General features: G+C 39.6%; 1 protein-coding gene across 8 annotated transcripts; it reads right to left on the bottom strand.

Annotated features, from left to right (window-relative positions):
- Positions 1–517: 517 nt before the first annotated feature.
- On the bottom strand, positions 518–110,066 carry PTPDC1 (protein tyrosine phosphatase domain containing 1). Of its 8 annotated transcripts, XM_049895816.1 has the most exons (11): positions 109,982–110,031; positions 109,601–109,650; positions 71,456–71,543; positions 45,044–45,215; positions 42,890–42,970; positions 42,560–42,678; positions 41,429–41,566; positions 38,337–39,595; positions 12,340–12,525; positions 10,314–10,424; positions 519–3,213 (listed from the first exon to the last, which is right to left on the bottom strand). In XM_049895816.1, exons 3-11 carry the CDS (start codon positions 71,535–71,537, stop codon positions 3,097–3,099), a joined length of 2,265 nt encoding a protein of 754 aa, XP_049751773.1. In that variant the 5' UTR covers positions 71,538–71,543; positions 109,601–109,650; positions 109,982–110,031; the 3' UTR covers positions 519–3,096. The 8 variants fall into 8 exon arrangements, 7 of the variants coding, with proteins under 7 accessions (XP_049751772.1, XP_049751773.1, XP_049751774.1 ...); XM_049895815.1 differs by lacking the exons at positions 109,601–109,650; positions 109,982–110,031 and adding an exon at positions 45,694–46,067 and having other exon boundaries at positions 518–3,213; positions 71,456–71,544; XM_049895817.1 differs by lacking the exon at positions 109,601–109,650 and having other exon boundaries at positions 109,982–110,066.
- Between the last annotated feature and the right edge of the window lie 11,830 nt (positions 110,067–121,896).

Below are 121,896 nucleotides of genomic sequence, written 5' to 3'. Positions count from 1 at the left end.
ATCTTTTGGTTATTGTGAGTAGTGCTGCAGTGAACATTGGTATACAAGTCTCTGTTTGAGTCTCTGTTTTCAAGTCTTTCGGGTATATGCCTAGGAGTGGAATTGCTGGAATTTTAGCTTTTTGAGGAACCACCACAGTTTTCCATAATGGCTGTACCATTTTGCATTCCCACCAGCAATGGATAAGGGTTCCAATTTTCTCATATCCTTGCCAACATTTTTTTTTTTCTTTTAATCTTAGCCATCCTGGTGGGAGTGAAATGGTATCTCGTTGTTTTCATTTGCATCTCTCTGATGGCTAATGATGTTGAACATTTTTTCATGTGTTTGGTGGCCATTTGAATGTCCTCTTTGGTGAAATGTTTATTTAAGCCCTTTGCCCATTTTATGATTGCACTGCCTTTTTGTTTTTAAGTTGTCGAAGTTTTATATATATATATATATATATATATTTAATATTCTTATCAGATATGTGGTTTCCAAAGATATTCTCCCAGTTGGTAGCTTGTCTTTTCACTTTGGTAGTCTTTTGATGACTAAAAGGTTTTAATTTTTATGAGGTCCCATTTATGTATCTTTTGCTGTTTATGCTTTTGTCATTATATATTTCACTGTTAAAAGTCAGGCCTGACAGCATTGCCCCTGCATTTTCTTCTATGAGTTTTATGGTTTTAGTTTTTATGTTTAGGTGTTTAGTGCATTTTGAATTTGTTTGTGTGTATGGTGTGAGGCATGGATCCTGTTTCATTTTTCTGCATGTGGAAATCCAATTTTCCCAATATCATTTATTAAAAATACTCTTTTTTCCCTACTGAATGGACTTAGCACCCTTTTCAAAAATCAGTTGACTAGAGAAAGTCTGGAGCCCATGAGATTTTGAAATTCTGCTTTGCATTTCCCCCCTTTTGACCAGGATTGGTAGCAAGTTCTTAATGTGTATGTGCTCTTACTCTTCCCCCACTGTGGCTGAGGTGAATTTAGCAACACTATAATGTTTTTTAAGAGGTAAGATTTCCATATTTTGGGGCCACAAAGAACTTATTTAACTTCTCACCCATTCAAATATAGGAAGGTAAGAATCTTGTCAGCCTGGAGAATTTCCTCAACCATCTGCCTAGGAACTCTCCTATCCTGGTCCCGCCATCCTTAGACACTCTGAACTGACTAGCTGACTATTTAGCCTAAAGCTCAATCTGCCTATCAGGATAATTTAATAGTAGAATTTCATCTTTATCATCAAGATATGCATTATGCTCATGATCACCAAGTTAAAGACGTAGAAGACAAGGGTTGTGGGTTGTTCTTTTCACTTTTATTCAAATACGATATATATATATATATGGCCTTATATAATAAATCTTCTATTTTCCCAGTCTTATCTCTATTTCATGGCTGGTTAAGTTAGATTTTTAGATGTGCACTTCTATAATCACATCGTGTCTTTACAGTGTTTCTTCTTTAATTTGGAATGAATGTTTCAGATGCATAAGCAAATAACCAGTTTGTCAAACGGGCTATGGATGTCACCTGTCACACAGAGCTTAGTGAGATTAGGACTAGCATTTTTTTCTTTGGGTAAAAAATGTATCTTTATAATATACCATTGGGTAAAATGTAATTATTTTCTCTCCTTCTTTCCCAGATCAGGCACTTGAAAATGAGAGATTTCAGGAATGGCCAATCCAGCTCATTAAAATTCATTGGATTAGATTTCATCAGAAAATTCAAGCAGAGTGTCAGAGAACTGTATTTAGCATTTGCCATCAGAATTAATAAGATGGATAATGACTAAAATATTTTTGATGTGGCTTGAGCTATGATACCCCCATTCATTTAAATAAGTTATAGCTTTGGTTGTTGATTGATAGTTTGGTCTGGAAGGACCTAGTTTAGGTGGCCACCCCTTGTTATCTAAAGCCAGTAGGATGAATATAACCTCCATGGGTCAAATTCAATTTAAAAATCTTAATTCTCATAGCAAAAATTCAGCCAAAGTTAGAGCCCTGAGTAAGTGGGCCTATGAAATCTCAGATTTGGAAGGTATGGGGCCAGGGCTGGGCTGCTCAGGCAAATGTATGCTCAGCATGAACAGTGGCCCAGGCATGTCTTTCTGCAGCTAGCTTCAGGAGTGGTTGCGGCACCCCAAACAGAGCAGGGCAGGCCGACCCGAGCCTCCCCTTTGAGGCTGTCCTCAGCCACAGCTCTGCTTTCTGTGCAATCATTGGGAGTAAAAAGGTGAGTCTTGCTTCTTAGCAGCTGCCCACACTGTCTGTCTCTGGCCCTACTTCCGGTGTCAAGATGGCGATTTGGCTAAGCAGCAACTCAGTGGACTGGAAATAAGGCTAATGTCTTGAGAACTGTTCTTGCCTTCTTGTGATGGCAAAGGCTAGAAAGGTTGTCTGGGATACTGACAAAGAGAGCAGATCTACTTTCTACAAGGAAAAAAGAAAAACCCAACCATTTCACATTCAATTCTTAACATAAAATTCAATCACCTTGAAAAACAATACACTTTGAAAACTTTTGCCAGATTTATAAAACAACCAAAACTTTCAAAATTTTTAAAAATTCCTCTAAAAATGCTGTATAAACAAATCTTATTAGTAACAAATATAAAACATTTTTAAGACACTTGGTGACTTCTTTAGACAGTGTTTCAAAGTGGAATGGATACACAGTGAGATTTTACAATTAAAATGATCTATTTGGTAACAACTCTAGGAAGAGGTCTGTCAACAAAATAATTGTTTTGGAAAGAAGAGTTACAACTTTTTCCAAAATGTCAAAAAGAATAAAGATGTAAACACCACATACTTAAAATGTTAATACAACAATATTATTTCAGTTAAATAAATAAAAGAAAGGGGCACCAACTTTATGGCAATTTTCCAACACAGAAATGTAGCTCAAGGATATTTTAAAATAAATAACAGCTCCAAACAGAAAAGATCATTTGCGACATAAACCAATAATATTGTTAGTAAAGCGCTATGAGAAAATGTAGCTCTACAAACGTCAGCTCAGTTACAAAGGAACAGAAGCGTTATCTGCGTCTTCAGGTCTGAAGTACGCATCATGTGAGGAAAGGCAGCTTGACTAAACATCGGGCTTAGGGCCATCTTTTGTCATTTTTCTTTTTTCTTCCAGCGCGTGTTTAAATATTTTCTTTAGGGTGTTGTAAACTACTGGTCCATTTTCAGAATCGAAATTAACCTGATGACAAAGAAAATCTATTTTCAGGACATTGTAACAAGAATTTTACCCAGTCTCTATTTTGGGAAAAAAGAGATGAGTGGAGAAAAAAAACTAAGACTAATAAATAAAATTATATTTTTTATAAATATACAAAAGACTATAGTAAAACAGCCAACCATGTCAATACCAAACTTACGAATGAAAACTCAAATCTAGTGTCTGTATATTTAGCATAATCACACACACCTAGTCATGAGCGCAAGCGACGACTGAGTGTGAAGTAAGTTTTTAATTCAGCGACTAATTACTCATGATAGAAGAGAAAAGTCTCCCTCATTAAAACAATGCACATCAAGTTTAAGTTCTGCACTCAGAAGAGACCCTTAAGGCCACTCTGGGCAGCAGAGTCACAGCGACCAAGTGGGAAGCTTGGGCTTACCACTTGACAGCTGTGTAGCCTCATGCCAACTAACCTCTCTGGGCCTTAATTTCCTCCTCTGTAAAACAGAGATAATAATACCCACCTGCTCCCCTTAGGATTTTTGAAATCAGGTATGAAAGTCTGATGTATGCTTGGTATATACAAAAAACTCAACAAAAGTTAGCTTCCATTCTCCTTGGTAGGAATGTACCATGTACACATATTTGGATTCTTCCCCAAAGCTCACCATACTCTGGGATTAGAAGTGATGGTGGAAAAGAGAACCAGAGCAATTACCACACCTCTCCCCAACCCCATTCCCCAAGTAATATGTGACCCATTGAGAAACAATCAGGATCGCTTGGTTAGTGCTTCTCTCCTAGAATCTTTTCTTCTCCAATAAATCTTGATAAAGAGAAGGCTGTTATGCCTTTGTCAAGAACTTTGAAGGATCTGAGATTTACCCTACTTCTAAGCTAACAAGTTAGCCTACCACAGTTTCATGGGTGCTGGCAGAAGACACGAGATTCCTGGGTCAGAGACAAATGACTTCATTACTCATGGTGCAGCAGGCAGCACGAGCTTCATGTCCACCTCACATCCCCCCTTGCCCTACAAGTCCAATGGGGGTGACTTGCATCACAGCTGAGGAACCTCAATCTTTTAAAAGGGGGCCGCAAGCAAATCTGCCTGATCTTTGCCCCAAAGGGAAACATTATCTTTATTACATTGAATAGCAAACACATCTGTTCTCTGCCCTGGAGACAGACATTACACAAACATCCTTGAACAGCTAGTCTGGAAAAAAGCTATCAATGCCTCTGCTCACAAGACTATGCAGAAATGTGAGAGATCAACACAGAAATATCTCCTAACATTCCTACAGGCAGATTTAAAACAACTGGTATATCTAATCATTCACTAAGGGCAACAGAGGTTATCAAGAATTCCTACCATTTTCAGTGAAACCAATATTAAGGTTTTTTTCCCCCCCCAGTTAACTCAGAAATTTAATCTTAACTACTGTCTATCCTATTTGTAAAAGCTCATTTTTAATATTAGTAAGTTTCAATTGTTTATTTTCTTAAACACTAAAATACAGCCTCTCAGTCTATGAAAATGTAAATACAAATTTTTTTGGATTATATAACTCGTGTTTCAGGCAGGTCACTTTGGAAACTAAAGAACGGAGAATGGCTCGTGCTGTGAAACAGCAATCTAAAACCAAGGCGCTTGACATAACTAAAATGTCCTGTGTCAGCCTCCATTTTGTCCTAGGCTCCTGATTCTGCTTTTTAGAGTATATGACCCATGACCACACTCTTGACCAAGATAATTTGTTCTGCAACATTCTGAGGTGGCCCACTCAGAATGCTGCAAGAAAGGGAAGGAACCAGCTCCAGAAAGTGAGAAATTGTGGCTAAGGCTGAGCACCCCAGCCAATAGAAATTCTTGGTCAATGAGTCTTAAGAGAGCATGTTGGCTGTCAACCAATCAATGTACGTCATACTCTTCCCAACTCTACAAAGTTCTGCAAAATCATGTATAAAAGATGTTTGCTTTTGCTCCCTCTTCAGAACACAATTTTGAACTTTCATTTTGGCATTTCCTGATTTGCAAATCTTTGAATCTGAATAAAACTCTTCTTTTAATTTACAGAAACTCTGTTTCATTTTTTTCTTTTAATTTTTATTGTGCTTTAAGTGAAAGTTTACAAACTGAGTCAATCTCTCATACAAAAATTTATGTACACCTTGCTCTATATGCCTAATTGCTCTCCCCTTAATGAGACAGCACACTCCTTTCCTCCACTCTATATTTTCGTGGCCATTCGGCCAGCTTCTGACCCCCTCTGCCCTCTCATCTCCCCTCCAGACAGGAAATGCTAACATAGTCTTATGCGTCTACTTGATCCAAGAAGCTTACTCTTCACCAGTATCATTTTCTATCCCATAAATCAAAAAAAAAAAAAACCAAACTCGTTGCTGTTGAGTCGATTCCGACTCATAGCAACCCTATGGGACAGGGTAGAACTGGCCCACAGAATTTCCAAGGAGTGCCTGGTGGATTCGAACCGCCGACGTTTTGGTTAGCAGCCATAGCTCTTAACCACTATACCACCACGGTTTCTCTTTCTATCCTATAGTCCAGTCCGATCCCTGTCTGAAGAGTTGGCTTTGGGAATGGTTCCAGTCTTGGGCTAACAGAAAGTCTGGGAACCATGATCTCCAGGGTCCTTCTAGTGTCAGTCAGATCATTAAGTCTGGTCGTTTCATGAGAATTTTGGGTCTGCATCCCACTGTTCGCTTGCTCCCTCAGGGGTCTCTGCTGTGTTCTCTGTCAGGGGAGTCATTGGTTGTAGCCAGGCACCATCTAGTTCTTCTGGTCTCAGGCTGATGTAGTTGCTGGTTTATGTGGTCCTTTCTGTCTCTTGGGTTCATAATTACCTTGTGTCCTTAGCGTTCTTCGTTCTCCTTTGCTCCAGGTGGGTTGAGACCAATTCATACATCTTAGATGGCCGATTGCTAGCGTTTAAGATCCCAGAAGCCACTCGCCAAAGTGGGATGCAGAATGTTTTCTTAATAGATTTTATTACGCCAGTTGACTTAGCTGTCCCCTGAAACCATGGTCCCCAAACCCCTGCCCTGCTACACTGGCCTTTGAAGCATTCAGTTTATTGAGGAAACTTCTTTACTTTTAGTTTAGTCCGGTTGTGCTGGCCTTGCTTGTATTGTCCTGTCTTTCCCTTCACCTAAAATAATTCTTTTCTACTATCTAATTAATGAAAACCCCTCACCCTCCCTCTCTCCTCTAGTAACCATCGAAGAGTATTTTCTTCTCTGTTTAAACTATTTCTCCAGTTCTTATAATAGTGGTCTTATACAATATTTGTCCTTTTGCAACTGACTAATTTCACTCAGCATAATGCCTTCCAGATTCCTCCATGTTACGAAATGTTTCACAGATTCATCATTGTTTTTTATCGATGCCTAGTATTCCACTGTGTGAATACATCATAATTTATTTATCCATTCATCCACCAATGGGCACCTTGGTTGCTTTCATCTTTTTGCTATTGTAAACAGTGCTGCAATGAACATGGGTGTGCATATATCTGTTCGTGTAAAGGCTCTTATTTCTCTAGGATATATTCCAAGGAGTGGGATTGCTGGATTGTATGGTAATTCTATTTCTAGTTTTTAAGGAAGTGCCAAATCAATTTCCAAAATGGTTGTACCATTTTATATTCCCATCAGCAGTGTATAAGTGTTCCAGTCTCTCCACAACCTCTCCAACATCTATTATTTTGTGTTTTTTGGACTAATGCCAGCCTTGTTGGAATGAGATGGAATCTCATTGTAGTTTTGATTTGCATTTCACTAATGCCTAAAGATTGTGAGCATTTCTTCATATATCTGTTAGCTACCTGAATGTCTTCTTTAGTGAAGTAAGTTCCTGTTCATATCCTTTGCCAACTTTTTAAATTAGGTTATTTGTCTTTATGCAGTTGAGTTTTTGCAGTATCATGTAGATTTTAGAGATCAGGTGCTGATCGGAAATGTCATAGCTAAAAACTTTTTCCCAGTCTGTAGGTAATCCTTTTACTCCTTTGGTGAAGTCTTTGGATGAGCATAGGTGTTTGATTTTTAGGAGCTCCCAGTTATCTAGTTTTTCTTCTGCATTGTTAGTAATGTTGTATATGCTGTTTATGCCATGTATTAGGGCTCCTAGCATTGTCCCTATTTTTCTTCCATGATCTTTATCATTTTAGATTTTATATTTAGGTCTTTGATCCATTTTAAGTTTGTTTTTGTGCATGGAGTAAGGTATGGGTCTTGTTTCAACTTTTTGCAGATGGATATACAGTTATGCCAGCACTATTTATTAGACCATCTTTTCCTCATTTAACTGACTTTGGGCCTTTGTCAAATATCATCTGCTCATAGGTGGATGGATTATGTCTGGATTCTCAATTCTGTTCCATTGGCCTATGTATCTGTTGTACCAGTACCAGGCCGTTTTGACTACTGTGGCAGTATAATAGTTTCTAAAATCAGGTAGAGTGAGGCTTCCTACTTTGTTCTTCTTTTTCAGCAATGCTTTACTTATCCGGGGCCTCTTTCCCTTCCATATGAAGTTGGTGATTTGTTTCTCCATCTCATTTAAAAATGTCGTTGCAGTTTGAATCGGAATTGAATTGTATCTATAGATCGCTTTTGGTAGAACGGACATTTTTACAATGTTAAGTCTTCCTATCCATGAGCAACTTATGTTTTTCCATTTACATAGGTCTCTTTTGGTTTCTTGCAGCAATGTCTTGCAGTTTTCTTTGTACACATCTTTTAGATCTCTGGTAAGATTTATTCCTAGGTATTTTATCTTCTTGGGGGCTACTGTAAATGGTATTCATTTGGTGATTTCCTCCTCGATGTTCTTTTTTTTTTGGTGTAGAGGAATCCAACTGATTTTTATATGTTTATTTTGTATCCTGATCCTGTGCTGAACTCTTCTATTAGTTTCAGCAGTTTTCTTGAGGATTCTTTAGGGTTTTCTGTGTATAAGATCATGTGATCTGCAAGTAGAGATACTTTTACTTCTTCCTTACTAATCTGGATGCCCTTTATTTCTTTATCTTGCCTAATTGCCCTGGCTAGGACTTCCAGCACAATGTTGAATAAGAGTGGTGATAAAGGGCATGCTTGTCTGGTTCCCAATCTCAAGGGAAATGCTTTCAGACTGTCTCCATTTAGGATGATGTTGGCTGTTGGCTTTGTATAAATTCCCTTTATTATGTTGCAGTAGGGGGTCATGCTCTGAAAAAGGCAGGGGGCTGAGAACCTCCCTTTGAATGTCTGTGAGGAAAGCGTGTCCCTGTTCCCAAGAGTGTGCAGGTGGGTGGGTTCTGCAGGTGGACCATGGGCACCCAGTGCTTTTGTTTGTAAGGACTGGGAGGTGCCAATTATCCTTGGACCCCTGTTATGAGTGGCTGGGTGACCTGAGTGGGGCCACCAGTCCTTATGCCTCTTATGTGGGTAGGTGAGAACCCTGTTTAATAGGCAAAGTGGTGTCAAATATCAAACACCCACCTCTTCACCTCACAGCTGAAATGGTTGCAGTCTGCCAGTAAGAGCCTGTTCTCCTGAATCAGGCCCACACAGGTCCATGCAGGGGGGGAAAGGTATTCAAAGTCCACGGACTGTTTATGCCTGGATAGGAGCCTCTTCTGTCCTGAGCTCCCCACCCATTAGTGGAGCTGGCAGATTATCTTTTCCCCCAATTATGAATCTATTCCTACTCCAAGGCTGGGAGGATGGCTCCAGGTGCTCAACATGGCCAGGCCCAGGGAAATCAACAGCCACCGAAGCTGGCTTGGGGGCTGGGGGCGTGGTAAAATATACGCAAGTACTTAGCTTTTGCAGACAGCACCGTTCTTCTCTAGTTCTGGAGGTGTGAGTAGGCTGTGTGGCTGGCTGCTTCTCCCTGAGGCAACTGCAGCCAAACTCTACCACCGACCCACTGCAGCTGCTCCCGTCAATGGTGCATGAGGTATCCTGGCGATTCAGGTCTGGTAACTCCTCTCCGCTTCTGAATCTCTTCTTCCTTCCCTTGCCATTCAGTCCATTTTCTAACTTTGCCTTTGATGCTCAGGGCTCCTAGCTTGTCATAAGCATGATTGTTTCACTTGTTTTTTCAGGTCTTTGTTGTATAAGGGATTGTAGGAAGCATCTGTCTATTCCGCCATCTTGGCCCTGCCTCCGAAACTGTTTCATTTTTAATAGTGCAATAAAATAAATCCAGGAAAGAAACAAGAATCTGAAATAGGGACATCACTTTGGAAGGGGTGGAGAGTAAAGGATATTGGAAAAATAATAAAACTTCAGAACTTGTAAATGAGTATGAATAATAATTGCTATTATCATTAATACTTGCCATAGACGCTGTTATTCAAAAGATGGGTTCTTTCCTGTTATTAACAAAGATGTTTTCATTTCACATATGAGAGTTACCAAACAAATTAGCTGAGGGGATGAGGGGAACTTTTTCTTTTGACATGAACCTGGCTTCTCTCTTTAGCCAGAGCAGATTCCTGCAAGCCAAAAGGATATTCATGAAAAGGAAATATATTTTATTCTTTGCTTAGGATTTGCCAACCAGGACACAGGATCAAATAGTCAATGCTGAATGTTAAATTCTCAATAGATAGCTTCTTGTTTAAACTCAAGGTAGAACTGGCTCAACAAGAAAAGATTCTCTGGCTCCCAACAGGCACATGATTTAAAAATACTTTCTCAACACCCAATTGTTTCCTTCTTCTAAATAAAAGCTCTTTGTTCCAATATTCTCCTTCAACAAACCTACACTTCAGTTTTTCCTAATATCACTGTTGGGAAACAGTGATATGTTTTGCCCCAAACTCTGCAACTACTTTCAATAAATGTCAGTACATTCCATTACAGAAACACGTTATCAATTTTGACTCAGAGCAACCTTCATGTGACAGAGTAGAACTGCCCCACAGGATTTTTTACCCTGTAATTTTTCTTTCTCCCATGGAGCCACTGGCTGAGTTCTAACCACCAATTTTTTGGTTAGCGGCTGAGGGCTTAGCCACTCTGCCACCATAACTAACAGCTTTACTTTACAGGAGGCTGATGGCCTCTGGAATCTAGAAGGGGAAAGGTGGAGCACTACTCACCTTAGTGAAAGCTTTAATGGCATGGGCCAGGAATGCTTCCTCCACATCCACAGGAACCGTCTGAAGACTCACTATGCAATGTAAAATGCAAAGAATCGTCTGGTGCTGTCCCTGTTTTTGCAGAAATCAAAATCAAATGAGTTGTTTGAAAAATGCCTCAGGGAATAAACTTAAAGTAACTGCAGACCCAGAAACCGGTTTCAGACCTAGTACTCATAATCTCAAATACTAAAATATCTACCAAGAGCTCTACAAAAAGTCTATTGTTATGTGTTAATATAATTTGAAAAGCTTGCAGGAGATAATCCATATCAAAGCTGGTTAGTAATTAAGCAGAAATACAAATGAATCTGAAGATCAATGCCATTTTGCAACCAAATATTTTTCTTGTCGTGAATGGAATAGATTTTTTCATTCTGTTGCTTCTGGGTGTAATCATTCAGTTAGGCCATTAGAGGCTGACGTGTCATGGTGACACATGGACACGTCAGTGGGCACTGAGCAAACAGAACTGCGCCAGCCCCATTCCAGGTGCTATGGAGGGAGGTGGGGAAGAAGAAGAGAAACAACCCCAGCCCTCCAGGAGCATGCAGGCACCTAAGAAAGCAGCCTCTATGTCAAGGGGAGAAAACCGTTAAGAATGAGTACACTGACTTGACTCCAAGGGGGCTGGTTCACCTTAGAGAAACAAAGGAGAAATTCCATCACCTTGAGCAGTACATAGCAAAGGCCTCAGGAAAAAAATTCACACCCTTTGACCCAGTAATTTCATCTCCGGAAATCTACTTTAAGGGCATAATCTGAAATACAGAAAAACCTGAGTGCACAAATTATCATTACAATGACACCTACAAAAGTATATGCCCCCTGCATGGGGGATGGGGAGGAGATGTAGAGTGAATTCTGTTAAAGTGGATAGCATGATGGGAACGGAAGTGCACCAGCTTTGTGCCAGAGCAACTGGGTTTGAACCTAGCTCTGACACATGCTGTGCACCTGGGCAAGGCTCTCGCCTTCCCTTTCAGTAAATTAGGATAACACCCGCTAGCAAGGGCTTTGCCCACAGTCACACAACAAAGGTTAATTTCCTCCCTAGTCACTTGCCCGTTTTATCTCTGTAATTTAATTGCTAAGAACATGGGCTAAGAAAAGGACTCAAGATACAGGAAAAGTTTTCTGCTTAAAGACGTGTATTGCGTCACTGTGTGTGTGTGTTGGAGGGGCTGAGATTTTCAGTAAGCATTGGAGACAATGAGGCCATGCTGACACTGAAGCGCAGCACAATAAGTAGCTCAAGGCTAATTATCGGGTAACACTTTTCTCAAATAAAAAGCCAATTTTTAACTGAAAATATTACCACATAAAAACACAAAAATTTGGTATCCTTCCCTCAAGGCAACCACCATTACCAGTTTCTTATTTTTCCTTCTAGAGATATTTTATAAATATACAAATTGTATACACATATGTATACATGTGTACATATACACACATAACCCTTTTTAAAAAATACAAAAAAGTGCATATTCTAACCTATCTCATAGCTTTCCATATTTATATGCTCATAGTAAATGAGTAGAAACAGATATGGAAAGTGAAAAAATAGTTAATTATGGCATATCCCCATACTGGAGGCATTACACACCCATTAAAGTTAATATTCATGAAAAGCTCATACTATACATGGAAAAATATCTTATAATTTTAAGCAAAAATGAAGTATAAAATTGCATTTTAAAGTGATTTTTACTATCGGTTAAAATATGCAATAATAAGGTTGAAAGATGTAAAAATGTTTAAAATGGTTCTCCTAGGTGACAGGATTATAGATATTTCCCCCTTTTCCGTATTTTCTAAGTGTCTATACTGAGTATGCATTTCTTCATTTTTCTTGGGAAAACTATTAGACTTAATTGGATATGGGGTCCTGTATGAATCCCCTTTTTATAATGGATCTTTTTCAGTGTGTGCAACTTACATCAAGGGCCTCAGTTAAATTCATTAACTAGTACAACAACTACTTTACCTTCTCTAATAAAAACAACGCTTCGGCGGCATCTGCGTGCCTGTCAACCAGCATGTCCACGTCCTCTTTGGTGATTACAGGCTCCTTCAGTTGTTCTACCCAAGACCACATTAAACTGCATAGGATGAAGGGATCCCGTTCGCCACATATTTTTTCCCAAGCTCCATCTCGGGAATTTAGTTCTTTCTAAAAAGTAAAGACAATAACAAAAGAAAGGAAAAAAGAATGGCCGATCTTTAGTCTGTTAGAACAGAAAGGCTCAGGCTCTGGAGACATGGACTTGGGGTCCCATCCTAGCTCAGCACTGCCAAGTGGTGCATTTGAGTACAGATACTGATTTCCCTTAGCCTCAGTTTCCCTTCCTTGAGTTCCTCCGCCTGCCTCACAAGGTCTGTTAAAGCTCCTAGGACAGAGAAGCTGCTTAATGTAAGTTCTCTGCTTTGTTCAGAAAACATAGAAACCATTCAGGTAAAACAATTCTACATTTTTAGGCTCCTGGAGAACAAAACAGAAATATTTATTGCATGAAGTAGAATGGTAGACGACAAAGTGTAAATAAGAGAACATTTGTAAGTTTCGGATCTAAGGAAAAACTTGACTGAAATCTCTAACTGTACAAAATGCTTTGCTTGAAAGTTGGTAAATGTGGTATATATATTTCTTTCAAATTTCTTTTTAGAATCCTGTGTAGAATTTAATAAATAACAAGCCCCTGCACCCTGAAATTTGACAGGGTGAAAATAAACTAGGAAGTCTTGTCAGTACTCCAAATGCTTGGAGGCAATTTAAGAGTGTGATTTTAAAAATTTAATCTCACAGAGAGCAAAGTGGAAGTGAGATAAGAATTTCAATTAATCTCTGACAGGGTTCAGATTTATGTTCAGCAAATAAAATATTTTTTTGTGAAAATAAGGAGCATAACAACTGCTCCCCTTACAGAGAGAAGTATTGAGGCTCAGTGAAAATTAAATAACTTGCCTAGGAACCCTGAGCTAGTAAACGGCAAAAGAGGTCTTCACAGCCAGTTCTGCCTTACTCAAAAGTCTGTGCTCTTCTGCTATCACAATGATCCTCCAGGACTGGATTTCTCTTTTCACCTCATAAATCAGCCAATACTTTTAGTAGTTTGTAGTCCTGCATATCCCATAGATCATGAATATAGTAGTGTACCTTTTTACTCAATTTTATGTAACTAACAAGAAGACCAGCTATGAAAAAATGACACCTTTCAAAGGCCCTCATAGTACAATGACTTTGCATTATGTTTTCTGAAATCTTTTTTTTCCAGTGAAGGTAGGAAAAGCATCATGGGATAATGGGAAGTATTAAACAGACATGAAGTTTCGTACCCTGGCTCTGCCACAGAGGAACCATGTGACCTCGGGCAATGACACCTAACCTTTGTGAACTTTACTTTCCTTGTCTGTACTACTTACTACATAAGGTGACTGTAAAGATTAAAAAAGAAAGCTGCATACTCTTTAAACCTCAAACCAAGACTTTCCCTGGACATCTGCTTTGAACCAAACAATAGTTTAGCTTAATTAGTAAAGTATGCCTGCCCTAGCATCGTGTTTTTTCAAAGATTTATCTGTGTGGCAACAAACTGACAATAGCATCTCGAAGAGTTAGATGGGAAGCTTAGGGGCAGCGAGTTTATATTAATGGTGGTGGAATAATGTGGAAAAGAACAGTGAGAACAGTTGTACAACTTGAAGAATGCAAACAATGTCACTGAATTATACACGTAGACTTTGTTGAAATGGTGTATCCTCTGCTGTACACATTTTCACCAACAAAAAAAAAAAGAATCTGCAGATAATAACATCTGCCTCACAGGCTTATCGTGAGAATCACATGAAATAATATACGTGAAAGGGCCTCAATGCAGGTACAGAAGGCATAATACTATTCAAATAATGTACATTTTACTGTTTTCTGGAATTCAACTTATTTTTATTACCGAAAGGTCTTAAAATAAAACCTAGAGGGAAAAGAAAAAAAAAAAAAAAAAAGGCAAGGCAAAACAATGCAAATGAGAGGCCTGTGATCACCTCTAGGAAATTTCTTTTCAGTATATTACATGTTGAAATAGTCTAGTCCAAAGCAAACGCTGAAATATTTAGTCCATGTAAAACTCACACAGAGCATACGACCTGAGGGGGCATGCAGTGTGCTGCTGATCCCCGAATGGCGGTGCAAGAGTTTGCACCTAGAGCAGATACAGACTAATACTACTGAACTCTCGACACACAGGAAGTGCTCAGAAAATGCTCACTAAATAAATGGAAGAGTTCATCAGTTTGGAAAGACATGAGGAGTAAATAAAGAAAATAATTCGTTTCGAAAGAAAACAATACGATTAGCTATCTGTTAAGCAAAAGAACGCAATTCTGATGAATTACACTCTTATCAAAAATTTTCTCCTCTCATCATACAGTTATAAGTTAGTGTGCTTCTGTGGGGCTACAGACTTCATTTCCAAGCCCAGCATTTGAAACAATACTAGCCTTCTTAGAAATGTTATAAGCCTTGTTTATATTATTGGTCTAATGCAGATCATAGGCTAACAAGTCAAAATTTCACTGAGTTAGGACTTCCAAAGTCAGACCCTTATTAGGGCATTTTCCCTATTTCTGATAAGTAAGTGGCACAGTAGTTAAGGGCTCAGCTGCTAACCAAAAGGTCAGCAGTCTAAATCTACCAGCCATTCCTTGGAAACCCTATGGGGCAGCTCTACTTTGACCTATAGGGTCTCCATGAGTCGAAATCGACTCGAGGGCAAAGGGTTAAGTTCATAGGCCTGTCTTTTTCTTGAGACCAGGTGCTCATTCAGGGCAAAAAGAATACAGGTGATTTAAGAGCATCTTTTCCGTAAAAGTACAACATGATGCACACTGAAAATACAACACAAATGGTTAAAATTTAAATTTTGCATTCTAAGTAAAAGCTGAGAATGGATGCCAAAGACCTCATGTCAGTCCTGCTGTGGCAGTGGAGACAGTGGCCCATGTTCCCAGGGTGGACAGTGCAGACCTTGTCCTCCAAGGATTTGGGATTTTACATTTTGGTTGATCTGGGGGTGCACTAAAGGACAGGTGCAGCACTGGCTGAGGTTTGGCCTTCTCAGCAGCAGCAACTTAAAGGGCTAATACACCTTTTCTCCCCGTACCACCCCCCGCCACTGCCTTTTTGTCAGGTCACTGGCTGACTGCAGAAGTTAACAGAACAGAAACTCTAATTGTGTGACCCCACACAATTGAAAAATTTACTTTGCAAAAATAGTTTGGAAATGTCACTGAACAGATGACTGCATCTTTCCTCAAGTAACAATGCTAACCCCTAAAGAGTGCAAGAATCACATTCTCAGAGCTACCACACTGTAATATTCAGAATATCCAGTTCTCAACAAAAATTACAAAACATACAAAGTAAAGGGAAAGTATACCCCATTCTCAGGAAAAAAAAAAAGAATTGGAAAGAAACCATCTCTGAGGAAGCCCAGACATTGGAATTACTAGTAAAAGATGTTAAAGCAAATGTCTTAAATATGCCCAATGAGCCAAATGAAACCATGGAAAAGAACTAATGGAAATCAGTAAAATGATGTATGAAAAAACAAAGAATGTTAATACAGAGACAGAAATTATAAAAAGCAACTAAGCAGAAATTTTGGTCCTCAAAAGTACAATAGCAGAATAGACCAGGCAGGAAAGGATGGGTGAATTTTAAAAATAAGACAACTAAAAATTATTCAGTTTGAGGAGAAAGGAAAAAAAAAAAAAAAAACTGAACAGAGCTTGAAGGATCTATGGGACACTGTCAAGTATACTAACACAGACATCATGACATCATGGGAGTCCCAGAAGGAGAAGGGAGAAATGGGCAGAAAAAATAATTGATGAAATAATGGCCAAAAGCTACAATCTGATGAAAGACATCAATTTACTCATTCAAAAGCTCAATGAACTCCAAGTAGAAAAAACTCAAAGCAACCCACATCAAGACATTATAGGTCAATTGTCAAAACCTAAGAACAAAGAGAATTTTGAAAGCAGCAAAAGAGAAGTGACTCCTCATGTACAAGTGATCTTCAAGATTATTAACTAGTTCCTCATCACAAACTATGAAGGCCAGAGGGAAGTGGGATGACATATTTAAAGTTCTGAATGGAAAAAACTGTCAACCAAGAATTCTATATCTGCAAAACTATCCTTCAAGAATGAAGGAAAAATTAAGACATTTCTAGATAAACAAAAGCTAGACAGATGGAGTTCAGAGCCAGAAGATCACCTCACAAGAAATGCTAAAGGAAATCCTTCTGGGTAAAAGTTACTAGATAGTAACTTGAAGCCATTAAGAAGAAATAAAAAACTCTGGTAAAGGTAACTACATAGGTAAACATAAAAGCTGGTATTATTGTAATTTTGCTTTGTAACTTCTCTTTACTTCCTATAGGATTTAAAAGGCAAATGCATAAAATAATTATAAATCTGCGCACATGGGCATACAATGTATAAAGACATAATAATGACGATAACAACATAAAGGGGGAGGGATGGAGAGGCATGGGGCAGAGTGTTTTTATACCATTTTAACTGAGTTGTTATTATTTAACCGAGGTTGTCGTAAGTTTGAGATGTTAATTATACTCCTAAAGGTAACCTTTTCTGTACATGTTTTAGTTATTTTCTTAAAATTCAACTTAATACATAAAAGGCACTAATGGACAAATCAAAGAATAAAAAATACATAAAACATACAGAAAACAAATAGCTAAATGGTGGAAGTAAATCCTTCCTTGTTGTTGTTGGTAGGTGCTGTCCAGTCAGTTCCAACTCTACGCGATACTATGTACAACAGAGCGGAACACTGCCTGGTCCTGTGCCATCCTCACAATCATTGTTATGCTTAAGCCCACTGTTGCAGCCACTGTGTCAATCCATCTCATTGAGGGTCTTCCTCTTTTCCTCTGACCCTCTACTTTACCAACCATGATGTCCTTCTCCAGGGACTAATCCCTCCTTAGAACACATCCAAAGTAAGTGAGACATAGTTTCACCATCTTTGCTTCTAAAGAGCATTCTGGTTGTACTTCTTCCAAGACAGATTAATTCTTTCTTCCGGCAGACCATGGTATCTTCAGTATTCTTTGCCAATACCACAATTCAAAGGCATCAATTCTTCTTTGGTCTTCCTTATTCATTGTCCAGCTTTTGCATGCATATAAGGCAATTTAAAACAGCATGGCTTGGGTCATACATACCTTAGTCTTCAAGGTATGCATCTTTGCTTTTCAACACCTTAAAAAAGAGGTTTTTTTGCAGATTTGCCCAATGCAGTGCATCTTTTGATCCATGCTGATTGTGGAGCCAAGTAAAATGAAATCCTTGACAACTTCAATCTTTTCTCCATTTATCATGATGTTGCTTATTGGTCCAGTTGGTGAACCTAAGATCAGCAGGTCAGACAGCAGGCCTCTGGCTCACAGGTGTGGAAGCCGATGAATCTCAAGATTGGCAGGTAAGATGGTAGGCCGCTGGCTCACAGGTGGTGGAGCTGAAGGATCCCAAGATCGGCAGGTAAGCTTGTAGCTCAAGTCCCAATAACTGGAGGTCAGATAAGAATCCAGATCGAGCAAACCAGCAAGCTTTGCCGGGAAGTCTACATATATTGGATGGACGCAGGCCATCCCCAAGGAAACTCCCTTCAACAGACTGGCTGCTTATAGATCTCATCATGGATGTAATTACATTCTATCAGATTTCATTATGGAAGTGATTACATCGTTGGGTAGCTGCCAAACTGCATCACAACTGCCAAACCACTGAGAATCATGGCCCAGCCAAGCTGACACACAATTGTCACCATCACAGTGACTAAGGGCCATAGTCTCGGGGGTTCCTCCAGTCTCTATCAGATCAATAAGTCTGGTCTTTTTTATGAATTTGGATTTTGTTCTACATTTCTCCTGTTCTTTCCGGGACCCTCTATTGTGATCCTGGTCAGAGCAGTCAGTGGTGGCAGCCAGGAACCATCTAGTTCTTCTGGTGTCAGGGTAGTGGAGGCTGTGGCTCTTGTGGGCTGTTAATCCTTTCAACTATTGGCTTCATTTAATCTTTGGTTTTCTTTACTCTCCTTTGCTCCAGATGGAAAAGACAAATAGTTGTATCATAGATGGCCACGCGCAAGCTTTTAAGACCCCAGATCACCAAAGTAGGATGTAGAACATTGACTTTATGTGCTGTGTTATGCCAACTGACCAAGATGTCCCCCAAGACTATGGTCCCCAGTCCTCAAGCCCAGTAACTGAATGCCCTGAAGTGTTTGGTTACATCTAAGAGGTTTCCCTAACTGTGCTCCCTATTGTATATATAAATATACATGCAACATATACAAATATGTATGTAGAAACATCCATAACTTAGTCTATATATGCACATGGGTGTGCTGCCATACCTATTCAGCTTACATATCTACCATGTATCCACTTATAAATTATTGTTTGTTATTACTGTTGTTACAGGGTTGTAGATGTTGTAGTATTTAGTGTAGCTGGCTTTTATTCTTGTGAATCTCTCAGTGTCTTTCTTTGCCTTGGTCACGTTGTACTGACTTTCACCTTCACCAAAAGTTAACATGTGTTTATTGTCCAGTTGGTGGTTTTCCCTCCCTCCCTCTTCCTTTTCTGGTAACCATTAAATAACATTACTTTCTGCATGCAAACCTATTTTAACTTTTTATAATAGTGGTCTCATACAATACTTGTCCTTTTGTGCTTGACTTATTTCACTCAGCATAATGTCCTGCATGTTCATCCATGTTGTGAGATGTTCTGTGGACTCATTAGTCTTTATTGTTGCATAGTAAATGCAACATTAAAAATTTTTTTTAAATCAATTTTGTGTGTATGTACCACAGTTTTTGAAAATCTATTCATCCATTGATAAGCATTTAGGTTGTTTCCATCTTTTTGTTATTGTGAATAATGCTGCACTGAACATTAGGTGTGCATATGTCTATTTTTGTCACAGCTCTTATTTCTGTAGGATGCATACCTAGGGGTAGGGTTGAAGGATCATATGGCATTCCTATTTCTAGCTTTTTAAGGAAGGGCCATACTATTTTCCACAGAGGTTGTACCATTTTACATTCCCACCAGCAATGTATAAGAGTTTCAGGCTCCCCACAACCTTGCCAGCATTTGCTGTTTTCTGATTGTTGGATCAGCACCATTCTTGCTGGGGTGAGCTGGTATCTCATTGTAGTTTTGATTTGCATTTCTCTAATGAGTAATAATCACGAGCATCTCTTCATTTGTTTGTTAGCTGCCTGAATGTTTCTTTTGGAGAAGAGTGTGTTCATGTCCTTTGCCCATTTTTAAAATGGATTGTCTTTTTTTGTTGAGGTACTGGAGTTTTTTATAGATTTTATAGATTAGATCTTTGTCAGATATGTAGTAGCCAACAATTTTCTCCCAGTCCGTAGGTTCTATTTTTATACTTTTGGAGAAGTCTTTTGATGAGCATAAGTGTTTGATTTTTAAGAGGTCCCAGTTATCTAGTTTATCTTCCACTATTTGTGTATTTTTACATACGTTTGGTATTCTGTTTCTACCATATATTAGGGCCCCTAGTGTTGACCGTATTTTTTCCTCCACGATCTGTATAGTTTTAGGTTTTACATTTAGATCTTTGATCCAATTTGAGTTAATGTTGAAAACAACATTAATCTCCTTGTACATCTCCATCAGAGCTCTTTGGTGACCAGGTATGTTGTCAATGAGCAGAAATATTTTGAAAGGAATCTTTTTTTCTGAGCAGTAAGTCTCAACAGTGGGCTTAAAATATTCAGTAAACCATGTTGTAAAGAGATGTGCTGTCCTCCAGACTTTGTTGTTCCATTTATACAGCACAGGCAGAGTAGATCTGGCATAAGTCTTAAGGGCCCTAGGATTTTCAAAATGGTAACTGAGCACTGGTTTTAACTTAAAGTCACCAGCTGCACTAGCCCCTGACAAGAGGGCCAGCCTGTCCTTGAAGCTTTGGATCCAGGCACTGACTTCTCCTCTCCAGCTCTGGAAGTCCCAGATGGCATCTCCTCCAATATAAAGCTGTTTCATCTACACTGAAAACCTGTGGTTCAGTGCGGCCGCGTTCACCAACCAGCTCAGTCTCCCGGATAACTCGCTGCAGCTTCTGCGTCACTACTTGCTGTTTCCCCTTGCACTTTTATGTTCTAGAGATGGCTTCCTCCCTTAAACCTCAGGAACCAACCTCTGCTGGCTGCAGACTTTTCTTCTGCAGCTTCCTCGCCTCTCTCGGTCTTCACGGAATTGAAGAGAGTTAGGGCCTTGCTCTGGATTAGGCTTTGACTTAAGGGAATGTTGTGGCTGGTTTGATCTTCTGTCCAGACCACTAAAACTTTCTCCGTATCAGCATAGGGCTGTTTTGCTTTCTTGTCATTTGTGTATTCATTAGAGCAGCATATTTAATTTCCTTCAGAAACTTTTCCTTTGCCTTCACAACTTGGCTGTTTGGTGCAAGAGGCCTAGCTTTCAGCCTTTCTCGGCTTTTGACATGCCTTTCTCACTAAGCTTAATCACTTCTAGGTTTTGATTTAAAGTGAGAGATGTGTGAGTCTTCCTTTCACTTGAACACTTAGAGGCCACTGTAAGGTTATTAAGTGGCCTAATTTCAATATTGTTGTGTTTCAGAGAATAAGGAGCCCTGAGGAGAGGGAGAGAGACAGAGGTACAGCAAGTCTTGTGGAGCAGTCAGAACACACACATTTATTACGTTTGTTGTCTTAGATGGGCACAGTTGTGGCACCCCAAAACAATTAGAATAGTAACATCAAAGATAACTGATCACAGATCACCGTAACAGATATAATAATAATGAAAAGTTTGAAATGTTGTGAGAATCATCAAAATGTGAGAGAGATATGAAGCGAGCACACGCTATTGGAAAAATGGTGCTGAAAGACTTGCTCGACACACGGTTGCCACAAACCTTCAATTTGTAAGAAATGCAATATCTGGGCATCACAATAAAGTGAAGCACAATGAAATGAGATATGCCTGTACTAGTCTGTCTTGATTACTGTGGTTGTATAGTAGGTTCTGAGATAGGGGAGTGTGACGCCTCCTACTTTGTTCTTCTTCTTCAATAGTAACTTATCTGGTGCGTCTTTCCTTTCAATGAAAAGTTTTTCCATCTCACTACAGAATGCTGTTGGAATTTCAGTTGAGACTGAATTGTATTTGTAGATTGCTTTCAGTAGTATTGACATTTTCACAATGCTAAGTCTTCCTATCCAGGTGCATGGTATGTTTTTCCATTTCTGTAGGTCTCTTTAGATTTCCTGCAGTAGTATTTTGCAGTTACCTTTTATAAGTCTTTTATATCCCTCATTAGACTTAGTCCTAAGTATTTTATCTTTTGGGGGACTACTGTAAATGGTATTGCTTTCCTAATTTCCCTCTCGGAGTTCTCTTTGTTAATGTAGATGAATCCAACTGATTTTTTTATGTTGATCTTGTACTCTGCCACTTTGCTGATTTTTCTTTTCTTTTTTTCTATTAGTTTCAGTAGTTTTCCTGTGGAATCTCTGGGATTTTCTATGTATAGGATCATATCTGTGAATAGGGATAGTTTTACTTCATCTTTGCCAAAATGGATACCCTCTATTTCCCTTTCTTGCTTCATTGCTCTAGCTAAGACTCCCAGTACAACACTGAATAAGAGTAGTGATAAGGGCATCCTTGCTGGTTCCCATTCTCAAAGGGAATACTTTCAGTTTCTCTCCACTGAGAATAATGTTGGCTGTTGGTTTTGTATATGCCCTTAATTATGTTGCAGAATTTCCCTTCTATTCGTATTTTGCTGAGAGCTTTTATCAGGAATGGGTGTTAGGGTTTATCAAGTGCTTTTTCTGTTTCGATTGAGATGATCATCTGATTCTTTTCCTTCGTTTTATTTATGTAGTGGATTACGTTGAATGATTTTCTAATGTTGAACCATCATTGCATTCCTGGTATGAATCCCACTTGGCCATAATGTATTATTTTTATGATATGTTGTTGAATTCTATTGCCTAGAATTTTGTTGAGAATTTTTGTGTCTATATTCATGACAGACATTGGTCTATAATTTTCTTTTTTAGTGGTGTCTTTGCCTGGAGTTATGCTGGCTTCATAGAATGAATTCAGAAGCATTCCTTCCTTTCATATGCTCTGGAATAGTTTGAGTAATAATATTAGTGTCAACTCTTCTCTGAATGTTTGGTAGAACTCTCCAGTAAAGCTGTCCAGGTCAAGGCTTTTTTAAAATTACCTCTTCATTTCCTTCTTTTGTTATTGGTCTGCTCAGTTTTTCCCGCCTCAGTTTGTATTTCCAGAAATTTGTCCATTTTTTCTAGGTTTTCAAACTTGTTGGAGTATAATTTTTCATAATATTCTGTTATGATTCTTTTTATTTCAGTTGGTTCTGTTGTAACATCATGCAACTCATTTCTTATTTGGGTTATTTGAATCTTTTCCTTCTTTTCTTCTCTCAGTTTGGCCAGTGGTTTGTTGATTTTATTGATCCTTTCAAAGAACCAATTTTTAGCCTTGTTGATTCTTTTAACTACTTTTCTGTTTCATTTATTTCTGCTATCATCTTTATTATTTCCTTTTTTCTGATGGTTGTGGGCTTCCTTTGGTGCTCTTTTTCTACTTGTTCAAGTTGTAGGGTTAAGAGATACTGATTTTGGCCCTTTCTTCTTTTTTGATGTGTGTGTTTATTACCACAAACTGAACTCTGAGCACTGCTTCTGCTGTGTTCCAAAGGTTTTGGTATGTTGTATTTTAGTTTTTGATTGCTTCTAGGAATTTTTTTAATTTAATTTCTTCAATTACCCTGTGGTTTTTAAGCAAGGTGCTATTCAATTTCCATATATTAGACTCTTTCCCTTGTGCTTCTTGTTAGTGATTTCTAATTTTCCAGCACTGTGATCAGAGAACATGCTTTGTATTATTCCAATATTTTTTAATTTCTTGAGGCTTGCATTGTGGCCTAAAACATGGTCTGTTCTGGAGAATGAGCCATGTGTGCTGGTGGAGAATGTGTACGGTGCTGCTCTTGGGTGGAGTGTTCCATATACACCTATGAGGTCAAGTTGGTTGATTGAGTTGTTTAGGTCTTCTGTATCTCTGTTGAGTTTTTTTCTAGTTGTTCTGTCTCCTACTATTACTTTTCAATACTCTTAGAGTTTGTTTTATGTATTTTGGAGCTCTGTTGTTGAGTGCATGAATACTTACTGCGGTTATGTCCTCTTAGGGGATTGATCCATTAATTCATTATGTAGTGCCCTTTTCTCTACACTGGACTTTGCCTTAAAGTCTATTTTATTGGAGATTAATATTGCCACTCCTGTTCTTTTTCAGTTACTGTTTGCTTGATATATATTTTTTCCATCCTTTGATTTTTACCTTATTTTTTATCTTTGTGTCTAAGGTGTGTCTCTTGCAGACAACATATTGACGGGTTATGTCTTTTTTTAAAAAAATCCATTCTGCCACTCTCTTCCTAAATTTAAAACAGTCTGTTATATGTGGATATTGCTTTGACTTCCCTTCCATATGGAAGTTCTGTAACTACACCATTTATTGTACCTTTTTATTCTGAAGTTGTCATTTAATGATTGACATTCCATTTTCAGCTTGTAGCTTTACTTTATTTTTTAGAATTTTTTTTATCTGTGTTGGTATCTGGGTGATGCTGTCATGTGTTTTAATCTCAGGTTTTTGTCTGATGTTGTTGGTTCTCTGTCTGAAGGACTGCCTTTAACATTTCTTGTAAGTTTGGTCTGATGTTGCTGGTTCTGTGTCCAAAGGACTCCCTTTAGTATTTCTTGTAAGGTTGGTCTGGTTTTTACAAATTCTGTTAATTTCTGTTTATTTAGGAATGTCCTAGTTTTGCCATTGTACTTGAGATAAAATTTTATTAGATATATAATTCTTGGTTGCAAAATTTTTCCTTTCAGGGTTTTATATATGTCATCCCATTGATTTCTTGCTTTGCCCAAAAAATTGGAGCTTAGTCTTATTGGTTCCCTTTTGTAGGTGACAGTTTGTTTTTCCTGACTTACTGTCAGGATTCTTTGTCTTTGGTTCTGGAAAGTTTGATAATGATCACGTCTTGGTGACTATCTTTGGGAATTTATCTTGTATGGGGTTCGCTGAGCTTCTTGGATGGACAGCTTCTCATCTTTCATATTAGGGAAGTTTCTGCCAGCAAATCTTCAAAAATTCTGTGCTTTATTTTGTCTCCCCGTTCTGGAATTTTGATCATGCGTAAATTATTCCTCTTGATGGTGTCCCACGTAACTCTTAGGTTTCTTTTTTTTTGATTGTTCCTCAAACAAATTGATGTCAAGAGATTTGTTCTCTATTTTGCTGATTCTGTCTTCCATTGATTCGATTCTACTCCTATGTCCTTCCACTGAGTTGTTGATTTCTGAAATTTTATTGTTACTCTTCTGGATTTCTAGTTGTTGTTTTTGTGTGGTTTCCAATGTCTATTTTGTCATTGTATTGATTTCCTGAATTCTTTGAGAATTTTGCTTGTGTTTTCCTTGATTTTGTATGTGTTTTCCTTGATCTCTTTTTTGATCTCTTGGAGGATCCTATATATAAGTCTTTTGAATTCCTTATCAGTTATTGCTATTACCATTTCTTCCTTAGGAAGGTTTCCTGACCCTTTATTTTGGTCACTTGCTTGAGGCATCTTGTCCTGCTTCTTTATGTGATTTAATATTGTCTGTTGTCTCTGAGACATTAAGGTGTTATTATATTTATTGACTGACTGTATGTTTGTTTGCTGCTCCCTATTTTTTGCTTTATTTTGGTATACCTGGGTGGGCGGGGAGGGCATGCTACACTGGTTGTTAGTCTGGTAGCACTGGAGGGCTCACTACCTGGCTCCAGGTGAGTGGGGCAGCAGCTGGCAGTGTGGGCTTAAGTTTGTGTTCACTAGTTGTGTAGAGTGGCTGTGGACAGGCTGGGCAGGCATTGGTTGCCGTCTGCTTGTAAGTCCAGTGGCGTGGGAGCAGGTGATGGCACTTGCTGTGGGGACAGGGCAACAGGTGTGGTAGGTGAGTAGGTGTGTGGAAGCACGCTTTCCCCTACCTGCCTTGGGTGAGTAAGGCTGCCTGAGTGATCCTGTGCCACTCGCTGGGACAGGCTGGCAGCCAAGGAGCAGGTGGGGTTGCCGGGGTGGTCCTTTGCTGCTCGGAAGGGTGGGGCAAGGGGCAAGGCCAAGCAGGCTAGGTTGCTAGAGTGGTCACATGTTGCTCAGAGGGGCAGGGTTGAGGGTGGGGGTGGGTGGCTGGAAGTACTGTTGTTGCTGCCACTTGGCAGGTGGGCGGGGGCGGAAGGTGGATGAGACTGAGTGGGGGGGAGTAAGGGGGGTCTCAGACTGTGTCCCTGGCGATTGGGGATGCAGGGCTGGGGGGTTCATGCTTCTAATCACTAGGAGGGTGGGGGAAGGGGAGTGTGCTCCTCAGGTCACAGAGTGAGGGTACCTGGGTGCTTCCTGTTGGCTGCAGTTAGCAATTGGGACCTGGCCCTGATCAAGTGCGAGGAGAGGCTTCCCATGGTCCAGGTGTATGGGGGATCTTCTGCTAACACTCTGTAGATCTATTACTGTGTGTGTACCACCCACCTCAATGGTCAGGGACTGCCACTAGTGAGTCACTTGGTCTCTGAGTCCTGGCTCCTTTCTTGCGCTGTGGAAGAGGGGATCCCTGGAGCTCTTGCTCTCCCTCCTGCACCCTTCCTCCCTAGGTCCAGTTCAAGTCCTGCTCACCCCACTTCACTCCACGTATGTCAACACAGTTCCTCTGACTCCTGCTAAAAATTCTGCGAAGATGCCTTTCTGCGCTCCTCACCTGGGATCACTGTTGGCTTTGTCTCAAGATGCCCGTGCTGTGCTAGGTCAGCTGGCAGGGTACTTCTACTCTGTATCTCTCCTCATTCACTGTTCTCGATCAGTTTCTCCTTACGATCGGTGTTTGATCTAATTCTTTATCCTTTTATTTGATGCTCAGGGTTCCAGGACTGTCATCTGTATGTGTTCCACTTGGTTTCTCGGGTCTTTGCTGTAGAGGGATGGCAAGGTGTGTCTGACTAAGCAGCCATCTTGGCTCATCTGAAGTAATTACTTTAAATGTTAAACAAACAAATAAACAAGCCTGTTGCCATCAAGTCAACTGTGACTCATGGTGACCCCATGACAGAGTAGAACTAAGCTCCATAGGTCCTTCCTTGCTGTAATATTTATGGAAGCATATTGCCAGGCCTTTCTTCTGTGGCACTACTGGGTGGGTCCAAACTGCCAAACTTTTACTTAGTAGCCAAGTGTAAAACTTTTGTGCCACCCAGGGACCTTAAATGCATTCAATTGTCATATTAAAAGACAGAGAGTGATACAGCAGAATTTAAAAAAACAAAACAAAATGTGGTCCATCTATATGCTGTCAACAAAAGACTCTCTTTAGATACAAAGACAAAAAGAGATTGAAAGTAAAAGGATAGAAAAAGATAATCCACATAAATAGTAATCAAAAGAGAGCAGGGTTGGCTATGTTATTATCAGGTAAATCAGACTTTAAGTCAACATCCATTATGAGAGACAAAGAACATTATATTTTGATAAAAGGTTTCATTCATCAAGAAGATATAATGATTATAAATTATATGCACCTTTTTAACAAGAGAGTCCTAAGATACATGAAACAAACACTGACACAACTGAAGTTAGAAATAGATGGTTCTACAATAATAGTTAGATATTCAATACCCCACTTTCAATAATGGATAGAACCAGATAGAAGATGAGTAAGGAAACAGAGGGCCTGAACAACACTATAAATCATTAAGACGTAATAGACATATACAGAACACTCCACTGAACAACAGAAGATGATACATTCTTCTCAAATACTTGAGGAACATTCTCCAGGATAGACCATGTTAGATCACAAAATATGTCTTAATAATTAAAAAAAAAAAAGATTTAAATCATTGTAAGCATCCTTTCTAAACACAATGGAATAAAATCAGAATTTAGTAATATGAGAAAAAGAAAATTCACAAATACGTGGAAATTAAACAACACACTATAAAACAACCAATGAGTGAAAAAACAAATCAAAAGAGAAGTCAGAAAATACCTTGAGACGAATGAAATGAAAACACAACTTACCAAAAGTTATGGAATGCAGTGAAAGCAGTACTAAGAGGAAAATTTATACCTATGATCACCTACATTAAAACAGAAGATCCCAAAGCCAGGCAAAGACACTGCCTAAAAAGAGAATTACAGCCATATCCCTCATGAATACAGATGCAAAAATTCTCAACAAATTTTCTAGGCAATACAATAAAACAACACTCTAAAAAAATAATACATCATGTCCAAGTGGGATTCATACCAAGTATGCAAGGATGGTTCTAACATTATAAAATCAATCAATGTAATTCACTACATAAATAAAACAAAAGAAAAGAACCACAGGATCATCTCAATTGATGTAGAAAAGTCATTCGACGAAGTCCAACACCCATTCCTGATAAAAATTCTCAGCAAAATAGGAATAGAAGAGAAATTCCTTAATATAGTAAAGGGCGTTTACACAAAACCAACAGCCAACATAATTCTCAATGGAGGGAGACTGAAACAGTTTCCTTGAAAATGGGAAGGACGTCTTTTATCACCACTCCTATTCAACATTGTACTGGAAGTCCTAGCTAGAGCAATTAGGCAAGAAAAAGAAATAAAAGGCATTCAGATTGGCAAGAAAGAAGTAAAACCAACCCTATTCACAGATATGATCCTGTACACAGAAAACCCCAAAGACTCTGCAAAAAGAGTTACTAGAACTAACAGAAGGATTCAGCAGAGTAGCATGATACAAGATCAACAAACAAAAATCAGTCGAATTCTTCTACATCAACAAAGAGAACTTTAGAAACGAAATCAGGAAAACAATACCACTTACAATAGCCACATCCCCCAATGGAAACCCTGGTGGTGTAGTGGCTAAGAACTATGGCTGTTAACCAACAGGTTGGCAGTTCGAACCTACCAGGTGGTTCTTGGAAACCCTATGGAGCAGTTCTACTCTGTCCTATAGGGTCGTTATGAGTCAGAATTGACTTGATGGCAGAGGGTTTTACCCCTCCCCCCCCAAAAATACTTAGGAATAAATCTAACCAAGGATGTAAAAGACTTATACAAAGAAAACTACAAAACACTATTATAAGAAACCAAAAAAAGACCTATATTAATGGAAAAACATAACACGCTCACAGATAGGAAGATTCAACATTGTGAAAATGTCAATACAACCCAAGGCAATCTGTACATATAATGCAATCCCAATCCAAATTCCAACTGCATTCTTTAATGAGATGGAAAAATTAACCACAAACTTCATATGGAAAGGAAAGAATCCACAGATATGTAAAGCATTATTGAAGAACAACGTAGGAGGCCTCATACTACCCAATCTCAGAACCTCCTATACAGTCATAGTAGTCAAAACAGCCTGGTACTGCTACAATGACAGATACATAGACCAATGGAACGAATTGAGAACCTAGAAATAAGTCTCTCCACCTATGGACAGCTGATCTTCGATAAACGGCCAAAGTCCATTAAAAGGGGAAGAGACAGTCTCATAAAGGAATGGTGCTGGCAAACTGGACTTCTGTCTGTAAAAAAATGAAACAGGAACCATACCTTATGCCATACAAAAAAACGATCTCAAAATGGATCAAATACCTAAATATAAAATCTACAACTATAAAAATCATGGAAGAAAAAACAGGTACAACCCTAGAGGCCCTAATATGTGGCATAAATAGCATACCAACCATAACTAAAAATGCATAAACAGCTAAAGACAAACTACATGAATAGGTCTTTCTAAAAATTAAACACTTATGCTCACCAAAAGACTTCTCCAAGAGTAAAATGAGGACTTAAAGACTGGGAAAAATTTTTGGCTATGATATATCTGACAAGGGATTAATCTCTATAATATATAGAAAACTTCAACACCTCAACAACAAAAAGACAATCCAGTTGAAGGACATGAACAGACAGACACTTCACCAAAGAAGATATTCAGGTGGGTAATAAACACACGAAGAAATGCTCACAATCTTTAGCCATTAAAAAAAGAGAGAGGTAAATTAAAACTACAATGAGATACCATCTCACCCTGACATCAATGGCACTAATCAAAAGAACAGAAAACAACAAAGGCTGGTGAGGTTGTGGAGAGACTGGAACCCTTATACATTGCTGGTGGGAATGTAAAATGGTACAACCACTATGGAAAATGAAATGGCATTACCTTAAAAAACTAGAAATACCATATGATCTGGCAATCCCACTTGCAGGTATATACCCTAGAGAAATAAGAGCCATGACACGAATAGACATATGCACACCTATGTTCATTGTGGCATTATTCACAACAGCAAAAAGATGGAAAAACCTAAGTGCCCATCAACGGATGAATGAATAAACAAACTGTGGTATATACACACAATGAAATAATATGTAACAATAAAGATTCATGACAAATCCACGAAACATCTCACAACATGAATGAATCTGGAGGGCGTTATGCTGAGTGAAATAAGGCAATCACAAAAGGACAAACATTGTATGAGACCACTATTATTAAAAAGACAAGAAAAGGTTTACACACAGAAAAAAAATTATTTGATGGTTACCAGGAAAGGAATGGAAAGGGAGGATAAGTTACTAAAGAAATAGAAGACATGTGGTAATACTGATAAAGGGAAAGGAAATATACCATATGGGGTAAATTAGCACAACCTGACAAAGGCAAAGGAAGACACTGAAAGGAACACAAGAACAAAAGACAATTATGGCAATTACAATAACATAGACAATTCTGCAACAACAGTATTAACAAACAATAATTTATGAAAAGATACATAGGTATGTTAAAGAGCCGTGTGAGGGCGTAAGAGAGCACATTCACCTGCAGATATAGGTTAGGTTGTGAATATCTCTACATATTTATATATGTTGCATGTATACAAATATAGACAACAGAACACACAAGGGACACAGTCATAGAAACTTCTTATGCACAACAAAACACCTCCCTAGATGAAGATACAAGGCTTGAAGGCTAAGGATCATAGACTCAGGGGACATCTATATCAACTGGCATAACATAGTCCATAAAAACAATGTTCTACATCCTACTTTGGTGGGTAGCATCTGGCTTTTAAAAGCTTATGAGTGGCCATCTAAGATACAGCTAGTGGTCTCTTCCTGTTCAGAGTAAAAAAGAGTGAAGAAAACCAAAGACTCAAGGGAGCAATCAGTCCAAAGGGCTAATGGACCACATGCAACACAGCCTACACAACCCCAAGACCAGAAGAACTTGATGGTGACCAGCTACCGCCACCAACTGCTATTACCAGGATCACAATAGAGGGTCCTGGACAGAGTGCAAGAAACATGTAGAACAAAAAATCAAATTCAGAAAAAAAGACTAGACTTACTGGCCTGATATAAACTGGAGGAAACCCTGAGACTATGGCCCTAAGGCAGCCCTCTCATTTGGAACTGCAGCCATTCCCAGAAATCACTTTTCAGCCAAGCAATTAACCCTGTATTAACCCACTGCCACAGAGTTGATTCTGACGCATAGGGATCCTATAGAACAGAGTAGAACTGCCCTGTAGTGTTTACAAGGACAGGCTGGTAGATTTGAACTACCGACTTTTGGTTAGGAGCCGTAGCCAAGCAATAGACAGGGCTATAAAATCCATACGCTGAGTAAATAATCCAAGAAGCTGGACTACATAAAGAAGGATGCGGCATCAGGATTAGAGGAAAACTCATTAACAACCTGAGATATACAGATGACACAATTTTGCTTGCTGAAAGGGAAAAGGACTTGAAGCACTTACTAATGAAGATCGAAGACCACAGCCTTCAGTATGGATTCAGTATGGATTCTCAACATAAAGGAAACAAAAATTCTCACAACTGGACCAATAAGCAACATTATGATAAACAGAGAAAAGACTGAAGCTGTAGAGGATTTCATTTTACTGGGATCCACAATCAACACCCACGGAAGCTGCAGTCAAGAAATCAAACGACATATTGCATTGGGCAAATCTTCTGCAAAAGACTTCTTTAAAGTGTTAAAAAGTAAAGATGTCATTTTGGGGACTAAGGTACGCCTGACCCAAGCCATGATATTTTCAATCTCCTCATACTGATTAAAAACCCGTTGCTGTCGAGTTGATTCCGATTCTTAGTGACCCTATAAGACAGAGTGGAACTGCCCATAGAGTTTCCAAGGAGTGCCTCGTGGATTCGAAGTGCCGATCCTTTGGTTAGCAGCTGTAGCACTTAACCACGATGCCACCAGGGTTTCCTCATATTGATTGGTAGTTGGAAATATGGCCTTGGTGATAGAAACAATAGTAGAAACCACATGACAGAATTTTGTAAGACCAGTGACTTCTTCATTGTAAATATCTTTTTTAACTAACATGAACAGCAACTACACACGTGTACCTTGCCAGATGGAATACACAGGATTCAAATTGACTACATCTGTAGAAAGAGATGATGGAAAAGCTCAATATCATCAGTCAGAACAACGCCACGGGCTGACTGTGGAAAAGATCAGCAATTTTTCATATGGAAGTTCAAGTTGAAACTGAAAAAAATTAGAACAAGTCCACAAAAACCAAACTACAACCTTGAATATATCCCACCTGAATTTAGAGGCCATCTCAGGAACAGATTAGACACATTGAACACTAATAACCAAAAAAAGACCAGACAAGTTGTGGAAGGACATCAAGAACATCATACACAAAGAAAACAAGAGGTCATTAAAAAGACAGAAAAGACCAAAACGGGTGTCAGGAGAGACTCTGAAACTTACTCTTGAACATCAAGTAGCTAAAGCGAAAGGAAGAAATGATGAAGTAAAAGAGCTGAACAGAAAATTTCAAAGGGCAGCTCGAGAAGACAAAGTAAAGTATTACAATGATGTGTGCAAAGACCTGGAGATAGAAAACCAAAAGGGGAGAACATGCTTGGCCTTATTCAAGCTGAAAGAACTGAAGAGAAAATTTAAACATTGAGTTGCAATATCGAAGGAATACGCAGGGTCACTATACCAAAAAGAATTGGTCAACATTCAATCATTTCAGGAGGTAGCATATGATCAGGAACTGATGGTACCAAAGGAAGAAGTCCAAGGTGCACAGAAGGCATTGGCAAAAAACAAGCCTCCGGGAACTGACGGAATACCAACTGAGATGTTTCAACAAATGGATGCAGAACTGGAAATGCTCACTCATCTATGCCAAGAAATTTGGAAGACAGCTACCTGGCCAGTCGACTGGAAGAGATCCATATTTATACCTATTCCCAAGAAAGGTGACCCAACCAAATGCCGAAATTATGAAACAATATTATTATCACACAAGTAAAATTTTTCTGAAGATCATTCAAAAGTGCTGCAGCAGTATATCAACAGGGAAGTGCCAGAAATTCAAGCTGGATTCAGAAAAGGATGTGGAACCAGGGATACCATTGCTGATGACAGATGGATCCTGGATGGAAGCAGAGAATACCAGAAAGATGTTTGCCTATGTTTTATTGACTATGCAAAAGCATTTGACTGTGTGGATCATGACAAATTATGGATAATATTGTGAAGAATAGGAATTCCGGAACACTTACTTATGCTCATGAGGAACCTTTACACAGATCAAGAGGCAGGTGTTCAAACAAAACAAGGGGATACTGTGTGGTTTAGAGTCCGGAAAGGTGTGTGTCAGGGTTGTATCCTTTCACCATACCTATTCAATCTGTATGCTGAGCAAATAATCTGAGAATCTGAACTATATGAAGAAGAACAGGGCATTAGAATTAGTGGAAGACTCATTAACAACCTGCATTATGCAGATGACACAACCTAGCTTGCTGAAAGTGAAGAGGACTTGAAGCACTTACTAATGAAGATCAAAGGCCACAACCTTCAGTATGGATTACACCTCAACATAAATAAAACAAAAATTCTCACAACTGTGCCAATAAGCAACATCGTGATAAACATGGAAAAATTGAAGTTGTCAAGGATTGCATTTTACTTGGATCCACAATCACCACTCATGGAAGCAGCAATCAAGAAATCAAAAGACATACTGCACTGGGCAAATCTGCTGCAAGAGACCTCTTTAAGGTGTTGAAAAGCAAAGGTATCATCTTGAAGACTAGGGTGCGCCTGATCCAAGCCATGGTGTTTTCAATTGCCTCATGTACACGTGAAAGCTGGACAATGAATAAGGAAAACCAATAAATTGACGCCTTTGAATTGTGGTGCTGGCGAAGAATACTGAATATACCATCACCTCCGGAAGAACGAACAAATCTGTCTTGGAAGAAGTACAACCAGAATGCTCCTTAGAAGCAAGGATGATGGGACTATGTGTCGCATACTTTGGACATGTTATCAGAAGGGACTGGTCCCTGGAGAAGGACATCATGCTTGGTAAAGTGGAGGGCCAGTAAAGAGAGACCCTCAACAAGATGGTTTGACACAATGGCTGCAACAAGGGGCTCAAGCACATCAATGATGGTGAGGATGGCACAGGACTGGGCAGTGTTTCATTCTGTTGTACATAGGGTTGCTGTGAGTAGGAACCAACTCGATGGCACCTAACAACAACAACATATGCACGGGAAAGCTGGACAATGAGTAAGAAAAAAAAAAAAAAGAAAAATTGACGCCTTTGAATTATGATGTTGCTGAAGAATACGGAATTACCATGGAGTGCCAGAAGAATGAAGAAATCAGTCTTAGAAGAAGTACAGCCAGAATGATCCTCAGAAGCAAGAGTGGCGAGACTTTGTCTCACGTACACTGGACATGTTATCAGGAGGGACCAGTCCCTGGAGAAGGGCATCATGCTTGGTAAAGTAGAGGGTCAGTGAAAAAAGGGGAAGACCCTCAATGACATGGGTTGACACAGTGGCTGCAACAATGGGCTCAAGCATATCAACAATTGTGAGGATGGTGAAGGTCAGGGGAGTGTTTTGCTCTGTTCTACACAGGATCGCTATGAGTAGGAACTGACTCAATGGCACCTAACAACAACAGCAACATAAAATAAACAATAACACCCAAAAAGAATGTACTCCATAAAACAAATAATTATATGAGACCAAAATGGCAACATTTGCCCAAAAGTAAAAAAAGAAGGCAGGAAGGAGTAGGAAAACTAGGTGAAAGGAAACAAGGAATCCAGGGTAGAAAGGGGGAGAGTGCTGGCACAGCATGGGAATTACAACCAATGTCATGGAACCCTTTGTGTACAATTTGCTGTATGAGAAACTAATTTGCTCTATAAACTTTCATCTTTAACACAATAAAGTATTTAAAAAAAAAAGAAGAAATATCTCAAATCAATAACCTACTATTATAGCTTAAGGAACTAGAAGAAAATGAGCTAAATAAACCTAAAGCTAGTAGAAAGAATAATAAAGACCAGAGTGAAGATACCTTAAATAGAGATAGGAAAAACAATACAATCAGTGAAACCAGAAGTTTGTTCTTTGAAAAGACAGACAAATTGACAAACTGTTAGGTGGACTGACTAAAGAGAGAGAGAGAATATTTAAATTACTAAAATCAGAAATGAAAGAGGGGACATTATTACCAACCTTACAGAAATAAAAAGGATTATAAGAGAATACTACGAACAACTATACACCAAGAAATTGGACAACCCAAATGAAATGGACAAATTCCTACAAATACAGGAACTACCAAAACTGAATCAAGAAGAAATAGAAAATTTGAATAGACCCATAACAATTAAGGAGATTGAATCAGTAATCAAAAACTTCCCAACAAAGAAAAATCCAGGATAAGAGGGCTTCACTGGTGAATAGTATCAAACGTTTAAAGAGGCATTAATACCACGCCTTCTCAAATTCTTCCAGAAAATAAAAGAGGAGATAATACTTCCAAACTCATTCTATGAGGCCGGCATTACCTCAATACTACAGTCAGGCAAAGATCACAAGAAAAGAAATCTACAGGCCAATATTCCTTATGAATATAGATTAAAAAATTCTCAACAAAATGTTAGCAAATGGAATTCAGTGGCGTATTAAAAGGATTATACATCATGACCAAATGGAATTCATCCCTGGAATGCAAAGGTGTTTTAACATAATAAAATCACCCGTGTATACACCACATTAATAAAGGAAAATAAATAAATAAATGAATAAAACAAACCACATGATCATCTCAATTGATGCAAAAAAATATTTGATAAAATCCAACTCTCTTTCATGATAAAAACATACAATAAACTAGGAATAGAAGGAAACTTCCTCAAAATGATGAAGACTGTATATGAAAAAACAGCAAAGATCATACTCAATGGTGAAAGACTGAAAGCTTTTCTCCTGAGATCAGCAACAAGACAAGGATGCCTGCTTATGCTACTTCTATTCAACATAGCACTAGAAAATCTAGTTCTAGCCAAGCAATTATGCAAATAATAATAATAATAATAATAAAAGACATACAAATTAGAGAGAAAGAAGTAATATTATCTCTGTTTGCACATGACAAAATCTTATATGCAGAAAACCCTAAAGAATACACACACACACACACACACACACACACACAGAGCTAATAAACGAATTCAGCTAAGTTGCAGGATACAAACTCAACACACAAAAATCAGTTATATTTTTATACACAAACAATGAGCAAATCAAAAAAGGAAATTAAGAAAACAATTCCATAGCATCAAAAAGAATAAATACTTGGGAACAAATTTAACCAAGGAAGTGAAAGACTTGTATAATGAAACTACAAAACATTGCTGAAAGAAATTAAAGAAGACCTAAATAAATGGAAAGACATCTCGTATTCATAGCTTGGAAGACTTAATACAATTAGGATGTCTATACAACCCAAAATGCTACATAGATTCAATACAATTCCTATCAAAATCCCAATGGCATTTTTGCATGAATAGAAAGCAATTCTAAAATTTATACGGAATTGCAACAGGCCGCAAACAGCCAAAAGAATATTAAAAAAGAACAAAGTTGGAAGATTGACACTTTCCTATTTCAAAATGTACTACAAAGCTACAGTAATCAAAACAATGTGGTACTGGCATAACCAGTGGATGTACAGACCAACTGACTGGCATGGAGAGCTCAGAAATAAGCCTTACATATATGGTCAATTGATTTTTGATAAGGGTGTCAAAACTATTCAATGGGGAAAGGACAGTCTTGTCAATAAATTGTGCTAGCAAAAATGGGTATCCACATTCAAAAGAATGAAGTTGGACACTTACCTTATGCCACATTAAAAAAAAAAAAAAAAAACTCAAAATGAATCAAAAGTTGAAATAGAAAAACTATAAAACTCTTAGAAGAAAACAGGTAAAAATCTTTATGACTTTGGAATTACCAATGATATCTTGGTTAAAAGCATAAGCAACAAAAGAAAAAACAGATAAACTGGATTTCATCAAAACTAAAAACTTTTGTGTATCAAAGGACACTATCAAGAGAGTGAAAAGAAAACTCAAAAAATGGGAGAAAATATTTTCAAATCATATATCTGATAAGGAAGTAATATCTAGAATATAATGCATACATAACTCTTACAACTTAACAACAAAAAACCAAGGCATGCAATTAAAAAATGGGCAAAGGACTTGAATAGTCTTTTCTCCAAAGGTATAAAACTGGCTAATTAGCACATGAAAAGATGTTCAAGGTCATCAGTTGTTCTTGTTGTTGAGTGCCTCCAAGTCAATTCTGACTCATAGTGACCTCTCGTGACAGCAGAACTGCCCCATATGGTTTTCTTGGCTGTAATCTTTAGGCAAACAGCCTAGTCTTTCTTCCATAGAGCCTCTGAGTGAGTTTGAACTGTCAACCTTTCAGTTAATAGCTGAGTGCTTAACCATTGTGCCACCATCAGTCATTAGGGAAATGCAAATCAAAACCACAAAGAGATACAACCTCACACCCAACAAAAAGTCTATTATCAAAAAACCCTCAGAAAATAATAAATATCAGCGAGGATGTAGAGAAACTGGAACCCTTGTCCATTGTTAGTGGGAATGTAAAATGGTTCAGCTATTATGGGAACAGTTTGGTGGTTCCTCAAAAAGCTAAACATAGAATTACCACATGACTCAGCAGTTCCACTCTTAGGTACATATTCAAAAAGACTGAAACAGGGACTTAAACATATATTTGTACACCAATGTCAACTGCAGAATTATTCACAACAGCAAAAGGTAGAAACAACTCAAGTGTCTTTCAACAGATGAATGGATAAACAAAATGTGGTATATACATGCAATGGAATATTATGCAGCCATAAAAAGGAATGAAGTTCTGATATATACTACAACATGGATGAATCTTGAAGACATTATGCTAAATGAAATAAGCCAGGCACAAAAGGACAAATACTGTATGATTCCATTTATATGAGGTATCTAAAATAGGCAAATTCATAGATACAGAAAGCAGAACTAAAGTAGAGATAACTAGAGGTTGACGGGAGAGGGAAATGGGGAGTCACTATTAAATAAGCATAGACTGAGATGATGAAAAAGATCTGGAAATAGAGAGTGTGATGTTTATACAACATTGTAAATGTACTTAATGTCACTGAATAGTATACTTAAAATTGGTTAATTTTATGTTATATAAATGTTACCGCAATAATTTTTTTTTTTAAAGTTAAGTATTATACAAATACGTCTTTAAATTTCCGTAACAAATAAATCTGGGAGAAAATATTTTTGCTCTCTCTCTGTCATACACACACACACACACACACACAATGAAATGAAATACAAATACCTGCCACATTTCTACCTTCCTTTTCACTTCTTCCTTTTCTACAAACTCATTTAAATTGGCCAGGGCTTTGGCTGCCAGTATTCTCCTTGCTTCAATACTCAATTCAGTTTGCAAAGCAACCTGCGGAGCTACTTCAGCCAGATTTTTGCTGTCTCTGTTTTCATGTCCAACGCAAAATTTCACTTTAGGAGTAGAGTCACAGTTTACAGAGGGGCAGCAAGTTCCACTACCCACCAGGATGGACTCCTGGCCCCAACTGCCAGGAGTTTCACGCTGACAGTTGTTCACTTGCTGGTGAGAATGGTTTTGTTCCTTATGGGTATTTGCAAAGTTGGGTGTAACTGGTTCTCCAGGGTTGTATAAACTTGAGACACCTGAAGAAAAGGTTCTACTCCGCTGTATTTCCTTTGGAATATCCCTCCTCGGAAAAAGTGGTAATTCATCATCTTTGAGTCCTTCCAAGCCCCCAAACTTAGCCTGATTCCAGAAAGAAAATGTATTCTGTACCAAAGTTTCTTTATTTAAATCTAGCTGTGGAGACTGTGGAACATAACAATGGCTTATGGTTTTCTGTTGCTTGAAGTTATGGCAAAGCAAGACTTGGGCAGGCACCGTCCATGGTGTCACACCTTGCTCCAAAAGTAACTCAGCCCGCTTTAAATCTGAGTCACTGTAGCTGAGCTGCCTTTTCAAACGAGTCAGTGGTTGCAGGCATTCAACATTCCTCCTCTTCCAAAGGGGATCAAGTACTTGCTCACTGGAAAGAATGTCATCCTGATTCTCAAAAGCTGCCGCTGCTGCCATGGGGCTGCAAGGGTCTGATGCATCGCTGTCATGCCTCATGAACTCTTTATCCAGTTGCACTGTAACCATCTCAGAAACTGTCTTTTCGATTTCAGCAGAGAGGTCTGGTACTTCTAACATTTTCTCCTTCACCACCGGCCTGTTCTCAGCTAAGTCCAGCAGCAATTTGCAGACGAGGTGAATAATTTTTGGCACATGTTTCAAAAGTCGTGCTTCATAACCATGAAGCAGGTGACGCTGGCGAGTCAGATATTGAGCTAAGGTGACGGCATGTGCTTTGGGATCACAGCAAGAAAATATATTGCGAAGAGGAATCAAAAACTGTGTAAATTCTCTTACACATAGTAGTTGTCCTCTAGTTTGTATGGAATTGGGTCGCTTTGCCCGAACAAATATAATTGCTTGGTCAGCAGTCATTCTTGTTGCAAAAACTAAGTAACATGCTATTAAAACACCTAAACAGTGAAGAAGAGAAGATTAGGGTGAGAAAAGCTCTGTTTTTATTTATCATTCTTTGATGATTTAAAACTTGAATATGTGTTAAACCATATAAATACAGGAACGTTTTAAGGACGATTTGTCATCATAACTTTGTAACTTTTTGTACGGATGTTTATTACTGTGTAAGAGTTTATCTATCTACTGTCTATGTGGCATCCTGTCCCTCTGACCCAGAACTTTTAGAGAGCAAGGACTGCCTTAGTCATCTCTCAGGTAGTAGCAAGTGAGTGTGAAGTAGAGGAAGGGACAACTGAATGAACTGATTATCTGGACCATCCATACTCATTAAGCCTAACTCCAGTGTGGAAGGCTATTCTTCTTTATTTTCACTCTGAACAGCTGTTGACATTTTCCACCCAATCAGCCTACACACTTTGCGCTTGCAATCCCCCTCCTCCGCGCCCATCTTTGTCATCAATTGTTGGCACGTTCCAGCCTGGCACTCTCCCTGATATTTGAACATTTTTTTCTTTTGGGATTATTTATATTCATAATCTGCTACTTTTCTTCCTGACCCTTCCTCTTCCAGACTGTGCCTACACTAATTTGTGTTTCTGTCCAGACCATGATATAACTCTATTTATCCATAAGAACTTGAAGATGCCAGCCTTAACAATGTAAACATATGTAACAATATGTGTTTTCTTCTTAATTAATATCAAGTTAAAAAAAATAATTCAAAGATAATAATTAATTCAAATATAATAATACGAAATCAAAAGGTAAATTCTTGCAGCATCTATATGATTCACCAAGTTTATGAGTATCTCGTCACGTTATGAAAAATGCAAAGCTCTGAAAACTGCATGTTCTCCCAGTACAGTGTTTGTTGCCATGGAGTCAATTCCATAGGGTACAATATATTTTTCTCACTATTACTTTAAGTATAAAATATTTGCAGAGCTATCATGTGAAAGGGAGAGTAAAAGTATCCTATGTAAACCCCAAGAACAGCCAGGCTTTGGCTCAGCCCCGAGAGCTAACAACCTCAGTCAGAACTAAATCCCTGTCGTTGGAGGCCCTCCTGAGCAGGCGGTGATCGCATGGCAGCTGCACCGTCGATGGGCATCAGGCGCTCGGCTGGATCAGATGACAAGGAAGATGTCAACCCTAAGATCTTTATCTTTGCCCCAGTACCAGCACTGTGATGAGATTCTGCTGCATTTTTAAGTAAAATCACTGATTTTTACATAGAATTCTAGGCACAGATAGACTCTCCTCCACAAACAAAATCCTTACACCTCCAAAAGTAGAAAGCACATGAGCTTCGGAGTCAGACACTCATGGGTTTAAATCTTGGCCCTGCCACTCGCTAAATGTAGCAAATTACTTAACTTCTCTCAGACTTCAGTGTTTTCAACTCACATTATTGTTAAAGATTTTAAGAGACAGAAGATATAAAATGAACATAATAAGAGAAATAACGCTTGTTATTTTCATTAATATTTCAATTAAGGTAAATTACATTTTTAAGTACATTATATATTAAAATGAAGTGTTGGATTTTTTTTTCCTTTAAAGAAGAAAATCAGCATGCTCATTTATCTCACTTTAGATGTTACTCAATGTGAGTTTTCAGGTCTAAGTCATTCAAGAGTACTCGAATGAACATATGATCATTTTAACAAACTACTTAAGACATTTCAAATGTATTTTACTTACTTCTTCCATTTGACCCTAAAGCATTGGTAGGATTCTGCAAAATACTTATCCTCTGGAACTAGGAAACATTCTCCCTTATATGTTTGAATAAACCTACAAGACAATAAACTTACTCCTACATTTACCTGTTCGACCAAGCCCTGCATGACAATGAATAGCTACTCTTCCTTCCTGTAAGGCAAATGTCATCACCTTCACCATATCCAAGATTGTAGTAAGAGATGCCACACCATAATCCTTCCATCCGAAATTGTAGAAATATACTGGGGATTGAAAAAAAGAAAAGAAAAAAGAAATCACCATTCAGGAAAAATACTTGCAAAGACATTTGAAGAGAATTCACAAAAAGTATAAAACTGTAAGGCACGTTATCTCAGTGGATATACAGGCTAAAAAGATAGGCCTTTTACATTTCAAGTAAGCTTATTGTTAATAATTCTTACAAAGCACATTCTATATTACTTAAGACGTTTCTTGCTAAAACTCAGCCAGAAAGAATTATGGCAAAGTAGTACTACAAATTAACGAAGTTAATGATCCACACTAAAATTACTCATCTGTGGAGGGAAAAAAGAAGAAAAATCTTAGGATGGAAACATCTAAATGACTGATGAATGGCTAGATTTTTCACCTAGAGTAAAAAAAAAAAGAGCTAGACACAAACTTCTTTTAAGTTCCAAAACTGCACATTTATCATTTCCAACCTGGCTTTGAATGTCACATGTTCAATGGATTCCACTCCAAAGCTCCTGTGAATGGAGAAGCCTCTGGGGTTGTCATATAAAGAATCACACTGAATGTCCCTAGAGTGGCAGAACTTTGTAGCAGTCAAAGTATAATATAATCCCAAATCCAATCCTGACTGCCAATTTTAAGCTGTGTCATTTTGGGCAAGTCAGTTGAACTTGTATAACAGAAACAACAACTGTGTTACAAAATTGCTTTAAGGTTTACATGAGATAACAGCATCTGACATACTACGGGCGTTCATTAAACGTGTTAACCATTATTATTAGTACAGTGTCTCATCCCGTATCCCTCTCACAGGAAAAAATTAATCCTGTACTTTCAACAATACCAAAAAAGGGTAGCATTATTTACAGTCAAATTCAGCTCATTTTATTTTTTACGAGTCCTACTACTATACAATAAGCTTTTATTTCCATCACTTTTTTTAACCTAAAAGCAGAGCAGAAAAGAGTCTCTAAGTACTGTCCTTGATAATTCGTGCAGAGGATCGGTGGGAAGGAACTTACTGCCAGCCTCCATGAAAGCTTCAGGACGGTAAGTGAAACCACTTTCTTGTTCCAGGGGGTTCCCACAGCTAGCATGCTCACCAGGACGCTGAAGGTTAATTATTGTTTTTATGCCACAGCTTAAAGAAAATGAAAACAAAACAAAACAAAAAATTAGTCACATTGCGAGCTAGTGTTAAAATTAATTACTCTCAAAACATTAATTTCTCATTTGAAATAAGCTCTTCACTGCCTATTATTAAAGATACGTTTTCATTTGAAGTCAAAAGCAACAAAAGAAAAAACACATCAGTTCCTTTACTACAATGTGTGAACAGTGAGAGCATTTACCTTCGGAACTGCTCGATGATGTGGTACTTTTCCATGAGCTCCGTGGATGGGCGAGCCATGGCCAGTATGTTATCAGTGACCCTGCAGGTGTGGGAAAAGAGCTGATGAGATACACAACACCTAGAATGTTCCAGCTCTAAGGACTACAGTGGGCAAGATATCAAGTTTCTACTTTTTGTATGATTTCAACAACTCTACAGGAATCTTCTTATACAAATCTGGCTGCAGTTTTATATCATGATCACATCTCTAAGAAACCTTAGCTTCTTAAAAACTATGCAAAAAACATCAGGACATAAAGTATTTGTGGACTTTAGCAACGTGTTTTCAAGGACTCTCAAGAGATTATTAAAGTAGACACAAGGGAGAAACCTCAGCGGGAGGCAAAAGTAACAATGTAGGATCAGTTATCCAAAGGTTAGCAACTAGATGAAGAGGGCTGACTCGGAAACATTTTTAGTTACTGAACTATCTGAACCTCAATTACCAACAGTGTTAAATGAGGATAATGATGCCTGCCTCACAGATTTGGTATAAGAATTAAATGTAATGTGGAAGTAAAGTCTTTAGTACAAATCCTAGCACGCGGTAATGAACAAACGCTGAGTTATCGTAATTCAGCAAAAAATACAGGCTTTGGAATTAATTGGGCCTCACTTCAAATGCTGTCTTTTCTACTTCCTAGCTATGTGCCAAATTACTCTGAACCTCAATCCCTTCATCAGTAAAACAGCAGTAGTAGCACCTGCTTCACAAGAGTTTTGTAGAGATTAGAGGGAATCACTTGAAAGCATTTAGCACAGTGCCCTGCCTGTAGCTGAGTGGATGTTTACTGAATAAATGAATGAACCAGGAAGTTCAATAAATGGCTGTCACACTCATTAGGACTCGGGCTTCACTCTGTTCTTTACAGATTTTTCATTGGTGGAAGATACATAAAGAAGTCTGTCAGGAGGGTGGATCACAGGAATCTGGGAAGAACTACTGAAACGTTACATTAACAGAGCAGGATCCAAAAAGATCCTCCCCCTGAAACAATGCCTGGAATTTAACAGGGATCGGTGTTTGGGAACCCCAAATCTGAGCAGTGCTTAGTGTAAGATCAGGGGATGCAACTTAAAAGCAGCAGAGGTGAAAGAGATTAAAAGGCTTAGTCAACAACAAACCAAAAATATTCCTGCGACCTTAAGCTGCATTATTAGAAATTCACCTGTCTGACTACACCTCAGGAATAATGTTCACTTCTTTACGTCACTCTTTAGGAAAGTCGGTGATTGGCTACCATACACTCTGAGGACAATGACAGTGGGCCCCAACCATAAGAGATCACTACAGATGTATCCAGCAGATTCAACATGTCAAAGTGCAGACTGCAAGGTAGATAAGTTGGTCAACAAATACCTAAATGGACTCTTGGTGTATAAAACGATTAAAGAACTACTAGAGTTCTTTAAACAGTGAATTCCTCCAAGGGTACCTCAAATGTAATTTATCAGAATTTTTCGGAGATGTCACCACATCAAAAAAAGTATACTTTGTAGTTTACTGTTAAAAATAAAAACAGTATGATTCAAAATACTCATGTTAACTCTACCTACAAACCACAAACAGTGTAAGCATCTCTTATTGTCTACTGAACTGATAATGTACTATTTCTATTAAGGTAGACTTGAAGTATCTTAGTGTAAAAATGCTTCCCTTTTATACAGAATACAGTAACAAGATAAAAACGAGGCTAAAAGCTTACCATAGAAAAGTGAAAAACTACTTATCTACCTCATAATTTCAAATTTATAGCTGAACATTGCTATTTTTTCTAACAATTTCTGAAATTTAAGAGCTATTTAATCACTAATTTCCTTAAGACACTTTACGTACATCATTTCACTTAATTTTCAGATGCAAAAAACCCCCAAACTCAGGAGGTTGGTTTATTTCCATTTTAAAGACAAGGAAATAAAGGTTTAGAATGCTTGTGTGAGTAGCCCAAGATCACACAACTCCTAAAGTGGCAAAACCAGGGTGGAAGGCAAGATACTCTGACTTCAAAATCCCATAGTCTTTCTTCCACATTCCCCGGTATTACAGATGCTTTCACTCCTTATCCTACTTAGCATTAGGTGTTCCCTACAGAGGACTGGCAGGCTCAATTACCAGGATGAGTAGACCCCCTTAATGGCTTGCTCCTGATCGCTCCAGCGGGCTGGGTTTTCATACTTGCAGGCTCTACCACCACATGCCATGGAACAGGCCATGTGTCCAGGAATGACATGTCGCAAACGCTCCCCTACTTTTGTGTACTTTGGTGTTGGGCGTCCTGAATTTCCTAGAACATACAAGAAAGAGAAGATTCAAAATGCCTCTCTCTAAATGGAACAGTAACACAGGAAACAGTTTCCATTTTATCTCTGGATTTAGACAACGAACAAATTCTAGGTCCCCTTCACCTTGTCAAGAATAAAACTGTTTCCTTTTCATGATAAGTACACTATATCCTAATATAAAAAAGCATTTACATACAATAATATTCATATATTGTACTGGTAAAGAAGAGAAAGAAACTGTAATTGTAACTGTAAAAGCAGTTATTTTTCAACCTACATTTTTAATAAAAAACTCAAAACATTAGATTATTTTGTCTCCTATTATATATCCACTAAAATTCTTAGCAGAAAAGCTGTAACAAATACAACACAAATTTAATTGCCACAGTTTACAAAGGTATAAATACAATACAACCTGTTCACTTTCCTTAAATTTAAATACAATGGTGTGGCAACACATAAGAAGAAAAAAAGCATTACTTTTTCCCTCTGCGCAGCTGATGGAGGCCACGGCCACCATCACCTGAAGGGAGGATGGGGAGAGCATCCTGATGGTGGAGCTGCGCCGCCGCTGCTGCAGCCACAGGAGGGGGTCTGAAGAGGAGTGCCTTCGGCCCTGGAAAAAGGTGCTGAGGAAGTTTACGGCTGAGAGCCTCCTAGGCGGGTCCTGCATGGCTGCTTGGGGCTCCAAGGAGGAAGGAGCTAGGGGCAAAGTAGATCTCAACCCACAGCCTGCTCACAGATGAAGTTACACTGCGATGTGTGCATCATGCTGTATGATCTAACAGCTATTCAGGGTAGGCTGACTTGTTTCCATGGTGACAAACAAAGGAACTACTGATTCCCATTTAGATCTGTAGAGGCAAAACTGTATCAATGGACTGCATTTTGGACAAATTGTTCAAATACAGGCAAGAATAATTTGTATTTTAAATTGATTATTTCTAAATCGAGACTACTGTATTTTGTTTTTCAAATGCACATAAAAAAATACAACTGCTCAAAGAATTACCCCCAAAACGTTATAATAAATTTAGAAAAATGTCTTTACGACACAAACACTACCTTTTACACACATATTAAAAGGCTTAAATTCTGGATACTCTGGGGAAAAATCTCTTCCCTGGAACAGGGTAGACAAAAAAGTTAATTGTAATAAAGTGGGGTGTGCTAGATGACTTATAATATTTATTAAAAGATCACTGAATTATTCATAACCAAAAACTATTTTTTCTTGAAAGATTAAAGAAACACTTGCATAGTACAAATAAAGATATTTGTAGGGCTGATATATTAGCCAGAAGACATTTAATTTCTGTTTTTATTTTCAGAATATGAAAAACCTACTTCTTGGTTATGCCTTGATTTGGATGCTTACAGCAAGTCACAGTTCTCAAAAAACAAAAACACTGTTCTCTGCCTTTTGCTGCTGACTATAGGAAAAAAGCTTGAATAATGTCTTGGCAGGGGCATAGGGAAAAAATTCACTAAGTGTGGCATTTTTAAAGGAACTGGATGAGGAGGAGGTAGCAACTTGAGGATAACGGACATAAAAAACCCCAGAAAGTATAAAAACCACCCACTGCATGCATTGTCCACCTCCTCCCCTGTTAATGTCAGCCTATGTACAAACGGTATTTCAGCCACATGCAGGCTGGCTGGAAGCAACCTACTGCCATGGGTATAGTTCCTTTTGTTCTAATAGTTAAGCTAAGTATGCTCCTTTTTAAATGTCCTCCCCCAACGATATGCATTTTTGCCAAATAAGACAGAGACATGGAAGGCCTATTTGGTGCCCAAATTCCTCTTCCATGTGCATGTTATATAGTATACAGCAATGAAAAAAACTTTTTATTCTTTTTTTAAATGTGGCCAGTCCAAGAAGTATATAACCTTCCTGCCTGGAGGAGTGATCTAAGGAACACTTTAGGCAAGGCCTGTAAGAACTCTCATGGTAACAAAGGAACAGTAGTTCCATTTGACTGTTAGGGGGGCTATATGACAGGAAGGAGAAGACAAGGTGAGAAAGACAAATTGGAACCTAATTGTTACAGGGCAAGGCTTCCCAGCTCGGGACTAGGCCCTGCTTAGATTACCTTCTTCTGACCAAGAATGACCAGGAGACGCTCAGAGATTCCACACAAACAAAGGCTTATTAGGGACAGAGTAAAAGGCTTGCGAGGGAGAGTAGTAGATGAGGGGTTTCCACCTACGCTAGCCTCCAGTCTCTCACTGAACAAAGGATTCCCTAGGGCTTATAAAAGTGTTTAGGCTGAACAAACGCATTATCTTTATTCATTAGATGGGTGGAGATTCCTAGCAGAAGGGGTGGGATTATGAAAATCAAATGCATGTGCCGTTAGAATTCAAGATGGACTTCCTCGCAGAGGTTGCTGGAACCAAGATGGAGTCTGTAACAAAGGCTGCCGGGAGGTCATACAGGACTTATTGTGCATGCGTGATGCCTCTGGATCTTGGTTTGAGCCCCAGGGAGGGGTACATGCTCATGTTTGTCTCACATGGAAGGTCATTCATAGTCCACGTTGTTCTTTACTGCACGTGCTCAGCACCTGGTGAGGCCTTGAAAAACAACTCAGGAAGATTATCAGTCATTTATAGCTGGTCAAGCACACAGGGCTTTGAAATGTAGCCCCTTATCTTGTCTAACTACCTAGTTTGCTAATTACAAGTAGTTTTTGGGTGCCAGCAGCAAACATTACATGGCGGTCTGCACTTAGGTTTAGATTCAGAGACTATCATTTAAATATTTGTTTTGGCTTAAGAGAAGTTTTAAAAATCAAGTCAGTCTCTCACACAAAAACTTATATATACCTTGCTACACACTCCCAATTACTCTCCCCTCAATGAGACAGCCTGCTCCCTCCCTCCACTCACTCTTTTCGTGTCCATTTCACCAGCTTCCAACCCCCTCCATCCTCTCATCTCCCCTCCAGGCAGGAGATGCCAACATAGTCTCAAGTGTCCACCTGATCCAAGAAGCTCGCTCCTCACCAGCATCCCTCTCCAACCCACTGTCCAGTCCAATCCCTGTCTGAAGTGTTGGCTTTGGGAATGGTTCCTGTCCTGGGCCAACAGAAGGTTTGGGGGCCATGACCACCTGGGTCCTTCTAGTCTCAGTCAGACCATTAAGTCTGGTCTTTTTACAAGAATTGGTGGTCTGCATCCCACTGCTTTCCTGCTTCTTCAGGGGTTCTCTCTTGTGTTCCCTGTCAGGGCAGTCATTGGTTGTAGCCGGGCACCATCTAGCTCTTCTAGTCTCAGGCTGATGTAGTCTCTGGTTTATGTGACATTTTCTGTCTCTTGGGCTCATAATTACTTTGTGTCTTCGGTGTTCTTCATTCCCCTTTGATTCAGGTGGGTTGAGACCAATTGATGCATCTTAGATGGCCGCTTGATAGCGTTTAAGACCCCAGACACCACTCTTCAAAGTGAGATGCAGAATATTTTCTTAATAGATTTTATTTTGCCAATTGACTTAGATGTCCCCTGAATCCATGGTCCCCAAACCCCCGTCCCTGCTATGCTTGGCTTCAAAGCATTCAATTTATTCAGGAAACTACTTTGCTTTTGGTTTAGCCCTGTTGTGCTGATCTCGCCTGTCTATCTCTTCACCTAAAATAAAACTTATCTACTATTTAATTAGTGAAAACCCCTCTCCATTCCTCCCTCCCTCCCCTCTCTCGTAACCATCAAAGAATATTTTCTTCACTCTTTAAACTATTTCTCCAGTTCTTATAATAGTGGTCTTATACAATATTTGTCCTTTTGCAACTAATTTCACTTAGCATAATGCTTTCCAGATTCCTCCAGGTTATGAAATGTTTCACAGATTCCTCACTGTTCTTTATCGATGTGTAGTATTCCATTATGTGAATATACCATAATTTATTTATTCATTCATCCGTTGATGGGCACCTTGGTTGGTTCCATCTTTTTGCTATTGTAAACACTGCTGCACTGAACATGGCTGTGCATATATCTCTTCATGTAAAGGCTCTTATTTCTCTAGGATACATTCCAAGGACTGGGATTGCTGGATAGTATGGTAGTTCTATTTCTAACTTTGTAAGGAAGCACCAAATTGATTTCCAAAGTGGTTGTACCATTTTACATTCCCACCAGCAGTGTGTAAGTGTTCCAATCTCTCCACAGCCTCTCCAATATTTATTGTTTTGTGTTTTTTTGGATTAATGCCAGCCTTGTTGAAGTGAGATGAAATCTCATTGTAGTTTTGATTTGCATTTCTCTAATGGCTAATGATCGTGAGCATTTCCTCATGTATCTGTTAGCTACCTGAATGTCTTCTTTGGTGCAGTATCAATTCATATCTTTTGCCCATTTTTTAATTGGGTTATTTGTCTTTTTGCAGTTGAGTTTTTTACAGTATTATGTAGATTTTAGAGATCAGGTGCTGATCAGAAATGTCATAGCTAAAAACTTTTTCCCCGTCTATAGGCAGTCTTTTTACTCTTTCGGTGAAGTCTTTGGATGAGCATAGGTGTTTGATTTTTAGGAGCTCCCAGTTATCTAGTTTTTCTTCTACATTCTTTATAATGTTTTGTATATTGTTTATGCCATGTATTCAGGTTCCTAACATCGTCTCTATTTTTTCTTCCATGATCTTTATCGTTTTAGATTTTATATTTAGCTCTTTGATCCATTTTGAGTTAGTTTTTGTGCACGCAGTGAGGCATGGGTCTTGTTTCATTTTTTTGCAGATGAACATCCAGTTATGCCAACACCATTTGTTAAAAAGACTGCCTTTTCTCCATTCGATGGATTTGGGGCCTTTATTGAAGACCAATTGACCATAGGTGGATGGGTTTACATCTGGATTCTCAATTCTGTTCCATTGGTCCATGTATCTGTTGTTGTACCAGTACCAGGCTGTTTTGACTACTGTGGCAGTATAACACTTTCTAAAATCAGGTAAAGTAAGGCCTCCCACTTTGTTCTTCTTTTTCAGTAATGCCTTATTTATCCAAGCCCTCTTTCCTTTCCATACGAAGTTGGTGATTTGCTTCTCCATCTCATTAAAGAATGTCGTTGGGATTTGGATTGGAATTGTATTAAATGTATAGATCGCCTTTGGTAGAATACATATTTTTATAATGTTAAGTCTTCCTATCCACGAGCAAGGTATGTTCTTCCACTTATGTAAGTCTCTTTTGGTTTCTTGCAGAAGTGTACTGCAGTTTTCTTTGTATAAGTTTTTACATCTCTGGTAAGATTTATTCCGAAGTATTTTATCTTCTTGGGGGCTACTGTGAATGGCATTGATTTGGTGATTTCCTCCTTGATGTTCTTTTTGTTGGTGTAGAAGAATCTAACTGATTTTTGTATGTTTATCTTGTATCCCGATACTCTACTGAACTCTTCTATTAGTTTCAGTAGTTTTCTGGAGGGTTCCTTAGGGTTTTCTGTGTATAAGATCGTGTCATCTGCAAATAGAGATACTTTGACTTCTTCCTTGCCAATCTGGATGCCCTTTATTTCTTTATCTAGCCTAATTGCTCTGGCTAGGACTTCCAGCACAATGTTGAATAAGAGTGGTGATAAAGGGCATCCTTCCCTGGTTCCCGATCTCAATGGGAAAGTTTTCAGGCTCTCTCCATTTAGGGTGATGTTGGCTGTTGGCTTTGTATAAATGCCCTTTATTATGTTGAGGATTTTTCCTTCTATTCTTATCTTGCCTAGAGTTTTGATCATGAACGACTGTTGAACTTTGTCAAAAGCTTTTTCTGCATCAATTGATAAAATCATGTGATTCTTGTCTTTTGTTTTATTTATGTGATGGATTACATTAATTGTTTTTCTAACGTTGAACCTTCCCTGCGTACCTGGTATGAATCCCACTTGGTCATGGTGAATTATTTTTTTGATATGTTTTTGAATTCTATTGGCTACAATTTTGTTGAGAATTTTTGCATCTACATTCATGAGGGATATAGGTCTATAATTTTCTTTTCTTGCGGTGTCTTTACCTGCTTTTGGTATCAGGGATATGGTGGCTTCATAGAATGAGTTTGGTAGTATTCCGTCCTTTTCTATGCTCTGAAATACTTTTAGTAGTAGTGGTGTTAACTCTTCTCTGAAAGTTTGGTAGAGCTCTTCAGTGAAGCCATCCGGAAAAGGGCTTTTTTTTTGTTGGGAGTTTTTTGATTACCTTTTCAATCTCTTCTTTTGTTATGGGTCTATTTAGTTGCTCTACCTCTGTTTGTGTTAGTTTATATAGGTAGTAGGTTTCTAGGAATTCATCCATTTCTTTTAGCTTTTCAAATTTGTTTGAGTATAGTTTTTCATAGTAATAAGATAGAATTCTTTTAATTTCATTTTGGTCTGTTGTAATATCGCCCGTCTCATTTCTTATTCAGATTATTTGCTTCCCCTCCTTTTTTTCTTTTGTCAGTTTGGCCAGTGGTTTATCAATTTTGTTGATTTTTTTAAAAAACCAGCTTTGGTCTTGTTAATTCTTTCAATTGTTTTTCTGTTTTCTATTTCATTTAGATCAGCTCTAATTTTTATTATTTGTTTTCTTCCAGTGCCTGTGGGTTTCTTTTGCTGCTCTCTTTCTATATGTTCAAGTTGTAGGGATAATTCTTTGATTTTGGCCCTTTCTTCTTTTTGGATGTGTACATTTATTGATATAAATTGGCCTCTGAGCACTGCTTTTGCTGTGTCCCAAAGGTTCTGATAGGAAGTGTTTTCATTCTCATTGGATTCTCTGAATTTCTTTATTCTATCCTTAACGTCTTCTATATTCCAGTCTTTTTTGAGCAGGGTATTGTTCAGTTTCCAAGTGTTTGATTTCTTTTTCCTGCTTTTCCTGTTATTGATTTCCACTTTTATGGCCTTAAGGTCAGAGAAGATACTTTGTAATATTTCAGTGTTTTGTATTCTGCGAAGGCTTGCTTTATGATCTAATATATGGTCTATTCTAGACAATGTTCCATGTGCACTAGAAAAGAAAGTATAGTTGGCTGCTGTTGGGTGGAGTGTTCTGTATATGTCTACAAGGTCAAGTTGGTTGATTGTGGCATTTAGATCTTCCGTGTCTTTATCAAGCTTCTTTCTGGATGTCCGCTCCTTCATTGAAAGTGGTGTGTTGAAGTCTCCTACTATTATTGTGGAGCTGTCTATCTCACCTTTCAATGCTGATAGAGTTTGTTTTATGTATCTTGCAGCCCTGTCACTGGGTACAAAAATATTTAATATTGTTATATCTTCTTGGTATATTGTCTCTTTAATCACTATATAGAGTCCTTCCTTATCCTTTCTGATGGATTTAACTTTAAAGTCTATTTTGTCAGAAATTAATGTTGCCAATCTTCTTTTTTGATTGTTGTTTGCTTGATATATTTTCTTCCATCCTTTGAGTTTTACTTTGTTTGTGTCTCTAAGTCTAAGGTATGTCTCTTGCAGGTAGCAAATAGATGAATCTTGTTTTTTAATCTATTCTGCCACTCTCCATCTCTTTATTGGTGCATTTAGTCCATTCACATTCAGGGTAATTATGGATAGGTATGAATTTAGTGCTATCATTTTGATATCTTTTTTTGTGCACTGACAGTTTTTTTTTCCCCACTTGATTTTATGTGCTGAGTAGATTTTCTTTATATATTGTCCTTTCCTCATATTTGTTGTTAATTTTGTTTCTGCTGAGTCCGTATTTTTCCCTTGTATTTTATTTTGATGAGTAGGATAGTTTGTCTCCTTTGTGGTTACCTTATTATTTACCCCTATATGTCTAAATTTAAAACTAACTTTTATTTCTTTGTATCATAGTATCTTCCTCTCCATATGGAAGGTATATGCTTACATTTCTTAGTCCCTCTTTATTATTTTAAAGTGTCTTCTTTTACATAATAACATCGCTGTTACCCTGTGTTGGGCTTTTTTTTTTTATACTCTTGCTTTGTTTTTTTGGATTTCCCTGTCTGGGTTGACTTCTGGTTGCTCTGCCCAGTGTTCTAGTCTTGGGTTGATACCCTATATTATTGATTTTCTAACCAAAGAACTCCCTTTAGTATTTCTTGAAGTTTTCGTTTGGTTTTTATAAATTCCCTCAACTTGTGTTTATCTGGAAATGTCTTAATTTTACCTTCATATTTAAGAGACAGTTTTGATGGATATATGATTCTTGGCAGGCAATTTTTTTTTCCTTCAATTTTTTAAATATGTCATCCCATTGCCTTCTTGCCTGCATGGTTTCTGCTGAGTAGTCCGAGCTTATTCTTATTGGCTCTCCTTCCTAGGTGACTTTTCGTTTATCCCTCACTGCTCTTTAATTCTCTCTTTATCTTTGGTTTTAGCAAGTTTGATTACAATATGTCTTGGTGACTTTATTTTAACATCTACCTTATATGGAGTTTGATGAGCATCTTGGATAGATATCTTCTCATCTTTCACAACATCAGGGAAGTTTTCTGCCAACAAATCTTCAACAATCTTCTCTGCATTTTCTGTTATCCCTCCCTGTTCTGGTACTCCAATCACTTGTAGGTTATTTCTCTTGATAGAGTCCCACATGATTCTTAAGGTTTCTTCATTTTTTTTAATTCTTTTATCTGATTTTTCTTCAAATATATTTTGCCAAGTGATTTATCTTCGAGTTCAGAAATTCTAGCTTCTACTTGCTCAATTCTGCTCCTCTGACTTTCTGTTGAGTTGTCTAATTCTGTAATTTTATTGTTAATCTTCTGAATTTCTGATTGCTGTCTATGGATTTTTCCAGGTTATTAAACTTTTCATTATGTTCCTAAATAATCTTTCTAATTTCTTCAATTGCTTTATCTGTGTGTTCCTTGGCTTGTTCTGTGTATTGCCTCATTTCCTTCCTGATGTCTTGAAGGGTTCTGTATATTAAACTTTTGTATTCTGCATCTGGTAACTCCAGGAATGCACTTTCATCTAGAAGATCCCTGGATTCCTTGTTTTGAGAGCCTGTTGAGGTGATCAGGGTCTATTTCTTATGTGATTTGATATTGACTGTTGTCTCTGAGCCATCTATAAGTTATTGTATTAGTTTATGCTTGCTTACTGTGTCACAGCTGCTTGCTTTGTTTTGTTTTGGTATACCCCTATGGGTTGCTTGAGTGAGCTAGCTTGATTATTTTCGCCTTTGGAGCTCTGGTGTCCTGTCCCCAGCTGGCTAGAGCTGTTATCAGGTACATCAGTCTAGGAGTCCATTCAGTTTTCTTGTATGAATTCAGCTCAGGTTTCCAGGTAGCTGATCATCAAGTGTGTGGTACAGGCTCTGTCCTACAGCCTTAGAGGGGCAGGGGTGATTGGCATATATACTGGTATCTGATTGTAGCAGGGGGTCATGCTCTGAACAAGGCAGGGGGCTGAGAACTGACCCACAAGTGCCTCTGAAGAAAACGTGTCTCTGTTCCCTACAGCGTGCTGGTGGGTGGGTTCTGCAGAGGGACCATGGGCACCCAAAGTTTTTGGTTGTAAGGACTGGGAGGTACCAGTTATCTTTGGACCCCTGTCATGGGTGGCTGGGTGACCTGAGTGGAGCTACCAGTCCTTAGGTCCCTGATGTGGGTAGGTGAGGACCTTGTTTAATAGGCAAAGCAATGTCAAATGTCAAACACCCATCTCTATACCGCACAGCTGAAATGGTTGGAGTTTGCCAACTAGGGTCTATTCTCCCAAAATAGGCCCACACAGGCCCATGCAGAAGGGAAAGGTACTCAAGGTCCACGGATGGTTTATGCCTGGTCAGGAGCCGCTTCTGTCCTGAGCTCCCCTGGTTAATGGAGCTAGCAAATTATCTTTTCCCCCCAGTTACAAATTTTTTCCTTCCCCAAGGCCAGGAGGATGGCTTTAGGTGCTCACCAGGGTCTATCTCAGGCCCAGAGATTCAGCCACTGAGGCCGGCTTGGGGGCGGGGGGGGGTGCAGTTAAATATATGCAAGTGCTTAGCTTTTGCTGAGAGCACCATTCTCCTCAGGTTCCAGAGGTGTGAGTAGGCTGTGCAGTTCACTGATTCTTCCTGAGAAAACTGCGGCCGAATGCTAGTACCAGCCTGCCCCTGCCACGCCATTCCAGGAATGGTGCCTGAGGGCTCCCCACGATTCAGGTCCAGTAACTCCTCTCCACTTCTGAATGGTCTCTTCCTTACCCTGACCCTCAGTTCATTGTCTAAGCTTACCTTTGATGCTCAGGGCTCCCAGCTTGTCACAAATATACTAGTTTCACTTGTTTTTTCGGGTCTTTGTTGTAAAGAAGGCTCGCCGGAAGCATCTGTCTATTCTGCCATCTTGGCTCCGCCTCGCACAAATTGTTTTTGGACATTAGTTCAATTCCTACAATGTCTCAGCACTCTCCCCCTTTCCCTTTACACCCCAGGTTCTCATGTCCATTTGTCTCATTTTCCTGTCCCTTCCTGCTTTCTTGTCTTTGTTTTTGGGCAGGTATTGCCCATTTGGTTTCATATACTTGATTGAACTAAGATGCACATTCCTCACATGTGTTACTGCTTGTTTTATAGGCTTTTCTAATCTTTGGCTGGAAGTTGGACTTTGAAAGTGGCTTCAATTCTGAGTTATCAGGGCATTCAGGGGCCATAGTCTTGGGCTCTTCTCAAGTCTCTGTCAGACCAGTAAGTCTGACCTTTTTTTATGAATTTGAATTTTGTTCTACATTTTTCTCTCGCTGTCTCCGGGGCACTCTGTTGTGATCCTTGTCAGAGCATCTGGTGGTGGTAGCCAGGCACCATCCAGGTCTTCTGGGCTCAGGCTGGTGGAGGATGTGATTCACGTGGCCCATCTTTTGGACAAATATTTTCCTGTGTCTTTGGTTTTCTTCATTCTCCTTTGCTCCAAACAGGATAAGTCCAATAGATGTATCTTAGATGGCTGTTCACAAGCTTTTAAGACCCAGACACTACTCAGCAAAGTAGGATGTCAAAAACCCATCGCTGTCAAGTTGATGCTGATTCATAGCGACCCTATAGGACAGAGTAGAATTGCCCCAAGGAGCACCTCGTGGATTTGAACTGCCAACCTTTGATTAGCAGCCTTAGCTCTTAACCACTATGCCACCAGGTTTTCCAAAGCAGGATGTAGAACTCAAAAATATTTTTGAAAGAATTAATTTTCCTCTTAAAATGTTATACCTTAATCTCACAGATCACATATCCAATATCATCTGTTAGTTATCAATGATCTGAAGGCAAACAAAAAGACTAAGTTTGACCAAGTTGCAATATGAATGACAGACAAGAAAACTAGTGGCCCATGGGCAAGATCTGGCTCAACTTAATGGCATGTGGCCAGAATGCAAATATAAAAAAATGACATTCTCCATTTACTGCTATAGTTATAAAATTACACTCTTAAATTTGCAGTGATAATATCTTAAAACACAATTTGATAATAATATTCTATAAAATGTATATTCCTAAACTCTTATTCTGAGGCCTTCTTGCACTCTTATGCTTGCTTGTACTTGCTCAACCTCTGTGTCTTCTCTCTTCATGTACTTATCTCCCTCTCTTCATTTCTTTCTGATCTCTGGTGGTGGAGTAGTTAAGAGGTTGGCTGCTAACCAAAAGGTGGGCAGTTTGAATCCACCAGCTGCTCCTCGGAAGCCCTAAGGGGCAGTTCTACTCTGTTCCAAAAGGTTGCTATGAGTCGGAATCTACTCAACAGCAATGAGTTTCTTCATTTCTTTATGTAACTCCCTTATATTTTCCCCTTGATCATATACAGAATTTTATCTGTTTATTTAATAAATAGCTTTATGTTTTTTTTAACTTTTAGTTTTAAGGGAAGAGATAGCAAAAAAATAAGTTTTGAGTACCTATCATGCACCAAGAGCTATTTAAGTGCTTGACATGTATATATTTTTTTCAGTTCATTTCATACTATAAGTAAGTCTGCTATTCCCATTTTTCAGGTGAGAAAACTGAGGATCAAGAAGTTAAAAAGGGGGCTTCTTCTATGAGTCAGAATCGACTCAGTGGCATTGGGGTTGGTTGGTTTTTGGTTTCCAGGTGGAAGCAAGAGGAGCTCCACAGACAGACTTTGCAATGAATCAAGTGTAACTGGTAAAAATTATTTAACAATACAACACAAAACAAGAAAATGACATTTAAAATTTCTGGAAAATGTCCTGAGGGCATAAAGCAAATGAAGAAACATTTACTGAACAATATCTACTTCATGAATAAGAATCAGCATAAATCTGATCTGCACTTTCCCACTTCTCCATCGTCTCTAACCTCAGCCACTCACAAGGCATTTTCTCTCTCTGACTCTAGCCACCTGGAGCTAGGGCAGATCTCGCAAGTTAAAAGGATACCATCCTTCAGATTGACAAATAGGCAGATGCTAGCTGCAAGTTCGGGGAGTTCACACAACACCCCAACCTTCTGACATGCTGGCCATAGATTCAGGGTTTCCCCACTAACTTCAAGTTGCCAGCTGAAGCTCAGGGGCCTCCTATAGGCTTCCTCACTTTTATCTGCTAGCTCCCCTACTCCTTTGGGTTTGATAATCTGCTGGAACGACTCATAGAACTCACAGAAAGTGCTATACCTGCAATTATAGATTTATTATAACAAAAGGATACAAATGAGGATCATCATAAGGAAGAGATGCTTGGGTGAGGTCTAAGAGGTTTCCTAATGTGCAGCTTCTATGCCCAGAAGAGGGGGTATCACCCTCCCTTAGCCAACAAGGAAACTCTTGGATCCTTTGTGTTCAGAGCCTTCACTGGTCTCAATCATTACGTAGTCACGATTGAGGCCTCACTGCATGTGTATGATAAATCATGCCTCCTGAGGTTAGTTTATGTAGGTTACTAGGTACTCTCTCTGGTCTAGCCAGCCCTCACTCATTAGCACATATCCTCAGGTGTGGTTTAGATAACAAAGGTACCCCAATTACTCAGGAATTTTCAAGGGTTTAGTTATCTATGCAGGAAACAAGGGTAAGACCACATTACTTTAGATAAAGTTAATTCTTTACACCACATATACTAAATCTTGGTGAGGACAGTGAGAGTCTGTGGTACCTGAATCATGACCTTCTAACTTCTTTTCCCACACCCCTATCTCAGCATGGTAGAAACTCCACTCCAGGCAGATGCAGCTAAGAACATAACCCTCTCCCCTCACCTTTTGGGCAAGGGCTATGATATCTTCCTGGAAGGGGTAAGCACCAGAATTTTTCATCTTCCCAGCTACATGGTGCACAGGTTAAATTCCAGGTGAGTGCAACTAAGAAGTTGGGACTTCCTTCCTCTACCCAGACCCACTCATAGAGCAGAGGCTTTACTTCAGCATGGCAAGCTGAAAATACAGGTGTCCTGATCATCCTCACCCAAGCTTGTTCACAGGTTGGAGGTTCCATGCTAGGAGAGGGAAGCCAAGAAGACCAAAGGCTATCATCCCTGCTCAGCTCACAAAGCAGGGGTGTCCCTCAGAAAAGCAGGCTGCTGTTCCTACCCAAAGCTCCAGAGCTGTGGGCTAGGAGATTTTGCCCTGGGAGAGAGGCAGGCCTTAAAAACAGAGAACGCTGAAGCTCTTCCAAAGGAAATGTCTTTATTTGAAACAGAGTGTGGGGGGAGTTCAAGCCTAAGGATGCTCTCAAAAATAATGAAGGTTTTGATGCTAAGTAATTAACAGGTAGTTTCACGAGAGCAATAAGCCAAAACATGGATCAGCTAACTTACGAGAGAGAACCAAGGAAAAAGACAACAAAGGAGACTCCTCCTGGAGTAAGAACAAACCTCAAAGTCTGGCCTCAAAAACTACCACTGCTCAAATTTAATTGGATCAGACTGTGATGCCGTTTACGTCCCAGGGCTGTGTCAAAAACAATAGAGAAATCAGCAGGCAATTAGTGCAAACTAACAACTAGGTGTGATAACCATTGAGACAAAAGGCTTAACAGAAAAATTACTGAAAGTGACACAGAAAGAGAACCCTGCTACGGGTGACGGGTGACAGTATGCATGTACAAAGCTGTGCTCCCTGAGGAGCAACATCAGAGACTTCACACTATGGAGGAAACAGATTTCACTACAATGGTTTAGTCAAGCTCGAGCCACCAAACAGACAGACAAGCAAACAATAATAAAAACAAGCCCAGACAGGGGGAACAGAATTAGCATCTAGAGTTTATTTTTACCTACACTGTCCAGTTTTCAACAAAAAGTATGAGATATGCAAAGAAATAGGAAAGTGTAACTCCTATCCAGGAACTAAAAGCAGGCAAATAGAAACTTCCTGTGAGAGGGTCCAGAAGTCAGATTTACCAAAGACTTCAAAGCAGCCATTAAAAATGTGTTCAAAGAACTAAAGAAATCATGCTTCAAGAAGTAAAGATAGTAAAGTATGATGACAATGTCTCATAAAACAGAGACTATCAATAATGAGATAAAAAGAATCAAATGGGAATTATAGGAAAAAAAAAACCTCTCTGGGTGGGCTCCATAGTAAGTGGGAAGCGAAGAGGGTAGAATCAGTGACCTTGAGAAAAATCAATAGAAATTACACAATTTGAACAACAGACAAAAAATAGATTAATAAAAACAATCAGATTGTCAGGGACCTGTAGTACATAAACAAAAGAACTAACACATCACTGAGTCACAGAAAGGGAGAAGAAAAAGAGAGTGGGATTGAAAAAGTACACCCACTCCTCACTTATCAACATGGTTAGGTTCCAAAGACCAAGTCATTACATGAAAATCGGCATTATGTGAACATGGAGGATGACCACAACAGATCACAAAAATGGAGGATGACTATGTTATGACATAGCTGCTAAATTACATCATTACATAACTGCCAAACCACTGAGAATCATGGCCCAGCCAAGTCGACACATAACCTTAACCATCACAGGCCAACGTTACTCTTGCCTTGCACCTTGATGTTCGTTACTGTCAGGCGTACGTCATTAAGGTGCAACACCGTGGAGAGTAGACTCTTTACTCTTGTCATAAATATGAAATGTTGGATAATGAGACAGTCAATAAGTGAGGAGTAGGCATATTCAAAGAAATTATGTCTGAAACCCTTCCAAATTTGGGGAAAGACATAACCTACAGATTCAAGAAGCTGAGGATACCTCAAATAGGATACATCCAAAGGAATCCATGGCAAGATACATCACAGTTAAACTTCTGGAAACTAAAGAAAAAAATATTTAAAGCAACCAAAGAGAAACAAGACATTATTCATAGAGAAACATTAACCTGAATTACAGTAGATTTGTCATCAGGAACAACGAAGGCCAGAAGGAAGTGGCAAAACAGTTTTCAGGCTTTTTGAGAGAAAAGGACATTCGGTATCTGTCAAAAATATCCTGTAAGAATGAGGGGAAATAAGACATACTCAGACAAAGAAAAACTCAGAATTTGTCAACAGCAAACCCACTCATAATGAATGGTTAAAGCATCAAAATAAATGAAAGTAAAAGCCTATATCCCTTTAAATAAAACACTGACATAAATAATTGAACAAATAAATGGAAAGAAGAGAAAGCTCTTCCTTAATGCCAACTAATAAATGTAGAAGGAATGATGCATTTAGAAAATCTCCATTTAGGTATCTATCATACCCAACCCAAACCAAACCCACTGCCATTGAGTCGATTCTGACTCACAGTGACCCTATAGGACAGAGTAGAACTGCTCTGCAGGGCTTCCAAGGCTGTAAATCTTTATGGAATCAGAGTGCCACATCTTTCTCCCACAGTGCGGCTGGTATGTTAGAACTGCCAACCCTTCGGTTAGCAGCTGAGTGCTTATCACTGCGCTACCAGGGCTCTAGTATCTACCATAAACCAAAACCAAACCAAACCCATTGCCGCTGAGTCAATTCAACTCATAGTAACTCTATTGGACAGAGCAGAACTGCCCCATAGGGTTTCCAAGGAGCACCTGGTGGATTTGAACTGCGAACCTTTTGGTTAGCAGCTGTAGCTCTTAACCATTATGCCACCAGGGTATCTAGTATCTATCACAGTAATAATTCAGGCAAGAAACATCATGGATGCTAAAACTGCTGGGTGAAATTTAGATGTGAAACAGGGTATTTACTCTCAAAGCTTCTCTCCATAAAATATTACCAAGCGTGAAGACAGGAGCTTTTTTTTTTTGCAATGAATAAACCTTGGAAGACACTATTTTACTGACATGATTGAAACAACGTTACCAGTGATAGAGCAAAATACCATTTTGTACCACACGATGGGATCCATTAAGAAAAGCACAGTCATTTCCGTGACGTTTCTGATAAAAAATGCCAAATCTCAATCTAATCATGAGAAAACGGCACACAAAACCAACTTAAGGAATGTTCTACAAAGTAATTGACAAAGATATTATGGTCTTAAAGGTCAAAAAAGGACTGACTAAGGTCGCTGAAAGGATGAAAAAAAATCACAACTCAGGCTTCTTTTGGGGCAGTTAGCAAAACTTGAACAGGGGTCTTTGAATGAATAATATATGGAAGGTTTATTGTGCTTTCCTTGGAACATTTCTGTAAGTTTGAAATTATTTCAAATAAAAAAAGTAACATCACGAAAAGAGATACAATGCAGACATCATGGGCTTCTTGCCAAAAAACAATCTGAGTAGACTCTAGATGCATCTATCAATTCAGAGGAAATACCCATCGTATTATAATTGGTTCGTAAGTATTTTAAATGTTTTTTAATCTATAGGTTTTTCCTTATAGTTTATTTGTTGAAAAAACCAGACTTTTTTACCCTAGACACAATTATAAAATCGAACACTTCTAGATATTTGATATTAAGCAAATATTGTTAATTTTATAGTTATGGTAATGATAATGTGGTTATTTAATGGATGAAATGACACGATGCCTCCACTTTGCTATAAAGCAACAGTGAAGCAGGGGAAGTGAGCTGACAGTTGTTAAAGCTGGGGGATGGTACATACGTGGGAGGAATCTTTATTTTATTCTGTATATTTTTTTAAACGTTTGAAAATTTCCATAATAAAAAAAATTTTATACAAGTGGTGGAACCAATATTTAAATGTAGATATATGTCCCATTCCAAAGCTGTTTTTCATGAACTTTCTACTTTCCTTTAAAAACAAATACTTTATGTGCCAAATTAAATTTTTCCCTGATTCATTAGCCAACAGTATTTTGAGAAATACTTCCCACTGCAATGTTAACCTAATAAAGTATATCTGACTACCTTTATAGATGAGAGGCATTTAAGAAAGTTAGATATAAAGTGGATTTTATTTTTCCAATTAAAAGTCAGCTATACTTATACAATTAGGAAATTTTTCATTAAAAAAAAAACATTTTTGGAAAGGTAAAAATCAGCTTACCTAGTAAGACAGACAGTATACAATGCTGGGAAAGTCAGCATTATTTGACCAAGGCAAAGTTATAGAAGCTTCACAGACACATCCAAACTCCTTGGGAGACTCAGTTACTAGGCTGAGGGCTAGGGATTATGGCCTCAGGGGATATCTAGCTCAATTGATATAATATAGTTTATAAAGAAAATGTTCTATATCTGACTGTGGTGAGTAGCGTCTGGGGTCTTAAAAAGCCTGAGAGCAGCCATCTAAGATAGATCTACTTGTCCCATTCCAGCTGCAGCAAAGAAGAATGAAGAAAACAAGACATAAGGGAAAGCTTAGTCCAAAGGTCTAATGGACCACAACTACCACAACTTCCACCAGACTGAGGTCAGCACAACTAGATGGTGCCTGGCTACCACCACCGACTGCTCTGACAGGGATCACAATAGAGGGTCCTGGGCAGAGCTGGAGAAAAACATAGAACAAAATTCAAATTCACAAAAATACAAAAACAAAACCCAGACTTGCTGGTCTGACAGACTGGAGAGACCTCAAGAGTAGGCCCCAGACACCCCTTTAACTCAGTACTGAAGTTACTCCCAAGGCTCATTCTTCAGGCTAAGATCAGATAGGTCTATAGAGCAAACAATAAAACACATTAGGAATGTGCTTTGTAGTTCAATCATGTATATGAGACTAAATGGGCACACCAGCCCAAAAGCAAAGACGAGAGGAGTAGAAGGGACAGGAAAACTTGGACGAATGGAAACAGGGAATCTGGGGTGAAGGAGAGAGTGCTGACACATCGCAGGGCTGGCAACCAATGTCACAAAACAATGTGAGTATTAATTGTTTAATGAGAAACTAATTTATTCTATAAACTTTCACCTAAAGGACAATTAAAAAAAAAATCGGCTTACCTAGTGGATCACCATAGAGGTGTTAGAACCTTCTAGGGGGCTTTGGAAACCTGAAGAGGTTTTTTGGTTGTCACCATAACTTGGCTACACTACTGGATTTAGTGGATGTCAAATATCTTCAGTGTCCAGGGCTGTCCTGAATCATGATGAGTTGTCCCACTGCAAAAGCCAATAGAGATCCTCTCAGCAACATGGCACTATAGACAGAAGCACCATGCTGTCCCTCTGCAGCAAAGACCCAAAAAACTAAGTAAAACAGATAACAAATGTCAATTCTGGAACCCTAAGTGTCAAATGGAGAGATAAGGAACTCGATCAAGCACCAAACTGAATAAGAAACTGACAGAGAAGCGAGAACGAGGAGAGCTATGGAGTGGAGTTTCCCTACTGGCTAACACTGCACAGATTTACCATTTTGGACTATAGCCACCAAGGAACACAGTCAGGGAGTACGAGAAGGCAATTTCATGGAGCTCCCAACAGAAGACAGAGCACCTGGTAACCAGGGATACACACTTTCCCACATCGTACCTTTCTTCCCTCCACACAGCCTCTACCACTTTACAACAGGCCGTGGTCACTCCCCTGGAGGGACAACAGCTCACTGCCACTGGGATCCACCCCATCCAGCTCTTCAGCGCCATTTTTTTTTTTTTTGCTTCTTCTCTCTCCCTTTCTTCCTTTCCTTTCTTTTGCCCAGTTAACACCATGTGCCGTCATCTCCCCTTCTTGATGGGCTGTGCCACACTGCTTGGCTAGAGCGCCACCGACACATGGCCTCCCCAGGTCTGCGCTGCTCCCACCGGAGGCTCCCTCAGTACCATTTTTTTGTTTGTTTCTTCTCTCTCTCTCCCTCCCTTCCCTTTCTCATGCCCATCTAGCACCGTGAGCTGCACCTGCCCCTTCTCAATGGGCAGTGTTGCACCACTTGGCAAGAGAGCCACTGGCACATAGCCTCCCCAGATCTGTGTCGCCCTCACTGGCTGGCTCCTTCAACACCACATTTTTTGGTGGGGAGGGTTTGGTTTCTTCTCTATCCCTTCCTTCCTTTCCTTTCTCCCATCTGCCTAGCCCCATGTGCCATCCCCACCCCTTCGTGACACCCCATGCTACACTGCTTGGCTAGAAGGCTACTGCACATGGCCTCTACAGGTCCACGCTGCCCCCACCAGCTGGCTTGCTCAGTACCATATTTTTGTTTGTTTGCTTATTTGTTTTTTGTTTCTTTTCTCTCTCTCCCTCTTTCCTTTCCTGTCTCCTGCCCACCTAGCCCTGTGAACTGTCCCTGTTCCTTCTTGAAGGGCCTTACCACACCACTTGGCTAGAAAGCCACTAGCACATGGCCTCCCCAGTCAGTGCTACTACCACCAGCTGGCTCCCTCAGTACCATATATTTTTAGTTTGCTTTGTTCTTTTTTTCTGTTTCTTTTATCTTGACCATACACCAAGCACTGAGCCACTGAGCAGCACTGGTGAGGACCACCAGACCCCACCCTGCGTTGCCCCCCAGCACCGCCCCGTCAGCCCCAGTTCATGCCACAAATGACCCATTCCTGCCCTTCCCCCACCACTATACCTGTCCTGTTGTACCACAGCTGAGAGACTAGTTCTGCCCACCTGGACAAGGTGGTAAGAAGTATTGTGCCCACAGACAAGCAAGCAACAAAATATGCCCAGTCAGCCTACCCAGACATAACCAAATAAAAAAAAGATCAGGATGAAAGACACAAATCTACAATCAATAAACAAAGAAAATAATTCCTGAATGTCCCGAAGACAGCAAACAATATCAAAACATATTTAAAAAAAAAAAAAAAAGACAGTATGGCTCCAGAAAGTGACCAGAATAAAACACCACATGGCCTTTCAGTAGAAGAAAAAGCACTGGAACTACCTGATAGGGAACTCAAAACTCTAATATTCAGGGCTCTCAAAGAGATTAGAAAAGAGATGAAGGAAAACGCACACAAGAATAAGGAAAAAATAGACAAAATCATAGAAAATACAAAGTCAGGAAAAACACAGACAAAGAAATGGAATAATTCAGGGAAATAACACAGGAACAAAATGTGAAAATAAATAAACAACTAGAAATCACACAAAAACAGCAACTACAAATCCAAAAGATAAATAACAAGATTTCAGAAAGGGACAGTGCAATAGAAGGTTTTAGGAGCGAATCTGAAACCATGAAAGATGGGATCAGTGAAATTAAAGACAAATCCATGGATACCATTTTGTTTGAGGGAAAATCAGAGAAAAGAATGAAGAAAAATGAAGAAAACCTGATAACAATGTGGGATACAATCAAAAGCAAAAATTTGCATGTGATTGGAGTTCCAGAGCAGAGGGAGAAAACAGAAAAAACAGACAGGATCATTGAAGATTTGCTGACAGAAAACTTTCCTAATCTCATGAAAGATGAAAAGCTGACCGTGCAAGAAGCTCAAAGAACCCCATATAGGATAAAACCCAAAACCAAGCTCATTGCCGTCGAGTCGATTCCCACTCATAGTGACCCTATAGGACACAGTAGAACTGCACCATAGAGTTTCCAAGGGGCATCTGGTGAATTCGAACTGCAAACCTTTTGGTTAGCAGCCGTAGCACTTAACCACAGACCCCCCCCAAACAAAATCACCAAGACATACCATAATCATACTCGTTAAAACCAAAGACAAAGAAAGAATCCTGAGAGTGGCTTGAGAAACATGAAAAGTCACATACAAAGGGGAAACAGTAAGACTAAACTCTGATTACTCGGCAGAAACCATGCAGACAAGAAGGCAATGGGATGACATATATAAAACCTTGAAAGAAAAAAAAAAACTGCCAACCAAGAATAATATATCCTGCAAAACTCTCGCTCAAATATGATGGCAAAATTAGGATATTTCCAGATAAACAGATATTAAGAGAATACGTAAAAACCAAACCAAACATACAAGAATTATTAAAGGGAGTCCTTCAGTTAGAGAATAAACCTAAATCTAGGACATAGGACAGCATCAGCCAGATACCAATCTAGATAATAAACTAAAATATTTACAACAGGGTCAACATGTAAATGTAACATCATAAAAAAACTCCCACCAAAAAAAAAATCTTGGCCCAGATGGCTTCACTGGAGAATTTCACCAAACATTCAGAGAAGACTTTGCAGTAGCACTACTCAAACTATTTCAGAACACAAAAAAGGAAGAGATACTTCCAAATTCATTCTATGAAGCCAGCATAATCCTCATACCAAAACCAGGCAAAGACATGACAAAAAAAAAAAAGAAAGAAAATTAAAGACCAATATCTCTGATAAACACAGAGGCAAAAATTCTCAACAAAATTTTAGCCAATAAGAAAGACCAGGCTTGCTGGCCTGACAGAGACTGGAGAAATCCTGAGTATGGCCCCAGACAACCTTTCAGGTCAGTAATGAGGCCACTCCTGAGGTTCGCCCTTCAGCCAAAGGCTGAACGGGCCCATGGAACAAAACAAGACTATAGGGGCATGCCAGCCCTGGGGCAGGGACTGGAAGGTAGGAGGGAACAGGAAAGCTGGTAATAGGGAACACGGGTTTCAGAAGTGAGAGTGCTGACACGTCATGGGGTTGTTAACCAATGTCATACAACAATGTGTGCACTAACTGGTGAGGAACTAGTGCGTTCTGTAAACCTTCATCTAAAGTTCAATTAAAAAAAAATAGCCAGTAGAGTTCGGCATCATAAAAAAAAAAATACACCCTGACCAAGTGGGATTCATACCAGGTATGCAAGGATGGTTCAACATTAGAAAATCAATCAATGTAATCCACCACATGAATAAAACAATCACATAATCATCTCAATCGATGCAGAAAACCCATTTGATAAAGTCCAACACCAATTCCTGATAAGAACTCTCAATAAAATAGACATAGAAGGGAAATTCCTCAATATAATAAAGGGCATCTATACAAAACCAACAGCCAACATCATTCTTAATGGAGACAGGCTGAAAACATTCCCCCTGAGAACAGGAACAAGACAAGGATGCTTTTATCACCACTCCTATTTAACATTGTGCTGGAAGTTCTGGCTAGAGCAATAAGGCAGGAAAAAGAAATAAAGGGCATCCAAATTGGTAAGAAAGAAGTAAAACATCCCATTTGTGGATGATATGATACTAGACATAGAAAGCCCAAAAGACTCCACAGAAACTACTACAACTAATAGAAAGAATCAGTAGAGTAGCAGAAGACAAGACAAACATACAAAAATCACTTGGATTCCTATACACCATTGAAGAGAACTATGAAAAAGAAATTGAGAAAACGATATCATTTAAAATAGCCCCTAAAAAAATTAAGATACTTAGGAATAAATCTAACCAGGGACATAAAAGACCTGTACAAAGAAAACTACAAAACACTACTGCAAGAAACCAATAAAGACCTACATAAATGGAAAAGCATACCATGCTCGTGGATATGTAGACTCAACATTGTGAAAATGTCAATTCTACCCAAGCAATTTACGAATACAATGTAATCCTGATCCAAATACCAAAAGCATTCTTTAAAGAGGTGGAAAAACTAATTATTAACTTTATATGGATAGGAAAGAGGCCCCAGATAAGTAAAGCACCACTGAAGAAGAATAAATTGGAGTATTCACACTACCTGACCTCAGAACCTACTATACAGCTATAGTAATCAAAACGTCCTGGTATTGGTACAATGAGAGAGACGCTGACCAGTGAAACAGAATCAAGAACCCACATGTAAATCCATCAACCTCTGGTCACCCGATCTTTGACAAAGGCCTGAAGTCCATTAAATGGGGGAAGAGAGAGTCCTTTTAACAAATGATGGTGGCAAAAGTGGATGTCTTTCTGTAAAAAACTGAAACAGGACCCACACCTCACACCATACACAAAAACTAAATGAAAATGGATCAAAGATCTAAATATAAAACTATAAAGATCATAGAAGAAAAAGTAGGGTCAATGCTAGGGGCCCTAATACATGGCATAAATAGGGTACAAACCATAACTAACAATACACAAACACCAGAAGATAAGCTAGATAACTGGGATCTTCTAAAAATTAAATACTTATGTTCATCAAAAGGCTTCACCACAACAGTAAAAAGAGAATCTACGGACTAGGAAAAAATTTTAGGCTATGACAAATCTGACAAAGGTCTAATCTCTAAAATCTACAGGAAAGTCAAATACCTCTACAACAAAAAGACAAATAATACAATTAAAAAATGGGCAAAGGATATGTACAGACACTTCACCAACGAAGACATTCGGGCAGCTAACAGACATGAGGCAATGCTCCCAATCACTAGCCATTAGAGAAATGCTAATGGAAACTACAATGAGATTCCATGTCACCCTGACATTTCTGGCATGAATCAAAAAGATAGAAAATAACAAATATCGGAGAGGCTGCAGGGAGTTTGGAACTCTTATGCACTGTTGGTAGGAATGCAAAATGGTATAACCATTTTGGAAAATGATAAGGTGCTTCCTTAAAAAGCTAGAAACAGAAATACCATACAAACCAGAAATCCCACTCTTAGGAATATATCCTAGAGAAATAAGAGCCATTACACAAATAGACATATGCACACCCACGTTCACTGCAGCATTATTCGCAACAGCATAAAAGATGAAAACAACCCAAGTGCCCATCAACAGATGAATGGATAAATAAACTATGGTACATACACATAAAGGAATACTATACAACAATAAAGAAAAATGATGAATCTGAGAAACATCGATGAATCTGGAGGACGTTATGCTGAGTGAAATAAGTCAATCATGAAAGGACAAATACTATACAAGACCACTATTATAACAACTCATGAAAAGGTTTATATACAGAAAGAAATAATCTTTGCTTATGATGGAGGGGAAAGACGGGGAGGGAAAAATACTAACTAGACAACAGGTACTGGGGAAGTCAGCACAACTTGACCAAAGCAAGGTCATGGAAGCTTCATAGACACATCTAGACTCCCTGAGGAACAGAATTACTGGGCTGAGGGCTGGGGATCATGGTCTTGGGAGACATCTAGCTCAACTGGTATAACACAGTTTATAAAGAAAATGTTCCGTATCCTACTTTGGTGAGTAGCATCTGGGGTCTTAAAAGTTTCTGAGCAGCCATCTAAGATACTCCACTGGTCACATTCCATCTGGAGCAAGGGAGAATGAAGAAAACCAAAGACATAAGGGAAAGATTAGTCCAAAGGACTAATGGACCACAGCTACCACAGCCTCCACCAGACTGAATCCAGCACAACTAGATGGTGCCTAGCTACCACCACCAACTGCTCTGTCAGGGGTCACAACGGAGGGTCCCAGACAGAGCTGGAGAAAAACGTAGAATAGAATTCTAACTCACAAAAACGACCAGACTTACTGGTCTCACATAGACTAGAGAAATCCCAAGAGTATGGCCCCTGGACATCCTTTTAACTCAGTACTGAAGTCACTCCTGAGGTTCACCCTTCAGCCAAACATTAGACAAGCCCGTAAAACAAAACAAGCCTAAATGGCCACACCAGCCCAGGGGCAAGAACGAGAAGGCAGGAGGGAACAGGAAAGCTGTTAATGGGGAATCCACAGTCAAGAAGGCGAAAGTGTTAGACACGTTATGCCGCTGGCAATCAATGTCACAAGACAATATGTGTATTAATTGTTTAATACAAAGCCCCCTCGCCAACCCCTCAGCACTAAGAAAACTCCTACTGAGAAACAGCAACTAAAAGGTAACATTCTAACAGAAGGAAGGATGGGGAAAAGGTTCATCTGACTCCTAGACTTGTTAACTGCAGAGTTACATAAAGCCAAGGCCACTGCCGACGAGTCGATTCCGACTCATAGTGACCCTATAGGACAGAGTAAAACTACCCCATAGGCTTTCCTATAGAGTTATATAGGGGAAAACAGTTCTGCAAGGGTAGCAGCAAGTAGAAACCATTACTGTTTGTTTTAGATAGCATTTCTAAACCCAGGGAAATTAACTGGAACATAGAACTGTTCATAAATGCAGTTAGCAGTATTATCAGACCCTCTAGAGTCAGACATAGCAAATACAGATGAAGGAGGATCTGTAAGGATCTGGAAGGTAGACAAGGTCAGAAGTGGGAAACACTTCTTTACTTGATGATAGAGAGTGCCCCCTAGTGGAGTGGTCCAACAGAACACGATTTTGAGAACCATTGTGACCAGCAAGAACTGAGTTTTAATATACTCAGACCTTTACTCCTTCCTTGTATCATTAATACATACGGAAAAAAATCCTTCAAAGTTCCCCATACACGGGTAAAACTCAGAATGTAGTTAGAAAATACTCCAAGGGGGCACTGCTTAAAGAAATAGCTCAAAATCTCTCTTGGCTAACTGCTGGTGGTAGCAGCAAGATCAATACTGGCAAAGAGCTGGGAAACCAAGGAGCTGCCAGCTGCAGAACTTAGCAACAGTGTGAAAGAGTGAGGAGGCAAGTGTGGCAATAAGAATCCAAGTCAGAGCACTCTCTCTGCCTGAGGTACCATATAAAAAATCAAAACAGTGTGGGAAGGTGACAGAGGAGAGAAAAAAAAAATAGTAGGAGTAGGACTAGAGTGCTTCTGAATGTGCTTTATGGGTGACACTTGTAAATAAAGAAAGAAAAGAGAAAAGTTGATTCATGCGTCGGCGTTTGATTACTGGAACAAATGCATAATTTTAGTCTAAGATAATAACACAGGAAGGCAAACATCGTTTTCAACATTCCTTCTTAAAACACCAAGTTCATTCATTATTCAGGATTTTGAAAAGGAATTCTAACACGCCCAAATGGTAAGGCAGAAGTAAACAAAAGGCTGTAAATAATACCTGCAACAAAGGATTCCAATATGAAGAATTGAGCCTTTCTTTCAGGTTTATTCTCATACAGTTACTTTTATTAAACTCTAGTGTGCACAAAGAGAACAAAAAGTATATTAAAGAAATATTACCTTTCTTGCTTGCAGCATACCCACTGCTATTCACTAATGTGGAATATGGTAGTTCATTTTGTGGTAAGACTCCTGTAGCCATGATATTCTGTTGGGAAAAAAAATTATTTTTTGAAAGTCTGCCTTTTGAGTATTCTTTATTAATAATCCACAACGTGCTAGGCCTGTGTCGTCCAGTTAGCTAATGTAACCACCCGTATTTGGTCTTGCCTTTCCCATCACCAAAAGTAACAGGTGTCTACCATCTCGAAAGTGATTCTCCCTTCCTCTCCCTCCCATCCCTGGTGACCATCAAAGAACTTTGCTTTCTGTGTGTATTTGTCTTTTCATGATTGACTTATTTCACTCAGTACAACGTCCTCCAGATTCATCCACGTTATCAGAGTCCCATGTGCTTCAGAGTAGAGCTGAGCTCCATATCCACAGGGTTTTTGAGGGCTGTGACTTTAAAGTTGATCACCAGGCCTGTCTTCCGAGGTACCTCTGGGTGGATTAGAACCGCCAATTGATTAGCGGTCACAGGCTTAACTATGCCAGCCCGGAACTCTGAAGTAGTTATTATTATTCCCTAATTTAAAGATGTGAAGCTATTTCAGTAAGATTAAAGTACTTGCCTATAGTTACGCAGTAAGTGGCATAGTTGGCAGTTAAATTCCCAACTTTTGGCTTCAAGTTCAGTGTCCTTTCTACTACCATACAGTTGCAAATTACAGAAATTATAATAAAGACCATCTCAACAAATGGAAAACACATGTGCAACCAATAGTCACAGACTATACCTCAATTCAAATATTGACAAGAATACAGAAAAATCAGTTCTAGAATTTCGTAAACTATAAAATTATTTTCACAAAATGCAAGCACATAACCAGAAAATATTATGGAGTTGATCCTTACACAATATTAAGGTTTTTCTAAGTAATAATTTCAATATTTTCCTTTGTAAAATCATGTTTATTATTTGGACTTCAGTGATTAGCGGAGTCAATACACTCCAATTTTAATAGCTTATTAAATGGCTATGAATTTTTTTAAAGGCTCTAAAAACCTGTTCAATTTTTTTACACCAATAAACTATCAATGGTAATTAAATTCAGCCCTAGTTAATAAATTCCCTCGAGGCATTTATTTTTTATGAGAAAAAAATCAATTCACAAATCTTGATCCTTCTAAAATTTCAAGCTCACTAAAATTTTACCGTCAGATTCAAATTTTATATACTCAAAACAAAAAACCCATTGCTGTCGAGCTGATTCCGACTCATAGCAACCCTATAGCACAGAGCAGAACTGCCCCACAGGGTTTCCGAGGAGTGGCTGGTAGATTCAACCTGCCGACCTTTTGGTCGGCAGCTGAACACTTAACCACTGAGCCACCAGGGCTCCCTATACATAAAGCTCAAGAGGTATACGATTTAAATTCTAAAGTCCTATTCAATGAAGTTGTGTCCTTGCAAAAGAAATAAAGAAAATCATAGGAGTAATCTAAAATGAAAGAAAAAGGATGACTGCTTTCTGCAATATTAATGTCACAAAACTGGTACCATGGTAATTAATGCAAAATTTTTCATTAAAATATTTCAAATATGAATTTTACATAAAGACATAAAGTAAAAGGGCTAATGGAACAAGTTGTTCCAAGAAACTCATTAGCAAAAACTTAATTTGAAAGCATTTCCATTAAGATTAGTCTTAGGAGAAACATTTTTACCACATACTGTTTTTCATAAATTTGGGCTATTTTCATAAGATATATTTTGATGACAGAAGAAAAAAAAAAGATCATGCAATTCTGGAACACTCAGGCTTCTAGCCCTAGTTGTTCTGTAGATAAGGAGTTATCAACTGTGTTCCAGAGAAGGTTCTTGACTTGCCCGAGATGATCCGCCATTTAAGTGACAGTGCATATTGGTGACAAGTTAGGACCAGTCATACTTTCTATGTGGTTTTCCCTAATCCCACTCTGCATTCTCCAGATGTAATATAATGAAACCTGTCTGACTGCCTCCCCTAGTACACCGTGGGGTCAATGAGAAGAGGACTCATCATTATATCTCTAGACAAAGAGAGAGCCTCGTGCATGGGTGGCATTGACTGCATGTCTGCTGAGCTGAAACGAACCCTACTAGACTGAGTTCCCTGAGTCTATTTCATGTCTTACCTCCGTATCCCCAACACCTAAAGCCCACTGAAAACAGAGCTATTAAAAATGTGTTTGCTGTGTCATAAAGAGTTCAGTATAATTGTAGACTACCTTAAATATTTCTAGGGAGCACTTCAAAAATTCAAAGTTGTAAGGAACCTCAGAAGTCGTTTAGTAAAATCCTAATCAAATGCAAGCATCCTCTCTATGACATCCTGATGATGGTTAGTCGCCTTTGCCCTAGCAGTAACAGTGACATTATTATATAGCTTTGGTAGTTACAAAGCTCTTTATAATGCTGTGACTCTAATTTCTACATTGGCCCTATTTCTGCCTTTTGAGACAACACAGAACAATAAACCTTTTCTTCCATATATCTTAAAGCTGGTGATCACTTCTCTTACTCCCAAATTCTATCTTCCCAGACTATACATCATCAGTTTCGTTTATCATTCTTCATATGTAATGGTTTCTAGATGTCTTCACTAGCCTGGAGGCCCTTTTCTGCTTATACAATATGGCTACCAACATCCTCGGGCCCAGAATTGAGTCCATCCTCCAGATGTGATACGATAATCAAAAACTAGAACAGTAGTCACCTCCCCTGTCTAGGATACTATATGCTTTTCATTTGCATTTGTGATTTTTTTGTTGAAACCAGGACATTTGACTATCACAGTGTGATAATTCTGGAAATCAGATTCTTCCCTTTCCCCAAGGTTTTCTTTTCTTCTTGTTGTTCTTTTTTAATTTTTAATTGTTAATGGCTGTACTTATCTGCCTTAACACCAAGCTCCCTCTCAGGGAGTGCCAGCTGTCAAAGCTTTAATACCAGACTCCCTGCCTGGGAGCACCAGCTGCCAGTGTGCCTACAGTTGGATCCCTGCCTGGGAGAATTGGCTGTCGTCACTTCAACACCAGGCTTTCCACCTGGGAGTACTGGCTGCTGCAGTTACCCCAAGGTGGCCACTCTGGGCTGGGGAGGTGGTAAGACACCGATGGATGGAGAACCAATGTTTTCTATTGTTTATATGTCATCCTTTTCTTGACTGAGCATTCTCTTAGATGCTGCAACCCTTTGAGTGATTTCCAGAGTTCTGAGACCATTGGTTCCACGAATTTCTGCCGGTTTCTCCCTAATTTTGTGGTCGGGGGATGGGAGCATGCAGCTCCTTACACCACCTTCTTGCTCCGGCTCTGCCTATCCCTTTTTGAATGTATTTTTTTCACAGACCTTTGGGTTCTTATTTTAATTTGCACCAAAGCTTCCTAGGACTACTGCTTGTAGTTGTCAGCTTGGGATTTCTTTTAATTACACCACTGAGTTAAGGCCATTGTTTCTTGGATTCTGGTTTGGCTTTGCTGATTTATCCCCAAGTAATTTTTTCATAAAGAGTGAGCAGAAGGTAAACTTTCTAAGTCCTTTCATTCTGAAAATATCTTTATTTTATCTCCATTGATAATGTAGCTACTTATAGAATTTTTGGTTGATAGTCATGTCATGTCAGAGTTTTGAAGGTATTGTTATGTGTTCTGGCAAGCAGTATTGCTGATGAGAAGTCTGATGCCAATCTGAGACTTGTAGATAAGCTTTAGGATCTCTGTCTTTGGAGTTCTGAAATTGCACAAGGATGTGCATTGGGAGCACGTCTTTTTCATCCACCTTGATTAGTTCCTCTTGGGTCCTTTCAATAGGTGGATTAATGTCTCCTTCAGCAGCTAAAATTTATTGTGCACAGTGTACCATGATTTACATTAAGTGCTTTATTTTACAAAATTCATTCTAAAAATCACTCAACGAAGTACAAACTAATATTATCTCCATTTTTTTCAGATAAGGAAAACTTTTCCAAGATCACACATTCTCTAAGTGGTAGAGCTGGCCCTTTAATTCAGTTTGTTAGATTTCAAAGTCTATGCTCTTAACGCCAATCTACTTTGCCTCACAGAAAGATTATACCAATTTACACAATTTATTAAAAAGTGTGTCTTTTCTCTCATTTTCATTAATACTTGGGCATTTTAAATCTTTTTAAGTTTTGTCTACACGACAGGTAAAAACAATTATATCATTATTCTTTTACTTTACATTTCTTTATTTAGTGAGGCAAAGTAAGTAATTTTTCAGAGGTCACTTTGTTGTTGTTAGGTGCCATCGAGTTGGTTCCAACTCATAGCAACCCTGTGTACAAGAGAATGAAACTCTGCCTGGTCCTGTGCCATCCTTACAATTGTTATGTCTGAGCCCACTGTTGCAGCCACTGTGTCAATCCATCTCGTTGAGGGTCTTCCTCTTTTTCGTTGACCCTCCACTTTACCACTGACCCTCCTGATAACATGTCCAAAGTATGTGAGACGCAGTCTTGCCATCTTTGTTTCTAAAGAGCATTCTGGTTGTACTTCTTCCAAGACAGATTTGTTCATTCTTCTGGCAGTCCACAGTATATTTAATATTCTTCGCCAACACCATAATTCAAAGGCATCAATTCTTCTTCGGTCTTCCTTATTCATCATCCAGCTTTCGCATGCATATGAGGTGACTGAAAACACCATGGCTTGGGTCAGGCACACCTTAGTTTTTAAGGTGACATCTTGTCTTTGCTGCAAATTTGCCCAATGCAACGTGTCGTTTGATTTCTTTACTGCTGCTTCCATGGTGTTGATTGTGGATCCAAGTACAACGAAATCCTTGACAACTTCAATCTTTTCTCTATCTATCATGATGTTGCTTATTGGTCCAGTAGTGAAGATTTTTGCTTTCTTTGAGGTGTAATTCATAGTGAAGGCTGTAGTCCTTGAGCTTCATCAGTAAGTGCTTCAAGTGCTCTTCACTTTCAGCAAGGAACGTTGTGTCACCTGTATAATACAGGTTGTTAATGAGTCTTCTGCAATCCTGATGTCACGTTCTTCTTCATACACTCCAGCTTCTCAGATTATTTGCTCAGCATATAGATTGAAAAGTATGGTGAAATGATAAAACCCTGATGCACACTTTTGCTGACTTTAAACCACGCAGTATCCCCTTGTTCTGTTTGAACCACTGCCTCTTGATCTATGTACAGGGTTCTCATGAACACAAGTGTTCTGGAATTTCCATTCTTCGCAATGTTACTTATAACTTGTTATGATCCACACAGTCAAATGCCTTTGCATAGCCAATAAAACACAGGTAAACATCTTTCTGGTCTTCTCTGCTTTCAGCCAGGGTCCATCTGACATCAGCAATGGTATCCTTGGTTCCACATCCTCTTCTGAGTTTCTTATTAATAAACTGCCTGCTTCAGTTGGACATTTGCCTTCGTACTGATTTGCAAGATGTCTTTCTATACTATCAGTTCTTCATTGTGTATGGTGCAAATCTATTTTATCAGTTTACCATATCTTAATTTTGTTGTGTGTTTTGCCTAGCAGTCTTACCTTTTCATGTTGTCCAGAACCTGTAAGATTTTTCTGGCTCATTTTTTTTTTTTTTTTAATGCTATAATAAGAATGGCCTTCTCCAATTCAAGATGTAAATCTCAGTTCAATGTCTCCTACTTCCGGGTGATGGAGGAGCCCTAGCGGCACAGTGGTTAAAGCACTCAGCTGCTAACCGAAAGGTCAGCAGTTTGAAGCTACCAGCCACTCCACAGGAGAAAGATGTGACAGTCTGCTTCCATAAAGATTTACAGTCTTCGAAACCCTACAGGGCAGTTCTACTCTGTCCTATAGGACTGCTATGAGTAGGAATTGATTTGATGGCAGTGGGTTTGGTTTTTTTGGTTTACTTTGGGATGATAAGTGATGTCCCTTTGTTGCAGGTTGGCAATAATACTGCTAAAATGTAACAGTTAATCTATGGATCTGTTGAATTAAAGATGGTCCACCTTCAAAGAATGTCATGTTTCCTAACATGACTAGAAAACTAATATTTAAAAATAGAAAAAAAAAAAATCTTCATTTGTAAAGCTTAAATGCTATGTTTTTACCAATCAACATTAATGCACACTTTAATTCTTTGATGTAGGGAAAACAGTGTAAGAATGGAGTTTTCTTTAATGGTCTAATTACCTGAGAGTTACTGTATATGCTTATAGTTAAATTACCAGTTTTCAAAGATCTGAGACATATAGTAAAATATTAGTTTGAGAAATAAAGAATCTTTTAAGACATTTCAGGGTCTGAAAGTTATAACAGAAATCAGTTCTAACTGTATTTATATCGTCCTAAAATGTGGTGAATGTGGTACAAATGGTTAATGTGCTTGGCTGCTAACCCAAAGGTTGGAGGTTTGTGTCCACCTAGAGGCACATTGGAAGAAAGGCCTGGAGATTTACTTCCAAAAACTCGGCCACTGAAAACCCTACGCAGCACAGTTCTACCATGACGTATATGGGGCCGCCGTGAGTCAGAGTCAACTCAATGACAACTAGTTGTTTAAGAGTACACAGTGCAGATTTTATTTTTCATTGTTCTTGAGGTTGCTAATCACTTGCCTTCATTTAAGTCTAGTTATCTCAATTTCACTGCTTTAAAAATTAAACAGCTTTCCTCTTTGCCCAAACATCAGTGATTCTTTTATCTTACTTTAGCTTACTTACTCCCTTCATTCTATCAAGGATTTCCTCAAGGAAATCCCCATTATTTATTCAACAGTTCTGAAGTTCTTTTTCTTGTGTTATTGGACTAGTTAAATTATTGAATCAATTGGATCCTTTTCAGGCCTGCTTTTAAAGTTCTGTTAGGGGAGGGCCCAGGGCAGCTTTTTTAAGGCTAATTTAGCCCCACTGCTAAGGCAACACCTTTCAGAAGATTCTGTCTGGTGCTCTGTGTATGAAGAAGTCTTCCTGTGCTGGCTGGTGGGAACATGAACTATTTCAGTCCTCTGAGAGTCCTGTGAATTGTTCCTTACCCATGTTTCTGTCCTTGGTCTTGGGTAGTTTGCTCTCATACTTGCGCAGATCAGTACTTAGCAAAACACTCTACGCCAGCAAAGACTTGAGGGGCCCTCTCTGGAGTTCTCACTCCATGTTGCTCTCTTCTCTCCAATACTCTACCTGGCAAATTCTAGCTGCCTTAGAATTCTTCCGCTTATCTCTGTGAGACAGGCTCTTTTGGGGTTCCTCCTTCCCATGCTGCAGCCTAGAGACTGTAGGGAGGCAGCTGGTACAATCATAAGGCTCACCATGTTTATTTTTCTCCTTTTAAAAATCATGGCCCTGTGCTGCCTGCTTTCCAATGTCTAAAAACTATTTTTCATATGTTTTGTATGACTTTCCATCCGTTTAAGGTAGGAGGATAAATGTAGTTTCTATTACATCTTGGCTGGAACCAGAAATTCCCCCTGGCCCTCTGTGAATAGCTCTAATCTAGGAGAATTCTGAAACAGTGCTTATGGTGCATCTACTTTGCATAAAACGATGAATATATATAATTACCGATTGAACATTACAGTTCAGCTAGGTTAAACTATAGACAGAAGTTCTGTGTTTACATCTTGACTTTTCATTGCCAGCAATATGAACTTTTTTGAGCTTCAATTTCTGCTGTCCTAGGTTTTTGTGAGGGTAGAGGTTGTGCATGTGTGTGTGTGTTTCCAGCAAAATGCCTGAAAATACACTGTCTTAGTTATCTAGCGCTGCCATATAACAGAAATATCACAAGCTAATTTTTTTTTTTTTTTAATGGCTTTTAAAAAAAGAAATTTATTCTCTCACAGTCTAGGAGGCTACAAGTCCAAATTCAGAGTGCCAGCTCCAGGGAAAAGGTTTTTTCTCTCTCTTGGCTCTGGGACAAGGTCTTGGCATCAACCCTCCCTGGTCTAGGAGTTTCTCAGTGCAGGGACCCTGGGTCCAAAGGAGATGCTATTCTCCTGGCTCTTGTTTCTTAGTGGTATGAGGTCCTCCTGTCTCTCTGCTCACTTCTCTCTTTTATCTCTCAAGAGATGGATTTAAGACAAAACCAAATCTTGTAGATGAGTCCTGCTTCATTAACATAACTGCTACTAATCCTGCCTCACTAACATCATAGAGGTAGGGTTTACAACACATAGGAAAATCACATCAGATAACAAAATGGTGGACAATCACACAATACTGGGAATCATAGCTAGCCTAGTTGACACACATTTTTGAGGAAGACAAGTCAATCCATAACAGAGGTATTCAATGTTTGTTATTTAATTGTAAACCATTAGCTGTAATATCTTTTTCTTTCTTTCCTTCTATCTGTAGTCACTTCATTTTCCTTTTTATACGAACTTGTAAAGGATTCCATCCGCTGCCTGTAGAACAATTCCACTAGTAGTTAGTCATTACTGGCTTCTCAAGAAGACTTATGCAAACAGATTACCTCTATGCACAACTGAATTTACTTCTATGTGCCTGGTTGTAGAGTCAGGAGAAAAAAGGCCTTGAAAAGTAGTCCTGTCATTCCACTGCACAAACACATATTATTTAATTTCATTTCCTGTTGCCAACCAAAAACCCATTCCTGTAGCCAAGGACAGATATTTTGCTCCCCCCCCTTTTTTTTTTTTATCTTATAGCTTGATTTGAGTCCCAAACGTCCCCAAAAATGTCTCATTTGTTTAGGATTAGACATAATATCATTAATTAGTACCTAGCACTAAGAAATTAAGTGCAGTGATGAGTGATTTACTCATACCGTTAAGAAAGTAGTCGTGAAGCAAGAGTTCAACAAAAAGAATGTTCTTCTCATAAAAAGTCATTTCACTATGAGGGAAAAATACAGACTTAGCAGAAACAAAATCAACAACAACAAATATGAGGAAAGGACAATATATAAAGAAAATCTACTCAGCACATAAAATCAAGTGGGAAAAAGAAGCTGTCGACACACAAAAAAAAGACATCAAAATGATAGCACTGAATTCATACCTATCCATAATTACCCTGAATGTAAATGGACTAAAGGCACCAATAAAGAGACAGAGAGTGGCAGAATGGATTAAAAAACAAGATCCGTCTACATGCTGCCTACAATAGACACACCTTAGACTTAGAGACACAAACAAACTAAAACTGAAAGGATGGAAAAAAATATATATCAAGTTTTGGGTTTTTTTGATCCCTCATGAATGTAGATGCAAAAATCCTCCACAAAATTCTAGCCAATAGAATTCAATAACACATCAAACAAATAATTCACCATGACCAAGCAGGACTCATACCAGGTATGCAGGGATGGTTCAACATCAGAAAAAGGATCAATGTAATCCAACAAATAACTAAAACAAAAGATAAGAATCACATGATTTTATCAATCGATGCAGAAAAGGCATTTGAAAAAGTTCAACACTCATTCATGATAAAAACTCTCTGTAAAACAGGAATAGAAGAAAAATTCCTCAACATAATAAAGGGCATTTATACAAAGCCAACAGCCAACATCACCCTAAATGGAGAGAGCCTGAAAGCATTCCCACTGAGATCGGGAACCAGACAAGGATGCCCTTTATCACCACTCTTATTCAACATTGTGCTGGAAGTCCTAGCCAGAGCAATTAGGCTAGATAAAGAAATAAAGGGCATCCAGATTGGCAAGGAAGAAGTCAAAGTATCTCTATTTGCAGAAGATATGATCTTATACACAGAAAACCCTCAGAAATCCTCCAGAAAACTACTGAAACTAATAGAAGAGTCCAGCAGAGTATCGGGATACAAGATAAACATACAAGAATCAGCTGGATTCTTCTACACCAACAAAAAGAACATCGAAGAGAAAATCACCACATCAATGCCATTTACAGTAGCCCCCAAGAAGATAAAATACTTAGGAATAAATCTTACCAGAGACGTAAAAGACTTATACAAAGAAAACTACAGTACACTTCTGCAAGAAACCAAAAGAGACTTACATAAGTGGAAGAATGTACCTTGCTCATGGATAGGAATACTTCTCATTATAAAAATGTCTATTCTACCAAAAGTGATCTATACATTTAATGCAATTCTGATCCAAATCCCAAAGACATTCTTTAATGACATGGAGAAACAAATCACCAATTTCATATGGAAGGGAAAGAGGCCCTGGGTAAATAAGGCATTACTGAAAAAGAAGAACAAACTGGGAGGCCTTACTTTACCTGATTTTAGAACCTATTATACTGCCACACAGTAGTCAAAACAGCCTGGTACTAGTACAGCAACAGATACAGAGACCAATGGAACAGAATTGAGAATCCAGACATAAATCCAGCCACATATGAGCAGCTGATATTTGTCCAAGGCCCCAAAACAGTTAAATGGGGAAAAGACAGTCTTTTTAACAAATGGTGCTGGCATAACTGGATATACATTGCAAAAAAATGAAACAAGACCCATACCTCACTCCATGCACAAAAAACTAACTCAGAATGGATCAAAGACCTAAATAGGGAATCTAAAATGATAAAGACCATGGAAGAAAAATAGGTACAACCTTAGGGGTCCTAATACATGGCATAAACAATATAGAAAACATTATAAAGAAGGTAGAAGAAAAACTAGATAACTGGGAGCTCCTAAAAATCAAACACTTACGCTCATCCAAAGACTTCACCGAAAGAGTAAAAAGACTACCTACAGACTGGGAAAAAAGTTTTAGCTATGACATTTCTGATCAGCGCCTGATCTCTAAAATCTACATGATACTGCAAAAACCCAACTACAAAAAGACAAATAACCCAATTAAAAAATGGGCAAAAGATATGAATAGACACTTCACTAAAGAAGACATTCAGGGAGCTAACAGGTATATGAGGAAATGTTCACGATGATTAGCCATTAGAGAAATGCAGATCAAAAGTACAATGAGATTTCATCTCACTCCAACGAAGCTGGCATTAATCCAAAAAACACAAAATAGTAAATGTTGGAGAGGCTGTGGAGAGACTGGAACACTTCTACACTGCTGGTGGGAATGTAAAATGGTACAACCACTTTGGAAATCGATTTGGCACTTCCTTAAAAAGTTACAACTACCATACGATCCAGGAATCCCACTTCTTGGAATATATCCTAGAGAAATAAAAGCCTTTACACGAACAGATATATGCACACCCATGTTTACTGCAGCACTGTTTATGATAGCAAAAACATGGAAGCAACCAAGGTGCCCATCAACGGATGAATGGAGAAATAAATTATGGTATATTCACACAATGGAATACTACGAATCCATAAAGAACGGTCAGGAATTTGTGAAACATTTCATAACATGGAGGAACCTGGAAGGCATTATGCTGAGTGAAATTAGTCAGTCGCAAAAGAACAAATATTGTATAAGACCACTGTTTACGAACTTGAGAAATAGTTTAAACTGAGAAGAAAACATTCTTTTGTGGTCATGATGGGGGGAAAGAGGGAGGGTGGGAGAAGGGCATTCACTAATTAGATAGTAGATAGAAACTACTTTAGGTGAAGGGAAAGACAGCACACAGTACAGGGTAGGTCAACACAACTGGACTAAACCAAAAGCAAAGAAGTTTCCTGAATAAACTGAATGCTTCGAAGGCCAGCATAGCAGGGGCAAGGGTCTAGGGACCATGGTTTCAGGGGACATCTAAGTCAATTGGTATAATAAAATCTATTAAGAAAACATTCTACATCCCACTTTGAAGAGTGGTATCTGGGGTATTAAACACTAGCAAGCAGCCATCTAAGATGCATCAATTGGTCTCAGCCCACCAGGATCAAAGGAGAATGAACACCAAGGACACAAGGTGATTAGGAGCCCAAGAGACAGAAAGGGCTACATGAACCAGTGACTACATCATCCTGAGACCAGAAGAACTAGATGGTGCCCCTCTACAACCGATGACTGCCCTGACAGGGAACACAACAGAGAACCCCTGAGGGAGCAGGAGACCAGTGGGATGCAGACCCCAAATTCCCATAAGACCAGACTTAATGGTCTGACTGAGACCGGAAGGACCCCAGTGGTCATGGCCCCCAGACCTTCTGTTAGCCCAGGACAGAAAACATTCCCAAAGTCAACTCTTCAGACATGGATTGGACTGGACAATGGGTTGGAGAGGGATGCTGGTGAGGAGTGAGCTTCTTGGATCAGGTGGACACTTGAGACTATGTTGGCATCTCCTGCCTGTAGGGGAGATGAGAGGGTGGAGAGGGTTAGAAGCTGGTGAAATGGACATGAAAACAGAGAGTGGAGGGAGAGAACAGGCTGTCTCATTAAAAAATATATATATATATATTTTTTTTTTCATTGGGGGAGAGTAATTGGGAGTGTGTAGCAAGGTGCATATGGTTTTTTGTGTGAGGAACTGACTTGATTTGTAAACTTTCACTTAAAGCACAATAAAAATTATTAAAAAAAAAGTCATTTCACACAAGAGACTGGGTTCAGAGGCAGGCTGAGGAGTTCTTAGGTCACCACTTTTCCTACTGTATTCCACATGGTGCTCTGCCAAAATCTACACGCATTTTTTTGGAGAGAATTTTTGGGATTTGCATTATGTAGCACCTGGGAGGTCAGAAGTCGTGTAATCCTTCCCCAACTCTCTCCAAACTAGCAACTTTGAAAAGCACCAGAATCACCTTTATGCTTGTGGAAAGTGGAAGTTCCTTGGCCCCAACCTCAGAAAGTCTGCGTTATTAAGTCTGATGAGGAGTGTAACAATTTGCATTATTAATTTACACTCCAGGTCATGCAGGAGGCCCTCTGCTGATGCTCAGAGAAATACTGTAAACATGATTAATTATGGTAGAAGAATTTGAGGTTGAGAATTTAAGCTTACAACCACATAAAAATGACATGGCGGAGGCATCTAACCTCCTCTAACTTCTCAAGGGGAAGAATCATCAGCATAGCAAAACCTTTAAGGGACTTTAGGTTTAATCACTTTACTCAAGTCCAGCAGTACCTCGCCCTTAGTCCACTCTTTCACAATTATAGCTTCTACAATTACTGTTTGTGCAACCACAATTAACCCTGTTAACAATCAACACCCACAGCTGAATCATGTAATCCTATCAGCATCTTCCCCCACCCTCTCACCCCAGACCTATCAGGAAAAAAGGAATCTGTTCACTGGAGATCCTCCCTTGTTCCCGTCACATGGTGTAAGCACATCCATGAAACCATGTACTTCATGCCTTTATTTTCCCATTAGAGATAGTCAATGTTTAAATTGCCTGTCCCTATCAAAGCAGTGGAAACCCCGGTGGCACAGTGGTTAAGTGCTACGGCTGCTGACCAAAAGGTCGGCAGTTCAAATCCGCCAGGTGCTCCTTGGAAACCCTATGGGGCAGTTCTACTCTGTCCTATAGGGTCGCTATGAGTCGGAATCGACTCGACAGCACTGGGTTTGGTTTGGTTTTTTTGTATCAAAGCAGAACTGTGAGGAGACAAGCATGTTCCTTGATCTGAAGATCTTCTGTTTCAGTTGAAACTTTCAGCATCTGCACCCATAAGCAAAGTCCAGTCCAGAGCAAGCCAACAAATTGCAGCAATCTATGCCAGTTCACGACATACACATCTTTCTCTTCATTTGGTCAGGATGTCTTAGGCTGGGTTTTCTAGAAAAGCAAAACCAGTGAAGAGTATGTATATATACATACACATATAAATATACATGCATATATATGCAGATATACACGCACACACATATACATATATACATTTATCTCAAGGAAATGGCTCACATGGTTGTAGCAGCTGGCAAGTCCCAAGTCTGTGGGTCAGGCATCAGGCTGGAGGCTTGTCCTAATTCACATAGCTGCAGGGGCTGACAAACTCAAGATCAGCAGATCTGATGGCAGGACACTGGCTCGCAGGCTTCAGAAGCTAACAAATCCAAGATCGGCAGGTAAAGTGGCAGGATACTGGCTCACCAGCTGGAAGCTGATGAATCCCAAGATTGGCAAGCAATACGGCAGGCAGCTGGCTCAAGTCCCAGAACCAGAGGTAAGATGATGACGAGATGGACGCAGGATCCCGAACAGAACTAGCTTTGCCAGAATGTCCATATATATATTAAATGCAGGCCACACCTCTAAAGAAACTCACCTTACAACTGATTGGCTGATCACATCAGATCACATCATGGAGGATGACTACATCATTACATAACTGCTGAACTACATCATTATGTAACTGCCAAAATACTGAGAATCATGGCTCAAAGTGACACAAAACCCTAACCATCACAGTCCACTCCTGTTAACTTGGCACCTGCACACATCTCCTTCAACCATACACAATCTCTAAATGAACACAATTACAAAGTCAAACTTGTGCTTAACATGATACAATTAACATATGTAAAACATAAATGCAATAGCCCCATTTACATCTTATATTTTATAAGTGAAGAAAACAAAAATATTTGATACACATAAAGGAAGAAATACTCGTAACAATTATAGTACTCATTTCTGCAACTGGTCCTGTGGTCATAACTGGTATTTAGGACTACCTTCTTCCACCCACTCTGTATTCCCTTTATCCTCACCAAGCACTTCAGCTAGTGGTTCTTTGCCTGGTTTGGGACCCAAACATTCATTCCTGAAAGGTCTGGGCCATTAGTAGTCATGTTGGAACTGGGTTGCTGTAGTTTTCCACTGACTTTAATTACACGCCATGGTAGCACTAAGAGACACCCTAAGGGGTTTCCTGCATTCCAGACATACTCTTCTTTGCCTTCATTATGTAATATCAAGTGGATTTCCTCTGGAATTCAGAATCAATCATACCAGCCAATACAGTAACTCCCTTCTTTGCCTGTTGATCCAGAGGCCTAAGGAGCCCAAAGTGACAAGATGACATTCTTATAACTTCTAGTTCAATGGAATCAGTGATGTGTCTTCAGGTGAGAGCATTCCTCCCTTTGGAACTAAGACCTCTAGACCTGCAGAGCATAGGGTTGCAGGACCAGGAAGCAAAAACTTGGCAAATGGGTCACTGAGTTAACAGTGAGTGGTGCCACTCCCATTTCCACCCCTTGATTCCAGAAACCGTGAATCTTGGCTATGGGAGAAACGGCACCACATACTGGAAGCTGGTTTAGAGCATATACAGCCTCCTGGAGAACATTGCCCCAACCCTGCAAAGTGTTGCCACCTAGCTGGCTTTGTAATTGTGTCTTCAGAAGGCCATTCCATCGTTCTTTCAAGCCAGGATGGGGAACATGGAAAGAACAGTGAATTCCATGAGCATGGGGCCATTACCATGCTTCATTTACTATGATGTTAGTCCCTTGATCTGAGGCGATGCTGTGTGGGATACCGTGACAGTGGATAAAGCATTCTGTGAGTCCATGGACAGTAGTTTTGGCAGAGGCACTGTGTGCAGGGAAGACTAATCTGTATCCAGCGTAAGTGTCATTATAGTAATAACAGAACTGCCCTTTCCATGATGGAAGTAGTCCAATGTAAGCAACCTGCCACTGGGTGGCCAGCTGATCGTGTCCAGTACTCAGGGCTGGTCTCTGCTGCTGGCAGATTGGGCATTCAGCAGTGGCTGCAGCCAAGTCATCCCTGGTGAGTGGACATTCATGTTGCTAAGCCCAAGCATAAACTCCATGCCTGCCATGATGGTCACACCACTGCCCACTGGATAATGACAGGAGTAACTGGGGAAAGAGGATGACTGGTTTCCACAGAATGCATCATTCTACCCACTTGTTAAAATCCTCTTCACTATACCTTGTCACCGGTTTTCCAATCGTGTTCCTTCCATGTCCCTGACCATCCAGCAAAACCACTGACCGCAGCCTATGAATTAGTACATAATAGCACATTTGGCTATTTTTCCTTCCAAGCAACGTGACCAACCACGTATGATGCTTGAAGTTCTGCCCATGGGGAGGATTTTCCTTCATCACTGTACTCCAGGGAGGTCCCAGAAAGGGACTGCAGTGCTGCCACTGTCCACTTTCGAGTGGTGCCTGAGTATCGCGCAGAACCATCTGTAAGTCAGGCACGAGTTTTCTCTTCCTCAGTCAACGGATCATAACTCTCTGTGAGGACATAGGTGCAGACTGGAAGACAGCATGTAATGTATCATTTGGGTCACTTCCTCATGCAACTTACCGGTGCCTTCAAATCCTAATCTGAACCCGATCTGGTATATACCACTTCCATTTCATGATGGAGTGCTGCTGTGCATGTCTGACTTTATGACTCTGTGGGTCAGACAACACCCAGTTCAAGACGGGCAGCTCAGGCCACATAGTGACTTGGTGGCCCATGGTTAGGCTTTCAGTCTCTACCAATGCCTAGTAACAAGCCAAAAGCTGTTTTTCAAAAGAAGAGTAGTTATCTGTAGAGGATGGCAGGGCTTTGCTCCAAAATCCTAAGGATCTGTGCTGTGATTCACCAAGAAGAGCCTGCCAAAGACTCCAAATAACATCTTTATCTGCCACGGCCTCTTCAGGCACCATGGGATCACCAAGCTCATATGGCCCAAGTGGCAGAGAGGCTTGCACACCAGCCTGAACCTGTTACAGTGCCTACTCTTGGTCTGGGCTCCACTCAAAACTAGTAGCTTTTTGAGTCACTTGGTAGATAGGCTAGAGTTAGCACATCCAAATGAGAGCTATGTTGCCTCCAAAATCCAAAGAGGACCAACAGGCATTGTGCCTCCTTTTTAGTTGTAGGACGGGCCAGATACAACAACTTATCCTTCACTTTAGAAGGAATATCTCGGCATGCTCTACGCCACTGGACTCCTAGAAATTTCACTGAGGTGGAGGGCATCTGAGTTTTTGTCAGGTTAATTCCCCAACCTCTATCACACAAATGTCTTACCAATAAGTCTAGAGTCATTGCTCCTTCTTCCTCACTAGATCAAATCAGCATAATGTCATCAATGTAATGGGCCAATCTGATATCTTCTGAAAGGGAAAGGTGATCAAGGTCCCTGTGGACTAATTATGACACAGGGCTGGAGAGTTGATATACCCCTGAGATAGGACAGTCAAGGTATACTGCTGGCCTTACCAGCTGAAGGGAAACTGCTTCTGGTGGTCCTTTGAAACATGTATGGAGAAAAAGGCAGTGGCCACATCAATAGCTGCACATCAGGTACCAGATGTATTAATTTGCACAAGCAATGAAACCAAATCTGGAACAGCAGCTGCAATTGGAGTCACCACCTGGTTAAGTTTTCGATAATCCACTGTCATTCTCCAAGATCCATCTGTTTTCTGCACAGGCAAAATAGGTGAGTTGAATGGAGATGTGCTGGGAATCACCACCCCTGTATTCCTGAAGTTCTTGATGGTGGCAGTAATCTCTGCAATCCCTCCAGGAATTGAATACTGCTTTTGGTTTACTATTTTCCTAGGTAGTGGAAATTATAATGGCTTCCATCTGGCTCTTCCTACGTAATAGCCCTTATTTCACATGCCAGGATCCAATGAGGGTTCTGCCAGTTGCTGAATATATCTATTCCAATTATGTATTCTGGAACTGAGGAAGTCACCACAGGAGAGGTTTGGGGACCTACTGGACCCACTGTGAGACAAACTTGAGCTAAGACTCTATTAATAACGCAATTTCCACACAAAACTCTACTCTGACTGATGAGCCATAGGGACGTTTTGGGTCTCCTGGAATTAGTGTCAGTTCAGAGCCAGTGTCCAGTAATTCCCAAAACGTCTGATTATTTCCTGTTCCCCAATGAACAGTCACTCTCATGGAAGGTCATACATCCCTTTGGGGGAGGCTAGGAGAAAGATTAACAGTATAAATTTGGGGGGGGGGGTTCTTCCTTCAGGGGACCTGGCCTCTCCTTCATTCAAGGGGTTGTGGGTCTGTAAACCGGCTCAAGTCTGGGAATTGATTGAGAGACCGTGACTTTCTCTTCTGGCAGTCTGAGTTAGACTTCCATTCACTTGATCTAGAATTATTCTGTTTGTACAGATCAAGTAAATATTTAGTAGATTTCCATCTATTTCACTCTTGGGGACACCATAACTAAGTAGCCAATGCCCTAAGTCCATATGAGTCAGACTATTCTGAATACTGCTTTGATTCTGCTGTCCGTTATGGTAACCACACCCACCATGTCTTTGGCGATTAAGTGCTGCCACTTGGCCCCTACGACCCCGGGATCCAATCAGCCCCATTGTAGTTAGGTGTCTTAATTCAGTTAGGGCAATTCTCACTGTCATATCTGATTTCTATAAAATAGCAATCACAGCAGTCTCCCTTCACAAATTTGTTCCTCACTGTTGTAAAAGGTATGTCATCTGGGCACTCCATGGGTGGGTCTGTGGGTCCAACGTGATAAATTCACTCTAGCATGCCAATTTCCCTAAGCCTTTGGATACCTTCTTCTACAGTATACCAAGGTAGATCTGGCATTCCAACCTGATTTAGTGTAGGCCACTGCTTAATCCATACTTCAATGAACCAACCAAATAAACTATTAGATCCTTTTCTAACCTCTTGAGCTGAAACACTGAATGAAGAATCTGTACTTAGTAGGCCCATATGAATAAACTCAGACTGATCCAACTTTATGTTCCTTGCACCATTATTCCACATCCTTAATAGCCATTCCCACACATATTCCCTAGGTTTCTGTTTGCATATATTAGAAAATTCAACCAGTTCTTTTGGAGCATAGCATACCTCCTCCTGGGTCACACTTTGTGTTTCCCCTCTTGGGGTTTGCTGGGACTTAAGTCTACTTATAGTTCTAAAGAAAAAACAGGTGGTGCGGGGTCATAGGAACATTCAGTAATGCCTTGTAAGGCCTCTGCCTCAGGCAATACCCCCAGGCACCACTCCAGGTGATATATCATGTAAAGACTCTTCAGGCACAGCTGGCTTAATCTCATCAGATCAGGGTGGAAGAGATAATGGTTTCACTAGGGGGAGAGTGGCTATGCTGACAAAGATGGAGTAATCTCTTCAGATGGGAGTAAAAGGTCTGGTTCCATTGGCAGAAATGATTCAACAGAATTTAGGGGCTCAAAGTCCCAGTTTTCTGATTATATGCCCATATGGCCCCATCTCAAGTTTCAGGATCCCATTTCTTCTCAATCAATGCTCTCACTTTAACTTCAGACACCATTTGAGGTTGGGAATTCAACTGGCATTGTAATTCAGCCAATCTTATGATAAGACTCTCCGTTTGGTTTCTGGCAAAGAAATAAGGCTGTCTTTAAGGGAACAAGTGGCAAGTTTCAGGTATTTTATGTGGTGCTTGAGCTGTGATTCTGCATCCCTAAATTCATCTTTTTATTTCACCACTTTATCTAGCAAAAGTAGGAGCAACCAGTCAGCTTCCTTATACTTCTCATTCTCACAAAATTGTAGAGAAGTATCAAATATGCAATCGCCGATGCCTTGTCTGTTATAAATATTTGATTCATTGGTGGTGATATACCGCATATTTCTATTGCTACCTCACGCCATCAATCAGCAGTGCCATTTTTACTACTGGAGGCAGAGTCATCAGCACCTTTAAGACTATCCAGACTTGAAAACCAATTCAGAAAACATATCCTTACAATATCATTCCTCTAGAACCACTCTCAGTAGCGAATGTCTAAGGCTGAGTTCTCTAGAAGTAAAACCAGAGAAACATATATACATAAATGTATATAGAGTTACCTATGTTGCTTAGCAAGGAGCTCTGGTGGTGCAGTGGTTAAAGCACTTGGCTGCTAACCGAAATGTCAGTAGTTCAAAGCCACTAGCCACTCCATGGGAGAAAGATGTGACAGTCTGCTTCCATAAAGATGTACAGCCTTGGAAACCCTATGGGGCAGTTCTACTGGGTCCTATGGGTTGCTATGAGTCAGAATCAACTTGATGGCAGTGGGTTATGTGGCTCATATGCTATAAAACATGGCCTCCTAATATTCTAGCAACATACTGTCCTTAAAGAATTAAAGCACTCCATATGGCTCCTCACTTAGTAAAACAAAAGAAAACCAGATTTCTCTTAAACTGAAATGTCCTCATCACTGAATATGCAACCTCGAGGAAAAAAAATAAAAAAAGGACTATGTAAAATCCCTTTTCTCCTCAAATTACCCTGGAGGCAGCCAGGCAACATTTTAAAAATAATTTTTTTCCAGACCTCTCCAACTTAACAAAGTTAGTCCTCAGGGAAAGAACTAAGAACCATCCCTAAAAACATACATGCTGTGAGACTATGTGGGCAGTTCCTGTGTGGAGGCGAGATGGGAAGGCAGTGGGGGATGGCAGCTGCTTGAACGGACATGGGGAATACAGGGTGGAGAGGAAGAGTATGCTGTCTCATTAAGGGGAGAGCAGCTAGGAGTAGATATCAAGGTGTACGTAAGTTTTTGTATGAGAGACAAACTTGATTTGTAAACTTTCACTTAAATCTCTCTCTCTCTATACATACACACACACATGCTGTCTGGTGTTCGGCACCTGTGTTCTATTTCATAATTCGTTACATAATTCCTAGAGTCTTACAAGTTTGCAAGAGGCAATCCAAAGCACAACAATAGGTCTCTATTCACCTGGAGCAACAGAAGAGGGAGAGTCAGGAAAAGGAGGAGGAAATGAAATGCGTGGCTAACTGCCTCCATGAATAACTGCTTCCTGTGCCACGAGACCAGAAGAACTGGATGGTGCCCAGGTACCATTACTGAACATTTGGATTAAAGATTCCATATAAGAATCCTGATCAAAAGAGGGAAAATACAGAACAGAATTGCAAATTCTCATAGAGTCCAGGCTTTTTGGGGTCATGAAGGCTGGATGAAACCCTGAAACTACGTCCCTGAGACAATCCTTAAAATATTAAACCAAAATTATCCCTTGAAGTCTTCTTAAAAACCAAACAATATTTTAGCTTAACTAGTAAAAGTTTTTTAGTAAAAGATGTCTGCCTTGAGCATTACACTCAAAGCAAATTGATAATCAAAAAACAAAAACCAAACTCACTGCCATCGAGTCAGTTCCAACTCATAGTGACCCTATAGGACAGAATAGGGCTGCCCCATAGGGTTTCCAAGGAGCACCTGGTGGATTCGAACTGCTGACCTTTTGGTTAGCAGCCAAACTCTTTAACACTGGGTTTCCAAACTGAAAACAGCAACTCGAAAGATTAGATGGGAGCCTTAGGGGGCAGTGAATTTATGTTCATGGTGGAGGAGCAACTAAGAGAAGGAGGGTGAGAATGGCTGCACAACTCGAAGAGTGTAATCAGTGTCACTGAACTGTACGGGTAGAAACTGTTAAATTGGTGTATGTTTTGCTGTGTATATTCTCAATGACAATAACAGAATAAAAACAAAAACGAAAACATGTCATCTGGAGGTAAGCCATTAAGCTTCACTGGCTTCAGTGATCTCACTTAAATACACCTTAGGGAAGGCTCTAAGTCTCTCAAGAGACTAAGCACAGAACTGGGGAAAAAAAACAACGCTACAAGAGGATCCCCACTACTTCATCATTAAAGAAATATGTTGTTTGATTAAGATTCTTTAGAAAACATATTATGATAGAGAAAGTGGGGCAAAATATTAGTAATAGGTGAAGCTGAATTTTACAACCAAGGTTTCCATATTCCCTATCCTTTTCCCACAAATAGCTACATCTGGCTATTTCAAAAAGTTTTATCCAACCTCAAATCAAAGACACCACAAAACGCGTAAACTCATCAAGAAGTCAAAAATTCCTAATTCAACACCCCATCAGAATCAACCGGGGGGCACTTTCTAAAAAACAAAACGGAAAGCGAGGGGCCACCCCCAGAGCTTCCAAGCAGGGCTGAGAATCTGCATTTCCATCTATTCCAGGGGATAATGATAGTTTGAGAACCAGTGCATTAGATAAACAATTTGCATTTAACGAACAGTAGGTATTCATATAGGTCATTATGATTGTGTTTCCTAGGCTCTGTTTAGTTTTCAAACATTAAAAACCTTCTTTTTAGTTTCTGAGCCAATCTTAACAAAATCATGAATACATTAAGAAGCCTCACATCACCAACCAGATCTAGAAGGAGTCTCATATTCCTGGGTAACATCTGGGTACTAACGATCCTATCAAAATTCTGTTTTAAACCTAACATATTTGGAATCAGAGCATTGTTATGTAGGTGGTATCAGCAAGAACAAAGACTCCTGCTACAGTCCCCCACAAGATCAGCTACTTCTTGGTCAAGTACCAAAAATGACACAGTTTTAGACACTATAATCTGGATTCCTAAACAACGGATGTTCATTATCTGATATTTCTTTTAATTGCATGAGTAATATGGATATGTTGTTGTTGCTGTTAGATGCTATCGAGTCAGTTCCGACCCGTAGCGACCCGATGTAGCACAGAACGAAACACCGCCTGGTTCTGCACCATTCTTAGAATCGTTATTATGCTTGAGCCCACTGTTGCAGTCACTGTGCCAATCCATCTCGATGAGGGTCTTCCTCTTTTCTGCTGACCCTGTATTTTACAATGGATGTTTGCAGCTGTTTCTTCTCATTTTGAGTCATGCCACATCAGCAAATGAAGGTCCTGAAAGCTTTACTCCATCCACGTCATTAAGGTCAACTCCACTTTGAGGAGGCAGCTCTTCCCCAGTTATCTTTTGAGTGCCTTCCAACCTGGGGGGCTCATCTTCTGGCACTATATCAAAATATGTTCCACTGCTATTCATAAGGTTTTCACTGGCTAATGCTTTTCAGAAGTAGCCTGCCGGGTCCTCCTTCCTAGTCTGTCTTAGTCTGGAAGCTCGGCTGAAACCTATCCTCCACAGGTGACCTTGCTGGTACTTGAATACTGGTGGCATAGCTTCCAGCATCACAGCAACACCTAAGCCCCTACAGTACAAGAAACTGACAGACACATGGAGGAATATGGATATACAATTATGTTAATCACTAAATACACATTTTGTGGAATATATTTAAAAAAATTTTTTTAATAATCTCATCTGGTTTAAAACGAAAAACTTAAAATACTGGCTAGAGCTTGTCATTAAATTTACTATTCCTACTTATTTATATACTAGAAAAGATAACATTTCCTACCTCCTCAGTTCCTGAACTATTTATCATTGAAGAAATTAGTTATTTTTTGAAACATATTTCAAAAGTTCTTGGGTGACACTGAGGCTGTATGAACTCCCCAAAACTATTGTCCTGGATAATCTTTAAACCTTAAATTAAAAATATCTCTAGAAAAAAACCCAGTGAAAAAACTTGAAGTCTTTATTAAACCAAACAATACTTCAGCTTAATTAGTAAAGAATGTATGTCTTGACCATTGTGCTTTTTGAAAGTACTATCTACATGGGATCAAATTGATAACAGCAACTTGAAAGGTTAGATAGGAAGCTTAGGGGGCAGTGAGTTTGTGTCAGTGGAGGAGAAACAATTCAGAAAAGGAGGGTGAGAATAGCTGCACAACTTGAAGGATGTAATCAATGTCACTGAATTGACATGTAGAAATTCTTGATTGGTGTATGTTCTGCTGTGTATATTTCAACAACAACAAAAAATAATTTTTAAAAAGTGCTTGGGCAACAAGCATGGACTTACTTCAAACACAGATAGGTGTGTGACCCTTGGAATTCACAAGGCTTAGATCAGCCCTTCCATAGAAAGGTACATAAAACTTCTGGTTTAAGCAGTGAACTGAGCTTATACATTAGGCCCCCTTCCTCCTGAGGCCCTGGTGGAAAAACATTACAGAAATTAAAAAAGGGAGTAAATCTTTAAGAGTGAGAAACCATTTTAATTTTCCCGGAATCCAGATTTCTGGGGTCCACAGAATTGGGGTGACCCACTCAAGCCATTTGTCCTTAGATGTCCTTTTGAATCTTGAGCCTTGAAGAAACTGGTTTCTAAAAGTCGCTTTTGAGTCAAACAATGGTCTAGATAAACTAGAAAGATCATTTTGCCTTGGGCATTGTGCTTTTTTGAAGAATTCGGTCAGTTGCGGGAAACAGAGATGCCAAAAGTCAGACTAGAGCTATGGTTTAGGGTAAATCAAGAATTATTTTAATTGCTCTTCAAGACACTGCTGTATGAAATAATTTATGACTACAAATTATTTATCAGCTCCATCTCAGCCCTTTTCCCACGGTAATGCCAATAAGATGGGGTATAAAAGTCTTTGGAGGTTTTCTCATCTTGGGAACATTTCTGACTCTCTAGTTGAAAGGTTACCCCAATTTGCAAACTGTATATACAATAAGCTTCAATCATTTTCTATTATTGGCTTAGTATGATTTTTGTTTTAACAAGAGCAAGGAGCAGCAGGGGGTTATCAACGGACTAGATATTTCAATAAGTTTTTGGAAGACAGAAAGCAGATGAAAATAAAAGACAACTGAAACTGAGCAAAGAACACTGTAGCCCAGAATATGAACACGAAGAGTTGAAATGAAAGGACACTAGATGCAGACGGTAACTCAAATCCACACAAAGAAATAAAGAGCAACAGTAAAGGTAACTACATTTAAAAATGAGCCAGTTCTATGGGACAATCCAGTCAATTGGCATAATATAGTTCTTAAAGTTTATGTTCTAGCTCCCAGTATGGTGAGTAAAGTCCAGGGTCTTAAAAGCTTATGACCAATCATCTAAGATACAACCGTTGGTCTTTATTCATCTAGTACTAAAGAGAAAGAAGGAAACCCAAGAATAAGAGAAGGAACTGGACTACAGGACTGTCTCCACAAACCACTGCCTCCTCCACCATAAGACCAGAAGAACTAGATAGTGCCCTGGCTACCACTAATGAATGTTCTTATCAGGGACACAACAGATGAATCCTAATTAAAAGGAGAAAAATGTTAAATAGAACTTCAAATTCTTAAAGAATCCAGACTTATTGGACCTATTGAATCTGGAGAAGTCTCTCTGAGACTTGGGCCCTGAGTTGCTCCTCAAACTTTGAATTGAAGCTATCCCCTGAAGTCACCTTTAAACTAAGTAACAGTTTAGTCCAAAGAGTAAAGATTGTCACCCTTCAATACTGCATTAAAAAAAAAAATTATCTATGTAAGACCAAAGGGTCAACAGCTATTTTAAAGTATAGATGAGAAGGTTGAGGGGCAAGGAGTTTGAAAAAAAAGAAGTGAAAAAGCTAGAACAGAAATATTGAGAATGTTGATACAATGTGAAGAATGTAACCAATGTCACTGATCATTATGTCTAGAAAGTGTGGAATGGAGCAAATTTTGCCGTGTATATTTTCACCAAAAAAAACCAGTTGCCATTGAGTCAGTTCTGACTCATGGCAACGCCACGTGTTTCAGAATAGAACTGCACATAGGGTTTTCATGGCTGCGATCTTTCAGAAGCAGACTACCAAGCCTTTCTTCCAAGGCACCTCCGGATGCAGACCACCAACCTTTCAGTTAATAGCCTAGCACTTAACCATATGTGCCACCCAGGGACTCTGTAGGTATTATGAAAAAGTACATAACTGTGTCTTTGTTGGTAACTTTTTTCTTGGTGTGTTTTCAAAGAGCCTGCATAAAGCAGCAATTATAAAAATGAGTTGACGAGCTTATAACATATAAAGATGTAACTAGTATAAAACCAAACCAAGCTTCTTGTTGTAGAGTTAATTCCGAATCATAGTGGTCCTATAGTAAAACATTACTAGTACAAAGGAAGGGAAAAGAATGGAGATACATTGGAGAGAAGTTTTTGTAACTATCAGGAGTTGAGTATTAATCTGAACTAGATTTGGCACAGTGGTTTAAGCATTTGGCTACTAACCAAAAGGTCAGCAGTTCGAATCTACCAGCCACTCCTCGGAAATTCTATAGGGCAGTTCTACTCTGGGAATTCCTATCAGTGGTGGTGCACGTCCACTTGGGTGGAAGACATTCATTTAAAAATAAAACAGCAGAGTAATAATTAGAAGTTGTCCCCTGGCTAGCCCCATGCCAATCCCCCTCCCCCTCCAGTTCAAGCAGCACTCCCTGCCTCCACTGCCCATGCAGTGAGGTCCCCTCAGTGACTCGCCCAACACTTGACGCATCCATGTTCCCCTGCCCGGCCTGTGGGGCAAGGAGCCCTGAGACATGCCCCTGGCTACCCCCACCAGCCTGCACAGCAAGAAGCTCAGAGACACACCCACTGCTACCACCACCCAGCCTGGCCCACGCAGAGAGAAGCCCTAGACATGTCCACTGCTCCTCTCACCTCTCGTGAGCCCACTGCGTGCCCCACCTGGCCTGTACAGCAAGACACATACGTGGCTCTCCCCACTCAGTGCTCACCCTGCCCAGCCCAGGCATCTCTGGTGACCTGACACCCACATGCCCCTACACACTCTACCTACTCCTTCAGGCTGTCAGAACATATGCAGAGACTCTTGGCCCTCCCTCCATCACTAGGACACCAATCCATAGCCAAGCAGAGGGCCTGTCTCACCCATTAGAGGTGTACTGCATCTCTGGGTCTGTGAAGATGACCCATCCTGCTCTCCAGAGGCCGCACTAACAGCACACGCCAACATGGAAGGACCACATGGCCCTACAAGATCTGTGGATGGACTCTGACCACCCAACACCTGGAGCCCAACAACAGGGAAGGGTCCTGCTTGCACACCTCCACACAGTCCTACAAGGGAAGACATAGTGCTCAGTGACAGAGGATTCCCATATGCATGCGGCCCATCATACCCAGCAGTGAGAGAAAATGACTCCCAAACAAACCGGCAGCATCACAGTCATACAGAGACCACCACTACAAAGCAACGTCAATTAAAACAATACAAATGAAGGTAGACAATACAAAGAGAAAGGGAAAACGCTAAGCTCCAGATATATCAAAAGCCAAACAAAACAAAAAGACAAATAAATGTACAATCAATAAATATATAAACAAAATAGAACCTTAGTGTCTCTAAGATAGCAGTCAATTGTAAATCACAGGAACAAACAGGATTAAGATGGCTCGGGCAAACAAGCAAAATAAAGGGTCAGAAAAACTTTCTGAGGAAGAACTGATAATAGAGCTACCTGACAAAGAATTCAAAAGGCTAATATTTAGGCTCCTCAGAGATCAAAGAAAACACAGGAAAAAACCTAGAAGAACTCAAGAAAACAATACAGGAACAAAATGACAAACTAAATAGAGAAATAGAAATCATACAAGAAGAGTTACTAGAAATTCAAGAGTTTAACAATAAAATATCAGAAATAACTCAACAGAAGGCCACAGAAGTAAAACTGAATCAACAGAAGAATCAGCAAAATAGAGGACAAAACCCTTGATACTAATTTGTTTGAGGAATAATCAAAAAAAGACTGAAGAAAAATGAAGAAAGCCTAAGGGTTATGTGGGACATCATCAAGAGTAGTAATACATGCATATTAGGAATTCCAGAAGGGGAAGAGAAAAAACGAGTACAGAGAGAATTTTTGAATATATATTGACAGAAAATATCCCAAATATCATGAAAGACAAGAAGATTTTCATCCAAGAAGCTCGGCAGACCCCATACAGGATAGACCCCAAAGGAAATTTACCAAGACATATCATGATCAAACTTTCCAGAACCTAAGACGAAGAAAAAATTTTGAGAACAGCTCATGAAAAGTGGCATATCACTTACAAAGGGGTTTTAATAAAACTAAGTGCTGATTTCTCATCAGAAACCACACAGGTAAGAAGGCAATGGGATGACATACACAAAGTCCTAAAAAAAAGAAGAGCCAACCAAGAATCATACATCCAGCAAAGTGCCTTTCAAAATGAGGGCAAAATTAGGACATTTCCAGATAAGCAGAAATTAAGGGAATTTGTTACCACCAGATCAGATCTACGAGAAATATTAAAAGGAGCTCTTTGGACAGAAAACCCACAACATCAGACAATAACCTGAGATAAAGACATGTGGCAGCATCAACCAGATACCAAGCCAGATAAAGACTTCACAAAAGCAAAATAAACGTAAAAAATTGATTACAGGGAACTAGAGATATTAAGCTGTAAACAACGACACCTTCAAAACAAAAGAATAGATAAATGATGTAGTTAGAGAGCTTCCATATGGAGAGGAAATCAAGGCAATTTCAAGATATAACAGGATGTTTTAAATATAGGATGATAAATGAAAACTTCATGGTAACCACAAAGAAAATTAATCACAGAAATAAGAAGAAAAACAAAAAGACTCAGTAAACATAAAAACAACAATAAATGAAAGGAAAAGAAAATTCATATATGAAAAGAACTCAGCACTGATAGTAAAGAAGTGCAAAGAAACTGTAAACACCACACACACACACACACACACAAAAGTATAACAAAATGGCAGCAGTAAATTCTTACCTACTGATTATCACCCTGAATGTAAATGGGTTAAATACATCAGTCATGAGGCAGAGAGTGGCTGAATGGACCAAAAAAAACATGACCCATCAGTATGCTGTCTACAGAGGCACACGTTAGACACAAAGGCATAACAGGTTAAAAAGCAAAGGATGGAAAAAATATACCAAGCAAATAGCAACCAAAAGAGAGCAAGTGTCTACACTAATATCATACAAAGTACTTTAAGACCAAAGTTATTACCAGAGACAAAAAAGGACATTCTATAATGTTAAGAGAGGCAATTCATCAGGAAGACATAACACTTATAAACATATGCACCTAACAACAGACCCCAAAATAAATGAGTAAAAAACAGAAAATTGAAGGGAGAAAGACAATTCAATAATTGTTGGTGACTTCAGTACAATACCTCATTTTCAATTATGGATAGAAAAACTAGGCAGAAGACCAACAAGGAATTAGAAGACTTGAAAAACACTATAAATTAACTAGTCCTAATCGACATCTATAGAGTACTGCAGACCCAACAATAGCAGAGCACACATTCTTCTCAAGTGCACACGAAACATTCTCCAGGACAGACCATAAGCTAGCACATGAAGCAAGCCTCGATAAATCCAAAATGATTGAATGGAATTAAATTAGAAATCAACAGAGGAAAAATTGGAAGTCACAAATAAAAGCTGAACAACACATTCATAAATAACCAATGGGCCAAAGAAAAAAATACGGTGGAAAATATAAAATACTTTGAGAAGAATGAATACAACATATCCACAATTTATGGGCTGCCGCTATAACAGTGCTTAGAGGGAATTTTATGGGATGCAGCTACAGCAGTGCTTAAAGGGAGGTTAAACGCATATATTTAAAAAGAAATGAGTTCAAATCAGTAATCTAACTTTCCACCTTGGGTAACTGGAAAAAGAAGAGCAAATTAAACCCAAAGCAAATAGAAGGCAGGAAATAAAAAAGATTAAAGCAGATATAAATGAAATAAAGGGTAGAAAAACAACAGAGAAAATCAACTAAATCAAAAGTTGGTTCTGTAAAAGATCAACGAAATTGACAAACTTTTAGCTAGACTGACCAAAACTAAACCAGGAATGCAAGAGGGTACATCATAACCAATCTTACAGAAAAAAAAAAAAAAAGTAAGGGAATAGTTTGAACAAAAATATGCCAATAAATTAGGTAATGTGAAAAAAATAAATGCCTAGAAAGACACAAACTACCAAAAATGCCTTAAGAATAAACAGAAAATCTGGATAGACCTATAACGAAGACAAAAATTAAATTCACTGATTACAAAATTTCCCATGTATGCAAGCCAAAGTGAATCCATCTGGACCTGGCTTTTCTATGTGGGAAGCTTTTCAAACATTTAAAGAAGAATTAACATCAATTCTTCACAATCTCTTCCAAAAAACAGAGGAGAACACAGCACAATTCATTCTACGAGTACAGTATTACACTGTAAACAAGATGAGAAAAAGCCATCAAAAGAAAAATTACAGACCATTCTCTCTTACATAGATGTAAAAATCCTCAAATATTAGCAACTTGAATCCAGCAACATATGCACCATGGCCAAATGAGGTTTACCCAGGGAAACAAGGCTGGTTTAACATTCAAAAATCAATTAATTTAATACATCTTATCGATAGAACAAAAGGCAAAAATCACATGATCATCTCAAAAGACACATAAAAAGTATTTGTCCTGTAGGGTCGATATGAGTTAGAATCGACTCAATGGCATTAGGTTTTTGGGTTTAATATCCATTCAGATAAAAACACTCAACAAACTAAGACCAAAAGAGAACTTCGTCAACCTAACAAAGGACATCCATGGAAAACCCACATCTAACATCATATATAATAATAAAAGACTGAAGGGTTTGCCCCTGAAATCAGGAACAAGGTAAGAATATCTACTCTCTCCACTTCTATTCAACATTGTTCTGGAGGTTCTAGTATGGCCATTAGATAAGAAAATGAAATACGAGGCATCCAAATTGGAAAGGAAGAAGTAAAACTATTTATATTTGCAAATGATGTGATCTTGTATATAGAAGGTCCTATAGGATCCACTAAAAAATTATTAGGGCTAATAAACAAGTTCAGCAAGGTGGCAAGATATAAGATCAATATACAAATACAACTGTACTTCTATACAATAGCAATGAGCTATCTAAATGGAGAGTTAAAAAAAAAACTCTATTTACAATAGCATAAAAAAATACATACTTAGGAATAAGTTGATCAAAAGAAGTTAAAATTTGTCCACTAAAAACTACAAAGCATCACTGAAAAATTAAGATCTAAATAAATGGAAAGGCATCCCATGTACATAGATCAAAAGACTTAATATTATTAAGTTAGAAGTACTGTCCAAATTGGTATTTTGTTTTTAATTTTGGTGTCCATGTGTTCATTGCTAAAACACAGAGATATAATTGATTTTTGTATGTTTATCTGCTATTCTGTGACATTGTTGAATTCACTTATTAGTTCTAGGAGGATTTTGCAGATTTTGTAGATTTCTTGGGATTTTCTACATCGATAATCATGTCATCTGAAAAAAGAAGCAGTTTTATTTTTTCTTTCCAATCTGTATGCCTTTTATTTTCTTCTCTGGGCTTACTGAACTGGCAGAACTTCTAGCAGCACACATATCCAATAAGAGTGGTGAGAGCAGCCATCCTTGCTGTGTTCCTGCTCTTGGGGCAAAAGCATTCTGTCTTTCACGGTTAAAAATATTAGCTGACACCTCAATAACAAAAAGGCAAATTATCCAATTAAAAAATGGGCAAAGGATATGAACAAACACTTCACAAAAGAAGACATTCAGGCAGCTAAGAAACAAATGAGGAAACGCTCACAATCATTAGCCATTAGAGAAATGCTAATCAAAATTATAATGAGATACCATCTCACCCAATATTACCAATAGTAATCAAAAACACAGAAAATAACAAAGGTTGGAGAGGTTGCAGGGATACTGGAACTCTTAACCACTGCTAGTGGGAATACAAAACGGTACAATCACTGTTGAAAACAATATGGCAACTTCTTAAAAAGCAAGAAAGAGAAATACCAAATGATCCAGCAATCCCACTCCTAGGAATATATCCTAGAGAAATAAGAGTTGTCACACCAACAGACATGCACACCACGTTCACTGCAGCACTGTTCACAATAGCAAAAAGATGGAAACAACCTAAGTGCCTATTAACAGATAGATAAACAAACTGTAGCACATACTATTAATGGAATACTACACAACAATAAAGAACACTGATGAATCTGTGGAACACCTCACAACACAGATGAATCTGGATGGCATTATGCTGAGTGAAATAAGTAAATCACAGAAGGATATTATATAAGACCACTATTACAAAAACTCATGAAAAGGTTTACACACAGAAAAAAATGATCTTTGATGGTTACTAAGGAGGGGAGGGATAGGGAGGAGAAATCACTAGCTGAATGGTAGATAAGTGTTAACTTTTGTGAAGGGAAAGACAGCACACCACAGAGGGGAAGTCAGCACAACTTGACCAAAGCAAGGCCATTCAAGCTTCCCAGACACATCCAAACACCTTGAGGTACGGAGTGACTGGGGCTGAGGGCTGGGGACATAGTCTCCAGGAACATCTAGGTCAATTGGCATAACATAATTCATAAAGAAAATGTTCTACATCCTACTTTGGTGAGTAGCATGTGGGTCTTAAAAGCTTGCAAGTGGCCATCTAAAATACATCTATTGGTCCCATCACGTTCGGTGCAAAGAAGAATGAAGAAAATCTAAGACACAAGGAAAATATTAGTCCAAAGGACTAATGAACCACATGAACCACAGCCTCCACCAGCCTGAGCACAGAAGAACTAGATGGTGCCCAACTACCACCACTGACCACTCTGAGAAGGATCACAATAGAGGGTTCCAGACAGAATGGTAGAAAAAATATAGGACGAAATTCAAATTCACAGAAAAAGGCCAGACTTACTGGTCTGACAGAGACTGGAGGAACCCCTAAGACTGTGTCCCCAGACACCCTGCTAACTCAGAACGGAAGCCACTTTCCAACTTCACCTTTTAGCCAAAGATTAAACCAAACCTGTTGCCATCGAGTGGATTCCAACTCATAGCAACCCTATAGGTCAGAGTAGAACAGCCCCATAGGGTTTCCAAGGAGTGGCTAGTAGATTCAGACTTGCCAATCTTTCGGTTAGCAGCTAAGCTCTTAACCACTGTACCACCAGGGCTCCAACCAAAGATCAGGCAGGCCTATAAAACAAACAATAACACATGTGAAGAACGTGCTTCTTAGTTCAAGTATGTAAGACCAAACGGGCAAAAAGAGAAGGCAGGAAGGGACTGGAAAACTGGAGGAATGGACACAGAGAACCCGGGGTGGAAAGTGAAAGAGGGAGAGTGCTGACACATTGCAGGGATTGCAACCAAGGTCACAAAACAATTTGAGTGTAAATTTTTTAATCGCCTTAAAACACAGTAAAATTTCAAATATATATATTATCTGTAAGTTTTTTGTAGGTGCTCTTTATCAAGTTGAGGCAGTTTTCCTCTATTCTTATTTTTATGAGAGGATTTTATAATGAATGATATTGAGTTTCATCAAATGCTCTTTCTGCATCAAATGATACGATCATGTGATTTTTCTTCTTTAGGCTGTTAACATGGTAGATTATATTGATTAATCTTTGAATATTGAACTAGTCTTGTACCCCTGGAATAAATACCACTTGTTAATGGTATATAATTATTTTAATATATTTCTGAATGCTGTTTAGTAATATTTTATAAAGGATTTTTATATCTACATTCACGAGGGATTTTGGCCTGTCGTCTTCTTTTTTGGTACTGTTTTTGCCTGGTTTTGGTATCAGGGTAATCCTGGCCATATACAATGACTTGGAAAATGATCCCTCCTACTTTTTTGGAGGAGATTATGTAGAAGAGATGTTAATTTTTCATTAAATGTTTGGTATAATTCTCTAGTGAAATCATCTGGGTCTGATGATTTCTTTTGGGGAAGTTTTAAAAGTATTAATTCCATTTACTTAAGTTATAAAAATAAAAAATTTTTTATAGGACCATTCAAATTATCTACTTCATATTGGGTGAGTTGTATAGTTTGTGTTTTTCAAAGAACTGGCCCATTTCATCTAAGTTGTCAAATTTATGTGTATAGAATTGATCATAGTATTCTTTTAATATCTTTTTGATGTCTGTAGTGATATCCTGTTTCATTCCTGATATTGATCATTTACGTCTTTTTTTTAGTCAGTCTTGCTACAGGTTTGTCAATTTATTGGTCTACCTATTAATTTCACTGATTTTCATTACTGTTTCTATATTATCAATTTCACTGGTTTCGGATCTCAACTTTTTTACTTCCTCCCTTCTGCTTCCTTTGTATTTATTTTGCTCTTCTTTTTCTAGTTTTTTTCAAATAGGAGCTTAGATTAAGTTGAGGCTTTTAGTCTTTCCTAATATATGCATTTAGTTCTATAAACTTCCCTCTTAGTGCTGCTTTAGCTATGTTCCACAAATTTTGATATGTTGTGTTTTCCTTTGCTTCAATGTATTTTTTTATTTCCATTGAGACAAGTACGGTCCTGTTCACCACTTCTACTTAATATAGTATGAAGTTCTAGCCAGTGCAATAGTCCAATAGGTAAAAAGAAGTCTTCCATATTGGAAAGGAAGAGGTAAAGTTGTATTTACCTGCAGATAACATGTTCATCTATTTCGAACTTCTGATATAAGCTGCAAAAAATCTACTAGAACTAATAAGTCAGTTTAGCAAGGTTGTAGTATACATGATCAGTATACAAAAATCAGTTGTATTTTCATATCATAGAAATGAATAATCAGAAATTTAAATAAAAACACTTATAATAGCATCAAAAATACGATTATTTAGGGGTAAATCTGACAAAAGATGTGAAAGATTTGTTTACTGAAAACTATAAAACACTACTGTGAAAAATTAAAGAAGACTTAAATAAATGGTGAGATGTATGTAGAAAGGATGAAAGAATGCAGGTGTTCCACCCAGAACAAAGTCTGGAAGGAGGAATCATGATGGATGAATCCAAATATGTGAAGAGCTTTTCTGTGGAAAAAGGGTCAGATTTGTTCAGTATGACCCAAGGGTTAGGCTTGGAAATGAAGGGTAGATGCTGTTAACAGGCTGAAGGGGTTCAATGTTTGGCACATAGTAAATGATTAATACAGGTTAAGATCTCTTCCCCAAATGCCTAGCACAACAGAATTCACTCTGCTGAACCAATTTCACCATTTATGTAACAAATTACCTCCAAAAGTTTTAAAAGTTAAAAAAAGGATATTACTTCCATTCTATGTTGTGATAAACACTTACCCACCCACTGCCGTTGAGTCAGTTCTGACTTATAGCGACCTCATAGGGTTTCCAAGGCTATAAATCTTTACGGAAGCAGACTGCCACATCTTTCGCCTGTGGAGCAGCTGGTGGGTTCCAACTACTCATCTTTCGGTTAGCAGCTGAGCGCTTTAACCACAGTGCCACCAGAAATTTTAAAGTATAAAAATCTTAAAGTCCAAACTTAATAAAAAGAAAAATAGTTCAATTTTATACAGTCGGCCCTCCGTATCTGTGGGGGTCCCGCATCTGCAGATTCAACCAAACTGAGATGGAAGATGTTTGGGAAAAAAAAGTTCCAAAAAGCAAAATCTGAGTTTGCAGCACGCGGAGTACTAAGCTGAATCCGTGAGAATGAAATGATGTGTAGGCATACCCTGCTGTAGCCTCCCACCATTTCACACGTCCTCAGTCTCTCTCCAGCACTCGTTTTAGTATTGTTCGCCTCCCATCTTGTCACTATTTCCTAAACAATACAGTACTGTATAACAACTATTTACATAGTATTTACATTGTATTAGGTATTATAGGTAATCTAGAGATGATTTAAAGTATACAGGAGGATGTTCGGAGGTTACATACAGATACTACACCATTTTATGTAAGGGACTTGAACATCTGAGGATTTTGGTATCTGGGGGGGGTCCTGGAACCAATCCACCATGGCAACCAAGGACGACTGTATACTTTTCACTAATTTGAGGGATTCTGAAGTTTCATTTTTCTATCAACGAGTTCTACCACTGATCCAAGTAATAATCAGAAGACAGAATCTGGAAGGTACAAGTTAAAAGTACAATTATTCTAGAATCTCTTCATAGCAGTGTAAATCACTAAGGGGACTCACACTCTAAAAATCCACAAATAATTAGTAGAACTCTGTTTTCCCTGTTTTGAAATACCTAATCACTTATATCAGATGGGCGAAAGGAAAATAATCTAAATGAGAACACTTTTCCCATGTGCACCTGGAAACACACACAACTAATCACAGAGAGAAGAAAACCTCCCCTGTGGCCCTTGCTTGTCATCTTTATTTTCAAAGAACTTTTTCCCAGAGGAAAGAGAATACTGAACTACAGTAAGCTGATTTTGTATGGCCTTTTACTGATAAAACTAAGGCAGGCTAAGTTGGAGGCATGCTAGGACCTTTGCAAAATGAGCTTGTAGAATGGAGGAACATGTGGAGATCAGTCTCTATGGGAGCTGAGAAAACTAACTCAGAATAGACAGCAGCCCAACAATATTGCTCAACGCACAGGGTGAAATTAAACTTTTTCAGGCAGGCCACTGATATAAAATGCCAGAAACAGAAGAAATGATAGTAATGATGTTAGTGAATATTAAAATTACCTAGGTCTGAATTGTCAGCATCTAGATTTTTTTTTTTTTAGGAAGAACTAAGCCTGCAGGAGACATCGGGTGGGAGAAGTTGGAAAAGATATGGGCTGAAATTAACTGCAGTACATTATTTCAACAACATATTACAATACTAAAAATTAATTTAAAGTGATAAAATATTTCTGTAACTGAAATGAAGTCAAATACAAAGCTGTACACACAGTATGTAAAGACACAGAGAAAAAGGAATTGAAAGAGATTAACTAAAATGGTGATAATGGGATTATGCTAGACTTTTTTTTGAAGGAGTCCTGGTGGCAAAGTGGTTAAGCACTTGGCTGCTAATTGAAAGGGTAGCGGTTCAAACCCACCAGCTGCTCCACAGGAGAAAGGCATGGCAGTCTGTCTGTAAAGATTACAGCCTTGGAAACCCTCTAGGGTAGTTCTACTTTGTCCCATAGGGTCACTATGAGTTGGAATCAACTCTGTGGCAATGGGTTTTGGTTTTTGGTTCCTTTTCTTGAAATGTTTCTATGTTTTCCATTATTACTTATTATTTTATTATTACTCAGATAATTAAAAGAAACTTAAAAAATTACTCATACCTTTTCCTAATGACACATGATGGCTGCCCAGATGTGTACAGATATCCAGTGGAAGTCCACTTGAGACTAAAAATCTGCTGTGGTTTATATGCAGGGTAGATAAAAGAAATCTGACCTCAAAATAAGAATAAACCCATCCATTAATGGAACAGGTTCAGTACAGAATCCACTGTGTGTGTGTGTGTGTGTGTCTGTGTGCTAACAAAAGATGAACTCTCAAGTCCCTTCCAGCTCCCAGATTCCATGAATATTAATTTATGCTTTTAATCCTTCAACATATACAACTATCACTGGAAAATATGCTAATCTATTTCCTAAAGCAGTGTTTCTCCACCTTTTTTTTTTAATTTCCTACCTCCCCCCACTCACAAGAAGCCTTTTAGACATTCTCTTTCCTAATCTCCACCCTCCCCCCCATTAAATTTACTGCCACAGATAATACTGTCTACATATTTATGTACTGTGGCCCTTTGGAGGGTGACAAAACAACGTAACATCTAAGACCTTTTTGTGCCCCAGAACCAATTTCCGCTCCCTTGGATGACATAATTCATATTGAGAATGCATGTCCTAGAGAGGTTGGTGGAGATCACACCACTAATTTGTGGCAGAATTAGGTCTAAAGCAGAGATCACAAGTTGGCAATTTAGATGCTGCCTGTAAAATTTTTTTTTTTTTTGTAAATGTCTTTTCTTTGGCTCCCTCAGCGTTTAATTAAAAAATAAATCGCCAACATTAAAAAATAAAGAGATTTCACATAAAAATTCAGATATTCAACTTCTCATGAAAAGTGTACTTTGAGCTTGCACGCCTGGCTGGAAATAATCAGCTGGGCTCTCCTCAGTTCCCTTACTCTCTACCCTGCTCTTGTAGGCAGTTGAACGTGACCTCTAAACCCAAGTATTTTGTCACTAACGCTCACCCCTTGGTTTTCTGATAAAAACAATTATGTCACATCTCCCTCCTAGTCTTCCAGAGGAAGCAGCAAAGGCACAGCACAGAGCAGACTGAGCTGCCACCCGATCAGCGCTGCCTTTCGCACTCCTCCCTTTGTCCTCACTTCACCGGGAAGCCTGCCTGAGGAGGAGCTGTCCCTGCTGATCTGTGGTGGATGCCGCCTGTGGGTAGAGCTAAACAAAACAGCCGCATGCAGAGCGGCTATCCGCGGGGAGGCCCTGGCACCGGACCAGGCAGTCGGCGGAGGGCGGCGGAGGGCGCGCCAGCACCGGGCGCGCCTGAGGAACCTGGGCCCGGTCTCCTGCCGCAGGTGCCCCTGCCCGGCCCGCGCACCCCCTCAGCCACGCACCAGCTTACAGACAGAGAAACTGAGGCCCACGAGGGGAGTCAGCGACAACCTCCTCTGCGGGCCGGGGCAGACGCACCTCCGAATCCTGCCTCAGGGTCGGGGGCCTTCACGACCTGGGACTGTCACCTCGGGAAAAGAGAGGCGGGGTCACTGCACGTTCCCAGAGGCCCTCCGACCCGGACCCGGATCGCTGAGGGGTCCCTGCACCACTGTCTCCGAGGCCCGTCCCGAGAGGGGTAGGCAGCGGTCGTCCTCCCGTCCCCTCCCGACCACCCGCGGCCAAACCAAGCCGGGCCGCCCGGTCCCAGCAAGACTGTCCCAGCCGTCCCGCCCCCCACTCACGGCCCGGCCCAGCTCTTACACGCGCGGCGTGGCGTGGCCTGCCCGAACGCCCCTCAGGCCCCGTCAGGCCACATAACTGGCCGCCCGTCCGAAGGCGGCCCGCGCCCTCACTCACCGTGGCCCCAGCACTCCCGCAGCACCCACCAACCGCACCGCGGTCTCAGCAGACCGGCCTGCTGGGGCCGCCCCGAGGCCGCCGCCGCACCCGCCGCCGCCTGCTCAGCCGGGGCCAATCGGAGCGGTGGGCCACCGCACGTGACCCGCTCAGGCCAATGGCGGCCCGAGGTGGTGCCGTGTGACGCGCCCGGCCAAACCTGGGTGGTTTCAAATCCGGCGCCCGGCGGCTGGCAGAGGGCGACTGGGGGGTCCGGGAGGACTGGACGGAGTTAGCGGGAGTGTGGGCGCCTGTGGTTATGCTGGGCTGCGGGGAACTAAAGTCTGAGGCTAACTCTCCGTGCATTCTCGGGATACACATTCTGGAAGTAAGAGTCCATGGGAGGAGGGATGGCAGGATTTAGGGATTTGACCAATATTTCCTCTGAGGACAAGGAGCTGGTGCGTATTTCCCGCTTTTTCTCCCTTCTTGTCCTGATAGCGCAGCTGTTACTGGCATCATAGCCTCCAACTTGTTCTAACTCTGAGATATTCCAAAGAAATCCACTAAGGATCAGAATACACGGAATTACAGGAAATACCAGAAGTCAACTCAATATCCTAAACCCTTGAAGTTTTTTTCCCCTCCCTCCCAAATCGACTCGACGGCAGTGGTGGGTGGGTCCCATAAAAGAAACATGTGGGTAAGTATCCCAGACACTCAAACTTATTCTCAAGAATGACTCAGTCTTACAACTTGGCTTCCACTACAAATTTGCCTGATGGGCCAAAATGATTGTTGGAGCTCCAACCCTCACGTCCTTATTTTAGAAGGGCCCTTTTCAGAAGCCCCACCCAACAACTTCTGCCTACATTTTATAGCCTTGAGCTTAGTAACATGACTTCACCTACCTGGGAAGTGCAGTCGTAGCTAGGCCCCCTTGCTGCCCTTGACTGAAGAGGTAAGCAGTGGCCCAGTCATGAAGGGTCGTATATGCCATGCCTAGTAATTTGCATCCTTTGACCACTAACATCTGTTGCCTCCCTTGCTTTGAGGCGAGTTACTTCTCCACCGTGTGTGTAGTGTTGGTGTCATTATTAAGATGCCTTCCACTTCCCTAGCCAAAGGATGGGCAGGTGACTCAAGCTAGGCTAATCGGATTATCTGCCAGGAGTAAGAGGGAAAGTAGTGGGATAGGGAGTTGAAGAGAGTGTTTAAACCTCCCTACTAGAAAAGGGGTGAGGGAGGTGGGAAGATTACTAGGGTGGATAGAGAGTGCAACCAACGGTAGAGATACGTGTGTGTGAGGTTTTCTTTAGCAAACCCAATTGCCTGGATGCATGTTTCAAGGAATCCCGTTACTTCATTTTCACAACTTACAACTGGATATAAATACTGTATTTCAGTCACTGAAAGGATGTATTCTAGTTATTATGATCATATTTTTAGATACAGGCAGACCCTTAGGAACTGCACCTCCATTTTTTGTTTGTTTTTCGCTTTTTGTTGTGTACATCTTATCCTTAGTAACACGAACTACATACAGTGTTGCAGCACATAATTTGCTGATGTTATCATCTCAGATGTTTGCTCTCAGATGTTCAGTTTTATGATTTACTGTTCAAAACACTGCTGTAGAGATTTGGGTTTCTACGCTAAATCAGGGACTTTGGTTGCTTGAAAACATGGTCCCAAACACTGATTGCTTTGCTACAATAGATAAGCAGATTCAGGAAGCAGTGAGATGTTACCACAAAGTATATAAAGAAAAAAAGAAAAGAACTGTACAGACAACCCTCACTCATTTTCTGACTAGAAACGCCATCGCCATGCCCAGGGATAATCCAGAACCCTCCACAAGTGGAGTTACTACTGCAACTGACAAAATACTAACGTCATCCAACTCTTCTTCATTGGAGTAGATTTTGTGATTTTTGTATTTTTTAATGTATGTATTTTCACCTACTGATCCTTCTTTGTTTCCAACTTTCTCATTCCAATCACCAGTAATTACCAATGCAGCTTGATTGCATGTTCGATCAATTTCAGACTGCAGTAGCTGATAAAAATCTTCTATTCCTTCATCATGGGCCCTAGTGGTTGGCACGTAAATTAATAATAGTTGTATTAACTGGTCTTCCTTGTAGGCGTATGGATATTATCCTGTCACTGACAGCGTTGTACTTCAGGGTAGATCTTGAAATGTTCTTTTGACGATGAATGCAACACCATTCCTCTTCAAGTTGTCCTTCCCAGCATAGTAGACTATATGATTGTCCAATTCAGAATGGCCAATACCAGTCCATTTCAGCTCACTGATGCCTAGGATATCAGTGTTTATGCGTTCCATTTCATTTTTGATGATTTCCAATTTTCCTAGATTCATACTTTGTACATTCCAGATTCCGATTATTAAAGGATGTTTGCAGCTGTTTCTTCTCATTTTGTGTCGTGCCACATCAGCAAATGAAGGTCCCGAAAGCTTTACTCCATCCATGTCATTAAGGTCGACTCTACTTTGAGGAGGCAGATCTTCCCCAGTCATCTTTTGAGTGCCTTTCAACCTGGGAGGCTCATCTTCCAGCACTGTATCAGACAATGTTCCACTGCTGTTCTTAAGGTTTTCACTGGGTAATGCTTTTCAGAAGTAGACTGCCGGGTCCTTCTTCCTAGTCTGTCTTAGTCTGGAAGCTCAGCTGAAACCTGTCCTCCATGGGTGACCCTGCTGGTATCTGAATACTGGTGGCATAGCTTCCAGCATCACAGCAACACACAAGCCCCCACAGTATGACAAACTGACAGACCAGAGCCAAGCTACGGTATTTTCAATCGCATCATATGCATGTGAAAGCTGGCCAATGGATAAGGAAGACCGAAGAAGAATTGACACCTTTGAATTGTGGTGTTGGCGAAGAATATTGAATATACCATGGACTGCCAAAAGAATGAACGAATCTGTCTTAGAAGAAGTACAACCAGGGTGCTCCTTAGAAGCAAGGATGGCGAGACTGCATCTTACATACTTTGGACATGTTGTCAGGAGGGATCAGTCCCTGGAGAAGGACATCATACTTGGCAAGGTACAGGGTCAGCAGAAAAGAGGAAGACCCTCAATGAGGTGTATTGACACAGTGGCTGCAACAATGGGCTCCAGCATAACAACGATTGTAAGGATGGCACAGGACTGGGCAGTGTTTCATTCTGTTGTGCACAGGGTCGCTATGAGTCGGAACCAACTCGATGGCACCTAAAGACAGCAGCGACAACAATGTATGTATTAAAATATCTCTGTAAGTTTTTATGAGATAGATTCAACCCCCAAAGACAAAGATCATATTTTTAAAGATACTGTTAATAAAAGGCAATAATAATGAAAACTAAAAAAAAATGAGGTGTTACACTTATGTCAGTACTGACTTAGGACGGAATCATTGGAATGGAACGCTGTCGTAAGTACAGGACTACCTGTGCTTAGTTTGACAATGATTCTGAAATACATAGATATACATCATTTCTCTGCTGTAACTCAGATGAAGTGTTCCACCAAAATTTTTGAGTGTTATGTGCAAAAACCCAACCAATTTTACCCTTACCACATTCAACTAACAACCTTCTTGGCATTTTAACCCAGTAACGATAGCGTTTTCCAGTGGAAAATAATTACTATGTGAAATTACTATGTCTGTGTTATGTGTAAATTCTTGACTAAATCTCTAAGAGGTTAAAATTGATGCACCATCATGACATGAAACTGACACAGACAAACTCTCCTTTCCAAAATACAGAATTATTTTCTTGAAGATGGGAATACATCTATGTCATACCACGGTTCAAGGTCGCTGACAAAAGAAACTCAGGCTCCACTTTGCATGGACTAAGGCTTTATTTACTCGCATAGAGAAGAGACAGAGTAAGATCAGCTTCTCTAGTGGGCACTGTCTCCCGTGGTCAGCAGGATCGCTCCCATGTGTGGCCGGCGCAGGGCAGATGTCCTCCATACCCGTTCCTTCTCCATCAGGAACAGATAAAAGTGGGATAGGCCAGGTGCTAGGTCCATGGATTGGTGTACAGCTCTGATGGATATTATATCTGTGTACCATTTGCTTAACATTTAGGCAGTACTTACCGAGGGTTACTAGTAGGGATGTCCCCAGCAGGGTAATCTGTCCTACTTGGAGGAGAGATCACAACTAGCCATCCCAGTCATGGTTTAATGCAAGCCAACTGACTAGATCAAAGGGCTGCATCTGTCCAATCTTATGGACGTTAATGACATTATTTATGTAATTATTATGATTCACTTATGTAGAAAACAGCACATTTCTCGGAACTTGGCACATTATGTGAACAGTACACATTCCAGTACAAGTAATATAAAGGGATCTTTTTCTTAACAGCACAACTGAATAAGATATTACAGTTGCTAGACTCGGTTAATTTGTAATCAGTCAATGTACATTTGACCACCTGATCATATTCTGCAAGTTGCCCGTGTCCAAAGTATCATCAAACTCATGCTCAATACTACTGTTCTCAGCTAAGGTTGGGGCAGTCCCACAGGCATCCATTATAATTCCAGAGATGTTGCTTGCGAGTGGTGTAGTCAACTATATTCATCTACTGCATGATTTCCTCAGTACGTCAGGTTATAGGTCCGGTTGGTCGATGTGCTCCACCTTATCGACAAATCAGCTGAAATGATGTGAAGAGATGACTCAACATCTTGGTTCAAATGTTGACAGAGCCAAAGATTAGTAGCTCTAGCAAAAGCCTGCACCATTGGGGCCCATGAGTGAAGGGCCTGTCCATCATTGTGAGGTAATCTGGGAAGAGAAAGAGACTGCATTAACAATTTCCCCTCCTCCTCTTACTTCCTGTGAGCAGAGATGTTTTTACCCTATGACTTGAGGTGAGGGTTGCCCGGGTAGAGCCACCCAAACTGTCTGTCCTAGTCTTGAGGCAGTGACCTCTGAGGGGGCCCAGATCTTTTGATTGCAAGTTTCTAACTGGAAGAAATGTCATATCCTGAACACATTTATGATGCCATCATTCACCTCTATCAAGGGGTCCCACAGAGGAGAGATGCCTCCAGTCTGAACCACAAACAACCCCCAGGAAGTGTGTTCCAGTGGAAAAAAAAAAAAGAACAATTGGGCGTACTGAGATTAGAATTTATGGTCAGGCAACTACCTGGTCCTCCTCCACCCCCTCCAAGCTCAGTATTGCCTGGCATGCATAGCAATGTCCTGTTTCATGTACAGTGTCATAGTCAGGATACAGACATAAATACAATTATAGTGGACATATGTAGATTTTTGGAAACAAAGTTTACAACATTACAGTAGTCAATTAGTCAAGTTATCAAAGCTCATAATGTGGCCCTCCAGTATGGGGCCTCCTGCCCTGGGTATTTTAGTCCAAATAATCCAATTTAGCCCCTATTTCTGGGGAGACTGCCTGAGGCGGTCAGTTTCAAATAGTTCTGTTTTCCATGACATCAGGGTATCCGTCTCATGACTGTAGATGAAGTCTGGAGATGCCGTGTGGACAGTGCAGGAGCCAAGGCATTGCTTGTTGTTTCACTGGCTCAGTAGGCTTCGCAACAATGCGGAAAGGCAACACTGGAAGTTTTTTTTTGTTCTAGGAGGAGGAGGAAAGCTTTTAGGAACATTTTTGAAAAAACAAAGGTCATTACTATCCACCACTCCTCATGCTTCCCCAAATGTTAAGATTCAGGTTTATTTTTCTGTTAACAGCGTGTCCTGTTTAATAATCAAAACTTTATAACATGTTTTCCAGTTGTGCCCTATTTTATCTTGATCTTTTGTCAGGAATGGCTGTATACAGAAGAAGCACATTTTATAGAATAGACAGTCTGATCAAATATATGACACAGCTGAGAAATGTCCTTTCAGGAATGGCCGCATTGAGACCTCAGACTGCTTGCCTGAGGTGTATAGGTCAGGCTGGGGTTATTTTGTCCCCTCCCATTAGTCATTTAAAACTGTCCCTTATTGTCCATTGAAGTGCTCAGTCACCCCTACAGTTTAGTGGTGATGTAGGTCATGCATAGTTCATTTAAGATCCAGTGGGTGCCTCTACATAGGATGAGAGGCCCTGATATGATTTACCTGCTGAGGGCGCCCTGGCTGGTTGGCCCTGAAGAGACTTATCCATAGTGAGGCTTGGGCAAGTGTTTCGGTGATGGTGACCTCAGACCCAAAAGTTTTTCTCATCTTGATGCCAGATGTTACAAAGATCATAATCACCTGTGCAGTGGTAGCTAAAAACCTAAGAAATACAACACTTTCCATTCCCTCATCGAAATTTAATTTTAGCATAGAGCCTTTTGTCCCCATGACAGAGGAACCTAGGCTTAATCTTTAATCCTATTTATTTCTGAAAGTTGGAAGGTATGGGCAGAAGTTGGCAAAGCCCTGTGTCATTTGTGAAATTACGCCTCCACCATTTCAAGTGCAGGCAGCGTGGGTTCAGCTGGTTGCCTGGTAACATGGAGGCAGTCCTCTATTTCTCCTTACCATTGCAGCTGTGACTATGTTACTACTCAGTTACCTTGGCAGGGATGTTTATTAGAGCATTCTAGAGAAGGCGTCAAAGGTCTCTTTGAGACCACTTAACGAAAGCAGTCTTGAAGGGCTTTTTGCTTTTTTTTTTTTCCTGAGGTCTTAACTCTTACCTTGCGCTGGCTGTTACAGGATATTCTCAGCACTAGGGACCTGTATAAAGTTACTCAGTTGTTGGAACCCTTCCAAACATCTCCAGTACCCATTGTTGGAGGGCTTTGAGCACTGGCTAGGGGATTGCTCCCTTAGCCTTTGAATCCCCAGTTTTAGTACTCACAATTAGAATTGTTTTCTGCGTTGTCCTGGTTGGGGCGTGGGGAAGCCTTAGTGACCTGTGCATTCTCTTTCCCTGGACTCAGAAAGCTGTTATATGGGAGTCTAAATCCTCCCAATCCTGTGAACCTTCTATGTCTTATTCCTTTACAGCTTGGATCAGATCTTTTGTTCTCACATTAGAGGGATCTTCTTCAGCCCGTTAATGTTGGCAGAAATCTGCTGTAAGGATATTATTGATTTCTGCCTGGTCTATTCCATTTCAGTAGCCAGAGTCACACTGCTTTGTGGATTGGTCTCGCTCCTTCGTTTTTGGCCTTCAGGGTATGGGTTCATTCCCACTGCCAGATTTTTGTCCTTCTAGGCCTCTACCAGTAGAAATGGCCGACACCACCTTGGCTATTTTCATTCCCAGGTGGGACTTTGTAGTGGAACTGTTTCTCTGCCTCTGGCGCGCCCTGGTACCTGAAAGCCCCCAGAGCCATCCGAGACAGAACAGTATCATTAACATCAGATATAATAACAGGGGCATAAGGCCAGGTGTCTATGGCTTTTACCCAAACTGCCATAGCAGCTATATTAGCAGTTCGGGAAACTCAGTTCTGATACCTTCAACAATCCAAATCAAGAGCAGCTGTAAAGCTCTTCTACTAAAAAAAAAAAAAAAAATGCATTTTCAGCAATACTGAGTCTATATGCAAACCACTACAATACTGTGATAGAAAGTGGGGGACCCCACATTGAGAGCAGGCTCCACTTGAATCACCACATAAGTTCATCCCATTCCTCCTCAACTGACCAAAGGGAGGAAAAAAAAAAAAAGGGAAGCCAGTACTATTGCCATTTTCTCACTCCCAGGAGAGCTGGCATCAACCCAGAGTGACTAAACCAATGAGCCCTTGAATATCTACCATAATACATGTGTCTTTGGGGTGATTCTGCTTGCTGCACCAAACTGTCATACGACGGTTCGAGCTTGCCAGCAAAAGACACACTCGCACTCCACATGGACTAACACTTTACTCACATAGAGAAGAGGCAGAGTGAGATCGGCTTCACAAGTGGGCACCAGTCTCCCATAGCCAACAGGATCCCCCCACATGTGGCCGGTGCAGGGCAGATGTCCTATGTACACCCTTCTCACACCATGGACTAGAGAGATATTGTTCCCTCCATGCTGGGAACAGATACAGAAGTGGGGTTGGCGAGGTGCCATGTGGTGCCTGCACATGTGCAGGAGAAAGTTACTGTGTGCCCAGAACACAGGGAAAGCTCTGATAAGGAGAAGGAACTGGGAGAGAGAGAGAGAGTGACCCAATTCCCAGACTCCTTAACAGGGAATTTTCTGGGCCCAAGGCTTTTACTTAGGCAGCCCAGGTGGGAAGCATAGAGGCAGACTGTTCCCCCAACACAAACTGTGTTTATGTTATACATAAATTCTTTAGTTTCCTAAATCTCTAAGGGCTTAAACCTGTTGCATCATCATGACATGAAACAGAGAGACACAAATTCTCCTCCCCAAAATATAGATTTTTTTTTTCTTTAAAGATGGGAATATTTCTATCTGTTCATTGTTCATATGTTCACTGACAAAATAAATTTTGAGATAGGCAGAAAGTATAAAGAATACACATATTTATATTTATAAATAGAAATAGAAAATTTATATTATCTAAGACATTTTGCTCTGAATATTTATTCCAACATAAGCATATTTTTAAAGAGGAACATATCATACACAACTGTTTTATAGTCTATTTTTTACTTAGCACAGCTTTGCATCACAACTTACCACAAACTTATCAGCTTAAAACAGCACACATTTATTATCTCAGTTTCTGTGGGTCAGAAGTTCTAGCAGAGCTTCCATCACCAGCCTGCAGTCCGGGGGTTGGTGAGGGTTGCAGTCTCACCAGAGGCTCAACTGGGGAAAGATCTGCTTCCAGCCTTCTTCAGATTATTGGCAGAATTCATCTTCTTTCAGTTATAGGACTAAGGTCCCCATTTTCTTACTTTCAGCTCCTAGAGGCTGCCCTCAGTTCTTGGCCATGTGGTCCTCTCTGTAGTCCTTCTCACAAGATGGCGGCTTACTTCTTCAAAGCCTGCAAGGAAGAGAGAAGCATTACCATTTTTAATGGTACCATAATATTCCATTATATGAATATAACAATCTAACTATTTTTGAGCTATAGATACTAGGTTGTTTTCTAATTTTTCTTTATTATAAACAAATCCATGATGAGCATCCTCCTGCATACACCTTTGTGACTTCTCCAATTATTTCCTTAGGATAAGGCCCATATGTGGAATTGCTCAGTCAAATCTTTTTTTTTTTTTTTTAATGTATTTCAAAATAGCCATCTAGAAAACAAATCCCATTTATACTTTTACTAAAAATGTATGAGATTGCTAGTTTGTGCACCTAACTTGCCAACATTGGGCATTACCCATGTATTCAATCTTTGCCACTCTAAGAGTGAAAAATTATATCCCATTTGTTTCAATTTATGTCTTCAATTAGTGAATTCAAATATATTTTCATATGTTTACTGGACATTGTGTTTTGTGCATTATCTTTTCATGCATTTTGCCCATTTTGCAATTGTGAAAGTGTTTTACATATTAAGTGCTCTTTGTTTGTAGGTTCGAAATATATTTCCTAATTTATTTATGTTCTTTCTTGGATGATTTTCAGCCATGTAAGTTTTCCTTTTTTTTTCCTGAACTCAATTCTGTTAATCATTTTCTTAATGATTTTTGCATTTGATGTCATCCTTAGAAATGCCTTTCTTTCCTTAGGAATACAGAACCATTTTTAGTTCTAAAATTTTTATGGTTTTAGCTTACATTTAAATTTTTGTGCTAGCAAAATTTCAAACATAGAGGCATTCAAAGCAGGCTCCCAACAAAGGGTTAGCATGAACCACTCTTGGGCAAACAAGGGAGGGGACAAAGGAAAAATGGTTGTTCTGGGAAAATATGTACAAAGAATGCTCCAGGAAGCACGTAACAAAAATGTTCTTGAAAATTGCTTACCCAAACTGTGATCAAGAAATGTATGTCAGTGGTAGAATAGACAGACGCTTCTGTGAGCACCTGGTGAGCACCTAGAGCCATCCTGCCGGCCTTGGAGAAGGAAAAAATTTGCATTTGGGGGGAAAAGATAATTTGCTAGCTCCATTAACCAGGGGAGCTCAGGACAGAAGCAGCTCCTGCCCAGGCATAAACCGTCCATGGACCTTGAGCACCTTTCCCTTCTGCATGGACCTGTGTGGGCCTATTTCCGGAGAAAAGGCCCTTGTTGGTAAACTCCAACCTTTTCAGCTGTGCAGTGGAGAGGTGGGTATTTGACATTTGACATTGCTTTGCCTATTAAACAAGGTCCTCACCTACACACATCAGGGACCCAAGAACTGGTAGCTCCACTCAGGTCACCCAGCCATCCACACCAGGGGTCCAAAGAAAACTGGTACCTCCCAGTCCTTACAACCAAAAACTTTGGGTGCCCATGGTCCCTCTGCAGAACCCACCCACCAGCACACTGTAGGGAACAGGGATGCATTTTCCTCAGAGGCACTTGTGGGTCAGTTCTCAGCCCCCTGCCTTGTTCAGAGCATGACCCCCTGCTGCAGTCGGATACCGGTATATACACCAATCACCCCTGCCCCCCTAAGACTGTAGGACACAGCCTGTACCACACACTTGATGATCAGCTACCTGGAAACCTGAGCTGAATTCATACAAGAAAACTGAATGGACTCCTAGACTGATATACCTGATAACAGCTCTAGCTCAGGACACCAGAGCTCCAAAGGTGAAAATAATCAAGCTAGCTCACTCAAGCAACCCACAGGGGTATACCAAAACAAAACAAAGCAAGCAGCTACGACACAGTAAGTAAGCATAAACTAATACAATAACTTAAAGATGGCTCGGAGACAACAGTCAATATCAAATCACATAAAGAAACAGACCATGATCACCTCAACAGGCTCTCAAAACAAAGAACCCAGGGATCTTCCAGATGAAAGTGCATTCCTGGAGTTACCAGATGCAGAATACAAAAGTTTAATACACAGAAACCTTTGAGACATCAGGAAGGAAATGAGGCAATATGCAGAACAAGCCAAGGAACACACAGATAAAGCAATTGAAGAAATTAGAAAGATTATTCAGGAACATAATGAGAAGTTTAATAAGCTGGAAAAATCCATAGACAGACAGCAATCAGAAATTCAGAAGATTAACGGTAAAATTACAGAATTAGACAACTCAATAGAAATTCAGAGGAGCAGAACTGAACAAGTAGAAGCTAGAATTTCTGAATCACTTGGCGCTAATATATTTGAAGAAAAATCAGATAAAAGAATTAAAAAAAATGAAGAAACCTTAAGAATCATGTGGGACTCTCTCAAGAGTAATAACCTACGAGTGATTGGAGTACCAGAACAGGGAGGGATAACAGAAAACACAGAGAAAATTGTTGAAGATTTGTTGGCAGAAAACTTCCCTGACATTGTGAAAGATGAGAAGATATCTATCCAAGATGCTCATCAAACTCCACATAAGTTAGATCTGAAAAGAAAGTCACCAAGACATATTATAACCAAGCTTGCCACAACCAAAGATAAAGAGACAATTATATAAGAGCAGTGAGGGATAAACAAAAAGTCACCTACAAAGAAGGGCCAATAAGAATAAGCTCGGACTACAAGGCAGAAACCATGCATGCAAGAAGGCAATGCGATGACATACTTAAAAAATTGAAGGGAAAAAAATTGCCTGCCAAGAATCATATATCCAGCCAAACTGTCTCTTAAGTATGAAGGTGAAATTAAGACATTTCCAGATAAACACAAGTTGAGGGAATTCATAAAAACCAAACCAAAACTACAAGAAATACTAAAAGGAGTTCTTTGGTTAGAATATCAATAATATCAGGTATGAACACAAGACTAGAACACTGGGCAGAGCAACCAGAAGCCAACCCAGACAGGGAAATCCAAAAAAACAAAGCAAGATTATAAAAAAAAAAAAAAAAAAGCCCAACACAGGGTAACAGTGATGTTATTATGTAAA

Source organism: Elephas maximus, chromosome 9 (assembly GCF_024166365.1).
Source record: "Elephas maximus indicus isolate mEleMax1 chromosome 9, mEleMax1 primary haplotype, whole genome shotgun sequence".
NCBI lineage: Eukaryota > Metazoa > Chordata > Mammalia > Proboscidea > Elephantidae > Elephas > Elephas maximus.
This window is presented reverse-complemented; position numbering and strand designations above follow the sequence as displayed.

Excerpts from the sequence above, each read along its gene's own strand:
- PTPDC1 (XM_049895815.1), bottom strand. The coding sequence starts at position 45,886 with ATGCAGGACCCGCCTAGGAGGCTCTCAGCCGTAAACTTCCTCAGCACC. Across the intron at positions 42,971-45,043 it reads AAGGGGGTCTACTCATCCTG|GGTCACTGATAACATACTGG; the intron begins GTAATTGAGCCT and ends CCACACCTGCAG. Across the intron at positions 10,425-12,339 it reads CGTTGTTTTTATTAGAGAAG|GGACAGCACCAGACGATTCT; the intron begins GTAAAGTAGTTG and ends CTGCAAAAACAG.